Raw genomic sequence first — 144,179 nt, 5'->3', positions numbered from 1 at the left:
CTAAGAGTTTATGTGATGCAGATACAAACAGTCCACTAGCTAACAGCTGTTAAATGTATCTGTACTGATCACGAACTAGATGTCAGGGTGTGTGTGTTAAGAGGTGTTTACCAAATATGTGAAACTTCTTACAAAATAATATGTTGTTACAAGTCATTTATCCGCTATAAGATGTGCTTCTGACATTTTCATAAACCTATAGTCCCAATAATATTTATTTGGCCTGCAGATAATTAATTAAAAACGGATAAAATGTGTTAAATAGACATCATAGTGAGTATAAAATGTATTAAATTGGTTACTGATACTCTTCCAACAAATTGATAATAATATCAAAAGTGTACCAATAATATTTATTCTCTTTTTATTGACATTTTCATAAACCTATAGTCCCAATAATATTTATTTGACCAGCAGATAATTAATTAAAATTGCATAAAGCGTGTTAAATAGACATTACACCAAAATCATAGCGAATCAAAATGTATTAAATTGATTACTGATACGCTTCCAACAAGTTGATAATAATATCAAAAGTGTACCAATAATATTTATTCTCTTTTTATTGACATTTTCATAAACCTATAGCCCCAATAATATTTATTTGACCAGCAGATAATTAATTAAAAGCACATAAAGCGTGTTAAATAGACATTACACCAAAATCATAGCGAATCAAAATGTATTAAATTGATTACTGATACGCTTCCAACAAGTTGATAATAATATCAAAAGTGTACCAACAATATTTATTCTCTTTTATTGACATCGGATATCGTAGTGACTGTGCCATCTATTTGCACACAACCATTTTGAATCCGTGTTTTGCTGACCTTAAACATTTTGTATAACAGCTGTGTTTCTCCTGATTTTTCTAGCGCGGCTCGCTGAGCGTTACCACTGCACTCATTTCTCTTTGCTGCTTCTGAATGTACTATTCTCACCCATAGACAGTTTTCCTTTAAAAAATACGAATATTATTGAATATAATGTTTTACATATGTTACAGTATTTTATTTTTCCTGGTGTTACTTTAATAATAATGATAATAATAATAAAAATATGAATATTATTGAATATAATGTTTTACATATGTTACAGTGTTTTATTTTTCCGGGTGTTACTTTAATAATAATAATGATAATAATAATAATAATCATACACCGCAAAATTGTGTCAATATTGGACTACTATGAAATTTTCCATAAAAATCTTCTTGGCTATCCCAAGACACGTAAGAAACAAATGCATGACTTTTAGCACCGCCACAGACACGTATATTATTCCATCTTTCTTTAATTCAACATTATTTTAACACATATTAATTTCACAGATGTCTGTGCCGTCTATTTGCACACAACCATTTTGAAACCATGTTTTGCTGACCTTAAACATTTTGTATAACAGCTGTGTTTCTCCTGATTTTTCTAGCGCGGCTCGCCGAGCGTTACCAGTGCACTCATTTCTCTTTGCGGCTTCTGAATGTGCACTATTCCCACCCATGGACAGTTTTCCTTTAAAAAATATGAGTATTATTGAATATAATGTTTTACATATGTTACAGTATTTTATTTTTATTAATAGTTACTTTTAACTATTCTTTTAGAGTGTCTAGTAGATTTATATTCTTTGCCTGATATATTTCTACACAAAGCTTCAAACTATTTTGTAATTTATAATGTATCACAGTAGTTTCATATGTAGTTACATCTTAGGCCCCATTCAGACTGTTGTAATATCTGTAGCTTAAAATAGAGCCAAATAGCTACTTTCAAATCCGGACATACACCATTGATTTTAATGGGGTCTAAGGGGGTTCTTTCTATCAAGGTTTCCACATAATAGTTATGGAAAGAATAATGCTACAGAATTGGCCACTCCAGTTATAAAACAAAAATGATGAAAATTATCCATGATGATAATGTGAAAAAGGCTTATGCAGTGGGTTTATGGTTCTCTACAATAAACACCATGTGTAGAAATTTGGTTCTAGAACTTGTTGGATTAGTGAATATAATAACGTTTGTCATATTTTATAACATGCAGCTAATGATTCTTGCTTTCAACTTGTATGTAACTGGATTAAAATAAAGAATAATGAACTAGTTGATTTGGGTGACATTGTAAAACCATTTATTGTTTCTACTACTTGGCAATTGTTACATTCAGTTATTTTTATTTATTTATTTATTTATTTTTCTTGGTTAAGGGATCACTGATGTTTTAATAAACTTTGAATAAATAACTGTGCATACATAAGAAACCTTGCAATATATCTTTATAGAAATAATACTTCTGCACTCATGGCCACTTCTCCTCCACCTTTGCCTCCTGAACTCATCATTCACTGTGAAATAATGCAAAAATCCATCTTTGTGCTTGTGTTTCTTGTGTGTGTTGCATGTGTTGTGTGTGTTCTGTATGTTGTGTGTGTGTGTTTGATGTGTGTGTTGTATGTGTTGTGTGTGTTTGTTGTGTGTGTGTTGCATGTGTTGTGTGTGTTCTGTATGTTGTGTGTGTATGTTTGTTGTTTGTGTTGTATGTGTTGTGTGTGTGTTCTGTATGTTATGTGTGTTTGCTGTGCTTGTGTTCTGTGTGTTTGTTGGGCGTGTGTTCTCTGTGTTTCTTGTGTGTGTTGCATGTGTTGTGTGTGTTCTGTATGTTGTTGTGTGTGTATGTTTGATGTGTGTGTTGTATGTGTTGTGTGTGTTTGTTGTGTGTGTGTTGCATGTGTTGTGTGTGTTCTGTATGTTGTGTGTGTGTATGTTTGTTGTTTGTGTTGTATGTGTTGTGTGTGTGTTCTGTATGTTATGTGTGTTTGCTGTGCTTGTGTTCTGTGTGTTTGTTGTGCGTGTGTTCTCTGTGTTTGTTGTGCGTGTGTTCTCTGTGTTTGTTGTGCGTGTGTTCTGTGTGTTGTGGGTGTCTGCCTCCATCAGCACAAAGATGGATTTTTGCATTATTTCACAGTGAATGATGAGTTCAGGAGGCAAAGGTGGAGGAGAAGTGGCCATGAGTGCAGAAGTATTATTTCTATAAAGATATATTGCAAGGTTTCTTATGTATGCACAGTTATTTATTCAAAGTTTATTAAAACATCAGTGATCCCTTAACCAAGAAAAATAAATAAATAAATAAATAAAAATAACTGAATGTAACAATTGCCAAGTAGTAGAAACAATAAATGGTTTTACAATGTCACCCAAATCAACTAGTTCATTATTCTTTATTTTAATCCAGTTACATACAAGTTGAAAGCAAGAATCATTAGCTGCATGTTATAAAATATGACAAACGTTATTATATTCACTAATCCAACAAGTTCTAGAACCAAATTTCTACACATGGTGTTTATTGTAGAGAACCATAAACCCACTGCATAAGCCTTTTTCACATTATCATCATGGATAATTTTCATCATTTTTGTTTTATAACTGGAGTGGCCAATTCTGTAGCATTATTCTTTCCATAACTATTATGTGGAAACCTTGATAGAAAGAACCCCCTTAGACCCCATTAAAATCAATGGTGTATGTCCGGATTTGAAAGTAGCTATTTGGCTCTATTTTAAGCTACAGATATTACAACAGTCTGAATGGGGCCTAAGATGTAACTACATATGAAACTACTGTGATACATTATAAATTACAAAATAGTTTGAAGCTTTGTGTAGAAATATATCAGGCAAAGAATATAAATCTACTAGACACTCTAAAAGAATAGTTAAAAGTAACTATTAATAAAAATAAAATACTGTAACATATGTAAAACATTATATTCAATAATACTCATATTTTTTAAAGGAAAACTGTCCATGGGTGGGAATAGTGCACATTCAGAAGCCGCAAAGAGAAATGAGTGCACTGGTAACGCTCGGCGAGCCGCGCTAGAAAAATCAGGAGAAACACAGCTGTTATACAAAATGTTTAAGGTCAGCAAAACATGGTTTCAAAATGGTTGTGTGCAAATAGACGGCTCAGACATCTGTGAAATTAATATGTGTTAAAATAATGTTGAATTAAAGAAAGATGGAATAATATACGTGTCTGTGGCGGTGCTAAAAGTCATGCATTTGTTTCTTACGTGTCTTGGGATAGCCAAGAAGATTTTTATGGAAAATTTCATAGTAGTCCAATATTGACACAATTTTGCGGTGTATGATTATTATTATTATTATCATTATTATTATTAAAGTAACACCCGGAAAAATAAAACACTGTAACATATGTAAAACATTATATTCAATAATATTCATATTTTTATTATTATTATTATCATTATTATTAAAGTAACACCAGGAAAAATAAAACACTGTAACATATGTAAAACATTATATTCAATAATATTCATATTTTTATTATTATTATCATTATTATTATTAAAGTAACACCAGGAAAATTAAAATACTGTAACATATGTAAAACATTATATTCAATAATATTCATATTTTTGTTATTATTATCATTATTATTAAAGTAACACCAGGAAAAATAAAATACTGTAACATATGTAAAACATTATATTCAATAATATTCGTATTTTTTAAAGGAAAACTGTCTATGGGTGAGAATAGTGTACATTCAGAAGCAGCAAAGAGAAATGAGCCGCGCTAGAAAAATCAGGAGAAACACAGCTGTTATACAAAATGTTTAAGGTCAGCAAAACATGGATTCAAAATGGTTGTGTGCAAATAGACGGCACAGTCACTACGATATCCGATGTCAATAAAAGAGAATAAATATTGTTGGTACACTTTTGATATTATTATCAACTTGTTGGAAGCGTATCAGTAATCAATTTAATACATTTTGATTCGCTATGATTTTGGTGTAATGTCTATTTAACACGCTTTATGCGCTTTTAATTAATTATCTGCTGGTCAAATAAATATTATTGGGGCTATAGGTTTATGAAAATGTCAATAAAAAGAGAATAAATATTATTGGTACACTTTTGATATTATTATCAACTTGTTGGAAGCGTATCAGTAATCAATTTAATACATTTTGATTCGCTATGATTTTGGTGTAATGTCTATTTAACACGCTTTATGCGATTTTAATTAATTATCTGCTGGACAAATAAATATTATTGGGACTATAGGTTTATGAAAATGTCAATAAAAAGAGAATAAATATTATTGGTACACTTTTGATATTATTATCAATTTGTTGGAAGAGTATCAGTAACCAATTTAATACATTTTATACTCACTATGATGTCTATTTAACACATTTTATCCGTTTTTAATTAATTATCTGCAGGCCAAATAAATATTATTGGGACTATAGGTTTATGAAAATGTCAGAAGCACATCTTATAGCGGATAAATGACTTGTAACAACATATTATTTTGTAAGAAGTTTCACAAATTTGGTAAACACCTCTTAACACACACACCCTGACATCTAGTTCGTGATCAGTACAGATACATTTAACAGCTGTTAGCTAGTGGACTGTTTGTATCTGCATCACATAAACTCTTAGCATCTGTTAGCTATTATAGTACTAGAATCCTTCAAGCTCACAGCAGAATAATACTGTAGAAACACAGCCTCACTCTCCCTATCAGTGGATTATCAAACAAGACTAATCTTAATATATCATATAAACATCTAATATAAAACAATTACTGGGATAATATTCACTGTATTAACAAATTAAACTATATCAAAAAGGGAGAGCCAGACAAGGAGGACAGCTGGCTGACAGGGAGGGGTGGGGTACACACTTTTCTGACTGCAGCCGCTGCAGCCTGTACACAGACTCACCCAGAATAGGCACGGAGTTGGGATAATCTATCAAATATAGTATCAGACTCAATAACCCCAAACCAGTAAACGAAAGATCTAATATAAAAAAACGCTTACTGTGATAATAATCCCAGCCATACTTGCGGGTGTTCTAATATGGCGCATACATAATGTGCGCATTATAAAACACATATAAATGAGAATAACAAAATGTATGTCATGCATACAAACACCTGTTTTGTGTTTATTTAAAGAGTAGAGGAGACTCACACATTTTTTTTTTTTTTCTGACTGCAGCCACTGCAGCCTGTACACAGACTCAGTATAAAAACACCACCCTTCACACTTGCGGGTGTTGTAGCATGCCCACATACATAATGTGCGCATTATAAATCACATATAAATATAAAACTCTAATATAAAACAATTACGGGGATAACATTCATGTTGTAACATGCCCACATACATAATGTGCGCATTATAAATCACATATAAATATAAAACTCTAATATAAAACAATTACGGGGATAATATTCATGTTGTAACATGCCCACATACATAATGTGCGCATTATAAATCACATATAAATGAGATATAAAACTCTAATATAAAACAATTACGGGGATAACATTCATGTTATAACATGCCCACATACATAATGTGCGCATTATAAATCACATATAAATATAAAACTCTAATATAAAACAATTACGGGGATAACATTCATGTTGTAACATGCCCACATACATAATGTGGCATTATAAATCACATATAAATATAAAACTCTAATATAAAACAATTACGGGGATAACATTCATGTTGTAACATGCCCACATACATAATGTGCGCATTATAAATCACATATAAATATAAAACTCTAATATAAAACAATTACGGGGATAACATTCATGTTGTAACATGCCCACATACATAATGTGCGCATTATAAATCACATATAAATATAAAACTCTAATATAAAACAATTACGGGGATAACATTCATGTTGTAACATGCCCACATACATAATGTGGCATTATAAATCACATATAAATATAAAACTCTAATATAAAACAATTACGGGGATAACATTCATGTTGTAACATGCCCACATACATAATGTGCGCATTATAAATCACATATAAATATAAAACTCTAATATAAAACAATTACGGGGATAACATTCATGTTGTAACATGCCCACATACATAATGTGGCATTATAAATCACATATAAATATAAAACTCTAATATAAAACAATTACGGGGATAACATTCATGTTGTAACATGCCCACATACATAATGTGCGCATTATAAATCACATATAAATATAAAACTCTAATATAAAACAATTACGGGGATAACATTCATGTTGTAACATGCCCACATACATAATGTGCGCATTATAAATCACATATAAATATAAAACTCTAATATAAAACAATTACGGGGATAACATTCACTGTATCAAATACAGCGATAATAATATTAAACTTTAACACACACACCCTGACATCTAGTTCGTGATCAGTACAGATACATTTAACAGCTGTTAGCTAGTGGCCTGTTTGTATCTGCATCACAGAAACTCTTAGCATCTATTAGCTATTATAGTACTAGAATCCTTCAAGCTCACAGCAGAATAATACTGTAGAAACACTGTAACATGCCCACATACATAATGTGCGCATTATAAATCACATATAAATATAAAACTCTAATATAAAACAATTACGGGGATAACATTCATGTTGTAACATGCCCACATACATAATGTGCGCATTATAAATCACATATAAATATAAAACTCTAATATAAAACAATTACGGGGATAATATTCATGTTGTAACATGCCCACATACATAATGTGCGCATTATAAATCACATATAAATGAGATATAAAACTCTAATATAAAACAATTACGGGGATAACATTCATGTTGTAACATGCCCACATACATAATGTGCGCATTATAAATCACATATAAATATAAAACTCTAATATAAAACAATTACGGGGATAACATTCATGTTGTAACATGCCCACATACATAATGTGGCATTATAAATCACATATAAATATAAAACTCTAATATAAAACAATTACGGGGATAACATTCATGTTGTAACATGCCCACATACATAATGTGCGCATTATAAATCACATATAAATATAAAACTCTAATATAAAACAATTACGGGGATAACATTCATGTTGTAACATGCCCACATACATAATGTGGCATTATAAATCACATATAAATATAAAACTCTAATATAAAACAATTACGGGGATAACATTCATGTTGTAACATGCCCACATACATAATGTGCGCATTATAAATCACATATAAATATAAAACTCTAATATAAAACAATTACGGGGATAACATTCACTGTATCAAATACAGCGATAATAATATTAAACTTTAACACACACACCCTGACATCTAGTTCGTGATCAGTACAGATACATTTAACAGCTGTTAGCTAGTGGCCTGTTTGTATCTGCATCACAGAAACTCTTAGCATCTGTTAGCTATTATAGTACTAGAATCCTTCAAGCTCACAGCAGAATAATACTGTAGAAACACTGTAACATGCCCACATACATAATGTGCGCATTATAAATCACATATAAATATAAAACTCTAATATAAAACAATTACGGGGATAACATTCATGTTGTAACATGCCCACATACATAATGTGGCATTATAAATCACATATAAATGAGAATAACAAAATGTATGTCATGCATACAAACACCTGTTTTGTGTTTATTTAAGGAATAGAGGAGACCCACACATTTTTTTTTTTCTGACTGCAGCCACTGCAGCCTGTACACAGACTCCGTATAAAAACACCACCCTTCACACTTGCGGGTGTTGTAGCATGCCCACATACATAATGTGCGCATTATAAATCACATATAAATATAAAACTCTAATATAAAACAATTACGGGGATAACATTCATGTTGTAACATGCCCACATACATAATGTGCGCATTATAAATCACATATAAATATAAAACTCTAATATAAAACAATTACGGGGATAATATTCATGTTGTAACATGCCCACATACATAATGTGCGCATTATAAATCACATATAAATGAGATATAAAACTCTAATATAAAACAATTACGGGGATAACATTCATGTTGTAACATGCCCACATACATAATGTGCGCATTATAAATCACATATAAATATAAAACTCTAATATAAAACAATTACGGGGATAACATTCATGTTGTAACATGCCCACATACATAATGTGTCATTATAAATCACATATAAATATAAAACTCTAATATAAAACAATTACAGGGATAACATTCACTGTATCAAATACAGCGATAATAATATTAAACTATATAAAAAGGGAGGGGGAGCTGCCACACAGCTGCTGTTAGAAGACAGGGGAGGGGCGGGGTTACACACTTTGATACACTTTGATAGGGGCGTGTCCACCTGTCAAATTGAGTTTGACGAAACCACCCGACGCTCCACTACTTTCTGGGGCTGCTTTGCTGCATCTGGCACATGGTGTCTAGAATCTGTGCAGGATACAATGAAATCTCAAGACTATCAAGGGATTCTAGAGAGAAATGTGCTGCCCAGTGTTAGAAACCTTGGTCTCAGTCACAGGTCATGGGTCTTGCAATAGGATAATGACCCAAAACACACAGCTAATAACACCCAAGAATGGCTAAGAGGAAAACAATGGACTATTCGGAAGTGGCCTTCCATGAGCCCTGACCTAAATCCTATTGATCAACTTTGGAAAGAGCTGAAACATGCCATCTGGAAAAGGGAGCCTTCAAACATGAGCCAACTGGAGCAGTTTGCTCTTGAGGAGTGGGTCAAAATACTTGTTGAGAGGTGCAGAAGTCTCACTGACAGTTACAGGAATTGTTTGATTGCAGTGATTGCCTCAAAAGGTTGTGCAACAAAATATTAATTTAAGGGTACCATCATTTCTGTCCAGGCCTATTTCATGAGTTTTATTATTTTTTTATTCTGTGGAAGCATGGTTGAAAAGCAATGTGTGACTTTCATTTGTTCATTTCCATAGATTTTTTATTTATTATTACTTTTGTCAGATTCAAAGATTCAAGTTATTTCTGTGACCATTGTGTGATTTTCTGTCATGAAACGAGGGGTACCAACAATTTTGACCACGTGTGTATAAATCCTAAGTATAGCAATATAGATTAATTGTGGTCAGTGCCACCACAGGGACTAAAAGCACCAGAAGTATAGAAATGGTTAAACTTTCATATAAGGTTTCCTCATGTGGCTGGCGTCCCTGACTAAGGCGGGGGGTGGACATCTGAGGGAACCACTGGGACAGGAGGAACTGACAGAGGCAAAAGGTACCCCGCAGGATTGTTATTGGAGGACTTATATACACCCATATGGCTGACCAGCTTTGATTCTTGTCCACTCGATAGATTTCGCCTCTTCCTAGCCAACGGAACAAAGATTTTAATTGGATGAATGTCTCTTAGACGGACAGGAGCCTCTTCCCAAACCGTAGCTGGGTAAGCGATGTGTTGTCGTTCCGCCTCCGAATCAGTCAAATTGCAGGATCAATTCAAGACAAGACATGAATTTCAGGCAGGGACAGAGGAAACACCCTGCTGTGCGATGGCACGGAAGGCGGAATCTTGGGCATGATCTTGGCAAGGTATTTGGTAGCACAACATGATCCCCATTGAAGCGCATGGCTGGTGAACCAGTCAACAACCATCGAATGTCGACGCATCCATGGAAGACCTAGAAAAACTGAGGTTACTGAAGCACGTAAGAAGATTTTTTTTAGGAATGCTGAGTTCCTATCTGTAGGGTAACTGGCAGCGTGATATATTGAATAGGCTCTACCAGTAGTTTCCCTTCAATGGAGACAATAGGCAGCCGGTGATTCAGCTGTTGTGTATGGAGCTGAAGTTGATGGACCAAATCTAGATAGATGAAGTTGCCCACGGAACCAGAATCAAGATGGGCAGACCTTTCCTTCCAGGACAGGTACTGTATATACTCGAGTATAAGCCGAGAATTTCAGCCAATTTTTTTAGGCTGAAATTGCCCCTCTCGGCTTATACTTGAGTCATTCCCAGGGGTCAGCAGGGGAGGGGGAGCCACCCATAGGGGTGGAGCCGCATATTCATTACTGTAATGAGCGTTACCATGTGACCGCTCAACACAGGAAGAAGCTGCCAGCGCCTGGAGAACCAGGGACGTGCAGGGACCGCACCAGGAACAGGTGAGTATAATGGGGGCATTGTGCGATATTCACCTGTCCGTGTTCCACCGCCAGGCTCCGTCTTCCACGTCCTCTGCAGTGACGCTCAGGCCAGAGGGCGCGATGATGTGATTAGTGTGCACGCCGCCCTCTGCCTGAACTTCAGTGCAGAAGAGGCAGCGGCGCCCGGCAGTGGAACAGGGAAAGGTGACTATAGCAAGTGCCGGGGGCCTAAGCGACGAGAGGTGAGTATGTGACTTTTTTTTTTGAATTGCAGCAGCAGCATATGGGGCAAAGGTCTCTATGGAGCATCTTATGTGGCCATAATTAGCATTTGTGGAGCATTATACGGGGCAAATGTGGCTATGGAGCATCTTATGGGGCCATAGTCAGCATGCGTGCAGCATTTTATGGAGGAAATGTCTATATGGAGCATCTTATGGGGCCATAAAGTATAAATATGATAAAGTCACTCTGTGCTGGCTAACGCCACTACATCCAAGTATGTTTGACCAGCTGTCTGCAGTGGATGGGTATGGTGACACATCCAGATATGCATTGTGGCGTTTATCTTTATTGTTTTATGGTCAAACATACTTGGATGTAGTGGCGTCAGCCAGCACAGAGTGACTTTATCATTTGTGTTCTGGTACTGTATCGGTTGAGGGTACTACTATGCTGCAGCAAACCTGGACCCTTGGTATATATCTTTATTGATGTATAAGGTTATGATTTATTTTTCCTATCCCCTTTGTCTCACATCACATTGGAAAAAGGGGGGGGGCCTTATACTCTGTTCATAGAACATCACATATGATCATATGATATTACAAGCCACCTGGCCTTCTTATTCCTACTATATTGCTTATAGGGAGTAGATAGGAGATTAGGGACAGCCATCGCACGAACGAGGGCGCCAGTCTCGTTTTTTCTTAGGGTGCCAACCTCCGCATCTACGTAGGCATACATCTGAAGTTTTCTTTGCAGTTTTTAGGGATACCTCACATATATCTGCACATCTTTGATACCAAGTATAGGACAACACGTGTGTATCACTGATATTATCTAATATTTGAATTAGGATACATGCAAAAATTTTCTCATAACTGAGGTTGTCTTTTACTAGTCCAGACACATGTTTTTTTCTGGGGGATTATACCCCCTATTAGTGTTTGACCAGTCTATTATTTAGGCTATTTTTCTGGGTATTATACATATTTTTTTTTAAAAAATTCTGTTTGTTATTTAATAAAGTATACTATTTTACGGGTTTTTTTTTCTTTTGTAATACTTGCATTTTCCCTTATTGTACATTTACGTTTTGTGAGCTTTTTTTTTTTTTTTGGTACTCTAGCTCGCCCTATTTCCTGTGATACTTCTGAACGTGAAGATGCCAGGGCTGCCACCCTTACCTTATCTCCTAAATCACCCCTCCTTCTGTTCTCTTCCTCCACCCACGGAAGAGGAGTACTAGTACACCAACCTGGCAAACAAGGCAACACGAACAAGGGTAAACTGAAAATACCAAGCATACAAATACTTACTCACATATAACAGATGAATGCACCATGGAGTGGAGGATGGGGGGAAAACAAAGTAATAGGTGGACAGGGAATTATCACACTTACAAACCAATGGAACAGTCACAGATAACTTCTCTAAACTTCTCATATAAACACCTCTCCTCTAAGCCATGCAGCACAAGCTAGCTCTGACATGGGTTTGAATCAGGATCCAAATTATATAGGGGATGGGAGTAGATAACCAAGCTCAGCTGAGAGCTCATACTCCCCGAGTTTCCAATGTGGCCAATTTACCCGTTCTGCCAAAAGAAATAAACACCATTTAAAAAGAAAAAATGCTTCTTTTCAGTGCAGGAGTAGAAGCAATGAGACGTTGCGGTCTTCTGGCTCCTCTTTGTTGCAGTAACCCTGTGACACATTATCTGTGCCCTGTCTTAGAGTTAACAGGGATGAGGCGGAAGATGAGGTGCAGCCCAGTTCTTCTAATACAACCCGGAACATCTCTAATAATCTCCCAGCGTCATGATTCTCAGGACCACCAAAGTCCCAAATGGTGTTTTGCCCAAGCCAGTGCTTGTGTGGACAGCAGAAATACTATGAAATACTTCATCTGGTTCAAAGAAATAAGATGATCTTGGAGAGTTAAGTAGATCAGGCACTGATTTATGAAGCTGCAACTTTCCTTGGAATCTCCATCAAAGCAGGACAGAAGTGGAAGCTGAAGCTTAGCTGCTCCATCAGACACTGGAACTCCAGGTAGCTACCCTGGAGATGATACTATGCTGAGAAAGGAGGACCTGTTGCGGTTGAGGCGCAGAAAAGCATGGACACATAAATTGACAATTCCTGTAGCTGAGTTACCTTCACATTAATTGCCTGCATCACCTTGTCTTGTCGCTCACATTTCACATGAACTTCCTCATACAGGACTTGCACAAGATACTTGAAGTCTCTAGATCCTGTCTTGTCAGCAGAATTAATAGCTTGAGCTTACTGTAATGCTGATCGCTGTGAACCCACTGCGCAATGGTCCGGGCTTACCTTGGGGGGCGTGATAAAATGTCTACCGTGTATTCACTAGAGCTTCTGATGGTGAGGATAGGTTGGGCCGATGGTGGACACCAATTAGTGCAGCGCCCCAGAGTCCTGGTTGCTGCAGTAATGTCGCTCTTCCACCAGGGGGAGTGATATTACATCTGATGGTACTAAAGGAGTTCACCTTGCCAGGTATCACAAGTCACACACTACACTTCACACTCCAGTCCACCAGGGGGAGCCTTGCTTCTATTAGGGCGCTCCTCACACACGGGTAAAACTGGTGGGTTGGATAGGAAGTTAGTGAGAAGCTGCCTGGGTTTGACCCAGAGAGGACCTTTCAGGCAGACAGGGGGAGAAGGAGGAACATCTGAGCTGCAGACAGAGGGTCCCTGTCTGGGGTGGGATCCTGACAGAGGCCTAGCACGAGAGAATGCTACGGAGCTGCGCCTGCCCCACGTGCGGCAGCATCCTAAGAAAGGACACGAAGCGAAGTGTATTGTGGAGAGTGAGAAACGAGGTCACAGCACACGGAGATAATACCGGGAGGAGTCCTGCCCCAAGATCGGCAGCCTCCTTCTGAGGTGCGTAGCCAGTGGCCGGAACACCGAGGGAGTAATTGACTCTACGCATTACTTCAGAGACCGGCAGGATAGTCAATTCCAAGTGGCTGCCCGACCTTAATACCTAAGAAGACACGGTGGCAAATTGTGGGGGTTGGGGCGTCTCTAGGGTCCCTACAAACAAGCCCCAGGCTATCCCAGTCATACGGGTTGTCCTATCCATACCATCTGGGGGACAGAGAGAGAGAGAACATCAGAAACATCCAAGAAAGTTGTGAGGACTATCCCGTGGTGCTCAGCAGGGAGGTACTACAACACACAGGCGCTAGTAGGAAGGCTACTGATTTCCACCTGGTTAAGAGAACTCTGGATTTGCCTTCGGACCAGCCAGACTCTGCCTGCCTTGTGAACGGTACTCTGGACTGTGGACGTTGAAGTCTTCAGTAAAAGGTAAAGAGACTGCAACCTTTGTGTCCTCGTTATTCATTGCGCCTTACAACGTCCACCATCATCACCTACACATCAGGGAAGCCCTGGGGACATGCTTCACCTGTGGGAAGGTATACCATCTAGCTACCATTCCATCACCCCAGCGGACCCCTAAGCAGCGGCGGTCACCATGACCGAGTACCACAGGTGGCGTCACGAACACCAAACTTCACCTTTAATTGGACGCCCCTCAGAAGGGACACGGACCGGGTCGGGCCACCGTGACATCCCCAGAACCGAGAAGAGATAGACCCGGTGCCGAGTACCCCATTGCCCTTAACGCGGGGGCGCTCCATTAGTACTCCAGGGCAGTCCCTGGGATTGCAGCAGCTGACCCACAGGTCAGTGCAGGTATACATGGTACAGGAGGGGCGATACAGAAGCATAGTCACACTGTTCGGGCGCAGGTCAGGCAGAACAGGTTAAGAATACTATGCTGAGGTCAGGAGTGGAGAGATCAGACAGGATGGGTAAGCCACCTGGGTCGGTAACAGACAAGACATAATAACACAAGACCGATTGCTGAGACTAACAGGGACCAGGAACCTAAGCTCAGGCAAAGGTGTGAAGGGTGGCACTGCCTAATATAGCATCTGCTGGATGGTGATTAGCTGAGGAATCCAAACCCTGCAGGAAACACCAGGTTTAAATTCCTGCAAAATCTCGCCATAGCACCCTATAGCCAAGTGGCAACATCAGGTATATGCAGTAGAGTTGGAAGTGCTGCATGGATTCAGCGCTGAGGTTAGGCAGTGTGGCGAATGCAGTGAATAGCATGGCGTCCGGAACGCATGTGAGTTACTACTGTATTTTCCACTGTCTAATCATATTAAGGTAGAGATTTACAGACTTTTAATCCCAGGACTTTTAATCTACTTTCCTTGTATTTTCACCATTGTATAAGGCTTTTCTGATAGGGTCATCAAAATATCATAATGTTAATAATGAACCACGGGCAGCATGAATCAGACACCATTTTCATTATTGCAAACATGTTTTATTATTATGGTTGTCTTCTGCTGAACTTTTTTGTTTTTCTTGTTTTAATACACTGATGGACCAAACAACAGGCAGAATGAATCAGCCTGGCTACATGATTTCAGACAGATGTTTTACTCTAAAACCAGTGTTTCAAAGAAGATATACATTGCATATTTTGAGGAGTCGTCTGGCAACTATAGGGAGGGACAAGACTAGTCCTGATCCGCTCCCTGGCTGGCTTTTCCCATTGTCAATTCAGGTGATTGACAGGTCTCTTCCTTTGGAAGAGACACATCTATCATCTAGAGGAGCTCTGTGAAAAGCCATCTGGGAGGGTTACCGGACTAGTCTTCTCTCTGGTTATGTGCCCTGGCCAGATCTCCTCTTCTCTGAAACACCAGAGATACCTCGATGCAATCATGTCCCCAGTCTCTGATTCATGCTGCCTGTGGTTTGGGCATCATGAATGGCATCACAGGTTCCCTTTCAGCTTGAAACATAAAGGCTAAACATAGAAGATTCCCAGGTTAGAAACTTTGCTAGGAGAATTAGGTTTCTCAGATTCTTCTGAATTCTTCTGTGGCACTCGGACTTGCAATTGAATATATTGTAATAATTACAAGTTAATATTTTCACTACAACTGGATTTTAGGCATTGTGTTTCAATTCTTACATAACTTATTTCCTGGACTTTCATACCTCTCTGAACTTTAGTAGTGACTTCTTTGACCTTTATTGTACACATCATCAATTTCACAAAACAAATACCTGTAGCGTTTGGATCATGCAATCTTTGCCACCAAGTAGTTTGTAGTTCATGCCTCAAAGAGCATGAACAATCCATGCCTCTTGGCATGTGCAGTACACATCACATTATACACAGCACTGATATATTCAAGGGCGTGAAGGGCAATATGTCCATCACATTACATACACACCAGTTTTCTGATTTGAAAGTGCCAGTCAGTTTTTTTGTTAGTTAAGTTACAAATAAACACAGATGAGCAACATAATGGCTGATAGGGAGTGAGCCCCCTGCTCACAAGGGCTTACAATGGAAGGGGGAAGGTGAGGGCAGAGGCTACTTATATGGCAGTGTGGTGCCAGTTTTTTCAGATTGCCTTTGAAGGTTTAAAAGATGAATAAGAGTCTAATGTGTATGCAGACCTTTAGTCTGGAATTCACTAACCCAATGGGTCAGACTAACATTGGTCGAACCAGCCAATATTGGGAGGCTTATAGTCCAATGTGTATGGGGGCCTCCTGACTCTCGCTTGAGAGATGATGTTGGAGGAGTTAAGGATCTGGTATGTTTGATTTCAGACTGCCAAACCTCCTGTTCTCTTCAAGATAATCCACCACCAGGATCCTGACAGCAACGCTTGTACAAAATACAGGAGCACTGGGCAGAGGTTTTTCACATCTGCTGGGATTAATGAACTCAGAACAGTTGATACCAAGACAGAGAACTCCAGGAGCACAACTAAGCAGTTTAACCCTTAAGGTACCTTAACACATAACGATTTCGTTAACGATATCGTTGCAACGTCATGCTTTTGGTGACGTAGCAACGATCCCGCTTAACGATCTCGTTATGTGTGACAGCGACCAACGATCAGGCCCCTGCTGGGAGATCGTTGGTCGTAGGGAATGATCAGGACCATTTTTTGGTCGCTGATCACCCGCTGTCATCGCTGGATCGGCGTGTGTGACGCCGATCCAGTGATGTGTTCACTTGTAACCAGGGTAAATATCGGGTTACTAAGCGCAGGGCCGCGCTTAGTAACCCGATATTTACCCTGGTTACCATTGTAAAAGTAAAAAAAAAAAAACAGTACATACTCACATTCCGATGTCTGTCACATCCCCCGCAGTCAGCTTCCCGCACTGACTGTCAGCGCCGGCCGTGAAGCAAAGCACAGCGGTGACGTCACCGCTGTGCTCTGCTTTACGGCCGGCGCTGACACAGTCTGTGCGGGAAGCTAACGCCGGGGGATGTGACAGACATCAGAATGTGAGTATGTACTGTTTTTATTTTTTTACTTTTACAATGGTAACCAGGGTAAATATCGGGTTACTAAGCGCAGCCCTACGCTTAGTAACCCGATGTTTACCCTGGTTACCCGAGGACTTCGGCATCGTTGAAGACAGTTTCAACGATGCCAAAGTCGTTCCCCTGATCGTTGGTCGCTGGAGAGAGCTGTCTGTGTGACAGCTCCCCAGCGACCACACAACGACTTACCAATGATCACGGCCAGGTCGTATTGCTGGTCGTGATCGTTGGTAAGTCGTTTAGTGTAAGGGTACTGTCACAGTGCAACTTTCCAACGATCACGACCAGCGATACGACCTGGCCGTGATCGTTGGAAAGTCGTTGTGTGGTTGCTGGGGAGCTGTCACACAGACAGCTCTCTCCAGCGACCAACGATGCCGAAGGCCCCGGGTAACCAGGGTAAACATCGGGTTACTAAGCGCAGGGCCGCGCTTAGTAACCCGATGTTTACCCTGGTTACCAGCGTAAAAGTAAAAAAAAAAAAACCGTACATACTCACATTCTGGTGTCCTTCAGGTCCCTCGCTCTGACTGAATGCCGCCGTAAAGTGAAAGCAGATCACAGCGGTGACGTCACCGCTGTGCTCTGCTCCGGCCGGCACTCACAGTCAGTCAGAGCGGGAAGCAGACGGCAAGGGACCTGAAGGACACCGGAATGTGAGTATGTACGTTTTTTTTTAAAAAACTTTTACGCTGGTAACCACGGTAAACATCGGGTTACTAAGCGCGGCCCTGCGCTTAGTAACCCGATGTTTACCCTGGTTACAAGCGAACGCATCGCTGGATCGCTGTCACACACAACGATCCAGCGATGACAGCGGGAGATCCAGCGACGAAAGAAAGTTCCAAACGATCTGCTACGACGTACGATTCTCAGCAGGGTCCCTGATCGCTGCTGCGTGTCAGACACAGCGATATCGTATGGATATCGCTGGAACGTCACGGATCGTACCGTCGTAGCGATCAAAGTGCCACTGTGTGACAGTACCCTAACGGTACCTTTACAGTGCCTGAGCAAATAAAGCCAGAACTGCTAATAAGACAGTGAAGCCGCTCTAACTAGTGCAGGTGTATGTGTCACCAGACGCTGCTATCCCCTGACCCCCACACTATTGCGGCATCCACTTGACAGTTGACGTATGCGGATTAGATGTAGACTCCCCTCATATCCAGCTTGGTGAAGATCATGGCACCTCTAAGACAATCAAACAACTCTGATATTACTGGCAACAGATATTTTTTTAAATCGTGATCTGATTGGGACACCTATAATCTATACATGGCTAGAGAGTTCCATCCATTTTCTTAACAAGGAAGAAGCCAGCTCCTGCTGGTGAAGAAGACTTCAGTATCTTCTGAATCCCCTTGCCAGCTTCTCCTTTACATACTCTGACATGGCTAGGGTCTCCGCCTGCGACAGATGGTAGACACTACCTCAAGGTGGTGAGGATTCCAGAAGCAGGTCTATCAGACAGTCATACAGCATATTTGGAGGTAACATCTCTGTTTCCTTCTTATTGAAGACGTAAGCGGATGGTAGACCCGGAAGAGTAAATGGCACTATGGGTGGCCAAACTGGACGTACAGGTACAAGACACTTTTTTTGACAAGTCTGTCCCCATCAAAGCACCTCTACGGATCTGCAGTCAAGGACGGATTTTTTAATACGCAGCCCAGGTCATCACTGATCCTCCACCAAATTTCCCAGTGGGTGCAAGACACTGTGGCTTGTGCGCCTCTCTAGGTCTCCGTCTAACCATTAGACGACCAGGTGTGTATCTGGGGATACTTCAGCAAGGCTGGAATTGGGCAGGATAATCTTTGCGAAGGACATATGAATCAAGCCGCATGCAAGGTTATCCTGAAAAAACAGTTGATTCCTTCTGCTCAGCCAATGTTCCCCAACTCTGAGGACTGTTTTTTCCAGCAGGACAATGCGCCATGCCACACAGCTAGGTCAATCAAGGTGTGGATGAAGGACCACCACATGAAATCCCTGTCATGGCCAGCCCAATCTCCAGACCTGAACCCCATTGAAAACCTCTGGAATGTAATAAAGAGGAAGATGGATAGTTACAAGTAGTGTTGAGCATTCCGATACCGCAAGTATCGGGTATCGGCCGATACTTGCGGGTATCGGAATTCCGATACCGAGATCCGATACTTTTGTGGTATCGGGAATCGGTATCGGGATTAATATCAATGTGTAAAATAAAGAATTAAAATAAAAAATAGGGATATACTCACCTCTCCGGCGGCTCCTGGACTTTACCGCCGTAACCGGGAGCCGTTGTACCTAAGAATGCACGCTTGAAGGGCCTTAGATGAGGTCACTGCGCTCTGATTGGTCCGTAGCGGTCGCGTGACCGCTACGTGACCAATCACAAAGCAGTGACGTCACCTAAGGTCTTTCAAGCGCTTGAAATACCTTAGAAGACGTCACTGCTTTGTGATTGGTCGCGTAGCGATCACGCGACCGCTACGCGACCAATCAGAAGCTGCGGACGTCTTCTAAGGTATTTCAAGCGCTTGAAAGACCTTATGTGACGTCACTGCTTTGTGATTGGTCGCGTAGCGGTCACGCGACTGCTACGGACCAATCAGAGCGCAGTGACCTCATCTAAGGCCCTTCAAGCGTGCATTCTTAGGTACAACGGCTCCCGGTTACGGCGGTAAAGTCCAGGCTGCGTCGGAGGGTGAGTATATCCCTATTTTTTATTTTAATTCTTTCTTTTACACATTGATATGGATCCCAGGGCCTGAAGGAGAGTTTCCTCTCCTTCAGACCCTGGGAACCATACAGGTTACCGTCCGATACTTGGTGTCCCATTGACTTGTATTGGTATCGGGTATCGGTATGGATTAGATCCGATACTTTGCCGGTATCGGCCGATACTTTCCGATACCGATACTTTCAAGTATCGGACGGTATCGCTCAACACTAGTTACAAGCGATCAAACAAAGAAGAACTACTTACATTTTTGTACCATGAGTGTCATAAGGTCACCCAAAAGCAGTGTGAAAGATTGGTGGAAAGCATGCCAAGATGCATGAAAGCTGTGATTAAAAATCAGGGTTATTCCACAAAATGTAAGGCACGGTATCGCATAGGGAATGTGCCTCTGACTGCGGAGCCCCTATGGGAAAGCTAGTAGGAAACACCGTGCAGTGCACAATCCCCCCCACTACTCCCCCAGGTGATGCACTAATTGGGACGCCCAGCTGACCAATGGGAAGAAAGAGGAAGGGGCGTCCGGCCACACCCACAGGGCTTAAATTCAAGTGCCCGGGGTCAGTACCTTCCTCTTTCTCCCCAGCTGACCCCCTGGAAGCTGTTGCCCCACCCTCCCTCCCTTACATATTCATTGATGTTTTGTGCTGTTTGAACAAATGTGAAATTTATAATATTTGAAATATTAAATCAATGATAATAATCATGTCCTTATTAAGTCACAGCGGAAGTGTAGAGAGGGGCAAAGGTTCGTAGCCGCTCATTGGCTGCCTGCCTGTCGGTGCAGACTGGGCCTTCGGCTGTGAGCCCGTTGCAAAATGTAATTGCCCCTCCCTGCTTATCAAATTAATAAACTGTGACTGACCTGTTCAACCCATCTAGGCCTATCTGTGTTATCTTTTTGGGATTGGTGGGAGGGGGGAGGCACTGTTTACGACACACGGGTCTCCGCAGTCTATTGATTTCTGAACTTTCCCTGAGTTAAAACATCAGCATTGTTGTTTCTAAATGATTATGAACTTGTTTTGCTTTCGCATTATTTGAGGTTTCAAGCAATGCATTTTTTTGTTATTTTGACCATTTCTCATTTTCAGAAAATACCGTATTTTTCCGACCATAAGACGCACTTTTTTTCCTCCAAATTTGGGAGGAAAGTGTGGGTGCGTCTTATGGTACGGATGTAGCATATGGGGAGGGGGGCAGCAGTGAGTGGGATCGCACTGTTATCCCACTTCATGATGTCCCCGGCTCCCCGCTGCCCTGGAATCACCGCTGGGAAAACCATGTGGTCCCAATGATTAAGTGCAGTGAATATTCATTAGCGGCTCCCCGCCCACCGATCAGCTGAGCGGTGAGCCAGGAGCAGCAAATGAATACTGCACTTAAGCAGGGACACGCATGGCTTCCTCAGCGCTGATTGCTGCAGCAGCTAGGGAGATTTGTGTGTCCTGGGGAGGAGGCAGCAGCAGCAGCAGGGGCCAGAGCGGAGAGGAGATCTCTGTATACCTGCCTGCCATGCCTGGATGCCGAGTGCTGTGCACAAACAGGACCTGTGTGATGTCAAGAGTGAGGGGGCTGGAGCATCTCATGGCAGCTCAGATCCCTCCCTCTTCTTGACATCATCACAGGTCCTTCAGGCTCTTCACTAGAATCTGCAGGCTTCCTCAAAACCTGTGCTGTGGAGAGGCAACAAGAGGGAGGGCTCTGTGTGCAGTCATGGGATGCTTTTTCCTCACCACAGGCTGGCAGGCTGCCACAATTAAGAGGTTAGTCTTTACAATACACAATAAAGCACTCTGCCACTCCTGTGGTGAACTATAACTCCCAGCATGTCATAGGATCTGCAGGACATGCTGGGAGTTATAGTTCTCCCATGGGATTTTAAAGCAGCACTCCAGTGCTATTTTGCAGTGCTGGAGTGGTGCTTTCAATATCAGCCCTGTGCCCCATTCTTATACTCACCCTCCAGCATCTTCATATAGTACTGTACAGACATCACACTGGTCCTGCAGCTTACAACATAATAACATACTATTATATGTAATAACACCACATATAATAGTATGTTATTTATGTTATTAAATATTTTACCACATTTTTTTGCTTCAAATATTTTTTTCCCTATTTTCCACCTCTAAAACCTGGGTGCGTCTTATAGTCCGGTGCGTCTTATAGTCCGAAAAATACGTTAAATACAAAATGTATTGCTTGGAATTTCGAAGACATGTTGTCAGTAGTTTATACAATAAAATAACAATTTACATTTTACTCAAAAATATACCTATAAAGAGAAAAATCAGACAAACTGAACATTTTGCAGTGGTCTCTTAATTTTTGCCAGCGCTATATATATACTGTATATATATGTACACGTTAATGCACGTTAATGACAGGCCAATTTTTACAATTCTGACCACTGTCCCTTTATGAGGTTATAACTCTGGAACGCTTCAACGGATCCCGGTGATTCTGACTCTATTTTCTTGAGACATATTGTACTTCATGATAGTGGTAAAATTTCTTTGATATTACCTGCGTTTATTTGTGAAAAAAATGGAAATTTGGCAAAAATTTTGAAATTTTCGCAATTTTCCAACTTTGAATTTTTATGCCCTTAAATCACAGAGATAAGTCACACAAAATACTTACAAAGTAACATTTCCCACATGTCTACTTTACATCAGCACAATCTTGGAAACAAAATTTTTTTTGTTAGGGAGTTATAAGGGTTAAAAGTTGACCAGCAATTTCTAATTTTTACAACATAATTTTTTTTAGGGACCACATCATATTTGAAGTCATTTTGAGGGGTCTATATGATAGAAAATAACCAAGTGTGACACCATTATAAAAACTGCACCCCTCAAGGTGCTCAAAACCACATTCAAGAAGTTTATTAACCCTTCACAGGGTGCTTCACAGGAATTTTTGGAATGTTTAAAAAAAATGAACATTTAATTTTTTTTCACAAAAAATTTACTTCAGCTCCAATTTGTTTTATTTTACCAAGGGTAAAAGGACAAAAATTTCTCCTGAGTACCCCTATACCCCATATGTGGGGATAAACCACTGTTTGGGCGCATGGTAGAGCTCGGAAAGGAAGGAGCGCCATTTGACTTTTCAATGCCTAATTGGCTGGAATTGAGATGGGACGCCATGTTGCGTTTGGAGAGCCACTAATGTGCCTAAACATTGAAACCCACCACAAGTGACACCATTTTGGAAAGTAGACCACATAAGGAACTTATCTAGATGTGTGGTGAGCACTTTGACCCACCAAGTGCTTCACAGAAGTTTATAATGTAGAGCCGTAAAAATAAAAAATAATATTTTTTCACAAAAATGAACTTTTCGCCCCCAATTTTTTATTTCTCCAAGGGTACCAGAAGAAATTGTACCCCAAACGTTGTTGTGCAATTTGTCCTGAGTACTTTGATACCCCATATGTGGGGATAAACCACTGTTTGGGTGCATGGCAGAGCTCGGAAGGGAAGGAGCGCCGTTTGACTTTTCAATGCAAAATTGTCTGGAATTGAGATGGGACGCCATGTTGTGTTGGGGAGCCCCTGATGTGCCTAAACATTGAAACCCCCCACAAGTGACACCATTTTGGAAAGTAGACTACCTAAGGATCTTATCTAGATGTGTTGTGAGAGCTTTGAACTCCCAAGTGTTTCACTACAGATAATAACGCAGAGCCGTGAAAATAAAAAATCCTTTTTTTCCACAAAAATTATCTTTAACACCCAGTTTTGTATTTTCCCAAGGGTAACAGGAGAAATTGGTCCCCAAAAGTTGTTGTACAATTTGTCCCCATATGTGTGGGGGCACATGGCAGAGCTTGGAAGGGAAGGAACGCCATTTGGAATGCAGACTTAGATGGAATGGCCTGCAGGCGTCATGTTGCATTTGCAGAGCCCCTGATGTACCTAAACAGTAGAAACCCTCCCACAAGTGACCCCATATTAGAAACTAGACCCCCAAGGAACTTATCTAGATGTGTTGTGAGAACTTTGAACCCCCAAGTATTTCACTACAGTTTATAACGCAGAGCCGTGAAAATAAAAAATCATTTTTTTCCTACAAAAATGGTTTTTTAGCCCCCCAAATTTTTATTTTCCCAAGGGTAACAAGAGAAATTGGACCCCAGATGTTGTTGTCCAATTTGTTCTGAGTACGCTGATACCCCATATGTACCCCCACAGGAGAGCTCAGAAGGGAAGGAGCACTGTTTTACTTTTCAACGCAGAATTGGCTGGAATTGAGATCGGACGCCATGTCGCATTTGGAGAGCCCTGATATGCCTAAACAGTGGAAACCCCCAATTCTAACTGAAACCCTAACCCAAACACATCCCTAACCCTAATCCCAACCACACCCCTAACCCCAACCCCAATACACCCCTATCCCAACCATATCCCTAACCACACCCCTAACCCTGACACACCCCTAACCCTAATCCCAACCGTAAATGTAATCCAAACCCTAACCCTAGCCCCAACCCTAACCCTAGCCCTAACCCTAGCCCTAACCCTAACCCTAGCCCTCATCCTAGCCCTAACCCTAACCCTAGCCCTAACCCTAATGGGAAAATGGAAATAAATACATTTTTTTAATTTTTTTATTTTTCCCTAACTAAGGGGGTGATGAATGTGGGTTTGATTTACTTTTATAGCGGGTTTTTTTTAGCGGATTTTTATGACCGGCAGCCGTCACACACTAAAAGACGCTTTTTATTGTAAAAAATATTTTTTGGCGTTACCACATTTTGAATGCTATAATTTTTCCACATTTTGGTCCACAGTCATGTGAGGTCTTGTTTTTTGTGGAACGAGTTGACGTTTTTATTGGTAACATTTTCGGGCACGTGACATTTTTTGATCGCTTTTTTTTCCGATTTTTGTGAGGCAGTATGACCAAAAAACAGCTATTCATTAATTTCTTTTTTGGGGGGGGTTGTTTATACCGTTCCGCGTTTGGTAACATGGATAAAGCAGTTTTATTCTTTGGGTCAGTACGATTACAGCGATACCTCATTTACGTCATTTTTTATGTTTTGGCGCTTTTATACGATAAAAACTATTTTATAGAAAAAATAATTATTTTTGCATTGCTTTATTCTGAGGACTATAACTTATTTATTTTTTCGCTGATGACGCTGTATGGTGGCTCGTTTTTTGCAGGACAAGATGTCATTTTCAGCGGTACCATAGTTATTTATATCCATCTTTTTGATCGCGTGCTATTCCACTTTTTGTTCGGCGGTATGATAATAAAGCGTTGATTTTTGCCTCTTTTTTTTTTTTTACGGTGTTCACTGAAGGGGTTAACTGGTGGGACAGTTTTATAGGTCGGGTCGTTGCGGATGCGGCGATACTAAATATGTGTACTTTTAGTGTTTTTTTTTTATTTAGATAAAGAAATGTATTTATGGGAACAATATTTTTTTTTTCTTTATTTAGGAATTTTTTTTTTCTATTTTTTATTTTAATTCTTTTTTTTACAGGAATATTGTACCCAGGACCTGAAGGAGAGTCTCCGCTCCTCCAGACCCGGGTATCATCCGCACATTAAGCGTTCACTTTACGCATGGTGGCCATAGCCACATGCGTAAAGTGAGCGTTTCAATGCAATCTTATGGCGTCGGAATCGTCGCGATTTTGCAGAAATCATGAACATGCTGCGGATTTTACCGCTATGCGATTCCGCAGCGGGAAAATCCACAGCATAGGCACAGCAACTGCGGAATCCCATAGGATTGCGTGGGAATGCGTTTTTTAAGCTTTTCCGCTGTGGCAAAAAGCGCGGCAGAGACGCAGAAAAAACGCAATGTGGGCACATATCCTAATGCATCTTGATTGATTATGATAATAAGTATTAATTACAACATTAAACTATTTTCAAATAAATTGTTTTACAGACTTAAGCTTTATAGTGTATAGCCTATAATTATAGAATAATTATAGAATAATACCTATTTTTGTTTCTGTAATCTTAAACTATTTCTTGGCTATGTCACTGTCCAAAAAAAAGAAATGAGGGTATTATCTTTACTATTTTTTAAAAAAAAGTTCAACTACTAAAAAAACCTCAAACTATCAGGTTTGCCCTGTAGGGTTCCTTGTATTTAAATGTGCTAAATTATGTGGAAGTAGGTAATTTATACTGTCCAATTAATCCTGAAATTCTAAAACTATCCTAAGGCCACGTTCACATGATCAGTATGTGGTCAGTATTTTACAACAGTATTTGTAAATCAAAACCAGACCTGGGTGAAAAATCCAGAAGTGGTGACGTGTTTCTGTTAGGGTATGTCTCCACGTTCAGGATTGCATCAGTCTTTGGTCAGGATTTTATGCAAGTAAAATCCTGACCAAAACTGCACCTGAGGTCACTGGCAGGTCACCTGTGGTGTTCCTGCGTGTTTTGCTCATAGTAGCAACATGCAGCGTTTTGAAAAAACGCACAACGCATGCGTTTTCGCGGCAAAAACGCATGCGTTTTTAAACGCATAGTGGAGTCTGGATTTCATAAAATCCCATCCACTATGCTGTAACATCTGGACGCTGCGTTTTTGACGCAGCAGAAAAACGCAGCGTCAAAAACGCAGCGTTTCCTGAACGTGGAAACATACCCTTATACTTTTCCTCTGATTGTTCCACTCCCGGTTTTGGCTTGGGTGTTTAAAGCGAATGAAAAATGACTATACCTTTCTCATGTATATTCATCCGTACCTTGTGCCCTTTGTTTGCCTCATGCTGCCTTCTCTGCTCAGATTGACGTTCCATTACTCCTGTTTCCAAGATGTTCAGCACAGTGACATGGGGAGCACAGTGGTAAGTCTAAATTATGCCTCAAATGCCTTTCCTATCCCACAACAAAGGGAAGGCAAGGATGGTGGGGTTTAGACTTACCACTGTAGTCCCCCTGCCAATCCTCATGGCCATCTTGGAAACGGAAGGAATGAAATGCTGATCTTGGCAAGGGAGGCAGCTGGAAGGAAAACAGCACCAGGTAGGTTGACTATACATGAGAAATAGTGGATCAATGAAGGAAAATACGGTTGCTTTGGGAGCTGTTCTGATGTTCTGATAAATATCATTTTATTGGTCAGTAGATTATTATTTTACATCACTTTGCTCTACGATCCGCTGGATTCCGGCAGCACCAAAGAAATCATCAGCAAAGAAATCATATTTTGCTTAGTTAATCCACTTTCTTAATTGAGTCTGGACTATCCAGGTTCTGTGGGAGAAGCAGCAGCCTTATCCACTGGATAGTTGATTGCACTCTGCATAATGCATAACACACTGTGGGGCCGGGATTCACAAGCAGGGCGGCCGCACAGGCGCAGTCTGCAAGCCTGGCTGTGACGTCAGACGGCCAGAGCTCACTGCGCCTGCACCAGACAGTACTACACAGCACAGGCACCGGATTTCATGCGAAAACAGCGCGGAGGGGGCGGTGCCCGGCGCCCCTGAAGATTTGAGTGACGGCAGTGTAGCATTTCAAGCAGGGGGGTGAGGACCTGCCTCCCTGGCGAAAGACAGGTATTTTGGAGAAGTTATAAAACGCTTTATTTTGGGAATACATGCACCACTAACTAAAAGAGCCACCTTGTCAGAATGCAGCATCACTGCTGCACAAGGTGGCTCTTTTAGTTTATAATGGCTGGAGGGGGTGACAGTGGCCCTTTAATCAACTAGTATTGGGGAACAGCAAGTAATGAATTAGGAGTGAGGGTGGAGAGAGCAAATAATGAATTGAGAGTGGGGGAGAACAAATGAAGAATTAGGAGTGTGGGGAGAGCAAATGACGAATTGTCAGTGCGGGGAGTAAAGGACAAATTGGGGGTGGGGGGAGAGCAAATGATGAATTGGGAGTGGGGGAGAGCAAATGAGAAATTGGGAGTGGGAGTGGGGACAGCAAATGACGAAATAGGAGTGGGGAGTAGGGAGGGCAAATGATTTTGGAGTGGGGGTAGGGAGAGCAAATGATGAATTGGGAGGGGGTCATGTAAAGGACGAATTAGGAGTGGGGGTAGGGCAAATGATCAATTGGGAATGGGGGGAGAGCAAATGATGAATTAGGATTGGGGGAGACGAAATAATGAACTGGAAGTGGGGGGTGGGGAGAGCAAATGACGATTTATGTAACGCTCGTGCCCAGACTGGATGGCGCAAGCGAGGATTGTGGCCCCACTGTGCCATAAACTCGACTAACCATGGAGGGTCATGACTAAGCAGCTTCCTTAGTGTTCACTGGAGCCTCTAGTTGTGAGGTCAGGCTTGTGCGGCAGGTAGCTGCCAGGTATCACTCCAGGGCTATGTCTGGCAGTAGCAGCTGATCCAACGGGGGAACAGGACACTAATGACAGGTGCTGGTGAGTACTGAGGATAGCTGAAGTTCAGACTGGCAAGTATTGGTGGGCACGAATGATGTATAGGCAGGCATGGCTGGCACTCAGGCAGGCATGGCTGACACTCTGACAGGCAGGCGGGCATGGCTGGCACTCTGGCAGGCAGACGGGCACAGCTGGCACTCTGGCAGGCAGGCGGGCACAGCTGGCACTCTGGCAGGCAGGCGGGCACAGCTGGCACTCTGGCAGGCAGACGCAGATCAGACTGGAGGGACCTGAACTGTTTCGAACACTGGCAGGTACGCGTGGGATAAGGGAACGGGTAGGAACCAGTTCAGACGTGGGACCGGAATAGGTAGGAACCAGTTCAGACTAGAGAGATAAAGGAACAGGTAGGAAATAGTTCAGACTGGAGGGATAAGGAACAGGTAGGAACAAGTCCAGGCTAGAGGGACAAAGACTCATAGAGTGCAGAACGGGAGCAGAGCAGAGCCACAGAGTGTGGAACGGAAGCAGAGCAGAGCCGCAAAGTGTGGAACGGTAGCAGAGTAGAGCCGCAGGATGCAGAACGGGAGCAGAGCAGAGCCACAGAGTGCAGAACAGGAGCAGTGCAGAGCCATAGGATGCAGAACGGGTTCAGAGCAGAGCTGCAGGGTGCGGAACAGGAGCAGAGCAGAGCCGTGAGATGTGGGACGGGAGCAGAGCAGAGCCACAGGATGCGGGAAAGGAAACAGAGCATCCGACAAGGATAGACACAGTAGGGTAGGGAAGGCTTCAGACAAGGATACAAACAGGTTCATGCAAGGACTTAGTTCAGACAAGGTCAGACACTGGAACAAGTTCAGTTTGAAGGATTCAGGCCTGGGTATACAGCCCCCAGGTTGGCAGAAACAAGAGAAACAGGAAACAGGAACAGACATGGGTATACAGCCCATAGTGTGACAGAAACAAGAGCATGGACAGGACCTGGCAACTCAGTAGCAGAACACAGACTGAAAAAGAATGTTGCTCAGGCATCTTCCTATTGGTTGAGATGCCTTAAGTACCCGATATCTCTTGGCAATAGGCTGGGGACACATTAGGAATGTGCACACTATCTGTTTAAGACTCAGGAAGTGCTGGTGCCGCTGCCCTAAGCATAGAGCCAGGAAGTATGCACACACCAAGCAGAGGACTCATGGTATACAACTTGGAGCAGGCGGAGGGCAGAACTCACAGCATAGCCCCGAGGGGTGAGTAAGTCAGTGGGAGCCTCATAGGAGATGGAAGCCGTGCAGTGATGCCAGCAGGGATGTTACAATTTGGGAGTAGTGGGTGAGTAAATTACTAATTGGTAGTGGGGGGAGAGCAAATGATGAATTGGGAGTGGGGGGTGGGGAGAGGAAATTATGAATTGAGGGTGGGGAACAACAAATTATGAATTGAAGGTGGAAGGTGGGGAGAGCAAATGGTGACTTGAGGGTAGAGGGGAAGAGCAAATGATAATGAATTGATAGTGGGGAGCAAGCAAATGATGAATTGAGGACAACAAATAATGATGAATTGGGGTGGGGGAGAGTAAATGATGAATAGAGGGTGCGGGTGGGGGAGAGAGAGGACATGATATAATGAATTGGGGCAGGGAGGTGCATGTAAATGTAATGAATTGGGGGAGTAGGAGGTACAGAGTGGGCATGTTGAGGATGATGAAGTGTGACTGGTAATGAACTGGGGGAAAGAGTAAAGGTGCTAATTAATTTACATATTTATTGATTGAGGACAGTGGCTATGTACAGTTAGTGGGTGCACAGTGGTGGATTACAATTTATATTTGGAATGGCGAGTTGCATAATAACGAATTATATATTAATGGTGGGTGCACATCTGTATTCAGCTGTGAAGTGTAGAATGTGTTAGGGAATGTGTACTCTAGATAACTGTGTGTTATTTCATGTAGAGATGAGTCCTGGCTGGGAGAAGTGATGGTGGTGTGTGAGTTATCTGTACACTGGCACTATACACTATATACTGCGTACAGCGCTTCTGTGTATATTGGCACTGGTGATCATTGTATTACCTGTACAGTAAACACTATATACAGAGCTCCTGTGTATAATATCAATGTTGATCCCTATATTACATGTACACTTTACACTGTATATTATTTTGTGGTATTATTCGGTCACTATGTGTTGGTTATATGTGATCTGCTCATGGTGTGACGGTATTTGTCCCTTGTATGTGGTATTATTGGTCATTTAAAAAAAATGTATGTGACACATTCGCTTAAAGAAAAATATACCTAAAAAGAGTTGTATTAGAGTAGAGTAGGGCCCTGACAAAAAAAAAAGTCTAACTTGTGGTAGCAGCTGAAAGAAAATCTTTTGGCCAAAACAAAAGCTGATGGCTATCTATGTGATCTGGTGTTCGATGGGAACTGTTAATGTGTGATTGGTGAGGACGTGGAGCAGAAGTGGAATTTTTCCGATAGAGGGCGGTGGGACTGTGAAGGGTTTGAGGAGTGAGGCAGAACTGGGGTGCAGCCTGGGTGGAGTCTCAAGGGGGCTTGAAAATGTTTCCAGTATGGGTCCCTGAAATTCTTAGTGGCAGTCCTGGTTGGCACCTCCCAGGTGAGCAGGGTTACTTACTATTCCAGTCCTCATCCCAGGGCCGGACTGGCCATCGGGCACTTCAGGCAAATGCCAGAACGGCCGGTCTCTCTAATGGGCCGCTCGGTCACCTCCACTCCCTCTTCAGCGTGCATGTCGGGCAGGCGCAGCATTAGCTTGCCTGCACACACAATCACGCTGCACTGATGAAACCAGCAGGACCAGGAAGGGGGCGGCTCTGTGCTGTTCTGTGCCGCCCCTTGGCTCTGCTGATTTCAATTCTGCAGCACGATCATGCACACAAGCAGGGGGCGCTGTGCAGGTCTGCCCCATGCAGAAGTTTTAGGCCTCCCGGCACTGTACTGTACCATCAAGTTGTACAAGTGTCGGCCCGGACATCCCAGGATTGCAGACACACCACATGATGGAGGGTGGACGTCACCTGCGAGCCGGCTGGGCTGAGAGGAGCTTCAGTGACGAGGTCAGCAGAGCAGGGGGCCGGGGCAGGAGGTCTCTGACAGAATCGGATCTTGTCTGGCTGTGGTGTTTGCAGTCGAGCTGAGGCCGGAGAGATGATGTTTTGTCCAGCTTGAAGCTTGACACAGATGGGGCTGCGCTGTCAGTGGGGTCATCAGCTCCAGTGTGGCCTGATCTGTGTGCAGGAACAAGCTGCAGCAATAACTCCCAGCAGACAGCTGTATACAGGATCATAGGCTGACTGCTCCTGAGCCTGGCTGCAGGACATCATACACTGTGTGGTGTGTATATATATATATATATATATATATATATATATATATATATACAGTGCCTACAAGTAGTATTCAACCCCCTGCAGATTTAGCAGGTTGAGGGTACCGTCACACAGTACCATTTTAATCGCTACGACGGCACGATCCGTGACGTCGCAGCGATCGTATGAATATCGCTCCAGCATCGTAGACTGCGGTCACACGTTGCAATCACGGCGCTGGAACGATGCCGAAGTCCCCGGTAACCAGGGTAAACATCGGGTAACTAAGCGCAGGGCCGCGCTTAGTAACCCGATGTTTACCCTGGTTACCAGCGTAAACGTAAAAAAAACAAACAGTACATACTCACATTCTGGTGTCTGTCCCCGGCGTTCTGCTTCTCTCCACTGTGTAAGCGCCATAGCCGGAAAGCACAGCGGTGACGTCAGACGTCACTGCTGTGCTCGCTTTCCGGCCGGCGCTCACACTGCAGAGAAGCTGAGACGCCGGAGGACAGACACCGGAATGTAAGTATGTACGGTTTGTTTTTTTTACGTTTACGCTGGTAACCAGGGTAAACATCGGGTTACTAAGCGCGGCCCTGCGCTTAGTTACCCGATGTTTACCCTGGTTACAAGCGAACACATCGCTGGATCGCTGTCACACACAACGATCCAGCGATGTCAGCGGGTGATCAAGCGACGAAAGAAAGTTCCATACGATCTGCTACGACGTACGATTCTCAGCAGGATCCCTGATCGCTGCTGCGTGTCAGACACTGCGATATCGTAACGATATCGCTAGAACGTCACGAATCGTACCGTCGTAGCGATCAAAATGGTACTGTGTGACGGTACCCTTACACATTTGGAATTAACTTGGCATTGTGACATTTGGACTGTAGATCAGCCTGGAAGTGTGAAATGCACTGCAGCAAAAAAGAATGCTATTTCTTTGTTTATTTTTTTTTTAAATTGTGAAAAGTCTTTTCAGAGGGTCATTTATTATTCAACCCCTCAACCCACCAGAATTCTGTTTGGTTCCCCTAAAGTATTAAGAAGTAGTTCAGGCACAAAGAACAATGAGCTTCACATGTTTGGATTAATTATCTCTTTTTCCAGCCTTTTCTGACTATTTAAGACCCTCCCCAAACTTGTGAACAGCACTCATACATGGTCAACATGGGAAAGACAAAGGAGCATTCCAAGGCCATCAGAGACAAGATCGTGAAGGGTCACAAGGCTGGCAAAGGGTACAAAACCCTTTCCAAGGAGTTGGGCCTACCTGTCTCCACTGTTGGGAGCATCATCCGGAAGTGGAAGGCTTATGGAACTACTGTTAGCCTTCCACGGCCTGGACAGCCTTTGAAAGTTTCCTCCCGTGCCAAGGCCAGGCTTGTCCGAAGAGTCAAGGCTAACCCAAGGACAACAAGGAAGGAGCTCCGGGAAGATCTCATGGCAGTGGGGACATTGGTTTCAGTCAATACAAAAAGTAACGTACTCCACCACAATGGTCTCCGTTCCAGACGAGCCCGTAAGGTACCTTTACTTTCAAAGCGTCATGTTAAGGCTCGTCTACAGTTTGCTCATGATCACTTGGAGGACTCTGAGACTGACTGGTTCAAGGTTCTCTGGTCTGATGAGACCAAGATCGAGATCTTTGGTGCCAACCACACACGTGACGTTTGGAGACTGGATGGCACTGCATACGACCCCAAGAATACCATCCCTACAGTCAAGCATGGTGGTGGCAGCATCATGCTGTGGGGCTGTTTCTCAGCCAAGGGGCCTGGCCATCTGGTCCGCATCCATGGGAAGATGGATAGCACGGCCTACCTGGAGATTTTGGCCAATAACCTCCGCTCCTCCATCAAGGATCTTAAGATGGGTCGTCATTTCATCTTCCAACAAGACAACGACCCAAAGCACACAGCCAAGAAAACCAAGGCCTGGTTCAAGAGGCAAAAAATCAAGGTGTTGCAGTGGCCTAGTCAGTCTCCTGACCTTAACCCAATTGAAAACTTGTGGAAGGAGCTCAAGATTAAAGTCCACATGAGACACCCAAAGAACCTAGATAACTTGGAGAAGATCTGCATGGAGGAGTGGGCCAAGATAACTCCAGAGACCTGTGCCGGCCTGATCAAGTCTTATAAAAGATGATTATTAGCTGTAATTGCAAACAAAGGTTATTCCACAAAATATTAAACCTAGGGGTTGAATAATAATTGACCCACACTTTTATGTTTAAAATTTATAAAAATTTAACTGAGCAACAAAACTTTTTGGTTTGTAAGATTTATGCATGTGTTAATAAATCCTGCTCTTGTTTGAAGTTTGAAGGCTCTAACTTATTTGCATCTTATTAAACCTGCTAAATCTGCAGGGGGTTGAATACTACTTGTAGGCACTGTATATATATATATATATATATATAGCCACTGTATATTACATCATGTATGTCCTGTGGCCCGGTCCGGGAGCAATCGGTCAATGCATATGTCATAATATACAATATACAGTGCACATATGTCACTCATATCCTATACTATGTGCACAGACATCTGATCTTATATACAGGATAATATGTGATGATATAAGATCTGATGTCTGTACTCATAGTGTAATATACAACATGACATATAATCCTGTATATAGCATCTGATGTCTGTACACATAGCATAGGATATATCAGGGATATGATATAAGTGGTGCACAGATATCAGAAGTTATATACAGGGAACTATGTGACTGGTGTAACGTCTTATGTCTGTAGCCACACTATACAGCAGCGCAGCAACCAGGGTGCAGAGTGGACGGTTACCCTGGGCCTCAGGGGTCGCACCCAAAGCTGCACTACCCTTAATTAATCAGCATGTATAATGTGCATATACAGTTGAGCCCTGCAGTAGATCTCCTGCACTACCACTCTCTGTTCTGTAGACCGCAGATCGCTTTATGCCTCAGGTCTACAGAACCACCGAGGCGCCGACGCACGCTGGGGAGGTCAGAGTCCTGGCGCATGCTACACTGCGTTGCCTTGCCACTGGACTTGTCAGGATCTTGGGTTAGATGAGTATATGATTTTTTTTTTAATTAAAACTTGTGATGTGATGTGGGGGCATCATAAACAATGGGAGACCCTTCTACGTAGTGTGTGGGACTCTGAAACTTTGTGGGGGGCCCTCATACAATTCAGGGACTAATTCAGCATCTGTTATACAGCTTGTGGACTAATGCAAGGGTCACTATACAGCTTGGGGACTAATGCAGGGGCCATTATACAGCTTGGGGACTAATGCAGGGACCATTATACAGCTTGGGGACTAATGCAGGGGACATTTTACAGCTTGGGGACTAATGCAGGGGCCATTATACAGCTTGGGGACTAATGCAGGGACCATTATACAGTTTGTGAGTTAATGTGGAGGAGCATTATAGTGTACAGTTTGTGAGCTAATGTGCGGGGGCCATTATGCAGTTTGGTGACTAATTTGGAGGCCATTATACAGTCTGAGGGCTACTGTGGTAGTCAGTATTTTGGGGGAGCAGTGGGGACATCATACTCTGTATAGCGGAGCTGTGGGCCCAATATACTGTGTATAGGGGAGCTGTGGGACCACCATACTGTGCATTGAGAAGCTGTGGGCCCACCATACTGTGTATTGGAGAGCTGTGGGCCCACCATACTGTGTATTGAGAAGCTGTGGGCCCACCACACTATGTATAGTGGAGTTTAAGGCCCATAATGCTGTGTAGAGGGCAGTTGTGGGAACATCATATTGTGTATAGAGTAACTGTGGGTGTATTATACTGTATATAGGGGAGCTGTTTGCCCATCATAATGTATATAAAGGAGTTGTACATTGGGGACTCAGGGGACTTTAGTAGATGTTAACTGGGCAGGGCACATAAGAAGCATCATTGTTATAGGGGCACTCAGAGTATTATGGCAGTCATGTGCACAAGGAGCATTATTACTTTCTAGGGGAAAAATGTGGATACTGTTTTCAAGTGCATTTGCACAGTGCATTAGTATTTTCTAGTGGGGGCAATTTTACCATATAGAGGGCACAAAGGCATTATTACTATTTAAATGCACAGTGGTGGTATTATTATGTAGGGCAGTAAAAGGAGTGCTGTTTTTGTACCACACAGCAGGTGCAGTAATAGGGACACATATGGCAGCAGCGGCTCAGTATTGGGGTATCAGGTGCAGTAATAGGGACACATATGGCAGCAGAGGCTCAGTATTGGGGTATCAGGGGCAGTAATAGGGACACATACGGCAGCAGAGGCTCAGTATTGGGGTATCAGGTGCAGTAATAGGGACACATACGGCAGCAGCGGCTCAGTATTGGGGTATCAGGTGCAGTAATAGGGACACATATGGCAGCAGAGGCTCAGTATTGGGGTATCAGGTGCAGTAATAGGGACACATACGGCAGCAGAGGCTCAGTATTGGGGTATCAGGGGCAGTCAGGGTATGTTTCCACGTTCAGGAAACGCTGCGTTTTTGACGCTGCGTTTTTCTGCTGCGTCAAAAACGCAGCGTCCAGATGTTACAGCATAGTGGATGGGATTTTATGAAATCCAGACTCCACTATGCGTTTAAAAACGCATGCGTTTTTGCCACGAAAACGCATGCGTTGTGCGTTTTTTCAAAACGCTGCATGTTGCTACTATGAGCAAAACACGCAGGTACACCACAGGTGACCTGCCAGTGACCTCAGGTGCAGTTTTGGTCAGGATTTTACTTGCATAAAATCCTGACCAAAGACTGATGCAATCCTGAACGTGGAGACATACCCTAATAGGGACACATACGGCAGCAGAGGCTCAGTATTGGGGTATTAGGGGCAGTAATAGTGACACATACGGCAGCAGTGGCTCAGTATTGGGGTATTAGGGGCAGTAATAGGGACACATACGGCAGCAGAGGCTCAGTATTGGGGTATTAGGGGCAGTAATAGGGACACATATGACAGCAGCGGCTCAGTATTAGGGTTTCAGGTGCAGTAATAGGGACACATACGGCAGCAGCGGCTCAGTATTGGGGTATCAGGTGCAGTAATAGGGACACATACGGCAGCAGAGGCTCAGTATTGGGGTATCAGGGGCAGTAATAGGACACATACGGCAACAGAGGCTCAGTATTGGGGTATCAGGGGCAGTAATAGGGACACATACGGCAGCAGTGGCTCAGTATTGGGGTATCAGGGGCAGTAATAGGGACACATACGGCAGCAGCGGCTCAGTATTGGGGTATCAGGTGCAGTAATAAGGACACATACGGCAGCAGTGGCTCAGTATTGGGGTATCAGGTGGAGTAATAGGGACACATACGGCAGCAGCGGCTCAGTATTGGGGTATCAGGGGCAGTAATAGGGACACGTACGGCAGCAGCGGCTCAGTATTGGGGTATCAGGTGTAGTAATAGGGACACATACGGCAGCAGCGGCTCAGTATTGGGGTATCAGGGGCAGTAATAGGGACACATATGGCAGCAGCGGCTCAGTATTGGGGTATCAGGGGCAGTAATAGGGACACATACGACAGCAGCGGCTCAGTATTGGGGTATCAGCAGGATGAGGAGTTAGTGCAGGTTGGGAATAGATGGTAATGGTGCTGGAATATGAGAAGTGAAATGTGTCTTTGTTGTATTCTCTGCAGACGAGTTGTGGCTGGAGAAGTTGTCATGTCGGTCTGGGCCAGATGAAAAAGATGGGAATAGTGAACGAGTCAATCAGAAAGAAAGTAATCTGTAAGTCATTATCTGTAACTGTACTGTGATCTCTTATATGTTATGCAGAGCTGATATCTACTGCTATATGGTAACGATATGGCATTAATACAGATCTTGGCCTTTGTAGAGATTTTTGGTGGCTCAGTGGTTAGCACTGTTGCTTTGCAGCACTGGGGTCGTGAGTTCAAATCCCACCAATGACAACATCTGCAAGGAGTTTGTATGTTCTCCCCATGTTTGTGTTGGTTTTCTCCGGTTCTCTGGTTTCCTCCCACATTCCAAAGACTCATAGGGAATGTAGATTGTGAGCCCCAATGGGGACAGTGATGATAACGTCTGTAAAAACCTGTGGTGCTATATCAGTGAGTAAAATAAATACATAAATATTAGCTCATTGGTATCTGACCCTTTGCATCACTGTCCATCAGCTACTGTGTATGAAGAGGCCGCAGCACCATGTAGAGCGCAGCATCATCTTCATTATCTATGAGACCCCACTCTGTGTGTAAAATAGCAGTTTTGCCCACTCCTGCACCTAAGAGCAATAAATAGGACTGAGCTGTAATGCTGGATACCGCTGTGATTATATGTTATATAGTCGTGTTACACTCCCCTCACTTCTTGTGACCTACAGGTGCACAAAGATATTATACAGTCACCATGTGACAAGTGGGCCTGTGTAACTTCAAATGCCAGGGCTGAATTTTAGTCCCAGTCCAGCCCTGCCTCATCCCCACTGAATCACACAAGGGAGCATCTCTTATATTTTAGTTAAATATACATGAGAATAGTACTTTACAATCCCAGGATGGAAGGTCGCTTTAAATTCTTGCAACGTATTAGGCAGGGCCAGCCTTAGTGATGTATAACCTGTGCAGTGGCGCAGAGTGTTGACCTCCACACTGCTGTTGGGACCATCAAATACAAATGTTCACTCCTGCCTTGCTCTTCCTTTGTACTGCAGGAGAAGTGTCGCACCTTCACCAGTTGATCATTTCCCTGCAATACTGGTGTCTGGGGAGAAGTGTCCCTGGCATCTGACTTCTCTTAGTTGATGTCTCCTCTATATCTCTTGACTTGCTCACACGAGCATATTAATCAGATGGGTGCTATCTGATGTTTTATCTTGACATGAGAGTAAAACTCGCAGCATGCTGCGATTTGGAGCCACTAATCAGATTGCATGCACCTGCAGCGCCCCAGGGTCCTGGTCATTGCAGTAATATCATTCTCCTCTAGGGGGGAGTAATGTTCCATTTGAAGGCAAAGAAGGAGATCTCTTTACCAGGTATCACAAACATACAACACATTTCATACTCCAGTCCACCAGGGGGAGCTATGCTCCTATTTATTAGGGCACTCCTCACACTTAGGTAAAACTGGTGGCCTGGGGAGGAAGTGAGGCAGATGCTGTCTGAGCTTTGCTCAGGTAGTTGGTCCCTGACAGGGGTGGAAGCCTGTCAGAGGCCTAGACGGAAGTTCACGGAGCTGCGCCTGCCCCACGTGCGGCAGTTCCTAAGAAAGGACATGAACAGAGAACTGTATTGTAGAAAAGGTGAGAAACTAAGTCATAGCAAGAGGAGTGGATACCAGAAGGAGTTCTGCCCTTCACAGGCTGCTTCCTTCTGAGGCGCAGGATCCGGTAGCCGGAACACTGAGGGAGCAACAGTCCTTTATGCCTTGCTCCAGAGACTGGCAGGACAGCTAATTTCATGTTACTGATCCGCCCCATACCCAGGAGGCAAGGTGGCACCCACAAGAAGCCGGGGCATGATAAAAAGCCTCAAGCCACCGGTCATATGGGTTGTCCTATCCATCTGGGGGACAGAGAGAGAGACATAACATCTAGAACATCTACAACATCTGTGAGGACCTTATGAGAGGCTCAGCAATAAGGTGCTACAACACCAAGGCGCTAGAGGAAGGCTACTGATTTCCACCTGGATAAGGGGACTCTGGATTTGCCTCCAAACCGGCCGGACTCTACCTGCCCTGTGGTCTGGTGCTCTGGACTGTGGATGCTGAAGCCTTCAGTAAAAAGGTAAAGAGACTGCAACCTTGTGTCCTCATTATTCACTGCGCCTCTCACCATCCACCATCTACACACTGGGAAGCCCTGGGGATACACTTCACCTGTGGGAAGGTATACCATCTAGCTGCCATAACATCACCCCAGCGGACCCCTTAAAGCAGCGTCGGTCACCCTGACCGAATACCACAGGTGGCGTCACGAACACTTTCCCTTTAAAGACCTTTCTCCATTTACACGGACATCCCTAGGGCCACGGACCGGGTCAGCCACCGTGACATCCCCCTTGAGAACCGAAGGACCCGGTACCGAGTACCCCACTGCCCTACTGGGGGCGCTCCACACCCATATAAGTCTGTGATTGTGTGTAAATCATCAGACTGCACTCAGATGTGATAGGATTGTTTTGAATGAAATAATTTTAAATCTTTTATTTTTAGGAAAAATGTACTGGGATACACAGATATAGGTCTATGTACCAGTATATTATTAGGTTAAGAAAAAATAAATAAAATAAAGCTGAAAGCTGTTTGTCGGAGGACGATTATGATAATCGCAGTTTTGTATTATGCTTTTTTAAATAAACGTCAAAATTCAGAAAATAATATGGATAATATTTGGTATCCCTTTAGTCTTTACAATATGTACAGCACTACAGTGAACTCATTGTTTAAGGTGATCAGTAAATGGTACAATGTTTTATTTTCTGCATTTAACACATAGTAAAAGTTGACACAAATGTAACATAGATGTATGTGATGGCAGTATGACGCCTATAAAAATACAGCTTGTCTTTCAAATAAACAAGCTAAATTGATGTAAAAATAGAAAAAAAAAGTAATGGCCATATCTGCGGGAAGTCAAAACAAAAATTCTCCTGGTTTTCTGATCAAAAACTCCACCAGTAAGGCTATGTGCTCACGTTGCGGATTCGTGTGCGGATTTTTCCACACTGTTGTTGCAAAATCTGCAGGTAAAATGCACTGCGTATTACCTGCGGATTTACCGCGGATTTACCGCGGATTCCACCTGTGGATTCCTATTGAGGAGCAGGTGTAAAACGCTGGGGAATCCGCTCAAAGAATTGACATGCTGCGGAAAATACAACACAGCGTTTCCACACGGTATTTTTCGCACCATGGGAACAGCGGATTTGGTTTTCCATAGGTTTACATGGTACTGTAAACCGCATGGAAAACAGCTGTGAATCCGCAGCGGCCAATCTGCTGCGGATCCGCAACATGTGCACATAGCCTAAAGGATTAAATAACAAACTTTTGGCATTTTTAGTAGAAAATATAATATTGGTCTTCCCATATTGGACAAGGGGAGCTTTTGCTATATCCGCTCTAAGCTCCAGGGGAGTCCTCTGCAGTCCCCTCCCACTCTCCCCCAAATTTTTGTACAGTAGACCATTTAGCCAAATGCCAACCGTGACATTAGGAATTCATGATTGCGGGACTGTTTCATCATTCCTTATTTCAGCAAAGTGAGAGTTACATGTAACTATTAAAAATGCACACGAACTGTGCATTTATCCTTATCTTATGAGTTCTCCCTTTCCAGATTTACAGCCCTGTGACACTCTGACACTTACAGATGATCGATGATAGAACGGACTGTCCAAATTGCAGTCTCATTGCTCAAGGTCAATTGTGCTCATTCTGTTACAGAAAAAGAAAACTCCTGAGGGATCAAGCTATTGAATTGCGTGATTTCTGGGGGTTAAATCATTGGACCCATCCATTTTAGATAAATAAAATTTGATAACCTGAATAACTGGCACAATGGGACATGATTGAACTGTTCGGAATGCCTCTTAAAATGTAAGTGATGCTAAGGTATTAATGAACCATAACAAAATAAAATTAGGGTTTATGCTCATTGCAAAGCCAAAATCTGTAAGAAAATGTTTTTGTGCAGCTATATTACAAAGAACCTGTCATTAAATTCATGTTGCCTGAATAACGGGCAGCATGAATCAGAGCCTGGCTATGTGGTTCCAGCCTGGTATGTTTTACTCTGAAACGCGTTTCAGGCCTCTCCCTAAACTATGATTTTTTTCCTGAAACGTCACAGCGTATCAGAATAAAACATATCTTGCTGCTAATCATGCAGCTAATGTCTGATTTATGTTGCCTGTGGTTTGGGAAACATGAATCTAATGATAGGTTGATTTTAACTAAAAAGGATAACCTTATGTACACTTTGGGCCGATAGCAGGGTATGGATCTTTACAAATGGACCTTCTCCATAAAAAGTAATCACATGCCTATACATAATCAAACAGAGCAAAATCAAGCCTATATATCTCAACCAAACTTTCTACAAGTTTAAGAGAAAGTTTAGCAAAATATTCCCCAGCTGTTTTTGTGTCTGTCTTGGATTCATTAAACTGTTTGATTTCTGGGTATTTCAGTGCAGATGGGGCACCTATTGCCTTCAGAATGTAGTCGGAATCCTTTTTTACTGTCTCCAGTTTGCCCAAAAAGTCATAATTGATATTACAAGGGTCACATAGATAATGCATTGGCCTCCAATGTACATCCATTCGCTTTGGTGTCAGAGTTAGTAAATATTGAACAAACTCATTAAAGGTCACATTTTCTGTGGAATTCTTATTCTTTCTGTACATTGCTTTTATTTTAAGAGGGACTTGTATTCCTTGATAACCAATACCATGGAGTAATTTATCTCTGTAGGCAGAAACAAGCCTTTGGAATGGATCTCGGGTGAACATCACTTTAATATATGTCTCCAGCATTTTCTTCTGCTGCTCTTCAGGATAATCACTCAGTCTCTTTAAATTAGCCCTGTTGTGGATCGCATCATGTTTCAGATACTCTGCTTTCAAGTTTATATTCATTTTTAATAAGAATATCATTCTTTTCCAATTGGAACACCCGGCTTTGGGAACTTCACAGTACAGGAACTTGTGAGTCTCTTCCACCATCAGTTGATTGGCAACTAGAGGGTCAATTTCCCATGAAGAGTTTTTGAGATTGTGCTGCATGCAAACTGAGTTCAATATGCTTTTCCGACTCCTTTGTATGAATAATACGTCATCTAAATAAGGAAATGAAAGATTCGATTACATTTATTGTACAGTTAGGAACACAAAATTTTACCTTTTGGTTCTAAAGCCATCACCATTTTCGTCATGGTTCAAAAGCATACTCGTATCTCATATCTGTATACATATAAACTGTACTGTTATTGTCTTTTATCAATCTTGTACTTTTATGCAATCATGCAGTGGGGTGCTGATGGCATGAGAGGGAGCTCCATCCCTATGTTAACCATCTTGATGTCACTGTTGACTGCAGTATATAGAGGGCAATTGGTGCTGCCACTGGTCGTGGCCATAACAGTAGAGTTTCAGCTGTTGTAGAGTGTTAACACCTGTTTCAGCCTTGCACTTCAGGGGGCACCATTCCTTAATTTCTCAGTGCTGTAAAAAGCAGCACTGCGGAGTAAGGACCCTTCAGGAGGGTGGAGGGCTAGTCTCTACTTTTTCCTGCTCACCACGTTCTCTCCTTACAATGCGTGCTGACAGTGCACTTTCTTGCTTCCTCGTCACTTCTCATCATGGCCGACTATGGAGTGCACTGTCACTGTGCATTGCAAGTAAGATCACACAGCGTCAAGGGAGTACATACTGAGCAGCTCATGAAATAGACATCACTGATGACACAACCTATGCCGGCTGAAGACGTCTCGTTTGAGTATCCCAGCACGCACTGGAGATTCTCAAACAAAATGTCATCAAATTGTAAGTAGGTTAAAAAAATAAAACAGTTAGAGAGAATAGAATGGTAGGGCTTTTTTTTAGTTAAAACATAATAGAAAAGAGATTTGATAATTACATTAAATAGACAGATATTTAGGATTAAAATAAATGTTAGATTCAGACCACACCTTTAAAATGTTTTGATCTTTTTTTACTGCCTTTTTGTGAGGAAGCGATGCCCCCCGAAGAAGCGGCAGCGAAACGCGCGTTGGGGCATCTGTGCGGTTGGCTCTTGGCATCCATGGATAAAATATGCCTACATTTTGACAATTAAGCACTTTTTTGCCCTTTACCTTTTAACATGGGAACATGGTAATCTTGCTATATGCTATACTTTATAGGTAGTGTGTCCCTGGGATATGTGGTATAACTTTTTGCCCATTACAAAACAGTAGGTTTCTACTTGGCTACTCTTTAACTTATATGTATATGATGTTATGACACTTGGTCTTATATTTACTCTGTACTGGGCATATACTTTAAATATTTTTGAGTGCCTTTCTTTTGGATTGCCTACCTCTGCCAGTTTGCATCATTGTTCATTAGACCTGCCCAGTCTCTTTTCTAATTTTTGTGCGTGCACTTGTGTGTCTGGCTTGTATTTTGATATATTAATAAAGTTTTATTTTATCAGTTCTGGTATGTTATTATATTTTTGTGAGGAAGTGTTGGGATGGAAAACTGAAACCTGATTTTGATTTTCTTTTTCTCTATATGGAGCTTATGGTATGGCGTAATGGCATAATTAATTATATGAATGAACTTTTGCAAGATTCCAAATACCGCATGCTTTTTAAAAAATGATTTTTGGATTGATATAAAGAGGGTTGATGTAATAAAGTTTTCATTTTTTAATACTTTTTACATGTTTTTAGTCATTGAACCTGTGATTATATTGTCTCGTGTACTATATACTGCTATGCTTTACTATTGCAATATGTAGTAAACCTTGATCTCCTATGAAATTGGTGTCAGCATAGGCCTTTAATAGAGTTAAATAGAGTTAGTACAGCACACATACTTCTCACATATAAGACTCATACTATACACAATGTTCACAAATTAGAAACTCCAAAGACATACTGATATGGAATTTACTATGTAATCCCCAATGGGGACTGCAATGATGAGATCTATAAAGCGCTGTGGAATTAATGGTGATATAAAAGTGAGTAAAATACAATAAATAATATTATAATACACCCCACTCACATATTAGACTTATTTAGCGTATATAGTTTTACATATCAGACCCATACAATACCCACCATTCACATATTTGATGCGTAGAGTGTTATGATCCTTAGTGGTTGAGGATCACAAATTACTCCAGCTAAGTAACAAACATAGGACAAGCTCTAGGGAGGTGGCAAACTGGACTGACCGCAAATCTGAACCGATCCAAACACACTAGAAGTAGCCGGTGAACGTGCCTAAAAATCCTAGACGTCTCGAGCCAGCCTGAGGAACTAACTACCCCTAGAGAGAAAGAAAGACCTCTCTTGCCTCCAGAGAAATAATCCCCAAAGATATAGAAGCCCCCAACAGATAATAACGGTGAGGTAAGAGGAAGGCACATACACAGGGGTGAAAGCAGATTCAGCAAATGAGGCCCACTAATACTAGATAGCAGAAAATAGAAAAGGGAATCTATGCGGTCAGTAAAAAACCCTTACAAAATATCCACACTGAGATTTCAAGAACCCCCACACCAACTCACAGTGTGGGGGGAGAAACTCAGTCCCCTAGAGCAACCAGCAAGTGAGGAAATCACATTTTAGCGAGCTGGACTAAAAACATAATGAACACTGATAATCAAAAAATGATCAAACAAAAACTTAGCTTGTCTTGGAGAGACTGGGAGCAAGGTAGACACAAGGAATCTGAAGAGCACTGAATACATTGGTAGCAGGCAAGGAACTGAGTCTCCAGGTGAGCTAAATAGGAAACCAACCAAGGATAACGAACCAGCTGATACAGCCAACCTGCAGAAAGACAACACTACACAGTACCGCTTGTGACCACTAGAGGGAGCCCAAAAATAGAATTCACAACAGTACCCCCCCTTGAGGAGGGGTCACCGAACCCTCATCAAGACCCCCAGGGCGATCAGGATGAGCCGCGTGGAAGGCACGAACCAAATCGGCCGCATGAACATCAGAGGCGACAACCCAGGAATTATCCTCCTGACCATAGCCCTTCCACTTAACCAAATACTGAAGCCTCCGTCTAGAGATACGAGGATCCAAAATCTTCTCCACCACGTACTCCAATTCGCCCTCGACCAGCACCGGAGCAGGAGGCTCAACAGAAGGAACCACAGGTACCACATACCTCCGCAACAAAGACCTATGGAACACATTATGAATGGCAAACGATGCTGGGAGATCCACACGAAAAGACACCGGGTTAAGGATTTCCAAGATCTTATAAGGACCGATGAAGCGAGGCTTAAATTTAGGAGAGGAGACCTTCATAGGAACATACCGAGAAGACAGCCACACCAAATCCCCAACACGAAGTCGGGGACCCACACCGCGGCGGCGGTTGGCAAAGCGCTGAGCCTTCTCCTGTGACAACCTCAAATTGTCCACCACATGGTTCCAAATCTGCTGCAACCTATCCACCACAGAATCCACCCCAGGACAGTCAGAAGGCTCAACCTGACCCGAGGAAAAATGAGGATGGAAACCAGAATTGCAGAAAAAAGGCGAAACCAAAGTAGCAGAACTAGCCCGATTATTAAGGGCAAACTCGGCCAATGGCAAAAAAGTCACCCAATCATCCTGATCAGCAGAAACAAAACATCTCAAATAAGTTTCCAACGTCTGATTAGTTAACTCGGTTTGGCCATTAGTCTGAGGATGGAAGGCCGACGAAAAAGACAAATCAATGCCCATCTTAGCACAAAAAGTCCACCAAAACCTGGACACAAACTGGGATCCTCTATCAGACACAATATTTTCAGGAATGCCGTGCAGGCGAACCACATTCTGAAAAAATAGAGGAACCAAATCGGAGGAAGAAGGCAACTTAGGCAAGGGCACCAAATGGACCATCTTGGAAAAACGATCACACACCACCCAGATGACAGACATTTTCTGAGATACTGGAAGATCCGAAATAAAATCCATGGAAATGTGCGTCCAAGGCCTTTTCGGAACAGGCAAAGGCAAAAGCAAACCGCTGGCACGAGAACAGCAAGGCTTAGCCCGAGCACAAATCCCACAAGACTGCACAAAGGAACGCACATCCTGCGACAAGGAAGGCCACCAGAAGGACCTAGCCACCAAATCTCTGGCAACAAAAATCCCAGGATGACCCGCCAACACCGAAGAATGAACCTCGGAAATAACTCTGCTGGTCCATCTATCCGGGACAAACAGTCTCTCTGGTGGACAACGGTCAGGTCTATCCGCCTGAAATTTCTGCAGCACTCATCGCAAATCTGGGGAAATGGCAGACAAAATCACTCCCTCTCTGAGAATACCAGCCGGCTCAGAAACTCCCGGAGAGTCAGGCACAAAACTCCTAGAAAGTGCATCAGCTTTCACGTTCTTGGAACCAGGCAGGTATGAGACCACGAAGTTGAAACGGGAGAAAAACAATGACCAACGAGCCTGTCTAGGATTCAGGAGCTTGGCAGATTCAAGGTAAATCAGATTTTTGTGATCAGTCAAGACCACCACACGATGTTTAGCTCCTTCGAGCCAATGTCGCCACTCCTCAAATGCCCACTTCATAGCCAACAACTCCCGATTACCAACATCATAATTCCGCTCGGCAGGCGAAAACTTTCTTGAAAAGAAAGCACATGGCTTCATCACAGAGCCATCAGAGCTTCTCTGCAACAAAACAGCCCCTGCTCCAATCTCAGAAGCATCAACCTCGACCTGGAAGGGGAGAGAGACATCTGGCTGACATAAGACTGGAGCTGAAGAAAACCGGTGCTTCAGCTCCCGAAAGGCCTCCACGGCCGCAGGAGACCAATTAGTCACATCAGAACCCTTCTTGGTCAAATCCGTCAAAGGTTTAACCACGCTAGAAAAATTAGCGATGAAACGACGGTAAAAATTAGCAAAACCCAAGAACTTCTGAAGACTCTTAACAGACGTGGGCTGAGTCCAGTCATGAATAGCCTGGACCTTGACTGGGTCCATCTCCACAGTAGAAGGAGAAAAAATAAAACCCAAAAAGGAGACCTTCTGTACTCCGAAGAGGTATTTTGTGCCCTTCACAAATAAAGCATTAGCACGCAGGACCTGAAACACCATCCTGACCTGCTTCACATGGGACTCCCAATCATCAGAAAAGACCAAAATGTCATCCAGATAAACAATCATAAATTTATCCAGATATTCTCGGAAGATGTCATGCATGAAGGACTGAAACACAGAAGGAGCATTAGAGAGTCCAAAAGGCATCACCAAGTACTCAAAATGGCCTTCTTGCGTATTAAATGCTGTTTTCCATTCATCTCCCTGCTTAATGCGCACAAGGTTATACGCACCACGGAGATCTATCTTGGTGAACCAACTGGCACCCTTAATCCGAGCAAACAAATCAGACAATAGTGGCAAAGGATACTGAAATTTGACTGTGATTTTATTCAGAAGACGATAATCTATACAAGGTCTTAAAGAACCGTCCTTCTTGGCCACAAAAAAAAACCCTGCACCAAGAGGGGAAGAGGATGGGCGAATATGTCCCTTCTCCAGAGACTCCTTTATATAACTCCGCATCGCGGCATGCTCTGGTATAGACAAATTAAAAAGTCGTCCCTTAGGGAATTTACTACCAGGAATTAAATTTATAGCACAGTCACAATCCTTATGAGGAGGCAGGGCACAGGACCTGGGCTCATCAAATACATCCTGGTAGTCAGACAAAAACTCAGGGACCTCAGAAGGAGTGGAAGAAGCAATAGACACCAACGGAGTATCGCCATGAATTCCCTGACAACCCCAACTTGACACAGACATAGCTTTCCAATCTAAAACTGGATTATGAGCTTGCAGCCATGGCAGACCCAAAACGACAACATCATGCAAGTTATGCAGAACAAGAAAGCGAATCACCTCCTGATGTACGGGAGTCATGCACATGGTCATTTGCGTCCCAATACTGAGGCTTATTCTCAGCCAATGGCGTAGCATCAATTCCCCTCAGAGGAATAGGAAATTCCAAAGGCTCCAGGACAAAACCACAGCGCCTGGCAAACGACAAATCCATCAGATTCAGGGCAGCACCCGAATCCACGAAAGCCATAACCGGGTAGGACGACAAAGAACAAATCAAAGTAACAGACAAAATAAATTTAGGCTGTATAGTACCAATGGTGACAGGTTTAGATTTTTTTCTTAAGCGTTTAGAGCATGCTGAGATAACATGAGTAGAATCACCACAGTAAAAGCACAACCCATTTTGACGTCTATGACTTTGTCGCTCAATTCTGGTCAGAGTTCTGTCACATTGTATAGACTCAGGTCTCTGTTTGGAAAATACCGCCAAAGGATGAGCAGATTTGCGCTCCCGCAAACGCCGATCAACCTGAATGGCTAAAGCCATAGAATCACTCAGACTTGCAGGGGTGGGAAACCCTCACCATAACATTCTTAATGGCCTCAGAAAGACCTTCTCTGAAATTTGCAGCCAGGGCACACTCATTCCATTGAGTAAGCACCGACCATTTCCGAAATTTTTGACAATACACCTCTGCTTCATCCTGACCCTGAGAGATAGCCAGCAACGCTTTTTCTGCCTGATTCTCAAGATTAGGCTCCTCATAAAGCAGTCCAAGAGCCAGAAAAAAATGCATCTACATTAAGCAATGCAGGATCTCCTGGCGCCAGAGAGAAAGCCCAATCTTGAGGGTCGCCACGCAACGAGGAGATAACAATTTTAACTTGCTGAGCGGAATCACCAGAGGAATGAGGTCTCAGAGATAGAAATAACTTACAATTATTCTTAAAATTTAGAAACCTAGATCTATCTCCAGAAAACAACTCAGGAATGGGTATCTTTGGTTCTGACATAGGGCTATGAATAACAAAATCCTGAATACTTTGCACCCGTGCAGTAAGATGATCCACACTAGAAGTCAGAGTCTGAACATTCATGTCTGCAGCTGAGCTCAAAACCACCCAGAGTTCAAGGGGAAGAAAGAAGCTAAACAGACTGCAGCAAAGGAAAAGCGGGAGGAAAAAAAAAAAAAATGTACTCAGGTCTTCTTTTTTATCCCACTTCTGCGATGCATTAAACACTTTTTGTCCTGCTATACTGTTATGATCCTTAGTGGTTGAGGATCACAAATTACTCCAGCTAAGTAACAAACATAGGACAAGCTCTAGGGAGGTGGCAAACTGGACTGACCGCAAATCTGAACCGATCCAAACACACTAGAAGTAGCCGGTAAACGTGCCTAAAAATCCTAGACGTCTCGAGCCAGCCTGAGGAACTAACTACCCCTAGAGAGAAAGAAAGACCTCTCTTGCCTCCAGAGAAATAATCCCCAAAGATATAGAAGCCCCCAACAGATAATAACGGTGAGGTAAGAGGAAGGCACATACACAGGGGTGAAAGCAGATTCAGCAAATGAGGCCCACTAATACTAGATAGCAGAAAATAGAAAAGGGAATCTATGCGGTCAGTAAAAAACCCTTACAAAATATCCACACTGAGATTTCAAGAACCCCCACACCAACTCACGGTGTGGGGGGAGAAACTCAGTCTCCTAGAGCAACCAGCAAGTGAGGAAATCACATTTTAGCGAGCTGGACTAAAAACATAATGAACACTGATAATCAAAAAATGATCAAACAAAAACTTAGCTTGTCTTGGAGAGACTGGGAGCAAGGTAGACACAAGGAATCTGAAGAGCACTGAATACATTGGTAGCAGGCAAGGAACTGAGTCTCCAGGTGAGCTAAATAGGAAACCAACCAAGGATAACGAACCAGCTGATACAGCCAACCTGCAGAAAGACAACACTACACAGTACCGCTTGTGACCACTAGAGGGAGCCCAAAAATAGAATTCACAACAGTAGAGCACATACACTGCTCTCATATTAGAAGCATAAGGTATAAACAGCCAGGGCCGCCATCAGGGCATTACTACCCTGACTGGCATATGGGACCCGATGACCAGAGGGGGCCCGTCTCTTCTGGTCATCGGGCTCCAGTGGCAGGATTCTGCCGGCGCACAAACTGAACCTGTGTCTGAGACCGTGGCAAGGTAAGGAGAAAGGTTTTTTTATTTTGATTGAAAGCAGGGAGGCAGGATGGGAGACACAGGGGGAAGAATGGAGACACAGAGGGAAGAATAGAGACACAGGGGGCAAGAATGGAGACACAGGGGGCAAGAATGGAGACACAGGGGGCAAGAATGGAGACACAGAGGGCAAGAATCGAGACACAGGGGGCAAGTATGGAGATACGGGGCAGGATGGGATACACGAGGGCTGGATGGGAGAAATGGGCAAGAATGGAAACGGAGGGGGGTAAAATGGAGACACAGGGGGAAGAATAGAATATACAGGGGGCAAGAATGGAGACACGGGGCCAGAATGGAGACACAGGGGGCAGGATGGAGACATGGGGCAGGATCATGGGGCAGGAGGGAGACAGATGGGATAGGATCATGGGGATGGAGACAGATGGGGCAGGATCATGGGGCAGGAGGGAGACAATTGGGGCAGGATCATTGGGGAGGATGGAGACACATGGTGCAGGATGGCTACAATGGAGACAGATGGGGCAGGATCATGGGACAGATGGAGCAGGATCACGGGGCAGATGGGGCAGGATCACAAGACAGATGGGGCAGGATCACGAGTAGTGTTGAGCATTCCGATACCGCAAGTATCGGGTATCGGCCGATATTCACGGTATCGGAATTCCGATACTGAGTTCCGATACTTTCAGTGTGTCGGAAACCGGAATCGGAAATTTACATCATGCAAACTCCCGTTTTTTTATGAATCAGCCAATGAGGAATGATTTGAAGTGTGGGCACATCCTGTTCTGCATGGTGGGCATGTAATTACTGGTATGACTGTGATTGGCTGCTGAAATGATGTCACGATGCCCTTTAAAAGTCGCCGCCGCCATTTTGTGCTCACTCTGCTGTGAATTCAGTTAGTGACAGGACGCTGTGTTCTGACTGAGGCCCAGTTTAGAGATTGCGATTTGCTTAATTGTGCTTAATCCAGGCTAAATTAGCAACCGCTGTGTGTTCACCTTGCTTTTGCCTTGCAGCGCTGTTTTCACAGCTGTCTGCAAGGTCTCTGTGTGTGTGTGTGTGTGTGTGTGAGTGCAGCTCACTCTGCTGTCTGTCCATAGCCACAGCCGGTTGTGTTCAGCTCAGGGTGCTTCACTGCCTCATACTGCTAAATCCTTTTTTTTTCTTTTTTTTTTGCTGCACATTTGTTCAAATATATCCTATATTAGTGGCTTTCCATCTGTATCCTGCTAGATTATGGAAAATCACTATATAGGATTAGATAGAGGAGCTTTGTTTGGCCTTGCATCGCCGTTCGCAGCTGTCTGCACGGTTTGTGTGGGTGCAGCTCACTCTGCTGTCTGTCCATAGCCACAGCCGGTTGTGTTCAGCTCAGGGTGCTTTACTGCCTCATACTGCTAAATCCTTTTTTTTTTAATTTAGTGCAGCCTGCTGCACATTTTCTCAAATATATCCTATATTAGTGACTTTCCATCTGTATCCTGCTAGATTGTGGAAAATCACAATATAGGATTAGATAGAGGAGCTTTGTTTGGCCTTGCAGCGCCGTTCGCGGCTGTCTGCACGGTCTGTGTGGGTGCAGCTCACTCTGCTGTCTGTCCATAGCCACAGCCGGTTGTGTTCAGCTCAGGGTGCTTCACTGACTCATACTGCTAAATCCTTTTTTTTTTTAATTTAGTGCAGCCTGCTGCACATTTTCTCAAATATATCCTATATTAGTGGCTTTCCATCTGTATCCTGCTAGATTGTGGAAAATCACTATATAGGATTAGATAGAGGAGCTTTGTTTGGCCTTGCAGCGCCATTCGCGGCTGTCTGCACGGTCTGTGTGTGAGTACTGCACTCACTCTGTAGTGTCTGTTCTGCAAAATAAACCCAAAGTTCACCAAACACTCCACTTTACTGTTGTGTAGGCCACATAAGCTCATAATAAAGTCTAGTCCACACTCCATAAAATAAGTGTTTCTTATACCTGTTAGCAGCTGTTCAGGAATAAGCACACTAAGCCGTTAGTACTTTTCTGCCTATCTTAACCACTCAGTCAGGATGAAGAAGGCAGGGAGTAAGGCACGTGGGCGTGGGCGTGCAGCAGGGAGAGGACGTGGGGATTCTGCGCCAGCTGCGGGCACCAGTGACTCATCATCCCCCAGTTTCAGCCGGGAGCAGACCTTCATGCGCAGCTTTGTCGGAGCTCGCCGTACCACGCTGCTGCGGGACGAACAAATTGAAGCCGTTGTCGGATGGATGGCAGCTAACGCATCGACTTCAATTAGTGCCACATCCTCTCAGGCACAGAGCACTGAAGAGCAACCATCTGTCTCTTCACCACCTGCCAAATTGCCCAGGCAGTCAGAGAGCCCAGGACAGGAGCCATCTCTACTTCTGTTCTCTGAATCTCTTGGCTTGGAAACAGGGGGCCAACCAAGCAGCATTAGAGAATCAGAAGAAGAGACTGTATGCAGTGATGCCCAACAGATTTGTCTCTCTGAATCAGAAGAGGCGGGTGGGACAGTGCCTCCGGTTACAACTTCTCAGTACGCATCAGATGATGGGACTCAGGTGCCAGTTTCTGGTGCGTACTGTGCTGCCGAGACTACCCAGAAGAAGCAGTTGGAGGCAGAGGGTAGCGTAGTTGATGAGGTCCTCGACCCATCATGGCGTGAGGAACAGGAAGGTGGTGGGAGCAGCTCTGAGGAAGAGATTCCCCGAACGGCTGGGAGAGGGAGGGGGAAGACTGCGGCGCCTGGAGCCTCCACTTCGGCACCCGTTAGGAGCATGCCTCTTCCAAAAGCCAAAGCGGTTGGTCCCAAGTGTTGCAGTGCCTGGTCCTTTTTTGACACAGTTGCAGATGACATTTGCTTTGTCAAATGCAAGCTGTGTAGTCAGAAAATCAAACGAGGTAGAAATGTCAGCAACCTCAATACCTCAAACATGTGGAAACATGTGCGGACCAAGCACGCGGTGGAGTTACAAAAACACACTGAAGACCTAGGCCAACCTACAGCGGCACCTACCACCTCTTCAGCTCGTGTTGTTGCCTCTTCCTCCAGCTCACACACTGCTGGTTCGGCTTCCTCACAGGATCGCCATGGAAGAACCTCTGGCACTGTTGTCCAGAGACCCAGTGTAATTCCACCCGCAGCACCACGTTCCCAGTCATCCTCACACTCCCTGCCCAGTCTACAGCCATCAGTAGCACAGGTATGGGAGAAAAGGCGGCCATTCTCGGCAAACCACCCATGAGCACAGGCTCTGAATGCAGGCATTGCCAAACTTCTGTCACTGGAAATGCTCTCATTCAGGCTGGTGGAGACTGACAGCTTCCGTAACTTGATGGCATTGGCAGTCCCACAATACAATGTGCCCAGCCGCTTTTATTTCAGCAGGCAAGCCATCCCTGCCCTGCAAAAGCATGTGGAGGCAAACATCAAACATGCGCTACTAAACGCCGTTAGTAGCAAGGTCCACCTCACCACCGATGCGTGGACCAGTCACCATGGACAGGGACGATACCTTTCCCTCACTGCCCATTGGGTCAATGTTGTGGAGCCGGGTACAGACATGGCGAGTGGCGCTGTACGTGTACTGCCAACGTCAAGGATTGCAGGAATCCAGTCTGTGCACATTGACTCCTCCTCATACTCCACTTCCTCAGAATCATCGCTGCAGGAGCCGTCATGGTCTACCTCCACCATGACCCGTGAACGCTTACCTGTAACAACAGATATGAGCACAGCTGTGGCCAAACATCAACAGGCCGTACTTAAATTAATTTCTTTGGGGAATCGAAGCCACACAGCGCAGGAGCTCTGGAAAGCCATCAATTCTGAGAGCGACAAGTGGTTTGCGCCAGAGAATCTCCAGACAGGCATGGTAGTGTGTGACAATGGCCGAAATCTGGTGGCAGCTCTGGCCCTTGGCAACCTCACTCACATCCCATTTCTGGCACATGTGCTCAATTTGGTTGTGCAGAGTTTTCTGAGGGACTATCCGGATCTTGATGCACTGCTGCACAAGGTCCGCCTTGAGTGTGCTCACTTGCGGCGTTCCAGCATGGCCAGATCGTGCATTGCAAGTCTGCAGCGGCGATTCCGTCTTCCAGAACATTGCATCATATGTGACCTCCCCACCCGGTGGAATTCCACGTTACATATGTTGGAGCGGTTGTGTGAGCAGCAGCCAGCAGTAATGGAGTACCAGCTGCATCAGGCGCAAAGAAGTCGCAGTGCGCGCCGTTCAGACTTCACAACCACTGAGTGGGCCACTATGAAGGACATCTGCCAGGTTTTGCGGGCCTTTGATGAATCCATGCGGATGGCGAGTGCAGATGATGCGCTAGTCAGCATGACTGTCCCCCTTATCTGCCTGCTTCAAATAACCTTGCAGGCGCTAAGGGATGAGGTGGTGGAAGAGGTTGAGGATGAGGAGTTACCAATTCCATCAGCTTCTGGACAGTCTGTGCGATGTGGTTCCTCACAAAGGAAAAGGCAGGGGACCTTTTGTGAGGAGGATGAGGAGGAGTCAATGGAGGAGGAAGACATCTTTCCAGAGGAGGGAGTTACACAAATCTCCAGTAGTCAGTATGTAGAGCGAGGGTGGGGTGATGCAGAGCAGGCAGACATCACGCCTCAAGCAGGGGGCAGCGTTTCTTGGCCAGTTGGCAGTCTGCAGCACATGGTTGATTTCATGCTGCAGTGCCTGAGAAACGACCGCCGCATCGCCCACATTCTTACCATGTCTGATTATTGGGTGTACACCCTCCTCGACCCGCGCTACAGGGACAATTTGCAAACCCTCATACCACCGTTGCAGCGGGAGCGTAAAATGTGGCTGTACAAAGACACACTGGTGCAGTCCATCATCTTCTCCAGTCCAATCGAGAGAAGTGCTGTGCCTGCTACTGCTTTGCAAAGCAGCTCTGTGCGTAGAGGCAGTGGAGGAATCTCTGCACAAAGAGGTAGCAGAAGCAGTGGCCCAGCACAAGCCAAGACCAGTCTGTTCCAACAGTGGCAAAGTTTTGTGTGCCTGCCACAAATGTCTACACCATCACTGAAGGGGATGGATCCAGTCAGCAGGAGGCCACGTTTCCGTCAGATGGTGACAGACTACATGTCTTGCACTCTCAGCGTACTCCCAGACGGCTCGTCCCCCTTCAAGTTTTGGGTCTCTAAGCTGGATACATGGCCAGAGCTTAACCAGTATGCGTTGGAGGTACTGGCTTTCCCTGCTGCCAGTGTATTATCGGAACGCGTCTTTAGTGCTGCAGGTGGTGTACTAACAGACCGTCGCATGCGACTATTGTCCGATAACGTTGACCGGCTTACTGTTTTGAAAATGAACAAGGCCTGGATCTCACAGGAATTTGCCACTCCTCTTACCGATTAAATAATTGGTTGCCAACAGTATCCAGGTCTCCAGCTGTGTTCATGTTTCAACCACTTGAACTTTAATCCCTGGGCTCCAACACCGCCAGTTGCTGCCCAGAAGTGCCGGCTGCACAGACAACATATGACCCAGTGTTATTGGGTTTCAGTAACGTCCGCTGATCCCCTGCTGTGTATCCGGCAACGTGTCCAGTGACCGCCATGCTGGCACTACAACAGCAATTAAAGGGAACCTGTCCCCCCCCCAGGCGTCTGTAACTGAAAGAGCCACCTTGTGTAGCACAAATGCTGCACAAGGAACAGGTGGCTCCTTTAGTTCTGCTTCTTGCACACGCTGCACTTAACACTTATAAAATGTGTCCCCTGATACCGTGATACCGTCCCACAGGTGGTACTTTCCATCGTGATGAGACGCAGCACAGCCGGCATTCACACCCCCATGACGCCGGGCGCCGCCTCATCAGCGTTGTTTGCATCTGTCCCGGAGCCAGCGCTGTTATGTTTAACCTTGGGCATGCACAGTTAGCGCTGCTCGTCTTCTAACATCATTTGGTGTCATGGTAACTGTGCCTGTGCGGCCGCACCGCCCTAGAAACCGCCTCGCAGTGTCTTCTGATTTAGTCCCACTGCAGGGCTGGGATTCCTGGGCATGCACAGTGCATATCTTCGCCTCTCCCTCTTCTCCCTCCGCCTTCTACAGACAGTGTGGCGTCAGCTGATCCCAATTCACATGCCACGGCCGTGACGCGGCACACTCTGAAGAAGGCGGATGAGAGTGAGAGGCGAAGATATGCACTGCGCATGCCCAGGAATCCCAGCCCTGCAGTGGGACTAAATCTGAAGACACTGCGAGGCAGTTTCTCTTGCGGTGCGGAATCTGTCACGGAGCCCACGCTGTTATGTTAAACCTTGGCCATGCGCAGTTAGCGCTGCCCGTTTTTTAACATCATTGGCCAGGCGCACTTTGCGCTGCCCGTCTTCTGACATCATTTGGTGTCAGGCATGCTGAGCCTGTGCGGCCGCGCTGCCCGAGATCCCGCCTCGCAGTGTTTTCTGATTTAATCACACTGCGGTCCTGGGATCCATGGGCATGCGCAGTGCGTATCTTCACCTCAGGCTCTCACTCATCTCCCTCCGCCTTCTTCAGACTGTGCGCAGTCAGCTGATCCATAATAGCATGCCACGGCCGTGACGCCGCACAGTCTGAAGAAGCCGGAGGGAGGGGAGTGAGAGGCGAGGATATGCACTGCGCATGCCCATGGATCCCAGGCCCGCAGTGGGATTACATTAGACGACACTGCAAGGCGGTATGTCGGGCAGCGCGGGCGCACAGGCGCAGCCAGCCCGACACCAAATGATGTCAGAAGACGAGCAGCGCTAAGTGCGCCTGGCCAAGGGATAACATAACCGCGCAGGCTCCATGACAGAATCAAACAACGCTGAGGAGGCGGCGTACGGCGCCAAGGGGGTAGGAATGACGGCTGTGCTGCGACACATTACAAAGGAAAGTCCCACCTGCGGGACGGTTTTACGGTGTTTTTGGGACACATTTCATAAGTGTCTAGTTCAGCGTTTGCAAGGAGCATAATTAAAAGAGCCACCTTTTCCTTTTGCAGCATTAGTGCTGTACAAGATGACTCTTTCAGCAACTAACGCCTGGGGGAGGGGAGTTAAAGGTTCCCTTTCAACTTGCTCCAGTGCAGGCCTCGGCCTACACTCTGCTCCTCCTGCTGTCCCTGGACTCTAACACCGCCAGTTGGTGCCCGGAAGTGCTGGCTGCACAGAGAAAAACACCCGCCAATGTGTCAGTGGGGTTCAGCAACGCCAGCTGTTCCCCTGCTGTGTAGCCGGCAACGTGTCCTGCAAACGCCACGCAGACACAAAGCTGCCACCAGTGCAGGCTTCGGCCTACACTCTGCTCCTCTGCTCCTCCTGCTGACCCTGGGCTCTAACACCGCCAGTTGGTGCTCGGAAGTGCTGGCTGCACAGAGAAAAACACCCGCCAATGTGTCAGTGGGGTTCAGTAACGCCAGCTGTGCCCCTGCTGTGTAGCCGGCATCGTGTCCTGCAAACGCCACGCAGACACAACAAATGAAAATAAAGGGAACCTGTCCCCCCCTCCCAGGCGTTTGTATGTATAACAGCCACCTTGTACAGCAGTAATGCTGCATTTGTACAAGGTGGCTTTCAGTTTTACTCCTTGCACACGCTGAACTAAACAAAGTTATAATAATATGTTTCCCCTGATAAAGTTCAACCGTCCCGGAGATGTGACTTTCCTTCGTAATGACAAACAGCAACCCCCTAGCCAGCGTGCGCCACCTCCTTAGCGTTGTTTGAATCTGTCCCGGAGCCTGCGCTGTAATGTTATCCCTTGGCCATCCGCAGTTAGCGCTGTCCGCCTTCTGACAACATTTGTAGTCAGGCTGGCTGCTCCTGTGCGTACGCGCTGCCCAAGATCACACACCTCAGTGTCTTATTTGTTCTCACTGCGGTGCTGGGATTCATGGGAATGCGCTGTGCATATCTTCGCCTCTCACTCATCTCCTTCCGCCTTCTTCAGACTGTGCGGCTTCACGGCCGTGGCATGCGATAAGGGGTCAGCTGACGCCGCACAGTCTGAAGCAGGAGTAAGGACATGAGTGACAGGCACCGATATTTACTGCACAAGACCATGAATCCCAGCCCCGCAGTGTAAGTAAATCAGAAGATACTGCGAGGCTGGGATTCATGGCCTTGCGCAGTAAAAGCGCATGTCCAAGGGATAACACAACATTGCAGACTACGGAACACAAAAAAGCAACACTCAGGAGGCAGCGCCCAGCACCAAGGTGGTATTTTTCACAGCTGTGCTGCGTCTCATTAAGAAGGAAAGTCATGCCTCCAAGACAGTTTGACTGTATAAGGGGCTAAATTTTATACGTGTTTCATTCAGCGTGTGCAAGGAACGAAATTAAAAGAGCAATCTTTTACTTGTGCAGCATTACTGCTGCACAAGGTGGTTCTTATAGTTTGTAACACCTGAGGGGGGTTTAAAGGTTGCCTTTCAATTTGCTCCAATTAGGCTTCTGCCTACACTCTGCTCCTCATGCTGTCCCTGGGCTCTAACACCGCCAGTTGGTGCCTGGAAGTGCTAGCTGCACAGAGAAAAACACCCGTCAATGTGTCAGTGGGGTTCAGCAACGCCAGCTGTTCCCCTGCTGTGTAGCCGGCAATGTGTCCTGCAAACGCCACGCAGACACAACAGATATTAAACTGCCTCCAGTGCAGGCTTCGGCCTACACTCTGCTCCTCCTTGATTCCCTGGGCTCTAACACCGCCAGTTGGTGCCCGGTAGTGCTAGCTGCACAGTGAAAAACACCCGCCACTGTGTCAGTGGGGTTCAGCAACCCCAGCTGTTCCCCTGCTGTGTAGCCGACATCGTGTCCTGCAAACGCCACGCAGACACAACGGACCTCCAAATGCCTCCAGTGCAGGCTTCGGCCTACACTCTGATCCCCCTGCTGACCCTTTGCTCCAACACCGCTAGTTGGGGCTCTAGGAAGACAATCTTGAATAGGTCCCCATCCTGGTTCCAGTACCGTCAGCTGGTTCCAGGTAGAGCCTTTGGCTTAGGTGCCTCCTTCTGGGTATCCGAGTTCCACCAACGTCAGGTGGTCCTTGGTAGTGCTTTCAGGCACGGGTACCTCCTACTTAGTAACCGGGTTCCAGTAACGTCAGCTGGTCCTCGGTAGTTCCATTGGCTCTTGGACCTTCGGCTACCCATCTGGGTTCCAGTACCGTCAGCTGGTTCTCGGCAGTGTCTTTTGCTCTTGTACCTTCTGCTCCCCATCCTGGTTCCAGTACCGTCAGCTGGTTCCGGGCAGAGCCTTTGGCTTAGGTGACTCCTTCTGGGTATCCGAGTTCCACCAACGTCAGGTGGTCCTTGGTAGTGCTTTCTGGCATGGGTACCTCCTGCTTATCACACTACACGGGGGTGAGACAGAGAGACGAGGTGAACCCCAAAGTGGACCCTCTGGGTCGCGGTCCCAGAGCCCCCTAGGGCGAGCAAACCTGATGGGTGCACCCCCTATACAGGGAGTGTTAGGAGCAGGCCCAGGGAGGATGGAACCACAACTGCCGGAGCCAAAGGGACGACTGGGTGAAGCAGCGGAACAGGAACGCTGAGGATGACGAGGCGGAGAACTGAAAAGGAAAAATACAAAATATGAACAGAAGGCTGGAGCAGGAGTAATAAGAGAACGGAGGAAGCAGGGGAAAGCCGGAGGAACCGAAAACACAGCAGGTACGGAACACAGGAAGCTATCCTAAAGACGGGCCTGAATACAACGCTGGAACAAACGGAGCAGTAACAACGAAGATACGCAGGCGCTTACCTGAGGAAGCGCCGAACAGAAATACCCGGTGGGCGCCGCCATATTGGAGGCGGGGCCACCGGGTCACAACCTCCCAGAAGGCAGAGCGGCGGAGGAGACCCTAGGGTGCATGCGCCGACCGCCGACGCGCCGAGAAGCAGAGAAGCCGGATCGAGAAGAAGAAGGAGGGACGCTGGGAGCTCGCCGGCCGGACAGGTAGGTATCAGGGACCGTGACAGTACCCCCTTTCTTACTCCCCCTCCTCCTAGAACTGGAAAGAAACCTCTTCAAAATGTGGGGTGCATTGATGTTTTCTCGAGGTTTCCAAGATCTCTCCTCAGGACCAAAACCCTTCCAGTCAATCAGAAAAAACGTCCGACCCTTAACCATTTTCTGGGCTAAAATATCCCTCACCTCGAATTGTTCGTTGGAAGAGGAGAAGGATGGGACAAAAGGAGAAGATGAGTGAAAACGATTAAATACAGCAGGTTTAAGAAGCGAGACATGAAAGGCATTAGGAACACGCAAAGAAGCGGGTAATTTTAACTTATATGCCACATCATTGATTCGGTTAGAAATTTCAAAGGGGCCAATGTAGCGAGGACCAAGTTTATGAGAAGGGATTTTTTGCCTAATGTACCGAGAGGAGAGCCACACCTTATCCCAGATATAGTACTTTGCATTTTTCCTTGTTAAAAAACATTCTGTTAGTTGCTGCCCACTGCTCCAGTTTATTTATATCTTTTTGAATCTTCTCTCTTCTCTAGTAGTAGCTATCCCTCCTAACTTTGTGTCATCAGGAAATTTAATCCGTGTTCCCTGAATTCCTTCATTTAAATCATTGATAAAGATGTTGCACAACACATGGCCAAGGACAGAACCCTGTGGTACCCCACTTGAGACATTCTTCCAACTGAATGTGCAGCCATTTACGACCACTCTTTGGGTCTGATCACTAAGCCAGTTATGAATCCACCTAACAGTTGCCTATATTTTATTTGAAGATTTTATTCATAGACTTGAATGTAATGAGGAAAATACTTTTGTGCTTTTCCACAGTGAAATCTCAATAAAAGCGCTTGTAACAAAATACTCATTGTATGACCTTAACCTGAGGGCGCAGTCATACAGCTGTATAACACGGATCACATCGCAGGGCTCGGACTGGCCGGCGGCTCACCTGTCCCTAGTGTATTTCTATGTCACACTCTGATGAGGAGAGCTGCCAGCCAATCCGAGCAGTGTGATATGATTGCCGTGTTATTCAGCTGTCTGACTGCACCCTTAGGCTAATTCACGTCCAGGTGCTGACGAATTGTTATTTTTCCCTCGGACAACACTTTGTACCATAAAGTAGAATGGATGTATTCACTCATCATTAAAACCATGGATCTGGTAGTGGGATCGCTGTGAATCAGCGCAGGTCTTGATCTGATCCTATCCGTGGATCAGACTCGGTCATTGAGGTCTATGGGGATCCGTGAGACACAGATGCAGAGTGGAGGCTTCATATTTGCGTCTATTTTGCTTCACGGATGTGTTGCTTAGTGATAAACCGTGATCTTCCTAAGGTTCTTTATTGGCTTGGAAGCAAGGACCCCTCCACACACAGAAGCAAATAGGTACAACTAATGATGACACCTAAGGAGAAATTGATCTGTTTCTCTTCACACAATGGATGTGTGACTGTGGCCTTAGGGATCATGTACACGAGTGTATAAATCAGCAATATTCTGTCTGATTTTTTATGAGATCGCACACAGACAGGAGACTGATCAATTTTATGCTATAGGGCTGTTCAAATAATTTTTTTTTTCAGTGTGACTGTCCACGAGAAAGAAAATGTCAGCATGCACTACTTTCTACCGAGTCTCGGATGAGACTCACACGTTGAAGTCTATGGGTGCGAGAAAAAAACTGATCCACATGGAATATCCAAGTGGCATACAATTTTACCAGATAGACATGTTGTATAGTTGCATATTGTAGGGGAAGATCCATACGGGATCAATTGGTATATAGTTTCTATTCCCCCATAGTGAGAGCACCAACTTGGTTGGAGAATAGGGAAAGAGGGAACTTTAAATGTGGAAAATGTAAATTCTGAAATTATATTCAGAAAACCAAAGCATTTTCTAGTTCGAGTACAGGCAGAATATATCAATGTAGACATTTTTGAAATTGTAATACTGTAGGAGTCATATACTTATTCCAATGTACATGCCCTATTGATTATATAGGGAAAATCAAGCAGGAATAATGGAGGAGAGTGGGGGAGCATGTGGGAGTCATTCTTAATGCACGGGGCACCCCAATCTCGAGGTATGTTAGGAATGTTCGCCATGGAAAATTGGAGGGGACTGGGACCATTTACTTCTACAAAAGGAGGCAAGATGGATTCACCATATGAATAGTGTGTCTCCGGGCGGCCTTAATGAGCAGCTACAATTTGGCTGCTTCTTGTGACTCCACTCTCCTATATAGTGCTCTTTGGTTCACATCCCATGTTTTCTCTGTGTAAACTCTCCTGGAGAAAAACCTGTTGTGTGGGCCCCTTGACCCTAATGGGTTCTGGCTAGTGTTGAGCGATACCGTCCGATACTTGAAAGTATCGGTATCGGAAAGTATCGGCCGATACCGGCAAAGTATCGGATCCAATCCGATACCGATACCCGATACCAATACAAGTCAATGGGACTCAAGTATCGGACGGTATTCCTGATGGTTCTCAGGGTCTGAAGGAGAGGAAACTCTCCTTCAGGCCCTGGGATCCATATTAATGTGTAAAAGAGAGAATTAAAATAAAAAATATTGCTATACTCACCTCTCCGACGCAGCCTGCACCTTACCGAGGGAAGCGGCAGCGTTCTTTGTTTAAAATTCGCGCTTTTCTTTCCTTACGTGAAGTCCCGGCTTTGTGATTGGTTGCGTCGCAGTCACATGGGCGACGCAACCAATCACAGCAAGCCGTGACGTAATTTCAGGTCCTTAAGGATTTTAAAATTACGTCCCGGCTTTGTGATTGGTTGCGTCGCAGTCACATGGGCGACGCAACCAATCACAAGCCGTGACGTCACGGGAGGCTGGACACGCGCGCATTTTAAAATGCGCGCTTGTCCAACCTCCCGTGACGTCCCGGCTTGTGATTGGTTGCTTCGCGGTCAACCAATCACAAGCCGGGAGGCTGGACACGCGCGCATTTTAAAATGCGCGCTTGTCCAACCTCCCGTGACGTCCCGGCTTGTGATTGGTTGCTTCGCGGTCAACCAATCACAAGCCGGGAGGCTGGACACGCGCGCATTTTAAAATGTGACTGCGACGCAACCAATCACAAAGCCGGGACGTAATTTTAAAATCCTTAAGGACCTGAAATTACGTCACGGCTTGCTGTGATTGGTTGCGTCGCCCATGTGACTGCGACGCAACCAATCACAAAGCCGGGACTTCACGTAAGGAAAGAAAAGCGCGAATTTTAAACAAAGAACGCTGCCGCTTCCCTCGGTAAGGTGCAGGCTGCGTCGGAGAGGTGAGTATAGCAATATTTTTTATTTTAATTCTCTCTTTTACACATTTTTACATTAATGTTGTTTCGATACCGATACCCGATACCACAAAAGTATCGGATCTCGGTATCGGAATTCCGATACAGCAAATATCGGCCGATACCCGATACTTGCGGTATCGGAATGCTCAACACTAGTTCTGGCTCTTATCAGTATATTGACATTGGATCTGTTTTAGTTTTCTGTTTATAAAAATAAATACTACCCCCGAGTAGAGAGTTGTTAGTTAAATCCTTGCTAGGATACCTTCCAAAAAGATTGGTGGATACTATAAGTCTGTCATAATTCCTTATAAGAAAGCTGGGTTGCATATGTATTTATTGGATGCACTATTTAGTCAACATCTAAGATGAAAATATTGGGCTATGTGAATGGTTTTATTTGGTGGACCATACTTTTCATTCCACTTGTATCCATCAGGGCACAGGGCTCATGTGCACGGTGGAACGCATCCATCTTGTCCTCTTTATGGAGAACGGATGTTATCTTTTAGTGTCGGTGAGTTCTATGTGCGTATGCGCCGGGTGGACCGCACCTGCGCTCCAAGAGTTGGGGTCTCCCATCTGGGCTCGTATGTGTGAGATGAACCGCAGCTTGCGTCTCATCAGTATTAGGGGGCGGACATTGATACCCCCTGGTACCGGTATGATCTATATACGCGTGCGCCGGGTAGACCACATTTTCGCTCCATGAACACAGGATGTAGATACCAGGATTACCCGGAAGCGATTGAATTTTATGTCTTAAATGGAGGGGCTGAAAGGAGGATAAAGATGGCGGATATCGGCTCCCTGACACATGTGAATGGCATTACCCTCACGCTGTCGTTTTGATGACTTTTGACAAGATAAGTCTTCCCTTTTATGGGATTTATATACGAGTGTGTTCTCCTGAGGAACCAATCTGTGAGGAAACGCCTCGTGAAATGTGCATACTGGCCCTTTCTGTTGTTGGTTTGCATGGGGCAATGGAATCCCTTTGAATGATTGTATTCTAGGTAGTCACATGAGAACGCAGGGTGTAATTTGATTATCTAATCTCTCAGTACAGCATTAGCACTTTAGTTATCTGGGATTTCCAACCCCCATTGTTTGTGGTAGGGGAACTTGTTTTGATGCATATGTTCCTAGATTCTTGGGCAATGTGCAATATAAACGTATAATCAAAAGGTATATTGCACAGTGATTGCTTATGGTGCATATTCTAGGGTACCATTCATATTTGCATTAATATATATTGTGAGACCTGAATAAGGTGCAATGTGAATGTATTATCTAAAAAAACATTGCACAGTGATGATTTATGATGCATACTCTAGGGTACCATTGCTTTTGCATCAATATATACAGTAGATGAGAACTGGGAATATACACAATTATGATATCTGCCTATTCTCAAACATTTTATGATATATGATTTTGGTGTTTGCCTTTGGGCCTCAATATACCTCCCTCTGTGATATATTACACGTACCATATGGTATATGAGAAAACATATTGTACAATACTGCTATATTTCTGTGCATCCTACCTTGGATAGGGCTTTCTAGGGACAGGGAGGGAGAGTCGACGTTGAGCGGGGGTGCGTTTTGCGTTTAAGTTTTTCGCTCCCCTCCTACCCAGAGCCATAACTTTTTTATTTTTTTGTCAATATGCCCATGTGAAGGCTTATTTTTTGCGAGACAAGTTGTACTTTTGACCGACATCATTGGTTTTTGCATGTCATGCACTATAAAAAGGGAAAAAAATTCCAAGTGCGGTGAAATTGCCAAAAAAGTCCAATCACACACTTGTTTTTTGTTTGGCTATTTTGCTAGGTTCAATAAATGCTAAAACTGACCTGCTATTATGATTCTCCAGGTCATTGCGAATTCATAGACGCCAAACATGTCTAAGTTCTTTTTTATCTAAGTGGTAAAAATAAATTCCAAACTTTGCTAAAAAAAAGTAAATAAATTAATAATTGCGCAATTTTCCAATACCCATAGCGTCTCCATTTTTTCGTGATCTGGGGTCGGGTGAGGGCTTATTTTTTGCGTGCCGAGCTGACATTTTTAATGATACCATTTTGGTGCAGATACGTTTTTTTGATTACCTGTTATTGCATTTTAATGCAATGTCGCAGCGACCAAAAAAAGTAATTCTGGCGTTTCAAATTTTTTTCCCGCTACGCCGTTTAGCTATCAGGTTAATCCTTTTTTTATTGATAGAATGCGGCGATACCAAATATGTGTATGTGTGATTTTTTTGTTTTATTTTGAATGGGGCGAAAGGGGGATGATTTAAACTTATATATATTGTAAGGTTGCACTTACTGAGTGTATTGGGGGACACTCGCTTGGGATGGGATTAACGTAGTCAGGCACGATTTTTCACACAAAACAGTCCATCCGGTTTATTAAAGTGTCATAAACCGGGTTATGCACAGTTCATTATATACATTTCTTAGAACACAATAGGAACCAACTGGTGATATTAACTTGCAGCTTTATCTTAAACACTTCATTTACTGCTTTGTCTCAGGGACACTAAACATGCTGGACCTCTCATTTCGCCCAGTTACCATGGGTGTCCGTACGCCGTACAGTTCACCAATGTCCCAAGTCACATACAGCGCATATGACACTGGGTCGCGGTCTCTAAACACGCCGAACCTCACTCTGTTCAGTCACCATGGGAGACCACACAGTTCATAGAACATTACAAGCACCAACAGTCTGTATAGGTACCTGACTTGAGCTCCTGCTCTACCTGCTGACTCCTTGTCAGTCCACTCTTCCTGGGGAAACTGCCTTACGGGGTTCACCAACATGCCTGGCCGGCACACATCAGTCAGTCCAGAGCCACCGAAGGATGGTAGCTTCCCCAACACAGACCATCCAGAACCATAGTTTTACTGTGTGCTATTCAGGACGTCCATCCCACATGGGACCGTCCAACACACTGGCATATGCTCTTCAGGATTCCTACTCCCAGGAAATCCAACACAGGTTGTGCTCTTCAGGAAGCCTACTCCCAGGTCTTCCAACACAGGTTGCCCAGTGTGCTATTCAGGACGTCCATCTCACATGGGACCATCCAACACACTGGCATGTGCTTTTCAGGAATCACACATGTGGCCTGTCCAGGTGCTATTCAGGACTTCGTCCAACACCCCAGGCATGTGACCTGTCCGGTTGCTATTCTGTTGTGAACTCTGTTTTCAGGCTCCCTCTTGTGGTCACAGGTGGTATTGTGTGACTTTTTGTTTTGGGCTCCCCCTGGTGGCTTTGTTTGTTATCCTGCGGGTCTGTGGCTGATCAGCTGCCTCGTTATTCACTTGGGAGTTTCCTATTTAGCTCTGTTTCACTTCCACTTGTTGCCGGCTGTCAATGTACTCAGTGCTATTCTGATTACTCCTGATTATCTTCGGTTTCAGTGTCTTCAGGAGAAGCTAAGTTCTGTTTAATTATTTTTTGCTCATCAGTCTGCAATATGATTTCTGTGTATGATGAGTTTAGTCCAGCTTGCTAATATGTGATTTCTTCTGCTGGTTTGCTCTGGGGTACAGAGTTGCTTTCCCCGCACCGTTAGTTGGTGCGGGGGCTCGAGCGATCTCTACGTGGATATTTTGAATAGGGTTTTTAATTGACCGCACAGTTCCCTTTCTATTTTCTGCTTTCTAGTGTTAGCGGGCCTCATTTGCTAAATCTAATTTCATCTCTGCGTTTGTGCTTTCCCCTTAACTCACCGTTAATATTTGTGGGGGGCTATTCTATATCTTTGGGGTCATTTCACTGAGGCAAGTGAGGACTTTCGTTCCCTCTAGGAATAGTCAGTTTCTCAGGCCGTGAAGAGACGTCTAGGATTTTCAGGTAACGTTCCACGGCTGCCTATAGTTGTTTGCGGATAGGATCAGGTTGCGGTCAATTCAGTTACCACTTCCCCAGAGTTTGTAGTCGGTTTAGTTACTTAGCTAGTCCTACTTGCGATCCTTGCCACTAGGATCATAACACTATTCAGGACGTCAGTCCAACACCCCAGGCCACCAGGTCTGAAGCCCCACCATGTGCTTTTCAGGACTCCTACTCCCAGGAAATCCAACACAGGCTTCCAGGACCTTGCACCATTAGCATGTGCTCTTCAGGACTCCTACTCCCAGGAAATCCAACACATACTTCCAGGACCTTCACCACTCAGGTCCAAACACTGGAACCACACAGGAACATGTGACCCACACCCTGGTCACATTTTATACCCTTAACCACTCCCCTGGGTGGGAGTGTGGATGTGTGGCTAGCTTGTCCCGCCCATCTCAAACAACTAGCCTAGTAAGTCTCCCTTACAACTACACCATACATATACACACTCTTGAGGGACTACAGGTCCCAGAACAACAACATTACATCAGACTTACCACGCAGACTCCCTCTGCGACACATATCAGCCACTCATAATTCTGCCAGTCACTGTTTTACCACCATTATAACAACAAACATGCCTTCATGCATATCCCAAGGAGCGCACACAGCGCCCTCTAGCTGCCAAAGGGGTCACTGCATCACAATATATATTTTTTTTCGTATTTTTTTAAACATTTTTTTTTACCTTTGCCATGCTTCAATAGCCTCCATGGGAGGCTAGAAGCTGGCACAGCTCGATCGGCTCTGCTACATAGAAGCGATGATCAGATCGCCCCTATGTAGCAGAATTACTGCATTGCTATGAGCGCCGACCACAGGTTGAGGCTCACAGCAATCCGGCATCAACAAATCAATAGACCTCTGGTTGTCATGCCGACGCATTGCTGACCCCCGATCATGTGACGGGGGGCAGCGAAGCGGTCATTTCCGGCCCGATGGCCGGAAGCGCTAGTTAAATGCCGCTGTCAGTGTTTGACAGCGGCATTTAACTAGTTAATAGTGGCGTGTGGATCGTGATTCCACTCGCCACTACTGCGGTTACATGTCAGCTGTGCAAAACAGCTGACATGTCCCGGCTTTGATGCAGGCTCACCGCCGGATCCCGCATCAAAGCGGGGGTTCTGATCTCGGACGTACTATCCAGTCCGAGGTGAGAAAGGAGTTAAAAGTTATGTTTTATATGATTTGAGCACTATTAGGTGAAATGACAAGATACAATAGCTAATCAGCAGCCAGTCAACAAATGGCAGCCATTGAACATTAATTCAAAGACAATAAGGGTCAACAGTCATGAACTCTAACTCATGTCCCTGGGCCTACTGAAATATGTCTGGCTAATTCAGTTTAAATGCCGTGTCGCCACATATACAGTAAACACACCACTCATATATTAGACACATACAACACATACCACTTACATATCAACACACACAGCACACATCATATTATGCAAGACAGGTGGGCACATCATAAACATCACTAATCCTCAATACTTGCCTGCATATTTACTTCTGGAGCCACAGGTCCACCATGGGCCTAAGTTCCATCCAGTTTCCAACAAAGCCCCACCCATGTTTTGATGCTAAGCTCCACCTTCAAAATCATGCCCTTTTTACTTGATTTTTTGCCCTGAACTATACCTGTGGTCCTGCATATGCCACAGGTCATTAAGAGCCCAGCTGTAATGACAAGATGACTGGGTCAGAGTATCTCATAAATGTCACGTCTTGCGGGGTCTCTTGATATGCAGTGTCTAATACTTAGTAAATGTATTTAATTAAAGAACAACCTGTGGGTGAACTGGTAACTGGGTCATTGGCTTCCAAGACTTAATTTCTCAATTTTTTCAGCTGGTAACTGGGTCATGGGCTTCCAAGACTAAATTTCTCAATTTTTTCAGCTGGTAACTGGGTCATGGGCTTCCAAGACTAAATTTCTCAATTTTTTCAGCTGGTAACTGGGTCATGGGCTTCCAAGACTTATTTTCTCAGTTTTTTCAACTGGTAACTGGGTCATGGGCTTCCAAGACTTATTTTCTCAGTTTTTTCAGCTGAAGTAGATGAATTGCTGCAATGAAGTCTGTGTGCTCTGAGTTGAGTAGAACAGTTTAATTTTCTGGCATTAACACCATACATAGTATATTAACATTGCCCTTCAAGCAAACATCCTTTCTTTTATAGAACTTACATATACTTACTTGTATCTTTAGGATCTTTCAGTTTTTGAATATTGAAATACACCAATAAAGCGCAACACGCCAGTAAGGGAATAATAAGTAATAGCTTAAGTGATGGCCACCTCATCATTGCAGGACACCTGAAAAACAACACAAACCAACTTTATGTTACAAAAAGTGTCAAGACTCGTCTTCTGTTCTTTATACAGTTTTCCCTTTTTGTCAGGGTTCAGGAATTATTGGGTCTACAGCACTATTTTTGCCATGACAGACTGGTTGCTAGTCTTAAACCCATTCTTGTGATCAAGAGAGCAGCATGCAACAAGATCATGTAGCAAATCTTGAAAACTGTTCCTTCCACTCATAACAATGCTGAATCTCTACTAAAACTAGTATCTACCTCTAAAATAGAAAACATCTATGTGCATTCACAGCAAGGTTTTAGGTAGGAGTGGAAAAAAATGCTGCTAAGTAAGAATGCTTACAAAAATACAAGTGTTAGTAGTTCATTTTTATTAACCAACAAAATTCAAAGTGTATGATCAAAATTAGATGTGAGCGAACCCGAACTTAAAAGTGAACACAAACTTCTGCCGAGAAAGACAGAGAGAGAGAGATTTTGCAGCTCCAAAGTTAAGGTCCCCATTGTTTTCAATGGGATTCGGGTTCTGGTACCTGAACCGAACTTTAAAATAAAGTTCAGGACGTGTAACAGAAATCATACTTCCATGGGTCTGCTCATTCCTACTAAAAATAAAATCTAAATCAAATCATTTGGTGTAACTAAAGCAAAAAAAGCACTTCTCTTTGAGAAAGCAATCACGAAACGTGCGTTGGGGCAGAGTTGAGAGTGTACGATTTCTGTAGACCATGGGTAAGCAGTGCATTTGGCATTAGTTTTCTCTGGTACATGCATGTAAATGGGTGTTCTTGGATGCATTATCATCACTTGTTTTAAACAATTCCTATGGATTATCTAAATGTAGAGAACATCTCTACATTTGTTGTTATTGCACCTGAGTTTAATGTAACCTATGCTTTTCCTCTGGGCATCACTGTTGATGGACATTCTTCCATCATGTTTTTTCCTCCTTTACCATGATACTATAAATGTACTGTAATTTTTAATATGTCCTATGTGAGGCAGTGACAGGTACTATATGTGTGGGGCGATATATATCCCCCAGGATGCACACAGAAGCGAATTGAGGTCGCTAGAGTGAATTGCAGTCACAAGCACAACCATGATTGCAGTGCAAAATAAAAGTAAGTTTGGTCTTGGACAAGCAATTTGCCCGAGGCAGATTTATGAAAACCCAGCATGGTCTTTTATTTTTGGAGCGAACTACAGGATGGTAGGGGGGCAGTTCACTCCCTCCAGACCGGGTCTTACAAGTGGCCCAGATTCCATTAAAAAACACTGCAGCAAAGGGTTGGGTGTGTCAGTCTTGGTTTGCAAACTGCAGAGCGGTGGCTCTGCAAGGCTCAGCCTGTGTTGAGTAACACGGAGCCAAGCGAAGCCAAAGGCCTGGTACCCCTCAGTGTGACATGGTGGTACAGTCGCCCACGGCAACCAGTCTTGGATACGGACAGTCTTGATTCCCGACTGCGAGGATACCATTTGTTTTCCATTTGTGAGTACGTTGGACATTAAAGACTCTTTGTTGGGAACTTTCATGTGGTCAATGCCAGTCTGTCATGCTGCACCAACTCCGCTGCACTACATATAGTTGGAGAATGCAGGCAGTGTGAACTAAAGCAAAGCCCGCTGCATGTCAGGCCTGCTACACTACAGCTCAAGCCTGCTGACAAGGTGGAGGAAATACTCAAGCAGTTGGCGATCACGCAGCAGCTGCAGTTTCAGCGGCAACAACAAGAGCAATGGCAGCAGGAGCAGCATCAAATGCAGCAGCACAATCATCAGCAGATTGCTTCCCTGATTAGCTGCAGCAGATTGCTTTCCTGAGAGACCTCCACACCAGCGACCCCTTTCTGTTCAGAGGCATGGTACAAAGTCGGGTCAGCATTGAGGAAGATGAGTCCTGAGGACAATTTAGAGGCTTTCATCACCGTGTTTGAGCTCACAGCAGAGCAGGAGAGCATGCCAACGACCCAATGGGCTGAAATGGTGGCCACCTTCATGAAGGGAGATGCCCAGAAGGCCTACCTGGACCTCAGTCAGGATGATGCACTGGACTATGAGAAGTTGAGAGGTAAGATCCTTGCCTGACTGGGGGTTAACTCATATGTGCGGGCTCAGCGGGTGTACCAGTGGTTTTTGCAGAGTCTCATCCCGGCAGGTCTCAGGCATATGACTTGCTGCAGCTGATAAAAAAATGGCTCCAGCCTGAGACCTTAACCCCTTTCCAGATAGTAGAGAGGGTGGTGGTAGACCGGCTGGTGAGAGCTCTGTCAGCAGCCATACAGCATTGGGTGAGGTAAGGGAACCCGGGCACTCTGGACCAGGTGGTTGGTCTGGTTGAGTGGTATACGGCCACTCAGGACTTTTTATGGGACACTGCACCACTTTGGCTGTCACGTCAGGCACCGCCAGCCCAGGAGCCTGGGAAAAGTCCATGAACCTCTGTTGGGGCTAATTAGAACTGAGCCCATACTGAGGGGGTACCCCAAAGTGAGGGTGACAAAAGTCCTGTTTCCCCTAAACTGGTCCCGAGGTCCACTCTTTTCACTACTATTAGGTGTTGGCAATGCCAAGGGCCCAGACATATGGCTGCCAACTGCCCCCAGGTAGCTGAACCTATGGACTGCGGGTTTATGCACAGAGTCTCTATGTATGCCCAGCCCTTCTGCACTGCAACTACAGGCACTGCCAGGAGCGAACCTCAACTGTGCCAGGTACTCATCAACAGGTACCAAATGGAGGCTCTCTTGGACTTGGGGAGCTTAGTAATTCTGGTCCATGAATCACTTGTTGCCGGGGACAACCCCAATGGATGGAAAGTGGTGATGGTGGGTATACATGGGGAACTCCCAGAGTATCCAGCCGCAGAGGATCATTTTTCCAAACCGTGTGGAGAAATAAAACATGTGGGATTGGTGAAGACCCTAACACCAGGGTTAACCCTCCCAAGGTAAATGTTATTCCTTGCGTGGAACCCAAAGATCCTGAGTCAGGGATACCAGCCGTAGGGGTCGCCAACCTAGGGACAAAGTGTAACCCCAATAGGTTTCCCCTATACGTATTGGCAGGAAAGGTCGAGGAGACTCCACCGATCCCCGAGCTGGAATTGTCCCCTGGTAAGTTCAGGACAGCTCAGCTCCAGGATCCCACTCTGGTCCGAGCACGAGAAAGGGTGATAGAAAGAAATGGAGTGGCTCAGCAAGTGGGTGCCGAGCCAGTTTTCTCCTGAATGGCTATCCACCAGGATTTGTTATACAGGGTAGGTAAAATCCAGGATGAAGTGGTGGAACAACTGGTAGTGCCCCAATTCTACCCTCGGGCAGTGCTCAAAATGGCTCACACCCACATACTGGGAGGGCACTTGGGGGCCAAAAAGATGCAGGAGCACATACTGCAGCTTATTTTTTTATCTGGGATTTATGCTGAGGTCCAGAGGTATTGTGAGTCCTGTCCCGTGTGTCAACTTACCACACCCACTGCGAATTTCCAGAGTCCACTGATGCCTCTACCCATTATAGAGGTACCATTTGAGTGGATAGCAATTGATCTGGTGGGGCCTATAGTGAAGTCCGCCTATGGCCATCAACATATTCTGGACATAGTGGACTATGCCACGCGGTACCCAGAGGCGATCCCCCTTCACCACACCTCAGCAAAACTAATAGCCCGCGAGCTGTTTGTAATGTTTTCGCCTTGGGCTTCCAAAGGAGATCCTTACGGATCAGGGGACTCCTTTTATTTTCAAGGTGACCCGGGAGCTATGTAAGCTGCTCCAGATTAAACAGCTACATTCGTCGGTGTACCACCCACAAACTGACGGGTTGGTGGAAAGGTTTAACAAGATCCTCAAGTCAAAGCTCAAAAAGGTGGTCTCCAGAAACAGGAGGGATTGGGACATGTTATGCCCTATTTGATGTTCGCTATCCGCGAGGTACAACAAGCCTCCACTTTGAATTGTTGTATGGCAGGCATCTGAGAAGGTTGCTCAACGTAGCTAAAGAGACATCTGAACAGGAACAAACTCCACATAGGAGTGTGATCTAGCAAGTGGCAAGCATGTAGGACCAGATTGCGGCAGTCAGGCCCATAGTAAAGGAGCATCTGATGGATGCCCAGGCTGCGCAGAGCTGCACATATAATCAAAGAGCCACGGTCAGGACCTTTAAGGAAGGGGACCGGGTGTTGGTACTAGTGCCCAGTACAGAGAGTAAACTCATGGCCAAGTGGAAAGGGCCATATGAGATTCGGGGGAAGGTGGGAGAAGTGAATTATAGAGTGTACCAGAGAAAGAGAAAATCTGAACAACTGTATCATGTCAACCTGCTAAAAGCCTGAAAGGACCGGGAATGTTTTGGTCATGAACCCTCTGTCACTGGCCAAGGATGCAGTCTTGGGTGAGGTTGTGATGCTCTCACAAAACAGCAGCGACAGGAGGCTTGGTTCTGGTGCAACAGAATACGGACACATTCTCAGAGCTGCCGGGGTGGACTTCGGTGATCCGGCATGACATTGTCACCGAGCCCCTGGTAAGGGTACAGATGGAACAGTACAGAGTTCCAGAAGCCCAGAGGCAAGCCATCGCGGCCGAAGTGAAGCAATTGCTTCAGCTGGGAGTCATTGAGGAATCCCAGAGTGAGTGGGCTAGCCCCATTGTACTAATTCTTGTAATGACTTCAGGAAATTAAATGAGGTGTCAAAGTTTGACCGCTATCCAATGCCCTGGGTGGACGAGCTAATTGACTGGGGGAGGCCCAGTACTTTACCATGCTCGATCTCACCAAAGGTTATTAGCAGGTCTCACTGACAGAATTGGCAAAAGATAAGACCCTATTTATAATGCCAGAGGGTCTGTATCATTGTCATCTTTGATTTTGGATTGCATTGGACTCTGACCACTTTCCAGAGGCTGATGGACATAGTTTAGAGCCTCACGGGAAGTATGCATCGGCATACTTAGATGACATAGTCATCTGCATTCATTCAGCTAGGCCCTTGGTCCCTTATGCTGGCATCCTCAGAATGTCAAATATGTATTTCCCTTGATGGAGCTATAGTGCCTTGGCTGTTGTTCTATAGAGCTTCTCCCTGCAGAAGGATAGAGATCCCTTTTTATACCCACAGCTGTCCTCCAGGCCATCATCCACAGGTCAGGGGGAGGTGCAATTAGGTTAATTCTCATTGTTTGAGTATTTAATCAATCTAAATAGTTTGTCCTTCACTGTTTTGCAAGCAAACAAGCTATGTGGACTTATACAATGGGCAATCAACATATTAGCAAACATCGATTGTTCAATGATCCTGCGTCCCTGCACTCCAAAGATAGCAACACAAACTCTAGGAGCTGATATAATAGGTAAGCAGCAGCCATTTAGCAATTCACAAACATCAATTCAAGAGTCAATCTTCAGACTCATATGAACAATAGTTTGTCTCTTGACCCACCAAAGAAAATCACATCAATTCAAGAGTCAAAGTTCAGACTCATAAGAACAATTAGCCTATGTTTCCTCGCCTACTGAAAATATATGTCTGACATAATTAAGATTAAATGATGTGACATAACACAGATGATAGCTCTTAATGACATTGGCTGTATGTTTGGGGTTGTTCTGCAAAATAAATGTAGAGCCAATCAGACACCTCACTGATGGTATTGCATCATGGATAAACATTTATTTATCAGCAATGGAGAGTGGAGACACCATTAATCTTGGCCAAAATCCCCCAGTCCATTTGCTGAAATGCAGCCCCAAACTTGTGAAGAATCTCCACCACGCATAACCATTGCCTGCAGACACTCATTATTGTACCACTCTCTAGCTCTTTAGCAAGTAAAATAAAACTGCCCTCTTTTACAACCAAATGTTTCAAATTTTTACTCTTTGGTACAGAAAAGCTGGAGAGGTGTGCATGATCTGTCTTTCATCTGCTGCACTAGGTTTTCTTGCCTGACCACTGCATTCACAGTCCTCAAAGCTGCCCTGGCCAATGTGTTGTTGTCCTCAAAGCTGAGACATACAGAAAGATATTTATCCATCATGCAATAACATCAGGGAGGCGTTTGATTGGCTCAAAATTTATTCTGCAGCAGGATAATGATTCCATACATACAGCCATTTTCATTAAGAAATATCTGCAGCATAAAGAAGAACAAAATGCCATAGAAGTGATGATATGGCCACCAAAGAGCCCTGATCACAACATCATCGAGTCTGTCTAGTATTCCTTGAGGAGACAGAAGGATTTGCACAAGCTTCATACACAGAAGATCTGTGGTTATTTCTCCGTAATGTTTGGAACAACTTCCCTGCTGTGTCCTTTCAAAAAATGTATACAAGTGTACCTAGAAGAACTGATGCTTTAATGCTGTCTTGAAGGCAAATGGTAATCACACCAATATTGATGTGATTTAGATTTGTTTTTGTTTTTTCATTCACTTTGAATTTTGTTAATTCATAAAATAAACTATTAACATTTTTATTTTTATAACAGTTCTTACTTTCCAGCATTTTATGCCTAAAACTTGTTCATGCTACTGTATATGTAGTGTAGGTGTACAGTACAGTAAACATATGGTTTATATTTATATTGGGTGTAAATATTTATATATAGTGTATGTCCATATGTGTATTCGATACAGTTGAAACCAAAAGTTTTGAAGTTGACAGAAATTATGATTTTTACAATCTTTGATGCTTCACTGTTTCTAGATCTTTGACAGATGTTTTTATTGCATACTGAAATACAATTAGGGATTGTTCACACGGTGCTTTTTTTTTGTCCCCCACATTTTTCAATGGAGAAAACACTACAGTTTACAGTACCTGCAAAATGAATGAGATTTCTGAAATCTGATGCACACGCTGATTATTTTTTCCTTGCCGATTTTTCAAATCTGTAGCTTGTTAATTCCGACCACACAAATATGCAAAAAGCGCATATACATATTAATTTTGGCTAGAGACATATTGATATCAGTCTCTCCAACAGTATATGGAAAAGTAAGTTGATTGGGTTACTCCAGTATAATTACCTACTGTACATATGACTAACAAAGTATTCACTACAACATTAACACATATAATATAAAATGCATTTCATTAAACAAAATTAAAAACATTATTGAACATAGTTCACAAACAAGAGGTTCAAATAGGAAGGATCAAGCAATAATTTAAGAATGGTAAATCCTAGTAAACAGGATCAGTTTCACTTCTATGGCATAGGAAAGATGTCTGCCATTCATATACATAGTGTAATATTGACGCAAGTGGAAAAAAGGCGAAACCATTCTTCTGAAGATAATAAAGTGTCGTTGCTTACCCATAAAGTAGTATAAGGACCACCACGAGCACTCCGATATGCGTTTCACAGGAGGAGTGTCAAGTGGAGCTTCTCAATTCATTCAACATTTTTGCTGTATTTTTCACCCATTCGAATGAAAAATGCAAGTAAAAACACAGTGCAAATGCACACAAAAATGCATCAAATACATATCTAAAGTATATAAATAAACCAGAGCAGACTGCTGGAAGTTTAAAGGAGATTTCCAAGAATGTGAAAGCATGACCTCTGTCATGTTTTCACAAAGCAATTTTTTCAACAGCCTCTGTCTGTGCGCAGTCAGCCAAAGAGAAGATTTATTTATTTTGGGGTCACAGTCCTTCTCTGCTCATGGAGCAGACTATATTGCTCTTCTATCAGTTGAGACACAGGTTTCGAGAGTTGTGTTTCCCCAGGCTGTAGCCCATCCTGACATGTGAATAGGAAGTGATACCATTTGAATTGTATGACAGTCAGTAGCGTAGCTACCAGGGGGCAGAGGGTGCGGGCGCCCCGGGCCCGGTGCTCTGAGGGGGCCCACCTGTAGCGCGCCGATACAGTTATATTCTGTGGCAGAGCAGGGAGAACCACTCACCCTGCTCTGCCACTATGGGGCCCCTGAGGAGGTGCCAGCAGTGTGCCCCCCGCCCGTCATCGCATGGTCAGCTGTATCGGCATCTAGCCAATACAGCTGACCGCGGTGATGAGGGAAGGAGCGCTGTGCTGTGCTCCTTCTCCCATCATCCCCCACGTCATCTGACAGCGGGTGCGATGACGTCACTGCCCGGTGCCCCCTGTCAGGAGATGAGCGGGAGCAGGGAGCGCCGCTGGAACAAGCAGGAAGAGAGGTAAGTATTTATTGTTTTTTATGGGGGTGCTGTCTTATATACTGGATCTGCCTATGGGAGGGGGGCTGCCTTATATACAGGATCTGCCTATGGGGGGTGCTGCCTTATATATAGGATCTGCCTATGGGGGTGCTGCCTTATATACGGGATCTGCCTATGGGGGGGTGCTGCCTTATATGCAGGATCTGCCTATGGGGGTGCTGCCTTATATGCAGGATCTGCCTATGGGGTGCTGCCTTATATACAGGATCTGCCTATGGGGGGTGCTGCCTTATATACAGGATCTGCCTATGCGGATGCTGCCTTATATGCAAGATCTGCCTATGGGGGTGCTGCCTTATATACAGGATCTGCCTATGGGGGGTGCTGCCTTATATACAGGATCTGCCTATGGGGGTGCTGCCTTATATACAGGATCTGCCTATGCGGGTGCTGCCTTATATGCAAGATCTGCCTATGGGGGTGCTGCCTTATATACAGGATCTGCCTATGGGGGGTGCTGCCTTATATACAGGATCTGCCTATGGGGGTGCTGCCTTATATACAGGATCTGCCTTTGGAGGGTGGTGCTGCCTTATATACAGGATCTGCCTTTGGGGTGGTGCTGCTTTATATACAGGATCTGCCTATGGGGGGGTGCTGCCTTATATACAGGTAGGGGGGTGGTGCTGCCTTATATACAGGATCTGCCTATGGGAGTGCTGCCTTATATATAGGATCTGCCTATGGGGGTGCTGCCTTATATATAGGATCTGCCTATGGGGGGTGCTGCCTTATATACTGGATCTGCATATGGGGGGTGCTGCCTTATATACAGGATCTGCCTATGGAGGTGCTGCCTTATATACAGGATCTACCTATGGGGGGTGCTGCCTTATATACAGGATCTGCCTATGGGGGTGCTGCCTATGGGGGGTGCTGCCTATGGGGGATCTGCCTATGGGGGGTGCTGCTTAATATACAGGATCTGCCTATGGGGGGTGCTGCCTTATATACAGGATCTGCCTTTGGGGGGGGGTGCTGCCTTAAAAACAGGATCTGCCTTTGGGGTGGTGCTGCCTTATATACAGGATCTGCCTATGGTGGTGCTGCCTTATATACAGGATCTGCCTATGGGGGTGCTGCCTTATATACAGGATCTGCGTATGGGAGGTGCTGCCTTATATATAGGATCTGCCTATGGGGGGTGCTGCCTTATATACTGGATCTGCCTATGGGGGGTGCTGCCTTATATACTGGATCTGCCTATGGGGGTGCTGCCTTATATACAGGATCTACCTATGGGGGTGCTGCCTTATATACAGGATCTGCCTATGGGGTGCTGCCCTATATACAGGATCTGCCTATGGGGGGTGCTGCCTTATATACAGGATCTGCCTTTGGGGTGGTGCTGCCTTATATACAGGATCTGCCTATGGAGGGTGCTGCCTTATATACAGGATCTGCCTTTGGGGGTGGTGCTGCCTTATATACAGGATCTGCCTATGGGGGTGCTGCCTTATATATAGGATCTGCCTATGGGGGGTGCTGCCTTATATACAGGATCTGCCTATGGGGGTGCTGCCTTATATACAGGATCTGCCTATGGGGGGTGCTGCCTTATATATAGGATCTGCCTTTGGGGGAGAGCTGCCTTATATACAAGATCTGCCTATGGGGGGTGCTGCCTTATATACAGGATCTGCCTGTGGGGGGGTGCTGCCTTATACTACAGGGTCTGCCTATGGGGGTGCTGCCTTGTATTATATTGAGGACTATCTGGCACATTATACTATATGGAGGTTATCTATGGGGGGCATCATTCAGTGTGGAGATTACAGTGAAGGAGCCATCATACAGTGTTGGAGCCATCAAACAGTTTGGAGGCTACTAAGCAGTCAGTATACTGTGTGGGTGGTACTATACAGTGAGGGGGCATACTGTATATAAGAGAGCATCATGCTGTGCATAGGGGAGCTATACAGGGGGGTGACTCGGGACATTATTAAATGTAAACTGAGCACTTATTGTTATAGGGGAACTCAGGTTACTGTGACTATCAAAGGGGCACACAGGGCATTTTGACTTTCTAGGGGGCAAAATGTGGGCACTGTTTTCAAGGGCACTTCCACTCGGCATTACTACGTATATTATAGAGGGTTACTAGGGGGAATTTAGAGGGCACAGAGAATCACACAGCAGGTGCAGTAATAGGGACACTTACGGCAGCAGCGGCTCAGTATTGGGGTATCAGGTGCAGTAATAGGGACACATATGGCAGCAGCGGCTCAGTATTGGGGTATCAGGGGCAGTAATAGGGACACATACGGCAGCAGCGGCTCAGTATTGGGGTATCAGGTGCAGTAATAGGGACACATACGGCAGCAGTGGCTCAGTATTGGGGTATCAGGGGCAGTAATAGGGACACATATGGCAGCAGCGGCTCAGTATTGGGGTATCAGGGGCAGTAATAGGGACACATACAGCAGCAGCGGCTCAGTATTGGGGTATCAGGTGTAGTAATAGGGACACATGGCAGCAGCGGCTCAGTATTGGGTATCAGGGGCAGTAATAGGGACACATACGGCAGCAGCGGCTAAGTATTGGGGTATCAGGTGCAGTAATAGGGACACATACAGCAGATGCTCAGTATTGGGGTATCAGAGGCAGTAATAGGGACACATACAGCAGCAGTGGCTCAGTATTGGGGAATCAGGGGCAGTAATAGGGACACATACGGCAGCAGCAGCTCAGTATTGGGGTATCAGCAGGATGAGGAGTTTGTGCAGGTTGGGAATAGCTGTGATGGAGCTAGAATATGAGAAGTGAAATGTGTCTTTGTTGTAATCTTTGCAGCCGAGTCATTGCTGGAAGAAGTTGTCATGTCGGTCTGGGCCAAATGGAAAAGACTGGAAAAGTGAATGATTCCATCAGAAAGCACGTCAGCGGTAAGTCACTATCTGTAACTGTGCTGTGATCTATGTTCTGTAGGACTGCTATCTACCACTGACCATATGGCAGTAATATCAGTATTGGTCTTTATATAGAGACTATTTTCAATAACAGCGCGGTCATCTGCTGAGGTTCTCCTCCACTATTAGGGCGCATCACCGAGTTGTAATCAAGGTTACCTGGTTAGGGGCCCACTCAGAAGCTTTCCCCCCCCCCCCCGAACCAAAACCCTAGCTACGCCTAGTGATTATTTTATCGCATTCTTGGATAACCCTTTTCAATAGAACTAGTGTTGTCCTATTGGTCGTAAATGAGATACCCCACAACATGCGGCAACACCAATATACTTAGCTGGCACAACTTGCTAGGGCATCGCTACTTCCTCCATTGCCGTCACTGCCCAGTCAGTGGAACAATGCCTGGCAGCAGAGGCAGATGTCGCTGGGGCAGAGTGTAGTGTATATATAGTGCATGTGTATATATTAGTGTAGCTTATGTGTGGTAGGGCCACATGTCTGCCGTTCCTCACTAAAAAGGCAATCTGTTGTTAAGTTTTATCCCACCCTTGACTTTAACAATTTTTTTCAGAGAATCTATTTATTAAAGTGTAACTATTATTTTGTAAAAGCAGCTCTGAATAGTGTGGATAATCAGGGATGTCCGAGTCCATATCCCCCACTAGTTGGTCAAAATATTATTCTGAAGTGCTGAGCTCCTACGTGAGCTGCCCTCACAGAGTTGTGTACGGGTTAAATAGTAAGTCTGTGGACCTGTATACAGCTCTACGAGAGTATACACTTAACTATTGAGCCTGTACACTGTTCTGGGCACACAGCTCCTCCAGGAGATGCACACTTCAGGGTGTTGTAGTGACCAACTGTGGGAAGGGGTCTATGCAATATATAAAAACTTTCCCAAAATTACAGATGTACTTAAATCATAATATTTGAAGATTGTCTTATATTATTATCTCTGCTAAGAGAATACACAGATATTTAATATGCTACGTTTATAATCAAACTTCTCCACATTCATTTTTATGTTTAGCTCCTTATTCTTCACTTTTTACGCTTTCTTTGGGTGCTTAGATTTATACATTTTGTATATATAATACCCTGTAATCTAATAAACAAATAGAAAGCACAATTATCAACCAATCCAATCCCACAACAAGCTGCAAGTGCAAGGTGTAATCTTTGTAAATTGAAAGAATGTTTTTTTGTATATGTATAATATGTTTTTTTAGTATATACAGGTACATGCAAATAGTAATATACAAAAAAAATGCAATAAATTAAGCAAACCCACTCTCAAATATGAGATCTCTCCTGTAATTGGAGCCTCTTGCCAGGCAAACATATACATGAAGCAAAATACATATATCATTTTGTGGCATTTTCTGCAAAATTTGCTATACTTACTTTAATAAAGTACTTCTTAAGAGAGTATTCTGCTTGCACAGATATCACTATTTCCTATTTAATCTTGTGCATGTATTCCCTCTTTGTCCTTTGGAGCTGTAACTGATGAAGGTGTGGTCTGCAAGATAAGGCAAATTTCAAAGTGTTGAATACTTTGTACTGGTCAGAGATATGAATATTGTATTATTGTGCAAGCGATTATGTATTGCAGCATGCTCAGAAAGTCAAGAACATTCATAATATTTAAAGGGCAGCACATTGGCTCAGTGGTTAGCACTTTTGCTTTATATCGCTGGCGCCCTGGGTTTAAGGACAACATCTGTAATGAGTTTTTTTGTGTTCTCCCTGTGTTTGTGTGGGTTTCCTCCGGGTTCTCTGGTTTTCACTCACATTCCAAAGAAATACTGATAGGGAATTTACATTGTGAGCCCCAATGAAGACAGTGATGATGACATCTGTAAAGTGCTGTGGAATGTGATGGCGCTATATAAGTAAAGGTTAGACCCAGAGTCAGATGTCCCAGCTCAGAAGCCCGGTGTTCAGGATCATCGATCAACAATAATTCTTTATCTGTTTCCTTAAGGCTGAGTCACACATAATGATATCGTTAACGATATCGTTGCAACGTCACGCTTTTGGTGACTTAGCAACGATCCCGCTAACGATCTCGTTATGTGTGACAGCGACCAATGATCAGGCCCCTGCTGGGAGATCGTTGGTCGTTGGGGAATGATCAGGACCATTTTTTGGTCGCTGATCACCCGCTGTCATCGCTGGATCGGCGTGTGTGACGCCGATCCAGCGATGTGTTCACTTGTAACCAGGGTAAATATCGGGTTACTAAGCGCAGGGCTGCGCTTAGTAACCCGATATTTACCCTGGTTACCATTGTAAAAGTTAAAAAAAAAACAGTACATACTCACATTCTGATGTCTGTCACGGCCCCCGGCGTCCACAGGGTTAAAACTGCTTTCGGCAGGAGCGCTGCTAATGCACGCGCTGCTGCTGAGAGCTTCCCTGCACTGGCTGTGTCAGCGCCGGCCGTAAAGCAGAACACAGCGGTGACGTCACCGCTGTTACTGCCGGCACTGACACATTCAGTGCAGGGAAGCTCTCGGCAGCAGCGCGTGCATTAGCAGCGCTCTTGCCGAAAGCAGTTTTAACCCTGTGGACGCTGGCGGGGGACGTGACAGACATCAGAATGTGAGTATGTAGTGTTTTTTTTTTACTTTTACAATGGTAACCAGGGTAAATATTGGGTTACTAAGCGCGGCCCTGCATTTAGTAACCCGATGTTTACCCTGGTTACCCGGGTGCTGCAGGGGGACTTCGGCATCCTTGAAGACAGTTTCAACGATGCCGAAGTCGTTCCCCTGATCATTGGTCGCTGGAGGGAGCGGTCTGTGTGACAGCTCCCCAGCGACCACACAACGACTTACCAACGATCACGGCCAGGTCGTATCGCTGGTCGTGATCGTTGGTAAGTCATTTAGTGTGACTAAGGCTTTAGTGCTATTAGATTTTGAATGCTTTCCTGGAACTGACGTAAGCAGAACTTAATCTCTGGACTTTCCATCCTGCGGTTTGCACCATTGTTTGGCTTAACCACTTGTGGCTTGATGATTTTACCACCATACCAATTTTTATCTAAGGCTACATTCACATTAGCGTCTTTGGGCGCAGTGTCGTCGACGCAACTCAAAACGCATGTCAAACCGCATACACAACGCAGCGTTTTTTGACGCATGCGGTCAACGCAGAACAACCCAATAAAAATTAAATAAACCACCATAAATTGCAAGAAAAAAAAAATGTCACACACATAAAAGAAAACAAAAAACAACAAACATTGCAAAGAATAAAAAAAAAAATGGGCAGAGAAATTATATTACATCTCTTGAAGGCAGAGCTGTGTCTCGTGTACTCTCTGTTTCCAGACGTGCAGGCAAGTGAAATACAATGCAATCACCCTTTTTTTATATCTATGGGGTGGTCTTGTCACTGTCTAGACACCATCACTTGTTTTTTACTCAAAAGGCGCATGCGTCGAACAACGCGGGTCAACACAGGCACCTGCGCCCTATGCGTTGTACATAGACAGTAATGTGTTTTTTTGGCGCATTTACGACGCAAGTGCGTTGCATACGTTGTTTACCGGAAATTTGGCGCAGGAAAAATGCAACATGTAGCGTCGGCTGCGCCCTGTCTGGTACGCCCAAATGACGCATGCGTCGTACAACGCTTGACAACGCATACCGGCGCATGTACATGCGCCCCCCATGTTAAAGATAGGGGCGCATGACGCATGCGTCGGTATCCGTCGACGACGCTGCACCCAAAGACGCTAATGTGAACGTAGCCTAAAGCAGCAATGGACTAGCAATGTCTAAAGGTACCTTCACACTAAGCGACTTTGCAGCGAGAACGACGACGATCCGTGACGTTGCAGCATCCTGGATAGCGATCTCGTTGTGTTTGACACGCAGCAGCGTTCTGGATCCCGCTGTGATATCGCTGGTCGGAGCTAGAAGTCCAGAACTTTATTTCGTCGCTGATCACCCACTGTCCATCGCTGGATCGGTGTGTGTGACACCGATCCAGCGATGTGTTCACTTGTAACTAGGGTAAATATCGGGTTACTAAGCGCAGGGCCGCGCTTAGTAACCCGATATTTACCCTGGTTACCATTGTAAAAGTAAAAAAACCCACTACATACTCACCTTCTGATGTCTGTCACGTCCCCTGCAGGCGGCTTCCCCGCACTGAATGTGTCAGCGCTGGCCGGCCGTAAAGCAGAGCACAGCGGTGACGTCACCGCTGCTGCTGGCGCTGACACATTCAGTCAGTGCAGGAAGCTCTGAGCAGCAGCGCGTAACCCTGTGGACGCCGGGGGACGTGACAGACATCAGAAGGTGAGTATGTAGTGTTTTTTTTTTACTTTTACAATGGTAACCAGGGTAAATATCGGGTTAATAAGCGCGGCCCTGCACTTAGTTACCCGATGTTTACCCTGGTTACCCGGGTGCTGCAGGGGGACTTCGGCATCCTTGAAGACAGTTTCAACGATGCCGAAGTCGTTCCCCTGATCGTTGGTCGCTGGAGAGAGCTGTCTGTGTGACAGCTCCCCAGCGACCACACAACGACTTACCAACGATCGCATCGCTGGTCGTGATCGTTGGTAAGTCGTTTAGTGTAACGGTACCTTAAGGATACTGTCACACAGTGGCACTTTGATCGCTACGACGGTACGATCCGTGACGTTCCAGTGATATCCATACGATATCGCAGTGTCTGACATGCTACTGCGATCAGGGACCCCGCTGAGAATCGTACGTCGTAGCAGATCATTTGGAACTTTATTTGGTCACTGGATCTCCCGCTGTCATCGCTGGATCGTTGTGTGTGACAGCGATCCAGCGATGCGTTCGCTTGTAACCAGGGCCGCGCTTAGTAACCCGATGTTTACCCTGGTTACCAGCGTAAAAGTAAAAAAAAACAAACCGTACATACTCACATTCCGGTGTCCTTCAGGTCCCTTGCCGTCTGCTTCCCGCTCTGACTGACTCCCGACCGTAAGGCAGTACAGGGACCTGAAGGACACCGGAATGTGAGTATGTACGGTTTTTTTTTTTTTACTTTTACGCTGGTAACCAGGGTAAACATCGGGTTACTAAGCGCGGCCCTGCGCTTAGTAACCCGATGTTTACCCTGGTTACCCGGGACCTCGGCATCGTTGGTCGCTGGAGAGCGGTCTGTGTGACAGCTCCCCAGCGACCACACAACGACTTTCCAACGATCACGGCCAGGTCGTATCGCTGGTCGTGATCGTTGGAAAGTTGCAGAGTGTGACAGTACCCTTAAAGGGAACCTGTCACCTCGTTTTTTCGGTATGAGATAAAAATACTGTTAAATAGGGCCTGAGCTGAGCATTACAATAGTGTAGTTTGTGGACCCCGATTCCCCACCTATGCTGCCGAAATACGTTACCAAAGTAGTCGTTTTCGCCTGTCAATCAGGCTGGTCAGGTCGGATGGGCGTGGTGTCTTCCCCCAGATCTTGCGTAGTTTTCCGTTGGTGGCGTAGTGGTGTGCGCATGTCCAAGGTCCCGAATCCTGCACAGGGGTGTGAAAATAGCAGCGATGTCCGTTATTCCATTGGTGGTCGGTGGGCGCGGCCATCTTGCTTTGGCCGCGCGTGCGCAGAAGCGGCGCTCTGCTGGCCGCGGCTTCAGGAAAATGGCCGCGGGCATCCGCGCGTGCGCAGAAGGCTGGCGCGGCGGCAATTTTCGTGAAGCAGAGTTCGCATCTCGGCTTCACGAAAATGGCCGCCGCGATAGCCATCTGCGCACGCGCGGATGCCCGCGGCCATTTTCCTGAAGCCGCGGCCAGCAGAGCGCCGCTTCTGCGCACGCGCGGCCAAAGCAAGATGGCCGCGCCCACCGATCACCAATGGAATAACGGACATCGCTGCTATTTTCACACCCCTGTGCAGGATTCGGGACCTTGGACATGCGCACACCACTACGCCACCAACGGAAAACTACGCAAGATCTGGGGGAAGACACCACGCCCATCCGACCTGACCAGCCTGATTGACAGGCGAAAACGACTACTTTGGTAACGTATTTCGGCAGCATAGGTGGGGAATCGGGGTCCACAAACTACACTATTGTAATGCACAGCTCAGGCCCTATTTAACAGTATTTTTATCTCATACCGAAAAAACGAGGTGACAGGTTCCCTTTAAGCATGCATCTTTGCTCTAGCACAATCTCTGTTTCATTCTTATCTCCTTGTCTGAGACAGTTTTTGTTTTTGTGCTTTTGTTTTTTTCTTCCTTATCTTCCAAAAGCCATAACCTTTATCATTTGTTTTCCTTCAGTATATAGGAATTAAGGCTTGTTAATTGCAAGTCAAGTTATTGTTTTGAATGACACCATTGATTTTACCAAGTAATGTACTGAAAAATGGGGAAAAAGGTAGAATGATGGAAAAATGCAATTACACCTTTTTTTTTTGAATGGTATAAGTTGCATGAAATGGGTCAGATTTGACTTTAGTCAGATGTGACATAATTTCAAGTGACATATTTAAGTGTATCATCTGAAATATACCACAATGATAACCCATGGTATATTCTCCTTCATGCTGTCATGCCCTGATCCATCTGCTTTCATTCACAGGTACGTCTCCTACTCTGGATTAGCCACTGCTCCCCTGAATCCCATGTACTTCTCTCCCTCTGTTCTAACTGCTGGTACGTCTCCTACTCTGGATTAGCCACTGCTCCCCTGAATCCCATGTACTTCTCTCCCTCTGTTCTAACTGCTGGTACGTCTCCTACTCTGGATTAGCCACTGCTCCCCTGAATCCCATGTACTTCTCTCCCTCTGTTCTAACTGCTGGTACGTCTCCTACTCTGGATTAGCCACTGCTCCCCTGAATCCCATGTACTTCTCTCCCTCTGTTCTAACTGCTGGTACGTCTCCTACTCTGGATTAGCCACTGCTCCCCTGAATCCCATGTACTTCTCTCCCTCTGTTCTAACTGCTGGTACGTCTCCTACTCTGGATTAGCCACTGCTCCCCTGAATCCCATGTACTTCTCTCCCTCTGTTCTAACTGCTGGTATGTCTCCTACTCTGGATTAGCCACTGCTCCCCTGAATCCCATGTACTTCTCTCCCTCTGTTCTAACTGCTGGTACGTCTCCTACTCTGGATTAGCCACTGCTCCCCTGAATCCCATGTACTTCTCTCCCTCTGTTCTAAGTGGTATGTTGCTTCTTTTTCCCTGACTTTAATTCCTGTATCATTCTGAAAACTTTTCTGACTACATATTGACATATCTGTGCTCCTCACACCTAGCCCCTTCTTTTAATCTTATCCTGCCTCTGTCTTCATCTTTGGTAGTCAAATGTTGTACTAAGGCTACGTTCACATTTGCGTTGTGCGCCGCAGCGTCGGCGCCGCAGCGCACAATGCAAACAAAAACGCGGCAAAACGCACGCTAAAACGCTGCGTTTTGCGCCGCATGCGTCGTTTTTGGCCGAAAGTTGGACGCAAAAAAAATGCAACTTGATGCGTTTCTTGCGTCCAACGCTTGCGGCCATGCGGCGCAAAACGCAGCACAACGCATGTCCATGCGCCCCCATGTTAAATATAGGGGCGCATGACGCATGCGGCGCCCGACGCTGCGGCGCTGACCGCAAATGTGAACGTAGCCTAACTGCAGTCTGCTAATTGTCCCCTGCTGTGGACTTTCCTCCACCTCCTTCCTCCCCTCCCCGTCTCACCTGGCTTCATTTCTTGGTCATTTGAATGGTATAAGTTGCATGGAGTGGGTCAGATTTGTCTTTAGTCAGATGTGACATATTTTAAAGTGACATATTTTGAGTGTATCATCTGAAATATACCAGAAATAGTCCAGAAATCGGCCAGACGGTAAGACTAATCACTGTATTCTAACTTTACTTGCCTTTCTTTTCTCCCCTGCTCTTTAACCATGCTCACATTTCCCCCACCGTTTTTTGCTCCACTAATCCTCACTCTCCTCCACTAACCCCATACCCTCGCATCTTCAAACCTCATAACTATCTCCTCTCTCTCTTACCCCCAGCCTCATTCATCACTAATCCTCCCCCCAGCCTTCTCACACTATGAGAAACTATCGCAACCCCTCACACTTAAAATCTGTGCCACTGACCCCCACCCCTCTGCTTCCTCTCCCTGGGACACTTTGGAATGCCCGCTCTATATGCAACAAGCTCCACGTGATCCATGATCTCTTTACTTCCCGAAACCTTTCCTTCCTAGCCCTCACTGAGACCTGGCTGACACCCGATGACATGGCCTCACCTGCAGCACTGAGTTACGGTGGCCTCCAATTTACCCACACTCCTCGCTCTGGCAACAGACATGGTGGAGGAGTGGGTATCCTTCTTTCTAAAAACTGTTTTTTCAACCCTATCCAACCCCCACCCTCCCTTATCCTCCCTTCTTTTGAGGTTCACTCTGTCCGTATCTATGCTCCCTCCAATCTCCAAATGGCTGTCATATACCGACCACCGGGCTCAGCCACAGCCTTCATCGACCAATTCTCCACCTGGCTCCTTCACTTTCTCTCCGCTGACATCCCCACCATCATCATGGGTGACTTTAATATCCCTACGGACACCCGCCAGCCAGCAGCCTCCAAGCTACTGGCCCTTACTTCATCCTTTGGACTCAATCAGTGGTCCTCCACAGCCACCCACACAGACGGACATACACTAGACCTCATCTTCACCCGCCTCTGTTCCTTATCTAATCTCGCAACCTCTCCCTTCCCCCTATCTGACCACCATCTACTCACCTTCTCATCCTTGTCCTCCTCACCCGCCCCCCATGTCCAGCCATTACCACATCCACGCAGAAACCTCGCACATCTAGACATTCACAGACTGTCAGACTCTCTCCTACCCCTGTCATCCATATCTTCACTCCACAACACGGACAGCACCACCGCGTTCTGTAACTCCACTCTCACATCAGCCATAGACTCAGTCGCCCCTCTCATGCATGGCAAAGTGCGACGAACCAATAGGCAACCTTGGCATAACAATCTCACAAAAAAACTTAGACAAGCATCCAGGGTTGCAGAGCGACGTTGGAAGAAAACACGCCTGCCAGACGACTTCACTGCTTTCAAGCAAGCTACATTTGACTTCAAATTAGCCCTCACCTCCGCTAAACAGACCTATTTCACTAACCTTGTATCTTCACTATCCTACAACCCAAAACAACTGTTCAGCACATTCAACTCCCTCCTCCGCCCACCACTGCCACCCCCAACTCCCCTCATCTCCTCCGAGGACTTTGCCACCTACTTCAAAAACAAGATTGACCAAACAAGGCAAACCCTAACTGTTACGCCACCCCAACCACTCCATATACCAGACCTCTGCCCTCCCCTAATAACCTCCCTCTCCAACATCACTGAAGGAGAGCTTACTCACCTCTTTTCCAAATCACACCTCACCACCTGTGCACTTGACCCCATCCCCTCCCACTTGCTCCCCAACCTCACTAACATGCTCATTCCAGCCCTAACACATCTCTTCAACCTATCGCTATCTTCTGGTACCTTCCCCTCTGCCTTCAAACATGCCACCATCACACCCATCCTCAAAAAACTAACCTTGACCCAACTGCTATACAAAGCTACCGCCCCATATCACTGCTCCCGTTTGCTTCAAAACTCCTTGAGCAGCATGTCCATGCTCAAATTTCCTCCCACCTCTCATCTAACTCTATCCTTGACAACCTTCAATCTGGCTTCCGCCCCCACCACTCCACCGAAACTGCCCTGACAAAAATTACTAATGACTTACTCACAGCCAAAGCTAACAGACAGTTCTCCATCCTCCTCCTTCTTGACCTGTCCTCTGCTTTCGACACAGTCGATCACTGCCTACTGCTACAGATTCTTTCTTCCCTTGGCATCAAAGGCCTTGCCCTGTCCTGGATTGCCTCATACCTTTCCGACCGCACATTTAGCGTTTCCTACTCCCACACTACCTCCTCATCCCGCCCTCTCTCTGTTGGAGTCCCTCAAGGCTCTGTCCTAGGGCCCCTACTTTTTTCCATCTATACCCTTGGCCTAGGGCAACTCATAAAGTCCCATGGCTTCCAGTACCACCTGTATGCGGACGACACTCAGATCTACCTCTCTTGCTCAGATGTCGCCTCTCTTCTGTCCAGAATCCCGGAGTTTCTGTCAGCCATATCCTCCTTCTTCACCTCTCGCTTCCTAAAACTCAATGTAGACAAAACCGAACTCATCATCTTTCCCCCATCTTGCGTATCCCCCCCACCTGATCTATCTATTATGGTAAACGGCATCACGTTCTCTCCCGCACCTGAAATCCGTTGCCTCGGAGTAACTCTCGACTCTGCCTTGTCCTTCAAACCGCACGTTCAAACTCTTGCCACCTCCTGTCGCCTCCAACTCAAAAATATTGCCAGAATCCGTCCCTTCCTCACCCCACAATCTACTAAGACTCTTGTGCATGCCCTCATCATTTCCCGTCTCGACTACTGCAACACCCTCCTCTGTGGCCTCCCCGCTAACTCTTGCACCACTCCAGTCTGTCCTCAACTCTGCTGCCTGGCTAATCCACCTCTCTCCTCGCTACTCCCCTGCTTCTCCCCTTTGCAAATCCCTCCACTGGCTCCCAATTCCCCAACGAATCCAGTTCAAACTACTAACACTGATCTACAAAGCCATCCACAACCTGTCCCCTCCCTATATCTCTGAACTAATCTCCCAATACCTTCCCTCACGTAACCTCCGATCCTCCCAAGACCACCTACTCTCCACCACACTTATTCGGTCCTCACACAACCGTCTCCAAGATTTCTCCCGAATATCCCCCATCCTCTGGAATTCCATGCCTCAACACATCCGACTATCCACCACCCTCGGATCCTTCAGACGGAACCTGAAAACCCATCTCTTCAAGAAAGCCTACAGCCTGCAATAACCATTCTGCCGCCTCGCCATCGCCAGAGCAGCCGCCTCTCCATCGCCAGAGCTGCTGCACCTCCGACCTTCTGTCTCTTCCCCACTATCCCATAGAATGTAAGTCCGCAAGGACAGGGTCCTCTCCCCTTTGTACCAGTCTGTCACTGTAAACTTGTTTACTGTAAATGATATTTATAACCCTGTATGTAACCCCTTTCTCATGTACAGCACCATGGAATTAATGGTGCTATATAAATAAATAATAATAATAATAATAATAATAATAATAATATTCATTGTGGAGTAAAATTGACCTGGCAACATGATATTGCAGATCAGTACGTTTATGCCAATATCAAGCTCGCATATTTTTTTTATATTTTATTGCTGTTATTAAAATCTGAACTTTGTAAAAGTTTTTATTTTCCCATGTGTTCCTTTTTGCTAGGTGAGCTGTAGTTTGTATTGATACAATTTCGAAGTATTTATGGCATTTTTTTAACCGCTTGTTTTTTCATTTTTGGAAAGTTGCAGTGACCAAAAAATTATCCAATGGTGTAAAAAAATTGTGAAACACATGAGATAAAAATATTCACTACACCCCTAATTAAAATACAGTAGCATTTCTGCTGTACTAGCATCTAATCGGCTCAGCTTTTCAAAAGCCTAATTGTACTCTATCCCTTCAGTACCCTGTGGTGTGCCCCAACAACATTCAAATTATTACATACTTGGGAGAAATTGCATAATAAATTGCCGGGGACTTATTTTTTATTACCTCTTTTTAAAAAAAAAAGCAAAAAAAAAAATATTTGTTAAATAATATCATTTCTTATTATTACTTCCTAGAGCTATAAAAACCTATGAAACTCCTGTAGGGTCAAAATGCTCCTTACACCCCAAGATAAAATCCAGGTGTGGTGCAGTTTCCAAAATGTTTTGGGGGGATATATTTCTTTTGTTTTGGCGCCAGAAGACCTCTTGTGGCTTAAAAAAAAGTAGGCCCCAAGATCCATAAGGTATGCATCCATTTCTAAAGCCTATGTTGCATATTATATACGCTTCCAAATTGCATAAACTGAATAACACAATAACAAGTATTGAGTTATCAGGTTTTGACCAGCTGCTGTATGTTACTTAAAAAACATATTAACATTGAATATTTGCGGGAAAAAATAAAGTAAATGGACACATTGCTTTAACACTGCAAAACACTGGACAGGTTAAGAAACTTAACACACTTCATGAAAAAAACAAATCACAGAAACAATATTAGTTAAATTAGATGTACTGTGAAATTAGATTAATATGGACATATTACAGAGAAAAAGTCGCAAGCACTATACCAAAACGAAGAAAAACACGACAAAAACATCCCAAATATAGTTTTAAATAATCAATGTCAATTTATTAAGTGATCAGGTAAAGGTGGCAAGAAGGAAGGAGAGGGAAGGGGGTACGACCACTAACACATGTCAAAAAGTAAGGATGCTCACTGGACAAAAAGTGTACATAGGCAAACAGGAATCCATATAGTACTGTCTAATAACATTATATAAGTATTGCACATTTCCCATGAAGCCTAATCAGCATAAGTCTGGCAATAAGGTATAGGTCATAAATAAAAAGGGGCAACGTAGAGGCAGCATAAAATAGCTGATATAATTACCCGTATATGCCAAGAAAGAGTCCAGAAGCGTCCACTGCCTCATCACTGCGAAGCGTGGATACCGCTGCACTACACATCCCAGTGATTATGAGATTGTTTTCTTTCATGACACTTTGTACTTCATGATAGTGGTAAATTTATGTAGGTTGTTAAGATTTATTTATGAAAGTATTGGAAATTTGAGAAAAATTTTGAAAAATGTGCTATTTTCAATCTTTACATTTTTATACCCCCATAACTGTACCACACAAAATAACAAATAACATCTTCCATATGCCCATATGTCTACTTTACGCTAGGATATAATTTTCAAATGGAGATATCTAATGGATACGTCATTCCATAAAGGAAGTGGTGCTCAATTTGGGATCCAATCTGTAAAATATTCTAAAGCACGCAGTTCATGCTAGACAGCCCAGAAATTTACAGGAACTGGAGACTTTTTGCCAAGAAGAGTGGGCAGCTTTACCATCTGAGAAAATAAAGCTCATCCACAACTACCACAAAAGACTTCAAGCTGTCATTGATGTTAGAGGGGGCAGTACATAGTAATAATAAATGGGGTAGGTAAACTTTTATCAGGGTCATTTGGATGTTTTGGGTTGTCATCATGATTTAAAAAGAGAAACCACAGTAGTTTGACAATAAATGGCTTCACCCAACCACTAACCATGAGTGGAGAAAAAGTTTTGGTGTTATCACTGATAGTCTTTGAAAAAAGGCCAAGAAAGCAAAAATTCTGCCTGGGTATGTAGACTTTTGAGCACAGCTGTATATATACAGTATGTATATATATATATATATATATATATATATATATATATATATATATATATATATACATATATATATATATTTATACTGCTCAGAAAAATACAGGGAACACTAAAATCCCACATCCTAGATATCACTGAATGAAATATTCCAGTTGTAAATCTTTATTCATTACATAGTGGAATGTGTTGAGAACAATAAAACCTAAAAATTATCAACGTAAATCACAACTAATATCCCACAGAGGTCTGGAGTTGGAATGATGCTCAAAATCAAAGTGGAAAATTAAGTTACAGGTTGCAGTGGAAATGCGTCAAGACTAGGAAATGATGCTCAGTAGTGTGTGTGGCCTCCACGTGTGTCATGTCGGACGCTGTTCAGACCAGGTCGTTCGACAGACAGCGGTAATTCCGCTTTTGACCACTATGTGCTCATTGGCGTCGGCTAGATTTTATCTAGCTGGTCCGGGGTTAATTTACCTGATGCTCGGATTGGAAGCAGCGCCATGCCCATTGCCTTTAAATAGTTCTCCTGAACATTGGGCGTCGCCGATTATAGCTTCTGTCTTGTGCGTTGTTATCTCGGTCTGGAGTGGTGAGCTAGTAGTTGGAGTATCGTTGCTGGTGGTGTATTTCCCTTTGTCTTATTTACTCCTTCCTATATTTGTATTTATTTTTCCCTGCGCATTTATAGTGTATTCCTGAGTGACTGCGGTGTGGTGTATATTTTCCGTTATCCTTGTCTGTTCTAACTGTGGGTATTGGTGTATGATCTTTTCACTGGGTGGTGTATGGTGGTTTCAGCCTAGGGTTGAAACAGGAGACAGGGAGAGGGTTGAGGCCTAGACATGCACACCATCAGTGTAAACTCTAGGTAGAGGGTCAGTCAGGATTTCCCTAGTCTGAGGGAAATTGCAGGGGCCCGGGTTATTAGCTCTTGCCCACCTAGTCTCCCCGTGACAACGTGCCTTTTTGACCTCCCTACAATGCCTGGGCATGCTCCTGATGAGACAGTGGATAGTCTCCTGAGGAATCTCCTCCCAGACCTGGATTAAAGCATCCACCAACTCCTGGACAGTCTGTGGTGCAACGTAATGTTGGTGGATGGTGCGTGACATGATGTGCCAGATGTGTTCAATCGGATTCAGGTTTGGGGAACGGGCGGGCCAGTCCATAGCTTCAGTGCCTTCATCTTGCATGAGCTGCTGACACACTCCAGCCACATGATGTCTGACATTGTCCTGCATTAGGAGGAACCTAGGGCCAATCGCACCAGCATATGGTCTCACAAGGAGTCTGAGGATCTCATCTCGGTACCTAATGGCAGTCAGGCTACCTCTGGCAAGCACATGGAGGGCTGTGCGGCCCTCCAAAGAAATGCCACCGCACACCATTACTGACCCACTGCCAAACCGGTCATGTTGAAGGATGTTGCAGGTAGCAGATCGCTCTCCACGGCGTCTCCAGACTCTGTCACATCTGTCACATGCGCTCAGTGTGAACCTGCTTTCATCTGTGAAGAGCACAGGGCGCCAGTGGCGATAAGATAGATAGATAGATAGATAGATAGATAGATAGATAGATAGATAGATAGATAGACTATATATATATATTACAGTGGGCAAAATAAATATTTGATACACTTATTTGCTGCACTGATGGCTTTGCAAGTTTTCCCATCTACAACGAATGGAGAGATCTGTAATTTTTATCATAGGTACACTACAACTGTGAGAGCCAGAATATAAAAAAATCCGGAAAATCACATTGTACGAGTTTTACATAATTAAATTGCATTTCATTGTATGAAATAAGTATTTGATACAATAGAAAAACATAACTTACTATTTGGTACAGAAACCTTTGTTTGCAATTACAGAGGTGAGACATTTCCTGTAGTACTTGACCAAGCTTACACACACTGCAGCAGGGATTTTGGACCACTCCTCAATACAGATCTTCTCCAGATCTTTCAGGTTTCAGGTAATTGCTGGACAACATTGTGTTTCAGCTCCCTCCAAAGATTTTCTATTGGGTTCAGGTCTGGAAACTGGCTAGGCCACTCCAGGACCTTGAAATTCTTCTGACGGAGCCACTCAGTTGCCCTGGCAGTGTGTTTTGGGTCATTGTCATACTAAAAGCCCCAGCAATGACTCTTCAATGCTCTTACTGTGGGAAGGAGGTTGTTGGCCAAAATCTTACGAAACATGACCCATCTATCCTCCCTTCTGTACTGTGCAGTCATCCTGTACCCTTTGCAGAAAAACACTCCCGAAGTGTAATGTTTTTCACACCATGCTTCATGGTTGGAATGGTATTCTTAGGGTTGTAAAGCAAACAAAAAGAGACAGACTAGGTCTATGATATGAAGGATCACCACAAAGGACTATGGCTGTAATAATAAAGACACAATTTTATTCAAAAAACACTATATACAGCAAACCACATACAATTTTAAAAACAGTTAAAAAGGCAATCCTTTGCCATACAACACAAACCCACAATAAGGTTAGTAGCCCACACTTGACTCAGTGAATAAATAAATATAATGATAATATCAGTACATCCAAAACTGCATAGACAGCATATCCTTATACCACAAAAAAGCCAAATATAGTACAGATCAAATGCAGACCTTATAGGTGAATATCCAAGGCCTATAGCTGAACCTAGGGGGTTAAAAAATGCTTAATATACACACATATACTCAAATCTCTAGTATAATGAGCAGCTTGGCATGTACATATAAAAAGGATGAAAACAGATATGGAGCCAAACGGTCAGCAAAATAGCATGACCCAATGGCGACACGCGTTGGGTAGCTGTGTAGCCCACACTTAGAGCCAGTCCAGCTGCAGGATGTAACTGCGTATTTAGGGTTTGCTGGCTTGTCTGGTAAATATATATCAGTTTACCGTCATTGGGTCATGCTATTTTGCTGACCGTTTGGCTCCATATCTGTTTTCATCCTTTTTATATGTACATGCCAAGCTGCTCATTATACTAGAGATTTGAGTAGCCCTTTGTGGCCTCTCATTCATAGTGTTACTTTGCTTCTGAAGCCATGTTACCAGATATTTGCCCCTCATTTGGCAGTTGGGATATATTTATGTATTTGGTGGGGTGTGTATATTAAGCATTTTTTAACCCCCTAGGTTCAGCTATAGGCCTTGGATATTCACCTATAAGGTCTGCATTTGATCTGTACTATATTTGGCTTTTTTGTGGTATAAGGATATGCTGTCTATGCAGTTTTGGATGTACTGATATTATCATTATATTTATTTATTCACTGAGTCAAGTGTGGGCTACTAACCTTATTGTGGGTTTGTGTTGTATGGCAAAGGATTGCCTTTTTAACTGTTTTTAAAATTGTATGTGGTTTGCTGTATATAGTGTTTTTTGAATAAAATTGTGTCTTTATTATTACAGCCATAGTCCTTTGTGGTGATCCTTCATATCATAGACCTAGTCTGTCTCTTTTTGTTTGCTTTACTGGTTTATTTTAGGTCTTGTTGTGATCCCACGATCCGTGGTGCCCCCTCTAAACTACTTGAATTCTTAGGGTTGTACTCATCCTTCTTCTGCCTTCAAACACGGCAAGTGTAGTTGATACCAAGAAGTTCTATTTTCGTCTCATCTGACCACATGACCTTCTCCCATGCCTCCTCTAGATCATCCAGATGGTTATTGGCAAACTCCAAACGAGCCTGGACATGTGCTGGAGTGAGGAGGGGGACCTTACATGTCCTGCAGGATTTTAATCCATGATGCTGTAGTATGTTACTAACGGTAATATTTGAGACTGTGGTCCCTGCCCTCTTTAGGTCATTGACCAGATCCTCCAGTGTAGTTCTGGGCTGATTCCTGACCTTTCTCTGAATCATCCTTACCCCAGATCTTGCACGGAGCCCCAAACCGAGGAAGATTGACAGTCATCTTGTGTTTCTTCCATTTTCTAATAATTATGCCAACAGTTGTTGCCTTCTCGCCAGGCTGTTTGCCTATTGTCCTGTAGCCCATCCCAGCCTTGTGCAAGTCTACAATTTTGACCCTAGTGATCTTAGACATCTCTTTGGTCTTGGCCATGGTGGACAGGTTGGGGTGTGATTGAGTGTGTGGACCGGTGTATTTTTATATAGGTAACAAATTCAAACAGGTGCAATTAATACTGGTAATGAGTGCATAGTAGGAGGGCGTCTTAAAGAAAAACTAACAGGTTTGGACAACCAGAATTCTTGTTGGTTGGTAGGTGATCAAATACTTATTTCATGCATTAAAATGTAATTTAATTATTTAAAAATCATGCAATGTGATTTTATTTTTTTACTTTTAGATTCTGTCTCTCACAGTTGAAGTATACCTACGATAAAAATTACAGAACTCTCCCATTCATGGGAAAACATGCAAAATTGGCAGTGTATCAAATACTTATTTTCCCCACTGTATGTATATACTGTATATACACACACACATATGTATGTACTGTACATCCGGCAGGAATGGCAGAAGCAGGGTGCACACAAGCGTGCAGACAGGGGGCGCCAGAACCGGCACGTGATGACACAGTGTACTGTGAATGCCACAGCAGTTTGAACCAACAAGGGAATCAAAGCACAGGCATTTACAAATGTTGCAATTATTAGTAACCACATATGGTGCATAACCTAAAAGATCTAGGGCATATCAGTGGTACACACAATATATAAAAAATATAAAAGCAACGTACGTCTGTATCAAATATAAGGGCTCATTGAAAACACGAAAGCAATAAATGTAACAGATAACTAAGAACCACATTTGGGAAAGATGGAAATATTGCATCAATAAATATCCAGTACAATATATTATATTACAATTCACGCTGTAGAAATTGGTGATTTGCTTCTATAATATTCATGTATCCAAATGTGGCTGCTGTCGCATAGGAGGAAAAATAAGCGAAAACAAGGTGTACACAAGGTGCCTCAGTGGTTAGCACTACAGCATTGCAGCGCTGTTGTCCTGAGTTCAAATCCCATCAAGGACAACATCTGCAAGGAGTTTGTATGTTCTCCCCAAGTTTGTGTGAGTTTTCTCCGGTTTCCTCCCACACTCCAAAGATATACTGATATGTCTTGATTGTGAGCCCCAATGGGGACAGTTTCAATATTTCTGTAAAGCACTGTGGATCGCAGAAATGGGGCATAACTAATATTATCATTGAGCCCGGATGGATCTAGTGTCCATATCCAGCTGAATTCTAGAGATCCCACCACCACAGACATCAACATCATATGTGTCATCCATGTGCCAGCCATATGTACATGTGTGCCGACCATGTGCACCACCTATGTGACATCTACTGGAATAGAAATTACAGATGTTTTGGTGTTAAAGATGTGCAAATATAGAGATAGATATACTATAAATCGATGATAGATATCCGGGAGATATATAATTAGTGCTTTGCAAGTGTAGTTTTATGTACATGTATTAAGCTAATAATTAAATGAAAAAAAAAATGATGTAGGGCCCCTCCTATGTTTGATAACCAGCAAAGATAAAGCAGACAGCTGTGGGCTGATTTTATCAGGCTGGGAAGGTCCATGGTTATTGGACCCTTAGCAACCTAACAATACCAGCCCTCAAAAGCCCCTGAAGTGGCGCATCACATTAGAAGCGCCAATTCTGGTGCATTGACTTGCCCTTCCTGGTGCCCTGGTGCAATAGCAATCAGGGTAATGGTAGTTTGAGATGATATTAACTGTGATTTGCCAAAAATCACAGCTGCCTCCTCTTATGTTTATATATCGAATAAATTATTAGATTATTTGTCCTGATTTAGATTTTTTTTTTTTAATATTTTGCAGTTTGTGCAGCTTCAGTTATCTCTGTTTATATGTTTGCACATCTTTAACACCTAAGCCTCTGTCATTTCTATTCTGCATGACATTGGTATTGTCGATGTTAGGTGGGTGACTTTGCTTAGCCCAACTTCCCCCTGGACCCGAGCATCCTCTCCCTGACCCATAAAAGACACCAAAGCCAATGTTGGATAAAACTGGCCACAGTATTCTTTTATTATAACAAACAATATTTAACATTACATGAACAACCATAAATAAATAACCGGGGATGGGTCCTTGAAGCTTGAAATTTGGTGATTAAAGATACCGTAAATGCAGTGGACAAACCGACCATAGCTTACTCCCAGCCGTTACCCCCCTGGCTCGGGAGCACCACATAACCCACTCAACCCCTGAGGATCAGGCCAACATTAGGCAAAATCCCCCCCAAATCACCAGACCAAATAACCAAAACATAACACCAACTGAGGAATCCATATACCCACGGACCCCCCATAGCAATTTAGCACCAACTTCAAGGACCCCTCCCAACCGCTAGCCACCATGACCCTAAAGAAAAAATACCCCAACCCGAAAACAAGTACACAAGGGCGGGCGGGACTGCTCGCTGTGGCTCTGTGTGCAGCCTCACAGATTATAATGGGTGCGCTTGTGTAAGTGTCTCTGGTACACAAGTACTGGAAACACTGACTTGTGAATGGGGCCCAATAAGGGGATGGCTGGGAAGCGTCATCATGAGGACTCGCACATGCACCTCAAACAAATGTGATGCTGAGAACAGTGGTGATATATTTAATAGATGACTGATAAAAATGTGTGAAACATATAGGAGCTAGGTCTAGAATCTACATTCAGAACAGTAGCTTATGAAAAAATGCAGAGAGGCAGGCAGTGACACATCGGTACGGTCAGGCTTTGAAAAGAAAATCCGATTCACACATGGGTTCGCTGCAAGTAGGGAAAAACACGGGAAAAAGAGGAGCAACACTGGCGCTGTCCATTACTATAAAACCACTTTTATCACTGGTCACTGATAAAACCAGAGTAAAAACAGTGTTGTGCAAAACAATAAATCTTATATCTGAACTAACACATTTTCGATACTGGACCAGGATGTTCTTCAGGATGAAGACTTCATGGAGGTCATGATTCAGTTCATTGATATAATTTTTGGCGCTAACGGTAAATTACGGTATATAAAATTGCTACTTTTATATAAAAAACTCTATGTGCAATAATGTTCTAGTACAAATGTTTCTCCATTTGCATATTCATGTTCCTTATTTGAATAGATTTTGAATCAATTTCAAGATTTTAGTTTATTTATTTGCACCTAACGTACCTATTCAGCGTACATGGTAAGCACAGTCTGTCTTAGGGCTTTTGTGATACATCTTGGCATCACATTGTGCAATATCGATGCCATTCCCATTCCCTCGATATCATGTGGAGTACCAGAAAAGCTGATTATAAGGCCGGGGTCACACATGCGTGTTTTACGGACGTAAGAGCGCAGAAACTACGTCCGTAAAACTCGCATTACATACGGCACAATTATTCTCAATGGGGCTTCTCCTATCAGCCGTATATTACGGATCCGTAATATACGGCTTTCTACGGCCGTACAAAATCGCAGCATGCTGCGTTTGTCAGCGTATTGCGCAAATAATACGCCAATGAAAGTCTATGGGGGCGAGAAAAATTTGGATTCCACACGGACCAGCAGTGTGACTTGCGAGAAATACGCAGCGGTGTTATTGAAAAGTCGGTAATTCAATTGCCGGCTTTTCATTTCTCCTGCACAAACCCGACAGGATATGAGACATGGTTTACATACAGTAAACCATCTCATATCCCCTTTTTTTTTGCATATTCCACACTACTAATGTTAGTAGTGCGTATGTGCAAAATTTCAGCCCTGTAGCTGCTAAAATAAAGGGTTAAATGGCGGAAAAAATTGGCGTGGGCTCCCGCGCAATTTTCTCCGCCAGAATGGTAAAGCCAGTGACTGAGGGCAGATATTAATAGCCAGGAGAGGGTCCATGGTTATTGGCCCCCCCGTGGCTAAAAACATCTGCCCCCAGCCACCCCAGAAAAGGCACATCTGGAAGATGCGCCTATTCTGGCACTTGGCCACTCTCTTCCCACTCCCTGTAGCGGTGGGATATGGGGTAATGAAGGGTTAATGCCACCTTGCTATTGTAAGGTGACATTATGCCAGATTAATAATGGAGAGGCGTCAATTATGACACCTTTCCATTATTAATCCAATTGTATGAAAGGGTTAAAAAACACACATGATTTAAAAGTATTTTAATGAAATAAACACAGCGGTTGCTTTAATAATTTATTGCTCTCTCAATCCATCAGCAACACCCTCGCTTGGCAAAATAATAAACGCACAAGATACATACCTTCTGATGTCCTATCACGTCCAACGAGGTAATCCATCTGAAGGGGTTAACTAATATTACAGGCACGAGCTGCGATAAACCACTCGCTCGTGCCTGTAATCCCCGGGTGCTGAAAGGAAAGCAGAGTGATCTATACTTACATTCAGTCGCGGTGATGCGCCCCTGCTGGATGTTCTCATGAACTGCAGCCTGGGAACTTTTTCCCACGCTCCAGGTCATATGAGGACATCCACCAGGGGGCGCATCACCGCGACTGAAGGAAATGTAGGTCAATGACCTACATTTCATTCATTCGCCGGGGATTACAGGCACGGAGCACAGCTGCGTTTGCAGGGCTCCTGCCTGTAAAATATTTTAACCCCTTCAGATGGATTACCTCGTGGGACGTGACGGTTCAGCTGAGGGTATGTATCTTGTGCGTTTATTATTTTGCCAAGCGAGGGTGTTGCTGATGGATTGAGAGAGCAATAAATTATTAAAGCAACCGCTGTGTTTATTTCATTAAAATACTTTTAAATCATGTGTGTGTGTGTGTTTTTTAACCCTTTCATACAATTGGATTAATAATGGATAGGTGTCATAATTGACGCCTCTCCATTATTAATCTGGCTTAATGTCACCTTACAATAGCAAGGTGGCATTAACCCTTCATTTCCCCATATCCCACCGCTACAGGGAGTGGGAAGAGAGTGGCCAAGTGCCAGAATAGGCGCATCTTCCAGATGTGCCTTTTCTGGGGTGGCTGGGGGCAGATGTTTTTAGCCACGGGGGGGCCAATAACCATGGACCCTCTCCTGGCTATTAATATCTGCCCTCAGTCACTGGCTTTACCATTCTGGCGGAAAAAATTGCGCGGGAGCCCATGCCAATTTTTTCTGCCATTTAACCCTTTATTTTAGCAGCTACAGCGCTGAAATTTTGCACATACACACTACTAACATTAGTAGTGTGGAATATGCAAAAAAAATGGGGATATGATATGGTTTACTGTATGTAAACCATGTCTCATATCCTGTCGGGTATGTGCAGGAGAAATGAAAAGCCGGCAATTGAATTACCGACTTTTCACAGATATCGCGCTGAATGAAATCTAAATACAGAATATATATATATGTGTCTCAATTACATATATATATATATATATATATATATATATATATATATATACTGTATATATGTTTTAATGAAAATTTGAGCACATAAATCCATTAGATGTCGGTTTTGCAAGCCTGCGCAAAAATCTCGCAGTACGGATGCCATACGGATTACATACGGAGGATGCCATGCGCAAAATACGCTGACACACCCTGACTACGGATCAATATTTTGGGAACATTTCTCCGTATTACGGCCGTAGTACGGACGTATAATACGTGGCGTATTGTCTAAAGGTACCTTCACACGAAACGACTTTGTAACGATATCGCTAGCGATCCGTGACGTTGCAGCGTCCTCGCTAGCGATATCGTTTCGTTTGACACGCAGCAGGATCTGTGATGTCGCTGGTCGCTGAATAAAGTCCAGAACTTTATTTGGTCGTCAGATCGCTGTGTATCGTTGTGTTTGAAAGCAAAAGCAACGATACCAGCGATGTTTTACACTGGTAACCAGGGTAAACATCGGGTTACCAAGCGCAGGGCCGCGCTTAGTAACCCGATGTTTACCCTGGTTACCAGCGTAAAAGTAAAAAAACAAACAGTACATACTCACCTGCGCGTCCCCCAGCATCTGCTTCCTGACACTTACTGAGCGCCGGCCCTAAAGTGAAAGTGAAAGCACAGCGGGGACGTCACCGCTGTGCTGTTAGGGCCGGAGCTCAGTCAGTGTCAGGAAGCAGATGCTGGGGGACGCACAGGTGAGTATGTACTGTTTGGTTTTTTTACTTTTACGCTGGTAACCAGGGTAAACATCGGGTTACTAAGCGCGGCCCTGCGCTTAGCAACCCGATGTTTACCCTGGTTACCCGGGGACCTCGGCATCGTTGGTCGCTGGAGAGCGGTCTGTGTGACAGCTCCCCAGCGATCAAACAGCGACACTGCAGCGATCGGCATCGTTGTCTCTATCGCTGCAGCGTCGCTTCGTGTGAAGGTACCTTTACGCCAAGTGTGACCCCAGCCTAAGGAGTTTACACAAAGCTTAGGTGTGTAGTACCTTTAATAGACCACTAGACGTCACTGTTACAATGGAAAACCTCAGTATTACTATATGTATAGTTACAATATAGCCAGAGAGGAATTTACAATGTATCACTGTTCTGCAACATAAAGGAGACGTCTCAGGATACAGTTAGGTATACTATTCTACATAATGCTATTGCTCGGAGACAGTAGCGTAGCTATCTCACTCGGGTCCATCCGGAGCTACCGCCATTAAGCTCTCTCGTAGATCAGGGAGGCCTGGTATTTGTGCACTACCCTTCTCCGTTCCATAGGCCGCAATTCGCTTTAGGTCTGTGGCATGCAGAATGGCAGGTTGATGCACTGGGACTCTGACATCCTGTGCGTGCCCCAGCACAATGTCATCGTTGCGTTGGTCTGCCCACTCTTTGCCGCTATGTGTTGGCAGAATCACCAAGATCTGGGGTAAAGTGAGTAGATGATTTTTATTTTAACATTACTTGTAGAGAGACTGTGAAGCCATGAAAAAGTATGGGGACTCCTGTGAGGGTCATCATACAGTGTGCGGAATAGGGGGAATGCTGTAGGGTCTTCATACTGTACAGGGGCTCCTTTGACGGTCATCATACAGTGTCGGTGCAACTTCCGGAGCGCAGGGGGAACCCACCAGCGCACCGAGCAGGGGACAGATCCTCTTTTTCCTGTCACATGGTCGACAGTGGCCGTGCCTGGCTCTTTGAAGGCACTGTGATAAGACACATGGGTGGTGGTGTGTGGGGGTTTAACACATTTTACTTTTCCCTCTAAGTGTGATGGCGATGGCGTTCCCCATGGTGTTGGTGAGGAGGGAAACAGGAGAGCAGCGGCGCAGCTAGGGTTTTAGCTCGGGGGGGGGGGCGAAAAAGCTGAGTAAGCCCCTAACCAGGTAACCAAGATTACAGCTACGGTGGAGCCCCCTTAATTGTTGGTATAGGAAAACCTCAGCAGGTGATCACACTGTTATTGAAAATAAATCTATATGCAAAAGCGAGTACTGATATTACCACCTTATAGTGGCCATGTAAGATTAGCATAGTTACAGATAGTGACTTACAGCTGATGTTCTTTCTTATTTTTTGCGGTCTTCTCCAACTGGCACAGACCGACATGACAATTTCTCCAGCCAGGACTCATCAGCAGATAATACAGCACAGACACATCAGACTTCTCACATTTCCAGCCCTGTCTCCATTTATTCCCAACCTGCACAAACTACTCATCCTGCTGATACCCCAATACGGATCAGCTTCTATATGTGTCCCTATTTCTGCACCTACTGTATGGTACAATAACGGCTCTTCTTACCACCCCACATAGTAATAATGCCACCACTGTGCTCCTTACTTAGTAATAATGACTCATTTGTACTCTCTAGATAGTAAAATTACCCCTAGTAAATATTAATGCCCTGTGTTAGTGCCCTCCACATTTTGTCCCTAGAAAGGAATAATACCCCATATTCAACTTCGATGGTCACAATACTCTAAGTAACTATAACAATAATGCTTAAGTGCTAACTTAACAACTAATAATGTCTCCTAAGTTCCTCCATGTACAGCTCCACTATACACAGTATAGTGGACCCACAGCTTCTCTATGCACAGTATAATGCCCCCACATCTCCCCTACACACAGTATGATGATCCCACAGCTCCCCTGTACATTGTATGATGTCCCCAATGCTCCCCTATACACATTATAATGAGCCCACAGCTCCCCTATACACAGTATTGTGGGCCCACAGCTCACCTCTGCACAGTATGATGATCCCACAGCTCCCCTCAACAAAGTATGATGATCCCACAGCTCCCCTTTACACCATATGATGTTCCCCTGCTCCCCTATACACAGTATGATGAGCTCACAGCTCCCCTCTACACAGTATAATGCTGACAGAGCTCCAATATAGAAAGTATAATGCCCCCCATATCTCCTCTATATACAGTATAATGAGCTAACAGCTCCCCTATGCACATTATAATGCCTTCACTGTAATCCTATACACAGTATGGTGGCCCCTTTATTCCTCCCGGCAGCCTCACTCTTCCAGTCATAGGGGCGGCTCTGGCACATTTTTAGTCACCGATCTGTGTATAGAGAGTGGCAGCTGTAACCACGCCCTGGCACTGACTGACAGCTGGCTCAGCACCCTCTACTACCCAGTAGCTGCGCTACTGGTGCCCCTATAAACAATAATGCTTCTTAAGTCCCCACTTAACATTTAATAATGTCCCCTGAGTCCCCCCATGTACATTAACAATGGCCCCAGTATCACAGATTCGAGCAGACGGTCATGTGACGACTCTTTCGGCTTGTCTCAATTCTCTTCTATTGAGAAGTTTTCTAGTCGACACATGTGAAGCGCCCCCACACCGCCGCAGGGCCGAGGGGTACCCGGAGCCGGGCCTCTGGGTCTCGGCTCTGGAGTTGTCACGGTGGCTAGACCCGGTCCGTGGCCCTGTCTGTCAGCGGGGGACGTCCAGTGCAATAAGTGGTGTTGTAACGGTGCAGTTGTGGGGTGTAGGTCGCGGTAAATAACGAGGACACCAGGTTGCAGTCTCTTTACCTCTTTACTGGAGATCTCTGAGTCCTCAGTCCAGAATACGGTTCACCAGGCTGCGCAAGTCCGGCCGGTCCAATGGCACCTCCAGAGTTCACTTCACAGGTGGAAATCGGTGCCTTCCTTCTTAGCGCTATGTGTTGTAGTCCTTCCCTGCTGTGCTTACGGAAAGTACCCCACAACCGTTGTGTCTGTTTCTTAAGTTCCCTCACAACTCGATTAAATGATGTTCTTCTAATCTTCCGTCCCTTCCTGATGTTACAGTCAGAACGGCACCCGTTTGTCGGATAGGCCTGGAGTTCTTCCGGGACCCTAGAGACGCCCCTCTCCCGCAATTGCCTCCCAAGACTTCATAGGTGATATGTGTTAGACAGCCCGCCTTAAACTGACTGTCCTGCCGCTGTTTAGAGTATTGCTTGAAGCTGAATGTTATAATACTCCCTCAGCGTTCCGGCCACCGGTAGTGCGCCTCAGTAGGGTGTTGCTCCGGTCTTACAGCACGACCCCTACTGGAATTCTCCTATTGCTTGATCTCGTTTCTCACTCAGCACAATCTATCTCGCTTCTAGTCCTTTCTTGGGTCCCGCCGCTTCCCGGAGCTGGCGCGGACCCGTTATGTTCTTTTCAATGCCAAGCCTCTGTCAGGATCCCACCCCTGACAGAGACCCTACTGTCTCTTCCTCCACAACACCCTCTGCCACTAGGTGTTGCTTCGTCCAATCCAGTCAGCTTTCTGATCTAACTTCCTGCCTGACCCCCAGTTTACCCACTATGGTGGGGAGTGGCCTAATGAATAGAACCCTTAGCTCCCCCCGGAGGCCCAGCTGTGACATGTATTGGTGTCTGTGATACCTGATCAGATGAACTCCTTCAGTGCCATCGGACGCACCATGGCTCCCCATAGTGGCGGAGCCACAGTACTGCAACGACCAGGACTCTGGGGCGCTGCACTCCCCCCTGGTTAAACACAGTACTCTGGGACTGGGAAGAAAACAACAATACAAGTTAGCAAAAAGACATACAATTTTGTTGAGTGCAATGACAATAAGTATACTTGAACAGGCTTCCCTTTATGGGAGGTAAGGACACTTGAACGTTACAAACATGGCAAAAATATCATAGCAACATGCTATAATTAACTTTTCTTACCCAACCGGGTATTCTACTAAGTGCAAACATTATTGAACAATAATTTAACTTTGCCTTTAAGGACATACACTCTTTATCCACTAAAGACCTTCCTATAATCACATTATAAGGCATTTTAACTTTCTCATTCTCCTACTTTGGATCTGCAGGACCGCCTGTCCTATCGGCACCAGACCTACTGCCTCTCCTTTCTGTTACAGGACCGCCCCGTTCAGCCAGGGCCTACTGCCTTTTCAACTACTATACACAGTATAGAACATAACTTTTCTTTCAGTTGGAGAGCACTGAGCCATCTCTACATGACTCCTATGAGGACTCAGGGTTTACCTTCTATCCTAACTTTCTATCAGCATTATCAAAACATTTTCTATCGAACATTAAGCCTTCTCATTATCTTTCTTCCTTTTTTGCATGCTGGACACCCAATCTATCTCTACGGGCCCACTGCATCCTTCTTCTATCTTTCACCTTTCACTTCTCAGAGCACATTATCAATATTTCTTCACATTTAACCAGTTAAACACATATAACTTTTCTCATATAAACATTATCATCATTTCCTTTGGTCAAGACATTATTGCTACTCATCTTAAGCAATATTACTATCGAAGCGTGACAAATGAACATCCCCTTTAAGAGAGGACCAAGTCTCTGTGAGGTAGCGTATCTTCTCAAGCTACCAGTCCATACTCATCAAAGGTTCCAGTGCGGTATCTTCGCAAAGAGTCCTTGTTTAAGTAAAACCAGTAGGGAGCGCCTTTAATAAGGTGCAAACTATATACAAAAGAGTTCGGATCATGCACTGTTCATGATTCAGCAGTTTTTAAAACTTGTGCAAAACTTTTGGTAACAAAAACAAACAATAGGGATCCCGGGTCAACAAAGGGATCCCTTTAAGAGTTTACCTTGAACGGGTTTAGCAGCCCAACAGAAAACAGTAACTATTTACAGATTCATGGTATCGAGGTTTATTCTTCCTCAGGTGGCCGTGGGAGGTTGCTACACAACAGCTGATGGTGGACACCTCCCGACCGTGCAGGCTTCAGCCCTTGGTCCACGGCTGATGCAGCGGTAGTTTGTTCCCTTAACGAGGATGCTGGAGTCGGCTGCAGCCCGGACCGCGGCTCCTCCCCGGCAGTCTCTGGATACGGCTCCGCTCCCCATAGCTCCTCTTCGGCTAGTTCCGGGATCGGGATAGGTAGGCTCAGCTCCGCTACCGGCTCCGAGGAACTCAGGTCCCCCCGCTGCGGTGGACGCGGGTCCTCTTCTGATGGATGAGGACAAGCCGGGTTCACCTCGCCGTTGTTCGGGCCCCCGCTGTTCATCGTCGCTGTCCGGCATTCGAGGGCAAGGCATGCATCTGACCCTGCCATCTCTCCAAGGTCGAGCTCCTCCTGTACCTCGTTCCCGCCATCGCAGGTCAGGGGGCGGTTCTCTGCTTTGAGGCAGGTCATCGCTTTGCAACAAGAGGCGCAGGGGGCGATCACCGCTTCTGGCGCCACTTTGGTAGTCTCCTCCCATGGCACGCCCCCCTGCCTCTGTGGCGCAGCAATGGCGGCGGTTTTTTGGCGGGAACTTTTGGCGGTAAATGGCGCAGCACAGTCTTTGCAATAAAGTACAATCCAAGCACAATAAATCACAGTTCCAAGGCACACATGACCTGATTCTTCAGGCTTAAGTAGATCCTGTTCGTGACGCCAAGTTCTGAAGCGCCCCCACACCGCCGCAGGGCCGAGGGGTACCCGGAGCCGGGCCTCTGGGTCTCGGCTCTGGAGTTGTCACGGTGGCTAGACCCGGTCCGTGGCCCTGTCTGTCAGTGGGGGACGTCCAGTGCAATAAGTGGTGTTGTAACGGTGCAGTTGTGGGGTGTAGGTCGCGGTAAATAACGAGGACACCAGGTTGCAGTCTCTTTACCTCTTTACTGGAGATCTCTGAGTCCTCAGTCCAGAATACGGTTCACCAGGCTGCGCAAGTCCGGCCGGTCCAATGGCACCTCCAGAGTTCACTTCACAGGTGGAAATCGGTGCCTTCCTTCTTAGCGCTATGTGTTGTAGTCCTTCCCTGCTGTGCTTACGGAAAGTACCCCACAACCGTTGTGTCTGTTTCTTAAGTTCCCTCACAACTCGATTAAATGATGTTCTTCTAATCTTCCGTCCCTTCCTGATGTTACAGTCAGAACGGCACCCGTTTGTCGGATAGGCCTGGAGTTCTTCCGGGACCCTAGAGACGCCCCTCTCCCGCAATTGCCTCCCAAGACTTCATAGGTGATATGTGTTAGACAGCCCGCCTTAAACTGACTGTCCTGCCGCTGTTTAGAGTATTGCTTGAAGCTGAATGTTATAATACTCCCTCGGCGTTCCGGCCACCGGTAGTGCGCCTCAGTAGGGTGTTGCTCCGGTCTTACAGCACGACCCCTACTGGAATTCTCCTATTGCTTGATCTCGTTTCTCACTCAGCACAATCTATCTCGCTTCTAGTCCTTTCTTGGGTCCCGCCGCTTCCCGGAGCTGGCGCGGACCCGTTACGTTCTTTTCAATGCCAAGCCTCTGTCAGGATCCCACCCCTGACAGAGACCCTACTGTCTCTTCCTCCACAACACCCTCTGCCACTAGGTGTTGCTTCGTCCAATCCAGTCAGCTTTCTGATCTAACTTCCTGCCTGACCCCCAGTTTACCCACTATGGTGGGGAGTGGCCTAATGAATAGAACCCTTAGCTCCCCCCGGAGGCCCAGCTGTGAAATGTATTGGTGTCTGTGATACCTGATCAGATGAACTCCTTCAGTGCCATCGGACGCACCATGGCTCCCCATAGTGGCGGAGCCACAGTACTGCAACGACCAGGACTCTGGGGCGCTGCACATGCAAATAGCAAACATGTGGTCACATGACCGTCTGATAAAGCCAGTGATATTGGGACTCATGCAGCAGGCGCTCCCTGTCATGATTTGGCAGTCTGCAGTCACATAAAGTGCAGACGTTTATTCCAAGCCTTTGTAAATGTTATATACGGTAATAAATTACTTATTATTAAGTTATTAAATCATTACTCCAGCAGAGTTTTTTTTTCACCGCTGGAGTGGTGCTTTAAGCGCAAGTCCCCTGCCCAGGTCATATACTCATCCTTCGATGTATTCACCATTTTTGGCACTGCCCCAGTCCTGCAGATCCATCTTGTGAGTGCAGCTTCTGACAGGCCAGAAGTTAGGAACTACATCACAAGCGCTCAATGCAAGTCTATAAGAGCCAGAACAAGGCCAGAGCGAGGCTCTCATAGACTTACATTGATTAGTGACCTCCGTGCCGCTCCTTAAAACACTGGAGCAGCCGGCAGGTCACAAACTGCAAGAGATAGATCGCCAGCGAAAACAGATGAAAACGCCAGAAGGTGAGTATCAGACAGGGGGCAGGGAACTTGTATTTTAAGCACCACTCCAGCGGTTAAATAACAAATGTAAGAATAAAAAATGCTCAAGTGGTGATTTAAATATGATACAGCTCATAGTTAACAATTGTGGACTTGTTATACTAATACTGGTAAAAATAGGCCAGCTGGTAAGTATTAAAAGCCCATTACCCCCCCCCCATCTCCAGTCCCCCCAGAAAGCAATATAATCTCATAACAAAACAGTGTAATCATCAGCCCCCAAGCACCCTGTCCCCCCTCACCCACCTCCATTTCAGCTCCCACAATACCCCCATTCTCTCCCCAGTGCCCTGCCCCCCTCCACCTCCGCTTCAGCACCCACAATACCCCCATAATCTCACATTCACCTCCAGTGCCCTTCCCCTCCTCCCCCACTTCCGCCCCCACAATACCCCCATTGTCTCACATTCACACCCAGTCCCCTGCCCCTCATCCCCCACTTCAGCCTCCACAATACTCCATCTTCCCTCATTCACCCCCAGAGCCCTGCCCCTCCTCCCCAACTTCAGCCCCCACAATAACCCCATCTTCTCACATTCACCCCTAGTGCCCTGCCCCACCTCCCCCACTTCAGCCCCCATAATACCCCCATGGTCTCACATTCACCTCTAGGGCCCTGTTACAGCTCCCCCACAATACCCCCATGGTCTCACGTTCACCCCCCCCCCCGTGCCCTGTCCGCCTCCTCCACCTCCACTTCAGCCCCCACAATACCCCCATCCTCTCACATCAACCCCCACAGTGTCCTGCCCCCCTCCCAATTCAGCCCCCACAATACCCCCAGCCTCTCACATTTACCCCCCAATGCCCTGTCAACCTTCCCTTCTTCAACCCCACAATAGACCCATCCTCTCACATTCACCCCTCAGTACCCTGTCCCCCTCCTCCACCTCAGCCCCCATAATACCCCCATCCTCTCACATTCACCCCACAGTAACTATATTCAGGGGGAATTCGTAGTTAAAATTCTGCGCTGCCGCAAGGATAAATTCCAGGAGAATGTCGGAGATTCACAGTGGTTTTATTCAACGCGTTTCAGGGGTCTCATGCCCCCTTCATAAGGAAATAACACACAGTAAATACAGGCATCACAGGCATATATAGTTTTGAGAGGACTCTAAATCTCAAAAAAATGAGCGCCAACAGATCAGATGACATAGTGTCAAAGTTCATAGACATCACAAGGATTAACAATTCTAATAGGTTATATTATAGAAGTGTGTATAGCAAAAAATTATTAACCTAATTTACATTTCTAGGCTCCAAGTTGCAACATTTACAGAAGAAATAAAAAGAAAGAGTAGAGAAATCTGAAATCCACTCAAAGAGACAAGAACCTGTAATAAAAGGGTCATTCCAGTTCAAGAGCAGATACCTTACAGGTGGACTACCACATGAGACTAACAAAATTCTTTATTTTCTCAAAACAGTCCATTAGAATCTTAATAATAAATGTGAAATAAAAATAATTTTTTATTCTTTTCCATTAAAAAATATATACCACGATTTGTGGTGATTTAAAAGAATTCTTCTGGGTATAATAAGTGAGTTTAAAATTATGTTATAAAAGAATCTAATATGTGACAATATGAAGATAGCTGTTAGCATCAAGCTGAAGCTCAAATTAGCACAAGACAGCAGGCTATAGTGAACACACCGCTTCACACATCCAGAAAAGAGAATCAGATCTCATAGGTAACAAGAGACAACATTAATCATTCTAATTCAGAGGAATGGGAGTGAGTCTATGTGAAGCACTCACCCATCACAGGACGAAGGAACATGCAGAAGCCAAGCAAAGGAGGATCAACTCCCCCCTGTCAGTCGTGACAACTCCAACCGGTGAAACCGCCACAACCAGCATCAGGGCCGGACTGGGATGAAAATTCAGCCCTGGCATTTGAAGTTACACAGGCCCACTTGCCACATGGTGACTGTATAATATCTTTGTACACTTGTAGGCAGGGCCTGTTTTAGGCAAAGTGGGGCTCTAGGCAAAGTTTTAAATGTGACCCCAAATGCTAACATATTGCACATCACACAAAAGCATTTCGGTTTACAAGCGCTGAGTTCAGGCCGCTAAATGAGTTTGATCAACAATACTGAAGTTGTTCAACGCTTGTTTCCCGGCCTCTTTCCACCAGCTGAGGAATAATGATGGGACAGAATGATCACTAATAGATCACTAACACATCACCATGCAGGATCATGTTATCAGCAGCACATCTACAGTTTACACCGGTGATGTGCTGCTGAGAACAAGGATTTTTGTTCCAGCAAAAACAATCTGAATATGCAGCATTTTACTTGTTTAGTAAAATACTCCCCATAGTCCTCCATATACAGTTAGGTCCATATATATTTGGACAAAGACAACATTTTTCTTCTTTTGGTTATAGGCATTACCACAATGAATTTTAAACAAAACAATTCAGATGCAGTTGAAGTTCAGACTTTCAGCTTTCATTTGAAGGTATCCACATTAAAATTGGATGAAGGGTTTAGGAGTTTCAGCTCCTTAACATGTGCCACCCTGTTTTTAAAGGGACCAAAAGTAATTGGACAATTGACTCCAAGGCTATTTCATGGACAGGTGTGGGCAATCCCTTCATTATGTAATTCTCAATTAAGCAGATAAAAGACCTGGAGTTGATTTGAGGTGTGGTGCTTGCATTTGGAAGGTTTTGCTGTGAAGTAAACATGCCGTCAAAAGAGCTCTCCATGCAGATGAAAGAAGCCATCCTTAAGCTGCGAAAACAGAAAAAACCCATCCGAGAAATTGCTACAATATTAGGAGTGGCAAAATCTACAGTTTGTTACTTCCTGAGAAAGAAAGAAAGCACTGGTGAACTCATCAATGAAAAAAGACCTGGGCGCTGACGGAAGACAACAGTGGTGGATGATCACAGAATAATCTCCATGGTGAAGAGAAACCCCTTCACAACAGCCAACCAAGTGAACAACACTCTCCAGGAGGTAGGCATATCAATATCCAAATCTACCATAAAGAGAAGACTGCATGAAAGTAAATACAGAGGGTTCACTTCACGGTGCAACCCACTCATAAGCATCAAGAATAAAAAGGCTAGACTGGACTTTGCTAAAAAACATTTTAAAAAAAGCCAGCACAGTTCTGGAAGAACATTTTTTGGACAGATGAAACCAAGATCAACCTCTACTAGAATGATGGAAAGAGAAAAGAATGACGAAGGCGTGGTACAGCTCATGATCCAAAGCATACCACATCATCTGTAAAACACGACAGAGGCAGTGTGATGGCTTGGGCATGCATGGCTGCCAGTGGCACTGGGTCACTAGTGTTTATTGATGATGTGACACAGGACAGAAGCAGTCGAATGAATTCTGAGGTATTCCGAGACATACTGTGTGCTCAGAGCCAGCCAAATGCAGCCAAACTGATTGGTCGTCGTTTCATACTACAGATTGACAATGACCCAAAACATAAAGCTAAAGCAACCCAGGAGTTTATTAAAGCAAAGAAGTGGAATATTCTTGAATGGCCAAGTCAGTCACTTGATCTCCACCTAATTGAGCATGCATTTCACTTGTTAAAGACTAAACTTCAGACAGAAAGGCCCACAAACAAACAGCAACTGAAAACCACTGCAGTGAAGGCCTGGCAGAGCATCAAAAAGGAGGAAACACAGCATCTGGTGATGTCCATGAATTCAAGACTTCAGGCAGTCATTGCAAACAAAGGATTTTCAACCAAGTACTAAAAATGAACATTTCATTAAAAATTATTGAATCTGTCCAATTACTTTTGGTCCCTTTAAAAACAGGGTGGCACCTGTTAAGGAGTTGAAACTCCTAAACCCTTCATCCAATTTTAATGTGGATACCCTCAAATGAAAGCTGAAAGTCTGAACTTCAACTGCATCTGAATTGTTTTGTTTAAAATTCATTGTGGTAATGTCTATAACCAAAATTAGAAAAATTTTGTCTCTGTCCAAATATATATGGACCTAACTGTATTATAATGTGCACCACAGTCCTCCATATAGTATAATACACTCCCTATAGTACGCCATATATTAAAATACACTGCTCAGTCCTCCATATAGCATTATACACTCCTCATAGTGCTCCATATAGTATAATGCACCGCCATAGTCATCCATGTAGTACAATTCAATTCCCATAGTATAATGCACCCCATAGTTCTTCATATAGTATAACGTATTCCCCATAGTCCTCAATACAGTATAATGCAGCCCACATATAGTATAATGCAGCCACCACCCTACAGAATATAATGCAGCCACCCCAGAGTATAATTCAGCCAACCCAGAGTATAATGCAGCCACCCCATAGAATATAATGCAGCCCCCCCATAGAGTATGATGCAATCACCCCTCATAGAATATAAATATAATACTGCCCCCCATAGAATATAATGTAGTCCCGAATAGAATAGAATACAGCCCACCTCCCCATAGAATATCAAAGAGTATGATGCAATCATCCCTCATAAAATCTAATACAGCCCCCCATCTACTATATAATTGTCTAAGGGTCACTTCCGTCTGTCTGTCTGTCTTTCTGTCTGTCTGTCTTTCTGTCTGTCTGTCACGGATATTCATTGGTCGCGGCCTCTGTCTGTCATGGAAATCCAAGTCGCTGATTGGTCGCGGCAAAACGGCCACGACCAATCAGCGACGGGCACAGTCCGGCGGCAAAATGGACGCTCCTTACTCCCCGCAGTCAGTGCCCGCTCCATACTCCCCTCCAGTCAGCACTCACACAGGGTTAATGGCAGCGGTGTAACGCACTCCGTTACCGCTGCTATTAAGCCTGTGTGACCAACTTTTTACTATTGATGCTGCCTATGCGGCATCAATAGTAAAAAGATCTAATGTTAAAAATAATAAAGAAAATAAAAAATAGTTATATACTCACCGTCCGTCGGCCCCTCGGATCCAGAACCGGCCTTTCCTGCTCCTCGCGACGCCCCGGTGACCGCTCCATGCATTGCGGTCTCGCGAGACCGCTATGTCATCATCTCGCGAGACCGCAATGCACTCTTGGGACCGGAGCACACGAGGAGCATCGGTAAACGCTTCACCTGGATCCGGGGCCAACGGAAGGTGAGTATATAACTATTTTTTATTTTAATTCTTTTTTTTAACAGGGATATGATGCCCACATTGCTATATACTGCGTGGGCTGTGCAATATACTACGTGGGCTGTGCAATGTACTACGTGGGCTGTGCAATGTACTGCGTGGGCTGTGCAATATACTACGTGGGCTGTGCAATATACTACGTGGCTGTGCAATATACTAGGTGGGCTGTGCTATATACTGCGTGGGCTGTGCAATATAGTAGGTGGGCTGTGCAGTGTACTACGTGGGCTGTGCAATGTACTACGTGGGCTGTGCAACATACTGCATGGGCTGTGCTATATACTACGTGGGCTGTGCAATACACTACGTGGGCTGTGTTATACACTACGTGGGCTGTGTTATACACTATGGGGGCTGTATTAGACACTACATGGGCTGTGTTATACACTGCGTGCGTGGGCTGTTATATACTACGTGAGCTGTGTTATATGCTACGTGGGCTGTTATAAACTACGTGGCTGTGTTATATGCTATGTGGGCTGTTATACACTCCGTGGGCTGTGCTATATACTACGTGGCTGTGCTATATACTCCGTGGGCTGTGCTATATACTACGTGGCTGTGCTATATACTACAGTTAGGTCCATATATATTTGGACAGAGACAACATTTTTCTAATTTTGGTTATAGACATTACCGCAATGAATTTTAAACAAAACAATTCAGATGCAGTTGAAGTTCAGACTTTCAGCTTTCATTTGAGGGTATCCACATTAAAATTGGATGAAGGGTTTAGGAGTTTCAGCTCCTTAACATGTGCCACCCTGTTTTTAAAGGGACCAAAAGTAATTGGACAGATTCAATAATTTTAAATAAAATGTTCATTTCTAGTACTTGGTTGAAAACCCTTTGTTGGCAAGGACTGCCTGAAGTCTTGAACTCGTTGACATCACCAGACGCTGTGTTTCCCCCTTTTTGATGCTCTGCCAGGCCTTCACTGTGGTGGTTTTCAGTTGCTGTTTGTTTGTGGGCCTTTCTGTCTGAAGTTTAGTCTTTAACAAGTGAAATGCATGCTCAATTGGGTTGAGATCAGGTGACTGACTTGGCCATTCAAGAATATTCCACTTCTTTGCTTTAATAAACTCCTGGGTTGCTTTGGCTTTATGTTTTGGGTCATTGTCCATCTGTAGTATGAAACGACGGCCAATCAGTTTTGCTGCATTTGGCTGGATCTGAGCACACAGTATGGCTCTGAATACCTCAGAATTCATTCGGCTGCTTCTGTCCTGTGTCACATCATCAATAAACACTAGTGACCCAGTGCCACTGGCAGCCATGCATGCCCAAGCCATCACACTGCCTCCGCCGTGTTTTACAGATGATGTGGTATGCTTTGGATCATGAGCTGTACCACGCCTTCGCCATACTTTTCTCTTTCCATCATTCTGGTAGAGGTTGATCTTGGTTTCATCTGTCCAAAGAATGTTCTTCCAGAACTGTGCTGGCTTTTTTAGACGTTTTTTAGCAAAGTCCAGTCTAGCCTTTTTATTCTTGATGCTTATGAGTGGCTTGCACCATGCAGTGAACCCTCTGTAGTTACTTTCATGCAGTCTTCTCTTTATGGTAGATTTGGATATTGATACGCCGACCTCCTGGAGAGTGTTGTTCACTTGGTTGGCTGTTGTGAAGGGGTTTCTCTTCACCATGGAGATTATTCTGCGATCATCCACCACTGTTGTCTTTTGCATTGATGAGTTCACCAGTGCTTTCTTTCTTTCTCAGGATGTACCAAACTGTAGATTTTGCCACTCTTAATATTGTAGCAATTCCTCGGATGGGTTTTTTCTGTTTTCACAGCTTATGGATGGCTTGTTTCACCTGAATGGAGAGCTCCTTGGACCGCATGATTACTTCACAGCAAAACCTTCCAAATGCAAGCACCGCACCTCAAATCAACTCCAGGCCTTTTATCTGCTTAATTGAGAATGACATAACGAAGGAATTGCCCACACCTGTCCATGAAATAGCCTTGGAGTCAATTGTCCAATTACTTTTGGTCCCTTTAAAAACAGGGTGGCACATGTTAAGGAGCTGAAACTCCTAAACCCTTCATCCAATTTTAATGTGGATACCCTCAAATGAAAGCTGAAAGTCTGAACTTCAACTGCATCTAAATTGTTTTGTTTAGAATTCATTGTGGTAATGTCTATAACCAAAATTAGAAAAATGTTGTCTCTGTCCAAATATATATGGACCTAACTGTATGTGGATGTGCTATATCTTACGTGGCTGTGCAATATACTATGTGGCTGTGCTATTTACTACGTGGGCTGTTATATACTACATGGCCGGCCGCGAACAATCAGCGACAGGCGCAGTCCGGCCGTGAATTGGCGCTGGATTTGAACCACGCTTCGCTAATTGGTCACGGCCGGCCAAATCCTGTGTATTCAATGTATTATTCTAAAATCTTCATGAATAAACTACATACACATTCTAGAATACCCGATGCGTTAGAATCGGGCTACCATCTAGTAGAATATAATACAGCCCATCTCTCCATAATATATAATGTAGCCCCCCATAGAATATAATGCAGCCCCCCATAATAATAATATAATAATAATTTTATTTATATAGCGCCAACATATTCCGCAGCGCTTTACAAATTATAGAGGGGACTTGTACAGACAATAGACATTACAGCATAACAGAAATCACAGTTCAAAATAGATACCAGGAGGAATGAGGGCCCTGCGCGCAAGCTTACAAACTATGAGGAAAAGGGGAGACACGAGAGGTGGATGGTAACAATTGCTTTAGTTATTTGGACCAGCCATAGTGTAAGACTCGAGTGTTCATGTAAAGCTGCATGAACCAGTTAACTGCCTAAGTATGTAACAGTAAAGACACAGAGGGCTATTAACTGCATAAAATGTATGAGAACATGATACGAGGAACCTGATTATGTTGGTTTTTTTTGTTTTTTTTTACTGATAGGCCACACAGGGATCGTTAGGTTAATGCATTGAGGCAGTAGGCAAATCTGAACAAATGAGTTTTTAGGGCACGCTTAAAACTGTGGGGATTGGGGATTAATCGTATTAACCTAGGTAGTACATTCCAAAGAATCGGTGCAGCACGTGTAAAGTCTTGGAGACGGGAGTGGGAGGTTCTGATTATTGAGGATGCTAACCTGAGGTCATTAGCGGAGCGGAGGGCACGGGTAGGGTGGTAGACTGAGACCAGAGAGGAGATGTAGGGTGGTGCTGAGCCATGGAGTGCTTTGTGGATGAGGGTAGTAGTTTTGTACTGGATTCTGGAGTGGATGGGTAGCCATTGTAATGACTGGCACAGGGTAGAGGCATCGGTGTAACGGTTGGTGAGGAATATGATCCTGGCTGCAGCATTCAGGACAGATTGGAGTGGGGAGAGTTTGATAAGAGGGAGGCCGATTAGTAGAGAGTTACAATAGTCCAGACGGGAATGAATAAGTGAAACAGTAAGAGTTTTTGCAGAGTCGAAAGTAAGAAAAGGGCGAATTCTAGAAATATTTTTGAGATGCAGATGGGAAGAGCGAGCCAGTGATCGGATGTGGGGGTGAATGAAAGCTCGGAATCAAGGATGACCCCAAAGCAGCGGGCATGTTGCTTTGGAGTAATGGTGGAACCGCACACGGAGATGGCAATGTCAGGCAAAGGTAGGTTAGTAGAGGGAGAGAACACGAGGAGTTCAGTTTTTGACAGGTTCAGTTTCAGATAGAGGGAGGACATGATGTTAGAGACAGGGGTAAAACAATCACTGGTGTTTTCTAAAGAGGTCGGCGTGAGATGGTACTGGAAACCAAATCTACTGATTGTTTGTCCAATAGGGGCAGTATACAAAGAGAAGAGTAGGGGGCCTAGGACTGATCCTTGAGGAACCCCAACAGTAAGGGGAAGGTGAGAGGAGGAGGAACCAGCAAAACATACAGTGAAGGATTGGTCAGAGAGATAGGAGGAGAACCAGGAGAGAACGGTGTCCTTGAGGCCGATGGAGCGGAGCATATTGAGGAGGAGCTGACGATCCACAGTATCGAATGCTGCGGAGAGATCCAAGAGAATTAGCATGGAGTAGTGACCATTAGATTTAGCTGTTAGTAGGTCATTAGAGACTTTAGTGAGGGCAGTTTCAGTAGCGTGTAAAGAGCGGAAGCCAGATTGAAGAGGGTCGAGAAGAGAGTTATCTGAGAGATAGCGGGTAAGACGGGAGTGGACCAGGCGTTTGAGGAGTTTAGAGATGAAGGGAAGATTAGAGACAGGTCTATAATTAGCGGCACAGTTTTGGTCGAGGGATGGTTTTTTAAGTAATGGATGTATGATGGCATGCTTAAACGAGGAGGGAAAAATAACAGAAGTGAGAGAAAGATTGAATATTTTTGTTAGGTGAGAGGTGACAGCCGGGGAAAGGGACTGGAGGAGATGTGACGGAATGGGGTCACTGGTGCAAGTGGTCGGGCGAGAAGATGCAAGGAGCCCGACTATTTCTTCTGTAACTGGCTCAAAGTCAGAGAGTGAACTAGATGCAGTGGGGGAGGGAGGACAGTGCATGGTATGAAGAGATTGGGAGATGATTTCCTGTCGAATGTGGTCACTTTTTTCTTTGAAGTAATTGGCCAGATCGTCAGCGCGGAGATCCGTGGTTGGGGCCTGCTCTCTTTGGTTGAGTAGGGACTGGAAAGTGTCAAAGAGACGTTTAGGGTTATTTGACAGTGAGGTGATCAGGGTGTTGAAATAGGTTTGTTTGGAGAGGTGAAGGGCAGAATTGTATGTTTTTAGCATGAACTTATAATGGATGAAATCTTCGGGTAGATTAGATTTTCTCCACAGACGTTCAGCGCACCTGGAGCACCGCTGCCCCATAGTATATAAGATAGCCTCCCCCATAGAATGTAATATACCCCCATAGTATATAACACAGCCTCCCCCATAGAATAGAATATACCCCCGCAATAGTATATAACACAGCCACATAGTATATAACACGGCCTCCCCATAGAATATAATATACCCCCCATAGTATATATCAAAGCCCGCATAGTATATAGCACAACTTGCATAGTATATATCAAAGCCCCCATAGTATATAGCACAACTTGCATAGTATATAGCACAGCCTGCATAATATAGCACAGCCCGCATAGTAGTATACAGCACAGCCCGCGTAGTAGTATACAGCACAGCCCACACAGTAGTATATACAGCACAGCCCACATAGTAGTATATACAGCACAGCCCACACAGTGGTATATACAGCACAGCCAACACAGTGATATATGCAGCACAGCCAACACAGTGGTATATACAGCACAGCCAACACAGTGGTATATACAGCACAGCCCACACAGTGGTATATACAGCACAGCCAACACAGTGGTATATACAGCACAGCCAACACAGTGGTATATACAGCACAGCCAACACAGTGGTATATACAGCACAGCCCACACAGTGGTATATACAGCACAGCCCACACAGTGGTATATACAGCACAGCCCGCACAGTGGTACTGTATATACAGCACAGCCAACACAGTGGTATATACAGCATAGCCAACACAGTGGTATATACAGCACAGCCCACACAGTGCTATATACAGCACAGCCCACACAGTGGTATATACAGCACAGCCCACACAGTGGTATATACAGCACAGCCCACACAGTGGTATATACAGCACAGCCAACACAGTGGTATATACAGCACAGCCCAGACAGTGGTATATACAGCACAGCCAACACAGTGGTATATACAGCACAGCCAACACAGTGGTATATACAGCACAGCCAACACAGTGGTATACACAACACAGCCCACACAGTGGTACATACAGCACAGCTCACACAGTGGTATACACAGCACAGCCCACACTGTGGTATATACAGCACAGCCCACATCTCATCTCTCTCTCCCCCCCCCCCCCGATAATGGCCCCACAGCCCAGTAAAAAAAAAAAAAAAACACTCTCCTCACCTTTCCTCTTGCCCGCGCTGTTCCCTGCTCCTGTCTCGGCGGCTGCAGTCTGCCCGGGACACAGCAGGTACGCGATGATATGACGTCATCGCGCACCTGCAGTGTCAGAGGCAGAGCGGGGAATGATGGGAGAGGGAGCGTCAGCAGACGCTCTCTCCTCCCATCATTGCATTGAACTATACCGGCGTCATAGATGCCGGTATAGTTGAATACGGCGGCGGCACTGGCAGGGGGAGGGGGGGGAAGAGTGAAGCGGCCCACTACTGGCACTGGCCCTTCTGGCATTTGCCAGAAGAGCCGGATGGCCAGTCCGGCCCTGACCAGCATCATCTCTCAGGACTCAATTCCAGGACAAAACAGACCACATTCAGGGAACAATTATATAGGAGACAGTTTGTGTAGATTTAGGGAGTGGAAATGGTTGCTCCTAAGAGCAAACCCAGACTACACCAATATAAGGAATTGGCTACATAAAGCATATAAGAAGGATTTTTTTATATATAAAAAGCAGTGTATGAAAAAATACATATGAATAGGATTACACAGAATTACCACGTAGGCTAAGTAAACACTAAATAACTAAAACCACATAAGGAATATCAATATAAATACTAGATGGGTATTTCCTGAAGGAACTACAGATAGTGCTTTGGAATGGTGCCCGGGCTGCCCCTGCAAGACTTTCACACTTGGGTGCCCCTCAGGCGCTGGTTTGGTAGTTGTAGCCCCTCAGGGTTGAGGCTTGGTGGGCCGGGTCACTCTGGGTCCGATTTGGTGGGCCGGGTCACTCTGGGTCCGATTTGGTGGGCCGGGTCACTCTGGGTCTGATTTGGTGGGCCAGGTCACTCTGGGTCCGATTTGGTGGGCCGGGTCACTCTGGGTCCCATTTGGTGGGCTGGGTCACTCTGGGTCCCATTTGGTGGGCCGGGTCACTCTGGGTCCCATTTGGTGGCCCGGGTCACTCTGGGTCCCATTTGGTGGCCCGGGTCACTCTGGGTCCCATTTGGTGGCCCGGGTCACTCTTGGTCCGATTTGGTGGCCCGGGTCACTCTGGGCCCGATTTGGTGGCCCGGGTCACTCTGGGCCCGATTTGGTCAACCCGGGTCACTCTGGGCCCGATTTGGTGGCCCGGGTCACTCTGGGTCCGATTTGGTGGCCCGGGTCACTCTGGGTCCCATTTGGTGGCCCGGGTCACTCTTGGTCCGATTTGGTGGCCCGGGTCACTCTGGGCCCGATTTGGTGGCCCGGGTCACTCTGGGCCCGATTTGGTCAACCCGGGTCACTCTGGGCCCGATTTGGTGGCCCGGGTCACTCTGGGCCCGATTTGGTGGCCCGGGTCACTCTGGGTCCGATTTGGTGGCCCGGGTCACTCTGGGTCCGATTTGGTGGCCCGGGTCACTCTGGGTCCGATTTGGTGGCCCGGGTCACTCTGGGTCCGATTTGGTGGCCCGGGTCACTCTGGGTCCGATTTGGTGGCCCGGGTCACTCTGGGTCCGATTTGGTGGCCCGGGTCACTCTGGGTCCGATTTGGTGGCCCGGGTCACTCTGGGTCCGATTTGGTGGCCCGGGTCACTCTGGGTCCGATTTGGTGGCCCGGGTCACTCTGGGTCCGATTTGGTGGCCCGGGTCACTCTGGGTCCGATTTGATGGCCCGGGTCACTCTGGGTCCGATTTGGTGGCCCGGGTCACTCTGGGTCCGATTTGGTGGCCCGGGTCACTCTGGGTCCGATTTGGTGGCCCGGGTCACTCTGGGTCCGATTTGACGGGCGGTGCCACTCTGGGTCCGATTTGGCGGGCGGCGCCACTCTGGGTCCGATTTGGTGGGCGGCGCCACTCTGGGTCCGATTTGGCGGGCGGCGCCACTCTGGGTCCGATTTGGCGGCCCGGGTCACTCTGGGTCCGATTTGGCGGCCCGGGTCACTCTGGGTCCGATTTGGCGGCCCGGGTCACTCTGGGTCCGATTTGGCGGGCGGCGCCACTCTGGGTCCGATTTTGCGGGCGGCGCCACTCTGGGTCCGATTTGGCGGGCGGCGCCTCTCTGGGTCCGATTTGGCGGGCGGCGCAACTCTGTGTCCGATTTGGCCGGCGGCGCCACTCTGGGTCCGATTTGGCGGGCGGCGCCACTCTGGGTCCGATTTGGCGGGCGGCGCCACTCTGGGTCCGATTTGGCGGGCGGCGCCACTCTGGGTCCGATTTGGCGGGCGGCGCCACTCTGGGTCCGATTTGGCGGGCGGCGCCACTCTGGGTCCGATTTGGCGGGCGGCGCCACTCTGGGTCCGATTTGGCGGGCGGCGCCACTCTGGGTCCGACTTGACGGGCGGCGCCACTCTGGGTCCGATTTGGCAGGCGGGGGCACTCTGGGTCCGATTTGGCAAGCGGGGGCACTCTCGTCCGATTTGGTGGGCTGTGTCCGATTTGGTGAGCGGGGCAATAATGATAAGACTACAGATAGTGCTTTGTAATTGTGCTGTACTGTCACTTTAAGAGCTGATATTATCTGACAAAACTTGTAACCTGGTGGGCTGGTAGAGTTTATAGGCGTTGGCATAGTAACTGGGTCTCACTGCGCATATCAATGAGGTAATCAGCCAGGTGGCAGTTATTTTTAGAAATTGCCTCAGAAATCAGGCCCATTATAAACGTATTGGAAAATTTCCCTATTGAAATGCATTGAGACACTTTTTTCAAACGCAAATTGCGCCAAAACTACAAATCCGATCGACACGAAAAATACTTAGCACACCTCTCAGGAGCGCTGGCTTCGAAATGACACCTCACTGGAGTCTGTGAGTTTAGCGGTTCGGGCCGCATTACGTGCGGACTGAATAATAATAATAAGAACTAGATGGGTATTTCCTGAAGGAACTACAGATAGTGCTTTGGAATGGTGCCCGGGCTGCCCCTGCAAGACTTTCACACTTGGGTGCCCCTCAGATGCTGGTTTGGTAGTTGTAGCCCCTCAGGGTTGAGGATTTGGTGGGCGGGGCCACTCTGGGTCCGATTTGGGGGGTGGAGCCACTCTGGGTCCGATTTGGTGGGCTGGGTCACTCTGGGTCCGATTTGGTGGGCCGGGCCACTATGGGTCCAATTTGGTGGGCCAGGCCACTATGGGTCCGATTTGGTGGCCCGGGTCACTATGGGTCCGATTTGGTGGCCCGGGTCACTATGGGTCCGATTTGGTGGCCCGGGTCACTCTGGGTCCGATTTGGTGGCCCGGGTCACTCTGGGTCCGATTTGGTGGCCCGGGTCACTCTGGGTCCGATTTGTTGGCCCGGGTCACTCTGGGTCCGATTTGGTGGCCCGGGTCACTCTGGGTCCGATTTGGTGGCCCGGGTCACTCTGGGTCCGATTTGGTGGCCCGGGTCACTCTGGGTCCGATTTGGTGGCCCGGGTCACTCTGGGTCCGATTTGGTGGCCCGGGTCACTCTGGGTCCGATTTGGTGGCCCGGGTCACTCTGGGTCCGATTTGGTGGCCCGGGTCACTCTGGGTCCGATTTGGTGGCCCGGGTCACTCTGGGTCCGATTTGGTGGCCCGGGTCACTCTGGGTCCGATTTGGTGGCCCGGGTCACTCTGGGTCCGATTTGGTGGCCCGGGTCACTCTGGGTCCGATTTGGTGGCCCGGGTCACTCTGGGTCCGATTTGGTGGCCCGGGTCACTCTGGGTCCGATTTGGTGGTCCGGGTCACTCTGGGTCCGATTTGGTGGCCCGGGTCACTGGGTCCGATTTGGTGGGCCGGGTCACTCTGGGTCCGATTTGGTGGGCCGGGTCACTCTGGGTCCGATTTGGTGGGCCGGGTCACTCTGGGTCCGATTTGGTGGGCCGGGTCACTCTGGGTCCGATTTGGTGGGCCGGGTCACTCTGGGTCCGATTTGGTGGGCCGGGTCACTCTGGGTCCGATTTGGTGGGCCGGGTCACTCTGGGTCCGATTTGGTGGGCCGGGTCACTCTGGGTCCGATTTGGTGGGCCGGTCACTCTGGGTCCGATTTGGTGGGCCGGGTCACTCTGGGTCCGATTTGGTGGGCCGGGTCACTCTGGGTCCGATTTGGTGGCCCGGGTCACTCTGGGTCCGATTTGGTGGCCCGGGTCACTCTGGGTCCGATTTGGTGGCCCGGGTCACTCTGGGTCCGATTTGGTGGCCCGGGTCACTCTGGGTCCGATTTGGTGGCCCGGGTCACTCTGGGTCCGATTTGGTGGCCCGGGTCACTCTGGGTCAGATTTGGTGGGCCGGGTCACTCTGGGTCCGATTTGGTGGCCCGGGTCACTCTGGGTCCGATTTGGTGGCCCGGGTCACTCTGGGTCCGATTTGGTGGCCCGGGTCACTCTGGGTCCGATTTGGTGGCCCGGGTCACTCTGGGTCCGATTTGGTGGGCCGGGTCATTCTGGGTCCGATTTGGTGGCCCGGGTCACTCTGGGTCCGATTTGGTGGCCCGGGTCACTCTGGGTCCGATTTGGTGGCCCGGGTCACTCTGGGTCCGATTTGGTGGGCCGGGTCACTCTGGGTCCGATTTGGTGGGCCGGGTCACTCTGGGTCCGATTTGGTGGGCCGGGTCACTCTGGGTCCGATTTGGTGGGCCGGGTCACTCTGGGTCCGGTTTGGTGGGCCGGGTCACTCTGGGTCCGGTTTGGTGGGCCGGGTCACTCTGGGTCCGGTTTGGTGGGCCGGGTCACTCTGGGTCCGGTTTGGTGGGCCGGGTCACTCTGGGTCCGATTTGGTGGGCCGGGTCACTCTGGGTCCGATTTGGTGGGCCGGGTCACTCTGGGTCCGATTTGGTGGGCCGGGTCACTCTGGGTCCGATTTGGTGGGCCGGGTCACTCTGACTGACAGCAGGATAAGGGAATGGCTGATAACAGAGAATAGACTGACAGCAGGACAAGGGAATGGCTGATAACAGAGAGAATAGACTGACAGCAGGACAGGGGAATTGCTGATAGAGAGAAATAGACTGACATCAGGACCAGGAATGGCTGATAACAGAGAAAAATAGACTGACTGCAGTACGGGGAATGGCTGATAACAGAGAGAAATAGACTGACAGCAGGACGGGGAATGGCTGATAACAGAGAGAATAGACTGACAGCAGGACAGGGAATGGCTGATAACAGAGAGAATAGACTGACAGCAGGACAGGGGAATGGCTGATAACAGAGAGAAATAGACTGACAGCAGTACTGGGAATGGCTGATAACAGAGAGAAATAGATGGGTATTTCCTGAAGGAACTACAGATAGTGCTTTGGAATGGTGCCCGGGCTGCCCCAGCAAGACTTTCACACTTGGGTGCCCCTCAGGCGCTGGTTTGGTAGTTGTAGCCACTCTGGGTCCGATTTGGTGGGTGGGGCCCCTCAGGGGCCGATTTGGTGGGCGCTGTATACTGCGCGGCTCTGCGTTGTATACTGCGCGGCTCTGCGCTGTATACTGCGGGGCTCTGCGCTGTATACTGCGCGGCTCTGCACTGTATGCTGCGCGGCTCTGCGCTGTATGCTGCGGGGCTCTGCGCTGTATGCTGCGGGGCTCTGCGCTGTATACTGCGCGGCTCTGCGCTGTATGCTGCGGGGCTCTGCGCTGTATGCTGCGGGGCTCCGCGCTGTATGCTGCGCGGCTCCGCGCTGTATGCTGCGGGGCTCCGCGCTGTATGCTGCGCGGCTCCGCGCTGTATAATGCGCGGCTCTGCGCTGTATGCTGCGGGGCTCCGCGCTGTATAATGCGCGGCTCTGCGCTGTATGCTGCGGGGCTCTGCGCTGTATACTGTAATAATAATAAGACTACAGATAGTGCTTTGAAATTGTGCTGTGCTGTCACTTTAAGAGCTGATATTATCTGACAAAACTGTGGCCTGGTAGGCGTTGGCATAGTAACTGTGTCTGACTGCGCATATCAATGAGCTAATCAGCCAGGTGGCATTTGGGAGTTAAGTTATTTTTAGAAATTGCCTCAGAAACCAGCCCATTTTAAACGTATAGGAAAATTTCCCTATTGAAATGCATTACAACGAGGGGAAAAAACATTTTCAAACGCAAATTGCGCCAAAACTACAAATCCGATCGACACGAAAAATACTTAGCACACCTCTTGGGGACGCTGGCTTCGAAATGACACCTCACTGGAGTCTGTGAGTGAAGCGGTTCGGGCCGCATTACGTGCGGACTGAATAATAATAATAACTAGATGGGTATTTCCTGAAGGAACTACAGATAGTGCTTTGGAATGGTGCCCGGGTTGCCCCAGCAAGACTTTCACACTTGGGTGCCCCTCAGGCGCTGGCTTGGTAGTTGTAGCCCCTAAAGGGGTGAGGCCACTATGGGTCCGATTTGGTGGGCGGGGTCACTCTGGGACCAATTTGGTGGGCGGGGTCACTCTGGGACCAATTTGGTGGGCGGGGTCACTCTGGGACCGATTTGGCGGGCGGCACCACTCTGGGTCCGATTTGGCGGGCGGCGCCACTCTGGGTCCGATTTGGCAGGCGGCGCCACTATGGGTCCGATTTGGTGGCCCGGGTCACTATGGGTCCGATTTGGTGGCCCGGGTCACTCTGGGTCCGATTTGGTGGCCCGGGTCACTCTGGGTCCGATTTGGTGGCCCGGGTCACTCTGGGTCCGATTTGGTGGCCCGGGTCACTCTGGGTCCGATTTGTTGGCCCGGGTCACTCTGGGTCCGATTTGGTGGCCCGGGTCACTCTGGGTCCGATTTGGTGGCCCGGGTCACTCTGGGTCCGATTTGGTGGCCCGGGTCACTCTGGGTCCGATTTGGTGGCCCGGGTCACTCTGGGTCCGATTTGGTGGCCCGGGTCACTCTGGGTCCGATTTGGTGGCCCGGGTCACTCTGGGTCCGATTTGGTGGCCCGGGTCACTCTGGGTCCGATTTGGTGGCCCGGGTCACTCTGGGTCTGATTTGGTGGCCCGGGTCACTCTGGGTCCGATTTGGTGGCCCGGGTCACTCTGGGTCCGATTTGGTGGCCCGGGTCACTCTGGGTCCGATTTGGTGGCCCGGGTCACTCTGGGTCCGATTTGGTGGTCCGGGTCACTCTGGGTCCGATTTGGTGGCCCGGGTCACTCTGGGTCCGATTTGGTGGCCCGGGTCACTGGGTCCGATTTGGTGGGCCGGGTCACTCTGGGTCCGATTTGGTGGGCCGGGTCACTCTGGGTCCGATTTGGTGGGCCGGGTCACTCTGGGTCCGATTTGGTGGGCCGGGTCACTCTGGGTCCGATTTGGTGGGCCGGGTCACTCTGGGTCCGATTTGGTGGGCCGGGTCACTCTGGGTCCGATTTGGTGGGCTGGTCACTCTGGGTCCGATTTGGTGGGCCGGGTCACTCTGGGTCCGATTTGGTGGGCCGGGTCACTCTGGGTCCGATTTGGTGGGCCGGGTCACTCTGGGTCCGATTTGGTGGCCCGGGTCACTCTGGGTCCGATTTGGTGGCCCGGGTCACTCTGGGTCCGATTTGGTGGCCCGGGTCACTCTGGGTCCGATTTGGTGGCCCGGGTCACTCTGGGTCAGATTTGGTGGGCCGGGTCACTCTGGGTCCGATTTGGTGGCCCGGGTCACTCTGGGTCCGATTTGGTGGCCCGGGTCACTCTGGGTCCGATTTGGTGGCCCGGGTCACTCTGGGTCCGATTTGGTGGCCCGGGTCACTCTGGGTCCGATTTGGTGGCCCGGGTCACTCTGGGTCCGATTTGGTGGGCCGGGTCATTCTGGGTCCGATTTGGTGGCCCGGGTCACTCTGGGTCCGATTTGGTGGCCCGGGTCACTCTGGGTCCGATTTGGTGGCCCGGGTCACTCTGGGTCCGATTTGGTGGGCCGGGTCACTCTGGGTCCGATTTGGTGGGCCGGGTCACTCTGGGTCCGATTTGGTGGGCCGGGTCACTCTGGGTCCGATTTGGTGGGCCGGGTCACTCTGGGTCCGGTTTGGTGGGCCGGGTCACTCTGGGTCCGGTTTGGTGGGCCGGGTCACTCTGGGTCCGGTTTGGTGGGCCGGGTCACTCTGGGTCCGGTTTGGTGGGCCGGGTCACTCTGGGTCCGATTTGGTGGGCCGGGTCACTCTGGGTCCGATTTGGTGGGCCGGGTCACTCTGGGTCCGATTTGGTGGGCCGGGTCACTCTGGGTCCGATTTGGTGGGCCGGGTCACTCTGACTGACAGCAGGATAAGGGAATGGCTGATAACAGAGAATAGACTGACAGCAGGACAAGGGAATGGCTGATAACAGAGAGAATAGACTGACAGCAGGACAGGGGAATTGCTGATAGAGAGAAATAGACTGACATCAGGACGGGGAATGGCTGATAACAGAGAAAAATAGACTGACTGCAGTACGGGGAATGGCTGATAACAGAGAGAAATAGACTGACAGCAGGACGGGGAATGGCTGATAACAGAGAGAATAGACTGACAGCAGGACAGGGAATGGCTGATAACAGAGAGAATAGACTGACAGCAGGACAGGGGAATGGCTGATAACAGAGAGAAATAGACTGACAGCTGTACTGGGAATGGCTGATAACAGAGAGAAATAGATGGGTATTTCCTGAAGGAACTACAGATAGTGCTTTGGAATGGTGCCCGGGCTGCCCCAGCAAGACTTTCACACTTGGGTGCCCCTCAGGCGCTGGTTTGGTAGTTGTAGCCACTCTGGGTCCGATTTGGTGGGTGGGGCCCCTCAGGGGCCGATTTGGTGGGCGCTGTATACTGCGCGGCTCTGCGTTGTATACTGCGCGGCTCTGCGCTGTATACTGCGGGGCTCTGCGCTGTATACTGCGCGGCTCTGCGCTGTATGCTGCGCGGCTCTGCGCTGTATGCTGCGGGGCTCTGCGCTGTATGCTGCGGGGCTCTGCGCTGTATACTGCGCGGCTCTGCGCTGTATGCTGCGGGGCTCTGCGCTGTATGCTGCGGGGCTCCGCGCTGTATGCTGCGCGGCTCCGCGCTGTATGCTGCGGGGCTCCGCGCTGTATGCTGCGCGGCTCCGCGCTGTATAATGCGCGGCTCTGCGCTGTATGCTGCGGGGCTCCGCGCTGTATAATGCGCGGCTCTGCGCTGTATGCTGCGGGGCTCTGCGCTGTATACTGTAATAATAATAAGACTACAGATAGTGCTTTGAAATTGTGCTGTGCTGTCACTTTAAGAGCTGATATTATCTGACAAAACTGTGGCCTGGTAGGCGTTGGCATAGTAACTGTGTCTGACTGCGCATATCAATGAGCTAATCAGCCAGGTGGCATTTGGGAGTTAAGTTATTTTTAGAAATTGCCTCAGAAACCAGCCCATTTTAAACGTATAGGAAAATTTCCCTATTGAAATGCATTACAACGAGGGGAAAAAACATTTTCAAACGCAAATTGCGCCAAAACTACAAATCCGATCGACACGAAAAATACTTAGCACACCTCTTGGGGACGCTGGCTTCGAAATGACACCTCACTGGAGTCTGTGAGTGAAGCGGTTCGGGCCGCATTACGTGCGGACTGAATAATAATAATAACTAGATGGGTATTTCCTGAAGGAACTACAGATAGTGCTTTGGAATGGTGCCCGGGCTGCCCCTGCAAGACTTTCACACTTGGGTGCCCCTCAGGCGGTCCGATTTGGTGGGTTGGGTCAATCTGGGTCTGATTTTGTGGGCGGGGTAAATCTAGGTCCGATTCGGTGGGCGGGGTCACTTTTGGTCCGATTCTGTGGGCGCGGCCACTCTGGGTCCGATTCGGTGGGCGGAGCCACTCTGGGTCCGATTTGGTGGGCGGGGCACCTTAGGGACCAATTTGGTGGGTGGGGTCACTCGGTCCGATTTGGTGGGCTGGGCACCTCAGGGTCTGATTTGGTGGGCTGGGCACCTCAGGGTCCGATTTGGTGGGTGGGGTCACTCTGGGTCCGATTTGGTGGGCGGGGTCACTCTGGGCCCGATTTGGTGGAAGGGGTCACTCTGGGTCCGATTTGGTGGAAGGGGTCACTCTGGGTCTGATTTGGTGGAAGGGGTCACTCTGGGTCCGATTTGGTGGGCGGAGCCACTCTGGGTCCGATTTGGTGGGCGGGGTCACTCTGGGTCTGATTTAGGGGGCGGGGTCACTCTGGGTCCGATTTGGTGGGCCGGGCCCCTCGGGGTCCGATTTGGTGGGCCGGGCCTCTCGGGTTCCGAATTGGTGAGCGGGGTAATCTACTATCTAATTATCTAAGGGCACTTCCGTCTTTCTGTCTCACAACACCGCTACGTCATCATCTCGTGAGACCGCAATGCACTCTTGGGACCGGAGCGCGCAACAAGCATCGGGTACCGGCCACTCCAGGTGCAACAAGCATCGTGTACCGGCCGCTCTAGGAGGTGCAACAACCATCAGATACCGGCCGCTCCAGGAGGTGAGTATGTAACTTTTTTATTTTAATTCTTTTTTTTTTTAACAGGGATATGCAGTATACTATGTGACTGGACAATATACTACGTGACTGGGCAGTATAACTACGTGGCTCTGCGCTGTATACTGCGTGGCTCTGTGCTGTATACTGCGTGGCTCTGCGCTGTATACTACGCGGCTCTGCGCTGTATACTACGCGGCTCTGTGCTGTATACTGCGTGGCTCTGCGCTGTGTACTGCGCGGCTCTGCGCTGTGTACTGCACGGCTCTGCGCTGTGTACTGCGCGGCTCTGCACTGTGTACTGCGCGTTCTGCGCAGTATACTGCGCGGCTCTGCGCTGTATACTGCGCAGCTCTGCGCAGCTCTGCGCTTTGTACTGCGCGGCTCTGCGCTATATACTGCGTGGCTCTTCGCTGTATACTACGCGGCTCTGCGCTGTGTACTGCGCGGCTCTGCGCTGTGTACTGCGCGTGTCCGTGCTGTGTACTGCGCGTGTCTGCGCTGTATACTGCGGGGCTCTGCACTGTATACTGCGGGGCTCTGCGCTGTATACTACGCGGCTCAGCGCTGTATACTGCGCGGCTCTGCGCTGCATACTGCGTGGCTCTACGCTGCGTACTGCGCGGCTCTGCGCTGTATACTGGGTGGCTCTGCGCTGTGTACTGCGCGGCTCTGTGCTGTGTACTGTGCGGCTCTGCACTGTGTACTGCGCGGCTCTGCGCTGTGTACTGCGCGGCTCTGCGCTGTGTACTGCGCGGCTCTGCGCTTTATACTGTGCGGCTCTGCGCTCTGTACTGCGCGGCTCTGCGCTGTGTACTGCGCAGCTCTGCGCTGTATACTGCGCGGCTCTGCGCTGTGTACTGCGCGGCTCTGCGCTGTGTACTGCGCGGCTCTGCGCTGTGTACTGCGCGGCTCTGCGCTGTGTACTGCGCGGCTCTGCGCTGTGTACTGCGCGGCTCTGCGCTGTGTACTGCGCGGCTCTGCGCTGTGTACTGCGCGGCTCTGCGCTGTGTACTGCACGGCTCTGCGCGGTATACTGCGCGGCTCTGCGCTTTATACTGTGCGGCTCTGCGCTCTGTACTGCACGGCTCTGCGCTGTCTACTGCGCGGCTCTGCGCTGTGTACTGCTCGGCTCTGCGCTGTGTACTGCGCGGCTCTCCGCTTTATACTGCGCGGCTCTGCGCTTTATACTGCGCGGCTTTGCGCTGTGTACTGCATGGCTCTGCGCTGTGTACTGCGCGGCTCTGCGCTGTGTACTGCACGGCTCTGCGCTGTGTACTGCACGGCTCTGCGCTTTATACTGCGCGGCTCTGCGCTGTGTACTGCACGGCTCTGCGCTGTGTACTGCGCGGCTCTGCGCTGTGTACTGCACGGCTCTGCGCTTTATACTGCGCGGCTCTGCGCTGTGTACTGCACGGCTCTGCGCTGTGTACTGCGCGGCTCTGCGCTGTGTACTGCGCGGCTCTGCGCTTTATACTGCGCGGCTCTGCGCTTTATACTGCGCGGCTCTGCGCTGTGTACTGCGCGGCTCTGCGCTGTGTACTGCGCGGCTCTGCGCTGTGTACTGCACGGCTCTGCGCTTTATACTGCGCGGCTCTGCGCTGTGTACTGCACGGCTCTGCGCTGTGTACTGCGCGGCTCTGCGCTGTGTACTGCACGGCTCTGCGCTTTAAACTGCGCGGCTCTGCGCTGTGTACTGCACGGCTCTGCGCTGTGTACTGCGCGGCTCTGCGCTGTGTACTGCGCGGCTCTGCGCTTTATACTGCGCGGCTCTGCGCTGTGTACTGTGTGGCTCTGCGCTGTGTACTGCGCGGCTCTGCGCTGTGTACTGCACGGCTCTGCGCTTTATACTGCGCGGCTCTGCGCTGTGTACTGCGCGGCTCTGCGCTGTGTACTGCACGGCTCTGCGCTTTATACTGCGCGGCTCTGCGCTGTGTACTGCATGGCTCTGCGCTGTGTACTGCGCGGCTCTGCGCTGTGTACTGCGCGGCTCTGCGCTTTATACTGCGCGGCTCTGTGCTGTGTACTGCGCGGCTCTGCGCTGTGTACTGCGCGGCTCTGCGCTGTGTACTGCACGGCTCCGCACTGTATACTGCGTGGCTGTGCAATATACTACGTGGACATGCATATTCTAGAATACCCGATGAGTTAGAATCGGGCCACAGTCTAATAATCATAAGACTACGGATAGTGGTTTGGAATTGTGCTGTACTGTCACTTTAAGAGCTGATATTATCTGACAAAACTTGTGACCTGGTGAGCTGATGTAGAGTTCATAGGCGTTGGCATAGTAACTGTGTCTGACTGCGCATATCAATGAGCTAATCAGCCAGGTGGCAGTTATTTTTAGAAATTGCCTCAGAAACCAGCCCATTATAAACGTATAGGAAAATTTCTCCATTGAAACGCATTGAAAGACTTTTTTCAAACACAAATTGCGCAAAAACTACAAATCCGATCGACACGAAAAATACTTAGCACACCTCTCAGGAACGCTGGCTTCGAAATGACACCTCACTGGAGTCTGTGAGTTTAGCGGTTCGGGCCGCATTACGTGCGGACTGAATAATAAGAATAAGAAGAAGTTTACCACGGTGGAATAACAGTATAGTGCTTTGTTCCAAAGCACTATAACTAGATGGGTATTTCCTGAAGGAACTACAGATAGTGCTTTGGAATGGTGCCCGGGTTGCCCCAGCAAGACTTTCACACTTGGGTGCCCCTCAGGCGCTGGCTTGGTAGTTGTAGCCCCTAAAGGGGTGAGGCCACTATGGGTCCGATTTGGTGGGCGGGGTCACTCTGGGACCAATTTGGTGGGCGGGGTCACTCTGGGACCAATTTGGTGGGCGGGGTCACTCTGGGACCGATTTGGCGGGCGGCACCACTCTGGGTCCGATTTGGCGGGCGGCGCCACTCTGGGTCCGATTTGGCGGGCGGCGCCACTCTGGGTCCAATTTGGCAGGCGGCGCCACTCTGGGTCCGATTTGGCGGGCGGCGCCACTCTGGGTCCGATTTGGCGGGCGGCGCCACTCTGGGTCCGATTTGGCGGGCGGCGCCACTCTGGGTCCGATTTGGCGGGCGGCGCCACTCTGGGTCCGATTTGGCGGGCCGGGTCACTTTGGGTCCGATTTGGCGGGCCGGGTCACTCTGGGTCCGATTTGGTGGCCCGGGTCACTCTGGGTCCGATTTGGTGGGCCGGGTCACTCTGGGTCCGATTTGGTGGGCCGGGTCACTCTGGGTCCGATTTGGTGGGCCGGGTCACTCTGGGTCCGATTTGGTGGGCCGGGTCACTCTGGGTCCGATTTGGTGGGCCGGGTCACTCTGGGTCCGATTTGGTGGGCCGGGTCACTCTGGGTCCGATTTGGTGGCCCGGGTCACTCTGGGTCCGATTTGGTGGCCCGGGTCACTCTGGGTCCGATTTGGTGGCCCGGGTCACTCTGGGTCCGATTTGGTGGCCGGGTCACTCTGGGTCCGATTTGGTGGCCCGGGTCACTCTGGGTCCGATTTGGTGGCCCGGGTCACTCTGGGTCCGATTTGGTGGCCCGGGTCACTCTGGGTCCGATTTGGTGGCCCGGGTCACTCTGGGTTTGATTTGGTGGGCCGGGTCACTCTGGGTCCGATTTGGTGGCCCGGGTCACTCTGGGCCCGATTTGGTGGCCCGGGTCACTCTGGGTCCGATTTGGTGGCCCGGGTCACTCTGGGTCCGATTTGGTGGCCCGGGTCACTCTGGGTCCGATTTGGTGGCCCGGGTCACTCTGGGTCCGATTTGGTGGCCCGGGTCACTCTGGGTCCGATTTGGTGGCCCGGGTCACTCTGGGTCCGATTTGGTGGCCCGGGTCACTCTGGGTCCGATTTGGTGGCCCGGGTCACTCTGGGTCCGATTTGGTGGCCCGGGTCACTCTGGGTCCGATTTGGTGGCCCGGGTCACTCTGGGTCCGATTTGGTGGCCCGGGTCACTCTGGGTCCGATTTGGTGGCCCGGGTCACTCTGGGTCCGATTTGGTGGCCCGGGTCACTCTGGGTCCGATTTGGTGGCCCGGGTCACTCTGGGTTTGATTTGGTGGCCCGGGTCACTCTGGGTGCGATTTGGTGGGCCGGGTCACTCTGGGTCCGATTTGGTGGCCCGGGTCACTCTGGGTCCGATTTGGTGGGCCGGGTCACTCTGGGTCCGATTTGGTGGCCCGGGTCACTCTGGGTCCGATTTGGTGGGCCGGGTCACTCTGGGTCCGATTTGGTGGGCCGGGTCACTCTGGGTCCGATTTGGTGGGCCGGGTCACTCTGGGTCCGATTTGGTGGGCCGGGTCACTCTGACTGACAGCAGGATAAGGGAATGGCTGATAACAGAGAATAGACTGACAGCAGGACAAGGGAATGGCTGATAACAGAGAGAATAGACTGACAGCAGGACAGGGGAATTGCAGATAACAGAGAGAAATAGACTGACAGCAGGACGGGGAATGGCTGATAACAGAGAGAATAGACTGACAGCAGGACGGGGAATGGCTGATAACAGAGAGAATAGAGTGACAGCAGGACAGGGGAATAGCTGATAACAGAGAGAAATAGACTGACAGCAGTACGGGGAATGGCTGATAACAGAGAGAAATAGATGGGTATTTCCTGAAGGAACTACAGATAGTGCTTTGGAATGGTGCCCGGGTTGCCCCAGCAAGACTTTCACACTTGGGTGCCCCTCAGGCGCTGGTTTGGTAGTTGTAGCCACTCTGGGTCCGATTTGGTGGGTGGGGCCCCTCAGGGGCCGATTTGGTGGGCGCTGTATACTGCGGGGCTCTGCGCTGTATACTGCGGGGCTCTGCGCTGTATACTGCGGGGCTCTGCGCTGTATACTGCGGGGCTCTGCGCTGTATACTGCGGGGCTCTGCGCTGTATGCTGCGGGGCTCTGCGCTGTGTACTGCGCGGCTCTGCGCTGTGAACTGCACGGCTCTGCGCTTTATACTGCGCGGCTCTGCGCTGTGTACTGCATGGCTCTGCGCTGTGTACTGCGCGGCTCTGCGCTGTGTACTGCACGGCTCTGCGCTTTATACTGCGCGGCTCTGCGCTGTGTACTGCACGGCTCTGCGCTGTGTACTGCGCGGCTCTGCGCTGTGTACTGCGCGGCTCTGCGCTTTATACTGCGCGGCTCTGCGCTGTGTAGTGCGCGGCTCTGCGCTGTGTACTGCGCGGCTCTGCACTGTATACTGCGTGGCTGTGCAATATACTACGTGGACATGCATATTCTAGAATACCCGATGAGTTAGAATCGGGCCTCCATCTAATAATCATAAGACTACAGATAGTGGTTTGGAATTGTGCTGTACTGTCACTTTAAGAGCTGATATTATCTGACAAAACTTGTGAGCTGATGTAGAGTTCATAGGCGTTGGCATAGTAACTGTGTCTGACTGCGCATATCAATGAGCTAATCAGCCAGGTGGCAGTTATTTTTAGAAATTGCCTCAGAAACCAGCCCATTATAAACGTATGGGACAATTTCCCTATTGAAACGCATTGAAAGACTTTTTTCAAACACAAATTGCGCAAAAACTACAAATCCGATCGGCACGAAAAATACTTAGCACACCTCTTGGGGACGCTGGCTTCGAAATGACACCTCACTGGAGTCTGTGAGTTTAGCGGTTCGGGCCGCATTACGTGCGGACTGAATAATAAGAATAAGAAGAAGTTTACCACGGTGGAATAACAGTATAGTGCTTTGTTCCAAAGCACTATAACTAGATGGGTATTTCCTGAAGGAACTACAGATAGTGCTTTGGAATGGTGCCCGGGCTGCCCCTGCAAGACTTTCACACTTGGGTGCCCCTCAGGCGCTGGTTTGGTAGTTGTAGCCCCTCAGGGTTGAGGCTTGGTGGGCCGGGTCACTCTGGGTCCGATTTGGTGGGCCGGGTCACTCTGGGTCCGATTTGGTGGGCCGGGTCACTCTGGGTCCGATTTGGTGGGCCGGGTCACTCTGGGTCTGATTTGGTGGGCCGGGTCACTCTGGGTCCGATTTGGTGGGCCGGGTCACTCTGGGTCCCATTTGGTGGGCCGGGTCACTCTGGGTCCCATTTGGTGGGCCGGGTCACTCTGGGTCCCATTTGGTGGCCCGGGTCACTCTGGGTCCCATTTGGTGGCCCGGGTCACTCTGGGTCCCATTTGGTGGCCCGGGTCACTCTGGGTCCCATTTGGTGGCCCGGGTCACTCTGGGCCCGATTTGGTCAACCCGGGTCACTCTGGGTCCGATTTGGTGGCCCGGGTCACTCTGGGTCCGAATTGGTGGCCCGGGTCACTCTGGGTCCGATTTGGTGGCCCGGGTCACTCTTGGTCCGATTTGGTGGCCCGGGTCACTCTGGGCCCGATTTGGTCAACCCGGTTCACTCTGGGCCCAATTTGGTGGCCCGGGTCACTCTGGGCCCGATTTGGTGGCCCGGGTCACTCTGGGCCCGATTTGGTGGCCCGGGTCACTCTGGGTCCGATTTGGTGGCCCGGGTCACTCTGGGTCCGATTTGGTGGCCCGGGTCACTCTGGGTCCGATTTGGTGGCCCGGGTCACTCTGGGTCCGATTTGGTGGCCCGGGTCACTCTGGGTCCGATTTGGTGGCCCGGGTCACTCTGGGTCCGATTTGGTGGCCCGGGTCACTCTGGGTCCGATTTGGTGGCCCGGGTCACTCTGGGTCCGATTTGGTGGCCCGGGTCACTCTGGGTCCGATTTGGTGGCCCGGGTCACTCTGTGTCCGATTTGGTGGCCCGGGTCACTCTGGGTCCGATTTGATGGCCCGGGTCACTCTGGGTCCGATTTGGTGGCCCGGGTCACTCTGGGTCCGATTTGGTGGTCCGGGTCACTCTGGGTCCGATTTGGTGGCCCGGGTCACTCTGGGTCCGATTTGACGGGCGGCGCCACTCTGGGTCCGATTTGACGGGCGGCGCCACTCTTGGTCCGACTTGGCGGGCGGCGCCACTCTGGGTCCGACTTGGCGCGCGGCGCCACTCTGGGTCCGACTTGGCGGGCGGCGCCACTCTGGGTCCGACTTGGTGGGCGGCGCCACTCTGGGTCCGACTTGGTGGGCGGCGCCACTCTGGGTCCGATTTGGTGGGCCGGGTCACTCTGGGTCCGATTTGGCGGGCCTGGTCACTCTGGGTCCGATTTGGCGGGCCGGGTCACTCTGGGTCCGATTTGGCGGGCCGGGTCACTCTGGGTCCGATTTGGCGGGCCGGGTCACTCTGGGTCCGATTTGGCGGGCCGGGTCACTCTGGGTCCGATTTGGCGGGCCGGGTCACTCTGGGTCCGATTTGGCGGGCCGGGTCACTCTGGGTCCGATTTGGCGGGCGGCGCCACTCTGGGTCCGATTTGGCGGGCGGTGCCACTCTGGGTCCGATTTGGCGGGCGGCGCCACTCTGGGTCCGATTTGGCGGCCCGGGTCACTCTGGGTCCGATTTGGTGGGCGGCGCCACTCTGGGTCTGATTTGGCGGGCGGCGCCACTCTGGGTCCGATTTGGCGGGCGGCGCCACTCTGGGTCCGATTTGGCGGGCGGCGCCACTCTGGGTCCGATTTGGCGGGCGGCGCCACTCTGGGTCCGATTTGGCGGCCCGGGTCACTCTGGGTCCGATTTGGCGGCCCGGGTCACTCTGGGTCCGATTTGGCGGGCCGGGTCACTCTGGGTCCGATTTGGCGGGCCGGGTCACTCTGGGTCCGATTTGGCGGGCGGCGCCACTCTGGGTCCGATTTGGCGGGCGGCGCCACTCTGGGTCCGATTTGGCGGGCGGCGCCACTCTGGGTCCGATTTGGCGGCCCGGGTCACTCTGGGTCCGATTTGGTGGGCGGCGCCACTCTGGGTCTGATTTGGCGGGCGGCGCCACTCTGGGTCCGATTTGGCGGGCGGCGCCACTCTGGGTCCGATTTGGCGGGCGGCGCCACTCTGGGTCCGATTTGGCGGGCGGCGCCACTCTGGGTCCGATTTGGCGGCCCGGGTCACTCTGGGTCCGATTTGGCGGCCCGGGTCACTCTGGGTCCGATTTGGCGGGCCGGGTCACTCTGGGTCCGATTTGGCGGGCCGGGTCACTCTGGGTCCGATTTGGCGGGCCGGGTCACTCTGGGTCCGATTTGGCGGGCCGGGTCACTCTGGGTCCGATTTGGCGGGCGGCGCCACTCTGGGTCCGATTTGGCGGGCGGCGCCACTCTGGGTCCGATTTGGCGGGCGGCGCCACTCTGGGTCCGATTTGGCGGCCCGGGTCACTCTGGGTCCGATTTGGTGGGCGGCGCCACTCTGGGTCTGATTTGGCGGGCGGCGCCACTCTGGGTCCGATTTGGCGGGCGGCGCCACTCTGGGTCCGATTTGGCGGGCGGCGCCACTCTGTGTCCGATTTGGAGGGCGGCGCCACTCTGGGTCCGATTTGGCGGGCGGCGCCACTCTGGGTCCGATTTGGCGGGCGGCGCCACTCTGGGTCCGATTTGGCGGGCGGCGCCACTCTGGGTCCGATTTGGCGGGCGGCGCCACTCTGGGTCCGACTTGACGGGCGGCGCCACTCTGGGTCCGATTTGGCGGGCGGGGGCACTCTGGGTCCGATTTGGCAAGCGGGGGCACTCTCGTCCGATTTGGTGGGCTGGGTCCGATTTGGTGAGCGGGGCAATAATGATAAGACTACAGATAGTGCTTTGTAATTGTGCTGTACTGTCACTTTAAGAGCTGATATTATCTGACAAAACTTGTGACCTGGTGGGCTGGTAGAGTTTATAGGCGTTGGCATAGTAACTGGGTCTCACTGCGCATATCAATGAGGTAATCAGCCAGGTGGCAGTTATTTTTAGAAATTGCCTCAGAAATCAGGCCCATTATAAACGTATTGGAAAATTTCCCTATTGAAATGCATTGAGACACTTTTTTCAAACGCAAATTGCGCCAAAACTACAAATCCGATCGACACGAAAAATACTTAGCACACCTCTCAGGAACGCTGGCTTCGAAATGACACCTCACTGGAGTCTGTGAGTTTAGCGGTTCGGGCCGCATTACGTGCGGACTGAATAATAATAATAAGAACTAGATGGGTATTTCCTGAAGGAACTACAGATAGTGCTTTGGAATGGTGCCCGGGCTGCCCCTGCAAGACTTTCACACTTGGGTGCCCCTCAGGCGCTGGTTTGGTAGTTGTAGCCCCTCAGGGTTGAGGCTTGGTGGGCCGGGTCACTCTGGGTCCGATTTGGTGGGCCGGGTCACTCTGGGTCCGATTTGGTGGGCCGGGTCACTCTGGGTCCGATTTGGTGGGCCGGGTCACTCTGGGTCCCATTTGGTGGCCCGGGTCACTCTGGGCCCGATTTGGTGGCCCGGGTCACTCTGGGCCCGATTTGGTCAACCCGGGTCACTCTGGGCCTGATTTGGTGGCCCGGGTCACTCTGGGCCCGATTTGGTGGCCTGGGTCACTCTGGGTCCGATTTGGTGGCTCGGGTCACTCTGGGTCCGATTTGGTGGCCCGGGTCACTCTGGGTCCGATTTGGTGGCCCGGGTCACTCTGGGTCCGATTTGGTGGCCCGGGTCACTCTGGGTCCGATTTGGTGGCCCGGGTCACTCTGGGTCCGATTTGGTGGCCCGGGTCACTCTGGGTCCGATTTGGTGGCCCGGGTCACTCTGGGTCCGATTTGGTGGCCCGGGTCACTCTGGGTCCGATTTGGTGGCCCGGGTCACTCTGGGTCCGATTTGGTGGCCCGGGTCACTCTGGGTCCGATTTGGTGGCCCGGGTCACTCTGGGTCCGATTTGGTGGCCCGAGTCACTCTGGGTCCGATTTGGTGGCCCGGGTCACTCTGGGTCCGATTTGGTGGCCCGGGTCACTCTGGGTCCGATTTGACGGGCGGCGCCACTCTGGGTCCGATTTGACGGGCGGCGCCACTCTGGGTCCGACTTGGCGGGCGGCGCCACTCTGGGTCCGACTTGGCGGGCGGCGTGTTGTGAAATTGGATTTTGGGCTCCCCCGGTGGCCACTGGTGGAATTGAACTGGTGTGCATCATCCTCTCTGTTCACCTGTTTCCATCAGGATGTGGGAGTCGCTATTTAGCCTTGCTCCTCTGTCACTTCCATGCCGGTCAACATTGTAATCAGAAGCCTTTCTGTGCATGTTCCTGCTGCTAGACAACTCCCAGCTAAGTTGGACTTAGTCCTTGTTTGTTTTTGCATTTTGTTCCAGTTCACAGCTGTAGTTTCGTTTCTGTGTCTGGAAAGCTCTTGTGATCTGAAATTGCCACTCTGATGTTATGAGTTAATACTAGAGTCTTAAAGTAATTTCAGGATGGTATTTTGATAGGGTTTTCAGCTGACCATGAAAGTGCCCTTTCTGTCTTCCTGCTATCTAGTAAGCGG

The 144,179-nt window shown here is 46.9% G+C and overlaps 1 long non-coding RNA gene across 1 annotated transcript; it reads right to left on the bottom strand.

Moving 5' to 3' along the window:
* Positions 1 to 40,493: 40,493 nt before the first annotated feature.
* Positions 40,494 to 83,076, bottom strand: LOC143774726 (uncharacterized). Its single transcript, XR_013215562.1, has 3 exons — positions 82,904 to 83,076; positions 70,260 to 70,378; positions 40,494 to 42,893 (listed from the first exon to the last, which is right to left on the bottom strand). It is a non-coding gene; the product is annotated as an uncharacterized LOC143774726 (long non-coding RNA).
* Between the last annotated feature and the right edge of the window lie 61,103 nt (positions 83,077 to 144,179).

This window comes from Ranitomeya variabilis, chromosome 1, assembly GCF_051348905.1.
Source record: "Ranitomeya variabilis isolate aRanVar5 chromosome 1, aRanVar5.hap1, whole genome shotgun sequence".
Lineage (NCBI taxonomy): Eukaryota > Metazoa > Chordata > Amphibia > Anura > Dendrobatidae > Ranitomeya > Ranitomeya variabilis.
This window is presented reverse-complemented; position numbering and strand designations above follow the sequence as displayed.